Below are 144179 nucleotides of genomic sequence, written 5' to 3'. Positions count from 1 at the left end.
GCCTTCGGACACCCCAGGAGGCGGACTGGGGGTGTGTGTAATCCCGGAGGTAAGAGGAGGCAGCTGCCGTCCAGAGGCCGCGAGGGGACTGGCCGGGGAGGGTGGCTGGTGGTAGAGGATGGTTTCGCCCAGGCCGCCTGACGCCGGCCGAAGTTTCGCGAAACCGCGTCTGGGCCGGGAGCCCTCCCACGGGGTCCTCTGGCCAGAGCGGACGCGCCTTTTTCTTTCCAGCGGCCCCTGCCCCCGGCTGCACCCCGTCACGGCTGATTGCACGTGGACAAGTGCTTGGGGCCAGCAGGGGAGGGGCCTGGGGAGGACCCGCATTTGGTGGCAGGTGCCCAGCACCCCACGCTGTCCTCCGGGACGGGCTGGGCCGCGGCGGGCGGAGCAGAGCACCTGCGGCTTTCCGCCCCTGGAGAACATCCGACCTCCTGTCTCCTCGCAGTGAGGTGCCTGGCCCCTCACTAGAAGGCCATTAGACAACCCTTCCCGTTTCAGACGATGGAACCTGTTCCTTTAAGGCCAACACGGTCCCTGCTCCTCACTCAATGGCGCGACATCGGCAGGATGTTACTTGAGACGTCAACGCTCATTTCAGCTCCCCGAGGAAATACCGTCCAGACAGCGCTGACCTAAATCGCGCCCGAAGTAAAAACATCGCTGGGGCCGGGGCTTTCTCTCCAGCTCCACGTAAGCCCTGCCCCTGTCCTTTTTGCTGACATATTTTGGGGCCAGTTAAAGAAAAAAATATTTCTTCGGCATATGTTATTATTTAACAAGATGACAACGTGGCCTGTAAACCGAGAATGAGGGCTGAGGGCATCGGGATGGTTCTGGGGACAGCTTTTCTGTGACAGCCTGCAGCGGTAACATGGGCTCGATTATTGCCCGTGGCTGGTTTAAGGTGCTTCAGAAGCCCTCGCTTTTTGCTGAGATGTGGAATTCTGAGAGTGGCTTCTAATTTATTATTTTCTTTGACTGTTACAACGCTATGAGCAAAACGGAAGGAAGGAAGGAAGGAAGGAAGGAAGGAACAAGGGAAGGAAGGAGGGAAGGAGGGAGGGAGGGAAGGAAGGAAGGGAGGAGGGAAGGAAGGAAGGAAGGAAGGAAGAAGGGAAGGAAGGAAGAAAGGAAGGAAGGAAGGAAGGGAGGAAGAAAGGATGTAGGGAGGAAGGAGGAGGGAGGGAAAGAGGAAAGGAGGGATGGAAGGAGGGAAGGGAGGAGGGAGGGAAGAAGGGAAGGAAGAAAGGAAGGCAGGGAGGGAGGAGGAGGGAGGGAAAGAGGAAGGGAAGGAAGGAGGGAGGGAAGGAAGGAGGGAAGGAAGGAAGGAAGGAAGGAAGGAAGGGAGGGAGGAAGGCAGGAAAACTTGGACTGCTGGTGGTCAACAAATACAATCATTTAGAAATGGAATTGGGAATTGAAAGCCATAAATGAAAAGTACTTACTACTTTTGAAGGTTTGCCTCACATTCTCCCTTAAGAGGCACGGCTGAAGAGTTGGCAGGAAAAAGGAAATGATTAATTTCAGGAGGGAAAGGTCGGCGGGACATTCCCGGGAAGAGGTTTTGAAGGGCGGATGAAGGTCTTCCAGGCAGATGGGAGGAGGGGGTCGGGCTCCAAACAGAAGAGCTAACACATGGTTTCTACCTTTCCAGACCCAGGACAGGACTCAGGATTTATGTTACAAAGCGAAGGGGGGAGAGTCCTGTAAAAATCTAAGCTCACATACAAAGTGGAATCTTTTAATCAATACTGAAGCAAATTTGTTCTAATTAGTGTGTAAGACTTTCATAAGTCACTTTGCTTTATGCTTGGCTTAGCCTTTCTCTTTTCTAGGAAAAAGGAACCTATCTCCCCCTAAATTATGCACTTGGAATTGGTTAGGGAAATGAGAAGCTTTGCATGGGAGGATAACATAAAAATAAATCTAACATTTTCAACATTATTACTCGTCGTAATATTTCAGTTCCCAGATAATATAATGTATCCAATTATTTCTTCCTGATTCTTGATGTCATTGAAGATTTAGAAGTTAAGTGTTACAGGAGAAAATCTGAAATAAAAAAACAAACCCAAAAAGGACTTTACGGTGACGAGGCACATTTTAAGCGAGATCACTCTGAGTGAGCCATTTAAAAACCTACCTATTTGTTGGTCAGCTTGAATTGTCATTTTGCTCCTGTTAGAATCAGCACGTACGCACTATTTTGTTTCAGAGGACTCGTTAGGAAGGGAAAAACCTTGCAATTTTAATTTTATATATAACCTTCCCCTTAACAGTTACACTATTTAAAAAAAATTTGTTTTTAGTTATTTTTGAGAGAGAGAGAGACAGAACATGAGAGGGGGAGGGGCAGAGAGAGAGGGAGCCACAGAATCCAAAGCAGCTCCCAGGCTCTGAGCTGTCAGCACAGAGCCCGACGCGGGGCTCGAACTCATGAACCGTCAGATCATGACCTGAGCCAAAGTCAGACGCTTAACCGACTGAGCCACCCAGGCTCCCCAAAAGTTAGATTATGATGCACACATTTCCAGACCACCCAATTCCCAAAGCAAATAAGAGAAACAGAGAAGTCCGACTTCACAATTCGACCTAAATCTTTGCCTCAGTACGTGCAGCTCTGAAAACTCATTTGTCACAATTTTAGAATCCTCGTCTGTTGCTTTTGCTGATAGAAATGAGACTATGGGGCGCCTGGGTGGCGCAGTCGATTAAGCGTCCGACTTCAGCCAGGTCACGATCTCGCGGTCCGTGAGTTCGAGCCCCGCGTCGGGCTCTGGGCTGATGGCTCAGAGCCTGGAGCCTGTTTCCGATTCTGTGTCTCCCTCTCTCTCTGCCCCTCCCCCGTTCATGCTCTGTCTCTCTCTGTCCCCCAAAAAATAAATAAACGTTGAAAAAAAATTAAAAAAAAAAAAGAAATGAGACTGCTGGCAGGGGTTGGTCTGTCATCGGGGGCGTTTAGCCCCTTTATTTGCGGGTTCGCTAAAAAGATCACATTCAAGGTCCGAGCGCGAAGGATGGTATCTCACTCTGCTCGGGTGCTTCAAAGCCTTTGCCAACAAGCCTTCCTGGCCTAGTTGCTGGATCAGGGCAATGGCGCGCATTAAATTTGAACAGTCGTCGTTAAGATCATCTCAGTCCTACGAACTCATGCTGTCTATAGACAGCATGTTTTCCTAAACAAGAGGACAGTAAAGTTTCCCGGCTGGTGAAGGCGGGGGGGAGGCATATCACCACCACGTGAGACGTGATTCTAACTGCCCCTCGTCTAACAGAGCCCAGTTCCGGAATCACGGTCCATGATGCTGGCGGGAGGAGGTGGGTGCTGTTCATCGCAACGTGGATTCCATTTGGGCGGGCAGCGTGCCCAACGTCCCTTGTCACTAGGCATGACATCGTAGTCAAATTCTACCAAAGAGATATAAAAAGAAATTTGCGTGGTATCCGGGAAGTTTTCTTTGAGGGGAGGGGGTGGTGACTTTCTTGTACTTTCTTTTTGTTTATGTTTATTTATTTTGGAGAGAGAAGGCAGGGGAGGGGCAGAGAGAGAGAGAGAGGGAGAGATGGAGAGAGAGAGACAGACAGACAGACAGAGGGGGAGAGAATCCTAAGCAGGCTCCGTGCTGTCAGGCCGGAGACCCACGCAGGGCTCGGTCTCTCCAACTGTGAGATCGTGACCTGAGCCAAAGTGAAGAGTCGGCCGCTTAACCGACTGAGCTGCCCAGAGGCCCCTTTCCTCATACTTCCATTCAGCTCCACAGAACTCTGGTCGCGGCACCAGGGCCTGTGGCCACCTCGCACCACGAAGATGAGGGGCACATTTTAGAAATGGTACCATGCCGGGGTTTGGGGCCCTGGTCCTTGACGGCCGTGCGATTGTCACCGACGTGGTGCCTGCCCGACCCAGGCGGCCAGTTCCTCAGTGGAAGAGGTGGATACGTTCCCAATGCCTCAGGGCTTGAGTTTACCAAGATGGCGGCTGTGACCGAGAGTGGTTAGTAGCTCTTAAATAAGAGTGTGTCCATGGGCTCTGGGAAGAACACATCTCATCTCAAACTCTTGCTGCTGTAATTACATGCTGGGGGGGGGGGGGGGCGTTTGCTTGTGTATTTTGAGGAAGTGATGTAACCCTTGTGAGGCTCAGTTTCCCAGTCTATACAATGGGGGCAGAAACACCAGGCTCCAGGGTTGTCGTGAGTAACCAAGGACGCGGTCTCGGGGCAAAGCCTGCTATACAAACCCTGGGTGGCCACGTGCCTCTGAGACGCACGTGTGACTTATAATAAAGTATGTGGACGTTTCCGGGAGTGGAGGTCTCGGGAGGGGCCTCCTGTGCCCCTCGCAACAGAAGGAAAGCAGCTCCAGGGGCTGCAGCCCGACCCCCGGCGGCTCTCGGTCCCCGTGACGTGACGGCCGCAGCTCCCCTCTGTCCTGCCCACGTCTGCGGTCGGATATTTGAAGGACGCCTCTCTGAAAAGCATTAGCATTTTGGTGATGGGCCCCGGGAAGCCCATCCCCGGCACACATCTCAGGTTAGGGTTTGTCTCCCCGTCTTGAACATATGAGCATAAAACAGTCCGACAGCTGTTCGGAAATGGGAGAACACGTTTCGGGCTTGTGGGGCCAACTCACAGCGCCATCCAGACACGACAGCTTGTCACCAGCTGGGGAGACGCTCGGGAGGTCCCTCAGTGCGGCTGGCGCAGGAGACCGTGGCCGGGCCCGGGGCCGAGCTCGTGCACGGGCAGCAAGGAAGGGCCATCGGGAGCCAGGAGGAACACGCACTGTGTCCTCCAGAGGCCGCTCTGTGCTCCTTAGCTGCCTGGGACACAGGCTCTGTCACTGGTCTCTCTTAGAAACATCGGGTGGAGAAAGGCACCTGCCTCAGACGCCTGAGCGTCACTGCTGATTTCTGTCCGCGCCTGACGGTGCTGTGACCCCCAGCGCCTCTGCGCCCCAGCGTCCTCGCGGGGAGCGCCTCCTCCGGTCCCCAGGCCCTGCGACACCCCTCCCCCGCACACACACGGGCACACACCGCCTCCACGCACACGCACGCGTGCACACATTCATACACACACACACTCACTTCTTCACCCGGATAAACTTTGCATTTCCGTCCAGACGTCCTCGCCATCCTCACTGCCGTGGCTGACGCGGAGCCTGTCGTCCGTGCTCCCATGATGCCCTGGCTGTCACTGTCCCGCGATAAACACATACTTTTAGACCTGTCCAGACGTGCACCTCTCTTTCTGCCTACGGTGTGAGTTTGTTGCAAACAGGCGCTGAGGACCTTCCGGCTTTTGTCTCTTTATAAACCAAGCCCGCCACAGTGACTGAATCGCAGTGAGTCGTTTGTCCGGCTACACTGAACTAGTAAAAAGGGCTCAGCGTGTAGACAGCGTGTGCAGGCCCTTGAGGGCAGGTCGGACTGTCCCCGTGGAATGAAGCAGTGTCTCCAGTGTTACTTTTTTTTTTTTTAATTTTTTTTCAACGTTTTTTATTTATTTTTGGGACAGAGAGAAACAGAGCATGAACGGGGGAGGGCCAGAGAGAGAGGGAGACACAGCATCGGAAGCAGGCTCCAGGCTCCGAGCCATCAGCCCAGAGCCCGACGCGGGGCTCGAACTCACGGACCGCGAGATCGTGACCTGGCTGAAGTCGGACGCTTAACCGACTGCGCCCCCCAGGCGCCCCCAGTGTTACTTTTAAGAGACCTTTCCATGCCTGATTCCTATCTCGCCAGGCTGTGGGCGACAGGGGAGCCTTGCGGGATGAGTCCACAGATGACGGGAAGAACACACGGTATCGGTATCCCGAAATGTGAATATCCACCCTCGCTGGCTTTGCGATTTCCGAGTGCCTTGTAACCCACTGGCGCAAAGGTTCAACAAGCAGTAAAACGGCATTTTTATTTTTGCAGAGGGAGAGTTTACACAAAATCAACGTGCTTGAAACTGGTTTCAAAAAAGCCTACGCTGATGACAATAGGTCTCCTGTTTTCCTTTGTGGTTTGTTTTATTTCTGCAGATTTAAAAGATCCCTGGCCTCCTCCTGTTGCAAATTAACGGCTGGGGTAACAAAGCTGGCTCCGTGCACGGGTTGGAGGAAAAATGCCCTGCTCTCTTTGTGCCACAATTACTACAAGTAACGGGATCATTCCAGATTCGTTGAGTCTGGCTGTTTAAAGCCCAAGAGGAGACCGTAAGGGGCCGGCAGATGGCGGGAGGAAGGAGTCCTGCCCGGCCCCACGTGGACCAGCCCCACACGGACCAGCCCCTGGAGAGCAGTTTATGCCACTGAGCCTGTGACGTCTTTTATTTGCTTTCTAACAAAGGGCATTTTTTTTTTCACATTCTAGCTATGAATGAATGTTAAGGGTAAGAAACCTTTTAGGAAGATTCACACCTTTGCATTGACTATGTTTGGAAGGCGCGGAGGGTCTCTTAGATCCTATGCAATGTGTCTAGACAAGGGCTCTGCTCGTCCTGATGACCATTGACCTCAGACTCATTGATAGAAGTGACTGGTATGAATGGTCTCGTATTTTCCCAACCATTTGATGGTAAAAATATCTTCTGTTATATTGGTTTTGTGTCTTTCCTTATATGGTCTGTCTATTTATTTATTTTTTAAGTTTATTTATTTATTTTGAGACAAAGGGAGAATGTGAGCAGGGGAGGGGCAGAGAGAGAGGAGAGAGAGAATTCCGAGCAGGCTCCACACCGCCAGCGCAGAGCCCGATGCAGGGCTTGAACTCACAACCGTGAGATCATGACCTGAGACGAAATCTAGAGTTTGATGCTCAACCGACCCAGCTGCCCAGGCGCCCCTATTGTTTAGCTTTTAAAAACTGATGTATTGTTTTAAAGTCCTCATTGAGGTAAATATGTGATAAACTGCGCAAAACTCGATGTTTTGATGTCTTTATACAGCAGTGATGTCATCAGCAGTCTGGACAGTGAGCTTATCTGTCACCTCTCTTCTCTGTCATCCCTCCCCCTCCTTCCAGCCTCTGTCCCGCCCTCAGGCACCTGCTGAGATGCTTTCTGTCCTGCAGGCTGGTTTGCATCTACAAGGAATATGCGGATGGAGTCCACAGGAGGCACTGTCTCCAGGCAGGAGGAAGGACCTGGCTCCTTCCACTCCAATGGTTTTGAGGACCAGTCACATGGTTGCGTAGATGATCGTTCTTTTTGCTACTGAGCAGTACCGATCACATGGATAGACCGCAATTTGTTTACCCCTCACCCTTGAATGGACATTTTCGTGGTTTGCGGCTTTCGGCGATTACAAATAAAGCTGCTCTGAATGTGACATTTCGGACAATTACACGTTTTCACTTGTTTTGAGTAAAAACAAACAAGCCAAAAAGAACGGAATGACTGGTCACGTGCTAGGTGTGTGTTTAGTTAAGAAAGTTCCAGATTGTGCCACAGAGCCCTTCTGGGCATTCTGTGTTCTTGGCAGGAATCCACATTGTCCATGTCTCTCATTTTTTCTTTTACATTTTCCCTTTTTAATAAGCATTTAGTTCTATTACACTACTTGCTAATCTGTGATTTCTTAATGACTATCCAAATAACTTTTCATATCTTTACTTGTAATCAGTGTATCTTCTGTTGTGAAGTATGTGTTCAGATATGTTGCCTTTTTTCCCACTCACATTTCTCTTACGGAGTTCTGGGAATTCTCTATGTATGATGGATACGTGTCCTTTGTCAGAGATATGTGATTTACAAACATTTTCTAAGAGTCTGAGGATTGTTTTTCATTTTCCGAACAGTATCTTTCAAAGAACAGATGTTTTTAATTTTGATGAGGCCAGAGCATGGTAAAAGCTGACTGAGAATAAATCCAACATGGAAACCGCAAAGTCCAGGCATGAAAAATGGACCTATCCTACTTGACAACTGAGGTCAGCTGTATGTAAAGACAGTCAAACTCAGACAGGCCGAGGGCCAAAAAATCGTTCGTGTTTTCCATGATACTAATCTTAAATGGGTCATGTGACTCACAGCTCCAGTGGAATGACATAGTTTATGATTTTGGAACTCAATTCAGGACCCTCAACTGTATTGCCATCTTGGAATTATACAGAAAACACAAGACACTGTGGTTATTCCAATACCGAGCTGCAAATCACGGCAAGTGTACCGTATGAGATGGGGTAAAAAAGACTGAGGCACAGCCCGTACAAACATGTGCTAGTTTCTACATATTGTAGAAGTAAACTCTATTAAGAGATCATAAAAACAGAAAAAAGAAACTAATCCTCAGGAGATGATGAATCAGAAATTAGCTTTATTCTCAGCCTTCATGGACACGTCGTCTTTTTATCAAAGTAGAATTCTCTTTGTACAGTAAGAGGATTTTGATGCCGCATCAGGCTAAAAAGACCAGTTGAGAGATCCATTTTTAGCTCTGCATGGATATTATCCCATGAGCGGAGAACTTTGGGTCTTATGATAAAGGAGTCATAACAAAACATTTCAAGACATTTCAAGACATTTCTACAAGCTATTTGTTTCTGGAAATGTGGGAAATTATTCATAAGAATTTTTCCAGGGTCCACTACAAGGGATTTGACATCATTATTAGAGGGTTCATGTTAACGGACCAGAATGATAAATGAGAGGAGAGGAGGGGGAGGAAAAGACTGAGAGAGAGAAATAATAGTAAGTAAGCATTTACACGCAAGAATAAAAATTCTCCCCAACTCCTCTGTTTGGATTTCTACGGCCCATGCTCAAAAACTCCCTGACAGCTTGTTCCAATATGGCTGAACATTCAATATGGCGGAACGGGTCATGGTCAAGACCACAGTGGTGGATCACACACATACGAGGGTTTGGGAATTGACAGCGGTGTAGAGATGGTCCTGTGCTGGCTTTATTGGAATAAAAGATGTGCCTTGTGGCTTGTCCCGTGTTCTCTTCCCCTCAACACCGTTTCTCTAAACCTAAGATGTTGATCAAGGTTGGAGCTGAACCAAAAGCTAATGTTGGACACTTTGCTCCGATTTCTCCGATTTCTGAGCTCAAAGCTGTGTGTGACAGGACTTGATGGCATGCTCCCTCCTATGTTCGGAAAACAAAGTTTTGGCCAATCAGTGTATTCCCTTTATTCAAAAGTGTTTTTTTCCTTGTCAAACTAGTCTTTGGGTTTGGGGACGCAGACTCTGAGAAAAGGCAAGCGGTAAGGGTGTAAATGCGGAAGAGGGTTTAAGGGCCAGAGGGCCATGGGCTCAGACTGGATGGGGCTGTAGGAGCTCAGGGCCTGGCAGCAGTGAAGGGGTGAATGCACGTTTTAGGGGGTGGGGTTGTCACTGCTTGGCGGTGATTCTTTGACGAAGACCTGTTCTGAGAGTGCAGCTGTACTGACTCTCGTTTAGATAACAATCCTTCGGCATCCCGCATGCCGACATTTTCCACGAAGAGCATGCCTCCGAGGGCTTTTAAAGCAACTTGCCAAATGCGTAGGTTCATGGATTCTAGAAGATATTACATTTATCCAAAAATATTTTTAAAAAGGTATTAGGAAAGTGGGCAGATCAGAGAACAAGAAAGTTCTTAGAGATTGAAGAGTTAATATCAGAGTTTGAAGAGCCATCTGGGGTAAAGCTGGAAAACCATCCAGAACACGGGGAGAAGAGAGAAACAAGGACGCACCTTCTGGTAACAGCAGAAGAATGGGAGGAAGAACCTGTCTGACCCATATTTCAGGAAGAGAGAAGAGAGGAGAGAGAAAATGTCCTCCAGAGAAGGGCTGTTTCTCCAAGAGAAGGGCCCTGAGACTTCTCGTTGTTAGAGCGCTCACCCACGTGTGGCTTCCTTCTGTCTCTGGTGCCCTGGGCAGACTACGTTCTCCTGGCCCCTCACAGTCAGGACAGACCACGGAAGCAGTTCTAGGGAGTGGATCTGTGCAGGAGGAGCCGTTAGCATCTCCTCGTCGGGGCGCCTGCATGTCAGACCACTTTCCAGGCTCCTGTCTCCACCCACGTTGGGGCAGCATCGTGAGAGGTACAGCAAGGGGACATCCCAACCTGCTGGACCTCTTCTCTGAACAGCAGCCTGGACCCCTGAAGGACGTTACCCAAATAAAAAGATTTGTCCATATGCGACGCTGTGTGTTCCTGGGGCAGTGGCCATTCTTCTGTTGATAACGGTTTTCTTGATTTCGATGCTCTATCAATTTATTCTGTAATTTGGATACCATTTAGCCGTGAAAGCTTATATGGTAGATTGTGAGCAAGCTGTTAGGATGAATCGTGGACCTTAGCAAAAGTCTTCGGTTAATGTACAGAAGACTGGTGGGTCGCTGCAATGCCAACAAGGGGAGATATTAGAAACTATTATCAATCACATCACCACGCTAAAATGTAGCACCAAGAGCAAATGGGATTCATATTTAGGGAGCATATGACCGTGTAGCGTATGAACTCCATCATGGTGAAGGCCACGTGGCACTTGATATCTTTAGTTCTAGCACATGCAGGGAATTCTAGCGAATAAATACAAATATGGCAGATCTGATAAAACCTAAAAGTACAAAGAAATTAACCAAGTGGGAGAAGGAGAATGTGCTCAGGGGGGAAAGAGAACGGGTGGGTACAGGTGGGGATTCAGGTGATTCACGGCTAAAGAATGCTAGGATGCAGTGAAAAATCCAACAGAGAATGCCATCAGGTCATGCTACTAAACAACCCAGAATATAGTTTACTAAATTCCTACTTTGTATTTTAGGAATTTAGTATACTGTAGGCAGCATCTGTAGCTGCATCCAGGCTGTGTCTGCTACCGAGATTCTGATACTTCCGGACCGTGAGGACAATAGATGTGGACATATACATACAGTAGAGTAGATATTGCTCTTATATGTGTGTATGAATGTGTATACCTCTGTGTCATACGTATAGGATGCATGTGGTTGTGTGTGTGTGTGTGTGTGTGTATGTGTGTGTATATATATATATATATATATATATATAAGCAACAGAGATCACCAGGTGTTTTTTCAATGTGGCTCTTGATATATATATATATCAAGAGCCACATTGAAAAAACACCTGGTGATCTCTGTTGCTTATTTCCAAGTTTCAGACTCATATCTTATCTTATCTTATCTTATCTTATCTTATCTTCCACTCTTTTGAGACAGAGAGACAGAGAGAGAGGGCATGAAAGAAAACAGGAGAGAGGGGAAGATTGAGAGGGAGAGAGACTCTTGAGCAGGCTCCAGAACCCAACAAGGGCTCCATCCCATGGCCCTGGGATCATGACCTGAGCCAAAATCAGGAGTTGGATGTTCAACCGACCGAGCCGCCCAGGTGCCCCTGACAATTTTTCTAACCATGAATTTTGATCATGCCTGAGACAAGTGACCAAGAATTGTGTACTTCTGCGAGGAAGAAGAAAACCCGAGAACCCAGGCAGATTTTGACGCTAAGCATCTGCGGATGAATACCTTTACTGAAAAGAAAAAAAAAAGTATAACGTATCAGTGGGAACTGAAAACAAAGTAATGTTTTGGTTCCTTTACAGAAAGCGCTTTAAAACACACTGTTTTCATATATGACAGTCCTTGTCTGCTCAGCTATTGGTGAGTTCTTTAACAAGTGACTCTCTGCCAGAAGTTCCTGGACACATTCACCACCCCAGTCAGGTGTCCCCAGGGTGGAAGTTGTCTATCTTCCCAGCAGCGGCTCAGGGGAGCCGGGTGGGTGTCCCTCTGGGCTACACATTCAGCCACGCCGTCTCAGTACTGGGAAGTTGTTCTCGGCAGTTGTATCGACCAACGTCATGCAGCGCTGTTGGGGTTCTTTTGCCAGTGTCGGTTGCTAGGCACTTAGCAGCACATCACTCCCCACCCCCACCCCATCTTGGACACAGACACTCACTCCCAGCGCCTCACCGTAGCCAGAAGCTTCCACCCAGGTCACGTGCTCCAGCGCAGTTAACCACCTCCTTCAGAATCTCTTGGGTGGACTGTGAAAACGCAGGCTTGTTGTGGTCCCCACGCCACGCTTCAGTGAATCGGAGGGCCTAGTCCTTAGGAAGGAGCAGTTCAAGTTCCCCAAACAAATTTTACGGACTGCAAAGTCTGAGAAACATTCCTTTAAAGATTTTTTTCTTGTCCAACAGACACTTTTAATGGTTAATCTCCCTGGATGCCTTATATTCAGAGATGACGCTAATTGTTCCATAATTTGTTATTTTCTCAGTAGCATTACAATATAGTTAACTTTTCACTTAGTGTGAGGAGCCCAACATTTTCCTAGACAACAGAATAGATGAGGTCATCTGTCTGAGAACCGAGCGAACGATCACGGAAGAAGGATGCATGGCCTGATTATTAGGAGAATCATCCTGACATTTGCCACGATGGTACTAATTTTAAGTCTAAAACGTATGTGAGGTTAAGTCATCGCTTTATACTTCCACTCTCTACTTTTTTTTTTTACTTGATGAGCTCACATGCTTGCTTAGCTGTCATTCTAGGTGACATTAATAAAACAGCACATCGATCAAGAACATGGCTGATCATTTATAACGAGAACCCTAGGGAGTGCGTGTGTGTGTGTGTGTGTGTGTGTGTTGGTGCAACCCATATGTGAATCCAAACACATGCGGTACACTTATAAGAGAACTCTTCAGGCTCTCCTTACGTGTTTTTTATTTTATTTGACCGAAGTTTTGAGCTGGTTGCCGGCTACGCAGACTAGCCACCAAAACCAACGATAAGCGCAGGAGATTTGTTGCCAGAGGCAGTAGCTTCCGGTTAAAGGTGTGTAGGTAAGGATGTAACATGAAGAAGAGACAGAGGTAAAGTAGAGAACAAGAAGAAGTTCGGAAAAAATGAATTATGCTTCAGAAAAGAAAACATTTCCTTTACGAACAAACTTAAAAATCCTCTGCAGTCTTGAATCATCTGAGGGGTTGCCATGTGTGAGTAGGGTAATAAAAGCTAGAGACGATTGAATTTCTTTTCTTCTCATGGAGGAGAAAATGGCCTGGAATCCCCAGAGAGCGGGGGGGCGGCAGAGAAAGAGCAATGAGACAGTAAGGCCGATGTGTTCTGGGGGAAGGGCCGGAGCAAACATTGCTTGCTCTGAAGAATGTGAGTAGTTTACCTCTTGGTGGGGTTTTGGGCAAGGGCTACATTGCTTGTGGGAGATGAGCTGGGGGGACCCCAAAGTGGCCGTGACTGAAGTAGATTGAGAAGGTAGAAAGAAGACCGAAGGAAAGTAAGTTCTTGGGAAATTTTCAGATATCTTGAGGACAGCTTGTTCAAAATGATGAAATTGGATGGATACATCATTTTATGATGCTCCCTCCATGTTGAGGGCGGTGTAGACATCGGGGGTAGCGGTTATGCTTACTGTAAGAAAACTAAAATTGTACATCATCTAGTAGAAAAGTTTCCATCTCAAATTTAAGTGCTCCACACTTCCTTTGGAAATATTTTTGGAATGACTACTAAGCAGAAGTACTGAGCACCAGTACTGCCATGCAACGTTCGGCTTCCTCCCACGTGGGAGCCAGCTCCTGAAGAAGATCTGGTGTTGCCAACTGGGTAATCAGGGTGGGACGGGGAGTGGAGATGGGGACACGGGCTTGCGTGTTCCAGTGTGGAAGAGTACTCAGCATTTCAGGAGCAGCACTTAGTTCGGCAAAGCTGGAAAGAGTACAGGAGTTGGGACTACAAAGGGAGGTTTGGGCGGGATCACGAGTAATCTGGTAGGTCAGGCTAAGGAGATTGGACACTAGCTTGCAGGTGATGTGGAGTTTCAAGCGATCAGCTTTCCATCAAAAAATCACCCCTGTAGAGTATAAGGAACTTGTTCCTTTTTGTAACCCAGCCACGGAACCTGGCCATTCAGGAAACCCATTGTCTGATGCTTGTAGATAGTGAGGGTGTTACTGGATTATGGATTCCTCTGCCCCTCTTTCCGAGATGGGATTTTCCCTCTCCTGGCTTTCCATCGGATAGAGACCACTAATGATGACATCGGAAATGTCAACAACGATCCAAAAAGCCCATTCCTTGATTTACATCTTTCCCTCTTTCAGTGTTCGGGGAATTTAACAGGTGCAGCCGCGGACCAGCAGGAAAGACGTAGCATTTTCACGCGAAGACAAGTGGAGACTGCGTTAGAACGCCCCTCTCCCTTGACTTCTCGCCCTCTTCCTGCTTCCATATACGCGTACATGTATGTTCGCAAACCCATTTCAGGACCGAGCGTCTGTGAATTATTAGACACTTCAGGATTCAACGTCTCACAGTTCCGAGGTACGTGGCAGCATTCGCGGTGGGAAAGTTATGTTCCTTTCCAAGGTAGGCTGCTGTTCCGTCCAAGTAAGTAACCGTATTCTTACTGAAGAATAAGGTTGGAAGCAGTAGACGCTCTCTCAGAATGGAAGGGGTGCAGGTGTTTGGCTTGAAAAGAATGCTCACGTGACCTCCAGGGCTACAGAGTTTATGGATAATACTTCTAAAGGATGATGCAAAAGTCATGGCAATTTATGATCCATCAGCCACTAACGACCAAACAGCATTTCTTTTTTAAACAGACGGAAGTTTTGTTGACAGATTATGTAACAAAATATCGATGATTCATGTACATATTTTTATTCTTCTTTTGCAAATCACATTTTTTTTTTCCTGCAGAGATTAATTTGAAAACTCTTTGTTATGGAACATCATGTACAATTTCACATTCTAACATTTGTTGAGCATGTTATTTCTTGAGACAAATGATAACATTTTAGCTGCTTCTCATTTTTCAGGGGAAATGCTATTTTAGAATCTGGCATCTGGTACAGGGGAAGACTCGTAGAGCTCATTTGGAGGATCGAAAGTTTGCTCACTCAGGTATAATTTGAAATATTAAAAATTTTTTTCAAGTTTATGAAAAACTGTACCTCCATTCTATATGTGCATGTGTGTGCACGTATATCATAAGCTTATACACACACACACATACACATTTGTATTTGTACAGTTAATCTCTGTGGGAGCATAATCACTTAAGGTCATTCTGCTGTAAAACATTTAAATCATTAAAGTAGGTTTACCTCCCATCCCCAGCAACACCCACCCCCCACTTGCCTTGGGCTAAAACGAAATTTCAAAGGAGCTACAAAACTTGAATGGCCTTCCAAGAACCCCTGCAGGGTTCATTAGCAGCACTGGAAGTTGATCTAAGAGTTGTCTAATCACCACTTGAATGAAATCTACCTGGATCCTAACAAGGGTGGAGGAGGGAATTTGTAAACTTGGTTTTGGATATTTGGAAATGATGACGCTGGATTCACAACAGAGGTCCTTGGTGCTAACGATGCATGGGTTTATTTTGCCCAAATATCGCTGCACGTTTTTGAGCTGGTGAGGTCAGCTGCACACCCGTAAAAGCAGAAATAAGGCAGCCAGCGATCGGGTAGCCCCCATACGGGTAAGCCATGAATCTCTGAAAATCACCAAGACAGCAGAGTGGTTAATTTAAGTGAAACTAGTGTTTACTCTGGACACACTTAAAGGAGTCAGTTTCAGACATGCAGACATTGGATCTTTCGATGACCTCTACTGCTCCTTTTAGAGCCGGGCGGGACTTTTTTAAAAGGCTCTGCTACGCACAATGCTTTGGCAGAATTGACTTTGTAGTTAATGTTAATGCAATTAATGCAGTGTACAAAGCTGACGCTTCTCAATCCAGGAACATGTTTCTATCGAGTTAACTGGAATCAGTGGGAAAAGTTGATTGGACCTGGAATTTATCACATCACTCGCAATTTTCGTTCTTGTCCACACAAAACCTTTCCGAAAATTTGGAAAAAAACAAAAGTAAAAACAAACAAAAAAAAAACCTTTCTTCCAAGTGTTAAGTGAGAAGTCTAGAAAATTCCAGTGGCGCATCCATAAGTGGAATGTATAATTACACGGCAGCATTAGCGGTCGGGCTGAACTGTGCACCCAAAGTCAAGGCTGACTCGTGGGCTTTTGGTACAGGGGTGAAGGATGCCAAGTCCGTGGGTCATCCTCAGGGATGGGTTCGGACATCATGAGTGATGTCCTGTGGTCTCCCCTCTCTACATTCAGCGTCAAGTTCCTTTGAAAGTAATATGATTATCTTGCATCAAACTCCAGTAAATCCGACTCGACAGACTTCATTATAAGAATAAACACTTCTTTTAATAAATTTACAAACCCATGCACCAGATTTATAAAAACATACTTTAGCCACGTAATTACTTTCAGAAAAGACATCTGATTCCACTTTTACCCATCACTGAAGTTCTAATTACTTTGATATAATAGCTGTGGGATTTTATTTTTTACTGATCAGACAGATTCCTCACTAATATGTAGCAGAAAAGAAACATTAAAATTCTGTTCTATTTGACAGGGCTATGGAGTCAGTTGGATCCAATTTGTTTTCCCCAATTCTATCATATTGAAGGTAACTTTGATGTTCCTTTGGCTGTGTGTACTCAGGGAAACGAAATATTTGGTGCACAATGAGATCGAGAAAAAAAAATAATGAATTTGCCCTCAGGTGTTGTGTTTCTGTACAATGTTGTGTCTTATCGAAGCAGGCTTAGTCCCGTGACCAACTTCAGAGATTTGTGGTATCAGTTTGATTTCTTACATGATTACCAGAGAGCACAGTTGGTTTAATATCTATGTGACAATTGAAACAGCTTATATGTAAGTTAGTGCTATCTAAATAAGATATTAGTACAAACATACTGAAACTGTTTTCTGTTGATTCTTGCTGCATTGTAATCTCACTAGACCTTGGGATTATTTGCTGTCCTGGTACATCATTTTTCCTCTTGTTCACCATCGCCATTTACTCGTTGTTGCAAAGATTTTGATGACCTATTCAAATATTTTGCTGTCATTCCCTTATTTTTTTTTGCTAGAAGAACAATTTTTTTTTAAATATCCACCTTTAATATGGTTATGGAATCAGGGAAAGGGAACATTTGTCCCCTCCCCCTCTATCACCAGTCTTAAAATGCCAGTTTTGACTGTTTTCAGCCAATATGGTGGTTTCTCCTTGCCAATGCTTGGTTGAGACAAAAGCTTATGGTGATTCTGATGCCTGAGTAGACAATCCTGGGCCCGCTTCTGAGAAAAAGTTTCTTTACCCTTATAAAGGGTTGTGTGGAGGGAATTTTCCTTTGGTGAACACGTCTATAACTGTTTGATGATAACTGTTGGATAAGGAGACGCTTAGAACTGTGTCAGCCGTCAGGGAGAACAATGCTGGGGACAAAGCCCAACCTGCTGAAGGGAAGTCTGTGGCAAGAAGGACACATTCTGGGTCCCTGGTTGTGCTGAAGCACCACTGATCCAATCAACTCGAGACCCTTCTTGCCTTTGGATTTCTTGTTATGAGAGAGAATCAAAGTCGACGTGGTTAACTAATTGACTTGGAGTTTTGCTGCCTCAAGCCGAACTTATACTAAATTGTACTGTTTACGGAAGGCTATGCCAGAAAACTTCATAAACACAGTGGGGGAATTTGGTTTTAATCGCATATAGTTTCCAATGCTGACAAGGTTTTAAAAGAATGCAAGTCAGAAATATTTGGAAGGCAACTTCGTAAACTGAAAATGTATAAACTACGTGTTCATCGTTCCTTTATTCCCCGATGCCTTTATCAATTTGGTGAATATTTAGGAAGCACCTAGTATGTCTCTGAATTAGATCGATTCATAGAGCGATGAAGTTTCTACTGGACACAGTCAAACCAGAGCACAGACATCTTTTTCTTTCTATGCCTTATTCCACCGATTTTGAATCACTTTCAAACTTCCAGAAAAATTGCAATTAAACAAAAACTTAAACAAATTGTTGAGGATAAACTGGCGTGGATACGTTCGTGTGCTTTTTGCACAAACAAGCCTATTGTCTTCCTCCATGACCACGCCACAATCACAAAATCCTGAGATTTGCAAAACCAATGGAGCTTCTCCAGCTTTCACGAATGTCCTTTATAGAAAAGGATCTATTTCAGAGTTGCACATTGCTACTGCAATTTCTCCTTCGTTTCCTACAACCTGAAACAGCTCCTCGGTCTTCCCCATGACTTTCATAAACTTGGCACTTTTAAAGACTCCGGGTTTGTCATTTTGTACCAAGGCCCACACTGATGTTTGCTTATGATGACAACCACACTCTTCATTTGGGGCAAGAAAACCGCAGAAGCGTCTCTGTGTTCGTCGCATCCCAAGTGGCCACGTGTGGCTCGGGTTTGTCCCTTTGCTTGTGAGGTTAACTCTGAGCACTTGGCGGGGGTGGTGTCTCCTCGGCTTCTGCAGTCACAGCTCAGTCGTTCACCCTTGGTAATTGACAAGCATTGCGTGGGGGTGGTTGCTTTAAATATTCCGTTCCTCAACAAAAGTGTGAGATCCTCATGAGTTTATTTACATCAATAGGGACTTGGGTTTTCCTGTTTTTATCCAAAGGATCATAATCCATTGGTAACGGTGTTTATTTTGATGCCCAGTTGTCCCGAATAGTCCAGGGGGAGTGTGTGTGCGCTGGCCAAGAAGGGGGCTCCGAGGAGCCTGGCTATCTAAATAATATATTTAGATATATTGGTTTGGTCAAGGAGAGGATCTTTGTCATTTGTCGTCCTGCCATTTTGACTCTGTTTTCTTGTTTTTATTTTTATTTTTTTTAACGTTTATTTATTTTTGAGAGAGAGAAAGACAGCGTGCGTCGGGGAGGGGCAGAGAGAGAGGGAGACACAGAATCCGAAGCAGGCTCCGGGCCCCACGCTGTCAGCACAGAGCCTGAAGCCGAGCTCGACCCCACGAACCGTGAGATCGTGACCTGAGCCGAAGTCAGATGCTTAACCGAATGAGCCACCCAGGAGCCCCAATACAGTTTCAACTCTGAATGTTGACTTCTGCCCATAAAAATAAGTTTGTGCACCGAAGTAGAGAATTGGAATCGTTGAGAATTTGGACTCATGCTGGAGGGCTGTGTTTCTTCAACTGTTCGTACCCCTCAAAGCCAGCCATCTAGTCACAAGGAACCAACGTAAGCACCCATCTGGGGGGACTCCAAGGACTCCACCTTGTTGGCCATCTCCTTGGCGCAGACTGTGCACCGATAATTGGCACTGGGGAATGTGCGGTACCGTGAGTTTGGCTTCAGAACGTACATATACGTCCTCCAAATAGTTTTAAGTATATTTACACAACTGGACCCTGCGATTTGCAGGCTGTAAAATCACCTTCTCCCTTCTACCGTTGTCCTAGGATGGCTCCACGTTTCTCTGTTCGTTCTTCTATCTGTACTGGTCAGCAAGATGCTACTGTTCCATGCTTAAAAATGTAGTCTGGGGACACCTGGGTGGCTCAGTCGGGTTGAGCATCTGACTCTTGATTTTGGCTCAGGTCATGATCTCCCGGTCTGTGGGATCAAACCCCACATCAGGCTTGGCACTGACTGTGTGGAGCCTTTTTGGGATTCTCTCTCTCCCTCTCTCTCTCTCTGCCCCTCCTCTGCTCTCTCTCTTAAAATAAATAAGTAAATAAATAAATAAACTAAAAAAATGTATTCTGTTGCTATATTAAGAACTGAATCCTCCAACTGAGCACCTAGATGAGGAACACCCATCGGTAAGCACTTCTGGTAAGCTGCCCAACTTAACGTGTGAGACCTTTGCTGCAAGCGTCAATTTCTCATTCTGTTGTCTTCCGCCACCAAGAACGGTGGACTCACCATCGGGGACGGAGTCCTCTAAAGTGTTAGCACCGCCTTCTGTGAGCTTCTGATGGTCATTGGGGGCTTGGTGGTGTCCTGGTCAGTGGTGTCCACCCCTGGGTGGGTCATCGATCTTAATTGAGGAGCCTCCCAATGGTTCCCTTTCAACTATTACAATGCTCTTCAAGGACAGCCCTTGTCTGTGATGTGCTCTCTTCGTCATTGGTTGCTGTTGCCAATGTACCTTTTTGCCTATTATTACACAGCAAGCTATGGGGAAAACTTGAGCATTTATGCATTTAAAAATGCTACGAACACAAGCAAATCATTCCCCCACTCCTGGAAATGCGTCAGCTTTTATTCTTACTCTGCTTTTAACGGGGGCGCCTGGGTTCAGCGTCTGGCCCTTGATTTCAGCTCAGGTCACGATCTCACAGTTCACGAGTTTCAAGTCCCACGTTGGGCTCTGCACAGACAGCGTGGAGCCTGCTTGGGGTTCTCTCTCTCTCCTTCTCTCTCTGCCCCTCCCCCATGATCTCACCCTGTCTTTCCCTCTCTCTCTCAAACTAAATAAACTAAAAGTAGAATAAAATAAAACGATCACTGCCTACCATCTTTCTAAATGTCAATGACTCGTTTGTCTTCACTCATCCCTTGTCATTAGTTAGGGTGATCCTATTAAGAGGCGGAAAAGTAGAGTTTTGCTCTACAATGTCTTGTGATTCTCCAGTACCATATTCTTTGGTGTGAGCTTTGTTGGAGCACCCCCGTGGCCCCGGCAGCCCTGGCCTGCCGGGCAGTAGCTCTGTGCCCCATCCATGTCCTCACGAGCCCCCCGCTTCAACCGAGCCACCCCGTGTCCTGGCCCCTAGAGCTCATATTTCTTTTTATTTTTAAATTTTTTTTAATGTTCACCCATTTCTGAGAGAGACAGACAGAGACAGAGACAGAGCGTGAGTGGGGAGGGGCAGACAGAGAAGGAGACACAGTATCCGAAGCAGGCTCCAGGCTCCCAGCGGTCAGCACAGAGCCCGACGTGGGGCTTGAACTCACGAACCGTGAGATCATGACCTGAGCCGAAGTCGGACACTTAACGGACTGAGCCACCCAGGCGCCCCTCCTATTTCTAAATACATATGTTGGTTTAATTAATTGCCAGGTCTGACAGTAAACATTGCCAATATTCCCTTTTGTTAAAAATGTTTATAACAATATTAAGACTATTATTTTGAAAAGAATCCTCAAGTAGCACAGCCTAATTAAAGTGCTATTGAATATCTGCTTTCAGTCTGTTTCTGTCTGTTGTTTACGGTCTGATAATTAACTGAACCCCTCTTCACAAAATAAAAGTAGAAATCTTTCAGGCACGTACTTACTGGCTCTTGGTTAAGATGCTTCGAGTATTTCTGGAGAAAGTGGTCCCAGCACAAAGAGAGAAAGTGACATCCCTATGGAGGGAAACCGTCCACATTTCTAAAGAATGACTCAAAACTGGACTGAAATTAATCCACAAATTAATCAGGTGTCTATGATGGAAACCCTGTGCCGAGTACTGTCTAAAGGAAACAGGGATGGGAGTCAGTGGGTCCCTGTCAGGGAGAGCCCGTTCGCCACTCCCACACTGAACAGAACTGAGGAAATTAATGCAAACATAATTCCTGCAAAACTCACTTGAAGACAGAAGTCAGAATGAAGAGAAATGGAAAAGAGGAGTCGTGGGTAGAGTCAGTGAGGTGTGGCTCAGACAGAGGGCCTGAACGTAAAACCGGGTTCAACTACTTCTATCCCTTACTAGCTTTAGTATTTCTAGTCCTTGGGCTCTTTATCTATCAGAGAGAGAGAATGAGCTGGGGAAAGGTAGAGAGAGAGAGTCCCAAGCAGACTCCTCACCGTCAGCACACAGCCCGATGTGGGGCTCGAACGCACGAACCCCGGGATCACGACCCGAGCCGAAGTCGGACGCTCCACTGACTGAGCCCCCCAGGCGCCCCACTCTGTTGTATTTTTTATAGCACTTAGCTTTCCACATAATTCTAGAATGTGCTTATTTTCCGATTATCTTTTATTGGCTGTCATCCTTCACTAGAATGCCAGTTCTAGACAGGCAGGGATTCTGGTCATGAATAGGGTCTCCACACAAGAGGAGTATACTGAAGCATGTTAAGAAATGAATGAAGAAGTCATTCTGTATGCCCGACTTGGAGGTGAAGAAAAAGATGCCCATCTGAAATAATGTCCCCTGCTCCCATAGTTACAAGAAACAGAAGATTAGAATGCAGGCACCTTAATTTCCACATCCATGCGTATGCATTATTACTGTCTTTTGTACATTTCAGGCAAACAGTAGAGATGATATACTAATTAATGATGATGCTAAATTAGGTAAAATAAAGTACTTAGGGAACTTAATAGAAGACTTAATTATGTTTCACTTTTTCAACACAACTGGCCACATTAATAAAATGTATACAATACAAAGCCTGAGAGAATTTGCCCCATTAACCACCTAAAAATCTGTGTGTCTGGCAAGATGCTGGGAACAGCCCTGAGGTAGTCTTTGAGAAAGCAACTTCTCTGTTTTCTGAATGAAAACCAGGTGCCTAAAGGTAAGTAATCCTTGGTTTGTCTCAGAAAAGTACGTAGACCATCATATGGGCAACTAAGATAGGATCTTACCCGAAAAGTCCCGTGTTGCACATTGTATTTTTGCCTTCTGACTTCAAAACCCACGACCCTCAGGCCACACATATTGTGGCTTTATGATTTATTTGAGAGGATAAAGCGGTTCTTGTTTTAGGGGGCTTAACGAACACGAGACTCCTGCGGAGGAAAACTCAGGCAGCGGGAGCAGTGGAGCCACAGAAGCGTCAGGGGACCGTGCAGCCAGGGACACTGAGATCTGCTCCCTTTGTCTTTCCTACTTCATTCGGTTCACCTTTGGTGCAATCTAGGACTTGGGCAAACGTGTCCCGTTGCCACAAAGAACAGACATCTATTGCAGACAGATCTCCAAGAATCCAAGGGATTCAACTCCAAGGTGATGAGTCCACCAACGAATTCTCTTCCCCACATCTTCCAACATGTAAGCATTTGAGGTTCGACACAGAAACGGGGCCTCTGGGAGGATGGAAATTCTAAAGGAAGCCTGTACCTCAGACATAAGACCTGAGCAGCTTGTCCACTTTAAGGGGAAGGGGCCAGGGGCTCACGTCATATGTCACCTCCTCCGTGTCAACTACTGTATGACTTCATTGTCTTTTTACTTTTTGCAAGTTCATTGTCCTGTAGTTCTTTTGATTTCCATTGTATACAGGTAAGGAAAGTGAGGGTTTTGGAAAGTTGAAATAATTCCAAAAAGATCACATGACTGATAACACTTGCAATATGTCATAATGCTTTCCTAGAAAGCCCCCAGAAGGACCCTCTCTGAGCTAAAATTCAATTCTCCCTCCCACATTTACCTCAATACTTTATAGCAGAGACTTAATATCGAAGCCAGAGGGAACAGAGTGTATTGGCTGTGTGAAATGGATAGTTCAATTTCCATCCATATCTAATTCCGGATTTCAATTTTCTTGTAAAATCCCCATCTTTCTTTTAAGACAGCTGCTTAGTCCCTTGACTTCAGCTGCCCTCCAGGATTTTGGCTTGGATCCCTTGTATCAAACTGCCCATCACACAGCCTCTGGGCTAACAGAAATAAACCCCTGCGTAGAATCTGAGTTTGGGGTAGAAACAGCTTTGTTCCGGCCCTTTATCCCATATTCCATACATGACCAGCCTATCTACTCATAAAGTGCATGCTTCCAACGATAGTGTTACAGCATATGTTACCTGCTTCAATTTCTACTAAACAATTGGAAAGCCGATGATTTATTCTGCCACCAGTCTTCCAAAACGCAACCTGGAGGTCTAAAACTCTGTATGGTAAATAAGCAACTAGTATGAATAATAACAATGCAGCAACGAAAGAGACCAATAACTCTTGGAATTTAAATAATAATAACAGTAATGTAAGAGACTGTGGCTATAGTGAAAGCCATTATGTTGCTTTCATGTGAAAAAAATGTCAAGAAACAGCTTAAAACATTCACATTAGTATTTACGTTCTGGGGAGGGGAGTTCACAGCCGTTGTTTCATTTCTTGTGTGTATTTTGAGATAATTTCATTTTTAATAAACGAGAGTCAATAGAACATGAGATTTGTACAAATGGTTGCGTCCCCGATGAATCCCTGATATAGTTGATTATATTATTCAAAATTAAATTCCATTTTCCAAATGGCATTGCAGAGTGAAGCTATGGAAGAAAATTTTGAATGGAGACAATTCAATAGAAAGAGCAGTAAAGGGAAAAAAAAAACTCTGTTTCTCTTTTCCACATACGAATTTTATTAACTCACTGCTCACCCGTACATCCAATATCATTTGGCGAGGAGATGATTTACCTGATGTCTCAGGCAACAGAAGTCTTAGCCTTTAAGACTTTTGAACAATTTTTATGAAGATTATCTCAGAGTTTGTTGTACATCTTTCTTTCCTCTTAAACATTGTCGTGATGAGTCCTAGTCATGGTTTTTAAACGGAGATGACATCACGGGCTGCCTCAGTAAGTCGGGCCCTTTACCTTGGTGCCAAACGTTCTCAGACTCTTCAACTTCTATATTTTTTCCTGCATTGTGCCTTTGGCGTCCCAGTCAAAGGGGACTGTTAACAGTCAGCAAGTTCTCTTTTAGGTCGCTTCATTCTTGTCTAGCCAACTAAGCTGTAAGGATCTCCTGTTTTAGTTCTGGCAAATGTTCCAAGATGAGAGAAATAAAGGTCCCTAGAACTACACCTTTACCCCAGACTACCCTGGACCAAATCCCCAGACGTCGTGTGATCGGTCTGCAGGGATCTCTTCTTCCCAGACGAACTCTGTCTATCGTCAGGGGCTTCTACCTAAGCGCTGCTTTGACTTCAGATTCTGACACCTGCAAAGTCTGTGGCTTTGAGCAAGGAACACGGACATACCTAGACTCACTTTTCTCATACGCAAGACAGAAATATTAGTATGTATCACACAGGATCGCTGAGCACAGAACATTCATTCTATTTACGCCTCCTCTCCCTCCGGCTTCTTCCCGAGGATGTTAGGAGGAAGGAGCTAACCAGACCTCCCTTCCAGGTGACCCCTGCCGCTAAGTCAGGGGGCTCTTCAAGGCGGTGTTGTACTATTCACAGTATAAACAGTACGATGGAAATTTTAAGTCAGAACAGTGTGTTTTGGTGCCCCCTAACCCACCCCCACCTCCCCGCCCCACCATGTCATGAGAGCCCCGCTGACTTCCATAAATCACCACCACCATGCTGATCGCGGACTTGGGACAGCAGAGCAAGAAGACAAGAGAAACAATTATATTGCCCGCAACACCCTGGCTGGCTTACCTGTGTCACGGAGGCGGTGCGAGGGACGGTGGAAAGGGCAACGGGTGGGGAGGATGAGAATATGCCATCAGCCCCCCCCTCCGGGGGGGTCTTCCTTGTCCCCAGTTGCAGATTGCTCTGTCCTCCAAAACCCTGGTGGGCTGTGAAATTCCATCATTATTATTCACGCCTACGAGGTAAAGTTTTGACGGAAATGGGAATTTTTTGAAACGGATGATATAATCGTTTGAAATGAAACCATGCAAATTGCTGGTGATATAGCATCATCCTACAACTGTATCATCAGACCCACTTTTCCGGCATGTCTTGTTTCTAAGTTAGGAGGTGGGGGAAGAAACTGGTTAAAAAGGATTGGCTTTGTGGTTCCACAGCAAAGAGTGCGAATCCCTGACCCCCTTGAGCAGATGCTGCCGTGCAGTGACCGGTCAATACGTGTTTGCAATTGGCATTATTTTTATTTGTATTAGACTTAGAAATGCAAGGTGTCTTAATGTCTATAGTAATCCCAAGTATTATTAATCATCGAAAAATTGTGGTTTTTCTTTTTATATACAACAAAGCGGCCAGTTTCATTGAACTGTTTCTGGAGGTTGTTTTCCTCCTGGTTTATTAATTTATTCTTACTGGCTAGTCTCTGATATACAGTGTAACTCAGGATCAAAAATAGACGCGAAAAACCACATTTGGAGGTGTTAAAATTAACAGAGAAATTAAACAGAGAAACAGCCACTCAACCAACGAACTCAGGATTTAGTGCTCCTTTGATTCATGAGGCATCTCCATCTGCGGCTTCTGCTGCTATCTTACTCTACTCCTCGGTGGAGGTGATTTACAGCGCACAGCATAGTTAATAGAATTTCCACCCTGTTACGGGAGTGAGGGAGTAAAATACACCAGAGTCCCAAACCAAAGAAGAATTCCACACTGACAATTTACAAGGAAAATATTACAGCGTCTGGGGATTACTTATGTGTACGCAGCTAAGTGATCCAGGTTGCAGTCGAAAGATCAGCACACGGCTTCCGAAACTCTAATTTCGCTATAGAATTCGTGCCCTACGTGAAATAGACAAAAATATAGTGTAACCTGTATAACACAGAAAAACCCTCTATCATAATATCTAACTAGCTCTCCATCTGAAGTCACGACTTGCAAATACCTCGGTGGATGGATGGCTCCCAGTAAGAGAGAACATCTGATTCCACTTTCACTGGAGTCCTAATTACTTTGATTTAATGACTGTGGGATTTTATTTTTTACTGTTTGGACAGATTCCTCACTAATACTTAACAGGCAAGAAACATTAAAATCCTGTTTGGTTTGACAGGAGCAGAGTTTAATGTCAGCTGGACTGAATTTATTTTCCCAAGTTCTATTTTCTCAAAAATACCTTTGATGTTTTCTTTAACCAGATTTGTTTAGGAAACAACTATATGATATTCAGGCCATCCAAATGCATTTCTGATTCAATCATAACATGAAGATTCAGTGCACCACCCAGTTCAGGCCATCTCACAATAGCCTTCCATCATAAACAGACAGTACGATTCAGGAATGAGCCACACCACATCAGTCAGTGTCTATTTCTATTTGGGTAAAGTTATAGCGAGAAAAACACATGGTCAACCATCAGGATGTATATTTTTACTCCGTGCTTCTCTTCCAAGAGCATTTTTCCGATTCTTCTTGGATACCCGTCTGTTCTCTTTTAACCCCCTGTACTTCCAACATACCCCCTCGCTCAGTAAATTGGAATTATTTTGTGCACGTTATGGACATGGGAGCTCTTAGAGGCCCGTGTATGCATCACAGAGCAGAATATCTGGTCCAGCTAAACTGGCGTTCCTTCTTAAATGGAGCTGTGTTTTATTTACTCGTGTACTTGTTATCTGCAGGGTAAAAAAAGAACCTTTGCATTATAAAATATTGTAGAGTAAATGTCATTTTATTATTCATAAACATGTGTAGTAACACAGACATAGGAATGGTTGGCAACGAAAGACAAATTTTTTTTTTTTAACTTAATGACTATGAGCGGCTTGTAGCTAGTACATTCATTATGTTGATTTCCAAGGACAGATACTAATGAATGAATAGGATTCAGTTCATTTGAGCCCGTATAATCGCAGGTTATGGACAAATAACAGACCTCCAGTTCTAGCTGCTGAAAAAGAGAACATATATTTGCTCATGCAGCTGAGCAGAATTCTAAGTCTAACAGAGAATATTGGTGTCGGCCCAAAAGTTACTACTCCCCTTCTTTCTCGATCACTGAACGATTTCCAAATACAGTTGAGGAACTTTCGATGCCACATTACTTGTTCACAGTCTCTGTTCGAGGGGAACATAACCTCAGATCTGACTGATGACATAGAAGGTGAAGTCTACGGGCTTCATTCTGGGAAGGGTTTTCCTTTTGATACCAAAGGGCAAGTGAGGAGAAAGTCTCAGTACGGTGAAATGCCTTTGATCCCAGTGCTTTGAGGAGGGAATGTCGGGAGCTGGGGCAGCCATTGGGCAGCCATTCGGCAGCCCAGAGGAGAAGACAAGATGCCCCGAAACGATTCAACTACTTAATTAACCCTAGAACAGCCAATGTCCGTTTATTCTTAACGCCCAGGAAAGATGGAATCCCCACGTATTTGGGATCTCTAGTGATGTACCCTTGTTTATTCCTGACATTGACAATTCGCCTTGTCTGTCTTTGCCCTTGATCCATACTGCCAGTGGCTTTGAAACTGAATAAATATTTCCAAGGAATCAACTTTGGCTCTGTTGATTTACTCCGTTTGTGTTTATTCTCCATTCCAGTGATTTCTTATTTTTATGATCTTTTCTTGCTTTTTATTTTATTTTGATTTGCCTAGTTTTTCTACATTTTTATATGAAAATTGGATTGACCTTAAGTTTTTTTACGTGCTTCTAACGTGTACATTTTGGGCTATAAATTTTCCTCTAAGTACTGTTTTATCAGCATACTGCAAAGTTTTCATATGCAACATCATTATTAGAATTTAGATCAAAATATTTCTAATAGTCATTGTGATTCCTTCTTTCAGTTTTGAGATATTTAGGATTATATTGTTTCTTCTTTTTTTATTTTTACATGACTGTGGACCCTCTAGTTATTTTGTTTTGTTGTTGATTTCTACCTTTATCATCAGAGATTCAGTTTGATAATATTTTGTTGAGGGGGTTTGCATCATTATTCACAAAAGTTATTGGTCTGCAGTTTACTTTTCTTTTAATGTCTCTAACTAGCTTTGATATGAGCATAAAGCTGATGTCATATGAAGTGAGGACATCTTTTTTAATTCTTAACCACAAACAGACTGTATTCCGTAATTTAAAAAAATTCCAGTGAGCAATTTAGGAGCTCTCAGGGACAGGTAGATGGCTAGTGATGCTGATTCCAGAAGAGAGACTATTTTGTATTTCCATCTGTTTCTTCGACCGGGAAATATCTCTGTATTTTATGCAACAGGCTTTGCATAAAATTCCCTCTAGGAGGGAATCTCATTGTGGTGTAAAAAGCATCCCTTGTGAACGGTATTCACATGTGCCCTAATCTCTTAGTCCCGGAGAGGGTTGGGGGAGAAAGAGAGACAGAAATCAAACGCTTTTTGACAGCAATGATATGCAGGCTTCGTGTGCTCTTTTGTTCTGAGCCTGACACGTAGGGGAGGCGGGACGAAGGGTGAGTCATTGTTGCAGAACTAGAGCTGACCCCCCCTGCGTTAAGGACAGAGGCCCTGCTTCCAGGAAAGAACGCCCCCCCGCAGGGCGATGACAAGGAGGGAGGGTCACATGGGCTTCTGCAGTCTGGAAGGCCACTGCCAGGAGTCATGAATTCTGTTCTCCCTGGTCAGCCTCTCAGTCTTCTGTCCCTAGCTTTTCCTTTCCCCCGACATTTCTCCCACGTGTGCACAAGCCGTGTCATCTGGAGTGTGACAGGAGGTGCCCCAAATCTCTGAGTCCAGACCAGCTCTGCTGGGAGGGCCTTTTTCCCGCCTTCAGTTGTTCATCCAACAGTCCTTGCCAACCAGCTGATCGAGCAAATGTTCAGATTTGTGGTGTTTGCTTGTGAGATTTTGTTTAGAAAAATTAATTGTAAGCTCAAATATTTCGGAGGAGAATAGTATTTGCCTTTTCTTTTTTCATTCTTCTTATAATCTTTTTTTAGTGTTATTTATTTCGTTGTTTCTGTTTGGTTTAGGATGCATTATAAAAACCAGTCTTATGTGCATATGTTCAGAGAAACCCTGTTTTAAACATATATATTTCATCAGTAAGAAGGCTCTAGTTTCTTGTCAAAAGTAGTCATTAACAGCCCAGTGGGAATGCAGCCATGCCTGGCAGCTGGTCGGCCCGGGAGAAGCTTGTGGATAAAGAGGTATCTTGATATGGAGACTAGTTTATGTCATAAATAATTGCATTGGCCACTCACTGGATTTTGGCTGGAATCAGGAGATAGAGGGTTTTAGCAAACGTTAAGTAATACGGATATAACTCTCTCCCCCAAATACCCTGTGCGTTCGTCTCTTCTCTATTTCCCACTCCCTCTCACCTCCACATTTCTTTTTCTTTCTGTTTGACTATTTATTCAAACATGAATTAGACCATGGGTTATTGTTGTTTTGTTCGCTGGTCTTGACCTACAATAGCGCATAACTATCTTCCCATGATGTTTATCGCCAGGAACACACTCACTACTTAGTGCGGTGGTCTGCTATGAGCTTTTGCTCCTGTTGTGTTGAAGAAAAACCAGTACACGTACACGCGACGTTGTTTGGTCATAGGTGGTTTGCAGATGTAATCAGCGAAGATGAGAGCATTAGGTGAGTGAGTGAGTCCTACTCCCATATGACTGGCTATCTTGTAAAAAGGGGAAACACACACACACACACACACACACACACACACACATGAAGAATGCCATGAACACAAAGGCAACGCCTGGGGAGAGTCCATAAGCCAAGAACCACCAAATGTTGTCAGCGAACACTGGGAGTTAGGAGAGCTGCAAAAGCACCATGGCCCTATCAACACCTAGATTTCAGACTTCCTGGTCTCCAGAACTGAGACAATTCACTTCCGTTGTTTAAGCCACTCAGTTGGTGGTGCTTTGTTACAAAAGCCGTAAGAAATGAATACGCTGTCCCAGCCTGGGATTTCATGACTTCACGATAAGTCTTCAGTGTCAAGGTAGAAAATATTTTTCAAGATATGTTCAGAAAATAAATCTGAATCATTAATTGACTTAACTCTCTATAGATTTCAAATCTGTTGTATTTAGGGGATTGAATCCATTTTACTTGTCTTTGAATCCCAAGTACCCAGCATTTGTCTATAAATAATGAAGGGCTTAGGGGCGCCTGGGTGGCTCAGTCGGTTGAGAGTCTGACTTCAGCTCAGGTCTCATGATCTCACGGTCTGTGAGTTCGAGCCCCGCGTCAGGCTCTGTGCTGACAGCTGGGAGCCTGGAGCCCGCTTCGGATTCTGTGTCTCTCCCTCTCTCTCTGCCCCTCCCCTGCTCATGCTCTGGCTCTCTCTGCCTCAAAAATAAATAAAAACATTAAAAAAATTAAGTAATGAAGGGCTTATATCCAAAATATATCAATTACTCCTACAAGTCAATAATAAAATGCTACACTCCAATAAAAGAAGAACGGGCATACATTTTCTACGTGTCCACAGAAAAGACATGCAAATAGGGGGCAAGCTTATGAAAAGACACTCAACATCACTGCTCATCAGGGAAAGGCTCGCAACAAGATGGGTTAACGGATAATAGAGTGTAGATAACGGATAAGTAAGTATCACAGCGAGTGCAACCCTTGGTAATTGAGAAATTCTGTTGTATGTATAAGAATTTTCATGGGGTGCCTGCGTGGCTCAGTTGGTTAAGTGCCCGACTTCCACTCATGTCGTGATCTCACGGTCCGTGGGTTTGGGCCCCGCATGGGGCTCTGTGCTGACAGCTCAGATCCTGGGGTCTGTTTCCGATTCTGTGTCTCCCTCTCTCTCTGACCCTCCCCCGTTCATGCTGTGTCTCTGTCTCAAAAATAAATAAATGTTAAAAAATTAAAAAAAAAAAAAGAGTTTTCACCGTATTGCTCTTCTAACTAGTGTGTAGGATGAAACATTTCCATAATAAAGTATTAGAAAAAAATCCCAATTTTGAGATATTACTGTACCCTCTCTTTCTGCCCCCACAATTCTTCTCTGATGCCTAAACCCCATTACAAGTGGGAATAATCATGTCGCCCATTTGGGCCAAACCAATGTAAGCAAATGTCTCTTGCTGTGGCTTCCAAGATAGACTGTTTAACTTGAACAAAGATAAGGTGCCTTGAGATGCTGTAGGGTCTTGTAGTTACATGGACAAGTCACAATGGAATTGTGGCAGAACAGGAAGACACAGGGAGTCCGGCCTGGGGGGCACAGCAGAGACACTTTGTTAGACCTGCACTGCCCAGCTCCGTGCCGCTTCTTTAATGATTCAGGGACGGTCTTACTGCTTGAAGCTTGTTTTCATTTACTCAAAGTGAGGACTGAAAATAATAAGCCTGCATTTAGGCATTGGCATGGGGGTGCGGGGGAGGGGAGTCAGAACTGAGGGCCAAACCCCAACAGCCTGGAAAACTGTAGTCTGTTGTCCTGTGACCACACTCCACCGGGCGCCAACCGAGACTGCAGGGTGAGGAGAAATGGTAGGAAGCATCCAGAATGTGGGGCTTGGTTGGTTGCTTCCTGCTCTCTTGAGTGAGGTCCTGTCCCTGAAGAATCAACTTGGCCTAGGGCTATCGGTCTTCAAATGGAGCCAGGGAGGGAATCTTTTCTGAAGGGGGCATTCTCTACCTGCAGTCTCTAATTTGTGTTTGTTATAACTCAGCAGGTTATAAGCATAAAATGAGAAAAGAGAATTGATTTTGTAGGTGTGCATCCGTGTGACAGAACCCAGGTGTGCCCCCAGTGACTGCTGTATGATCCGGTCATGGCAAAGATACACAGGTTTTGCCTTGATTAGCTCCATTCCTGCCCAAATGCACACATCTCTTATATTTCTTATTTCTCAAGCCCAAACCAGATGGCAGATTTCTTCTGAATACGCCTGGTTTCTCCTGAATTTCCAAGAATACTAGGGATTCCCAGGCCTTTCTTTCCTGGCTCCACTGCTTTGGACTGACTTGGCCATTGGGAGTCTCAAAGGGAAGGGGGTCAGAGGAACGAAGAAGACAGCGTGTTTCCTCCTCTGTCTTTGCCTTGGGGCACTTCTGGAAGGCACCCGTGTCTTCTCAGGTGGTGGCCACAGGAGGCACAACCACCGATGCCACCGTTAGTCTCCATCCTGAGCGGCTTCCTCTCTCAATTCTTTGGGCCCGAGGGCAGTGGTCTCCTTTGCAACCTGCTTATTCTTGCTTTGTCAGGCCTGTTTCTCTTTGTCCTTTGACTCCAGTAATGTTTTCTTTACCTTAAATTCTCTCTGTTAAGCCTTTCTGATTGGATCCTGAGTGACAGACGTCCCAACCCCAGGCCAGATGGCTCCACATCTGGCTCCAGATGGCCGGGCTTGCTCTGGTTGGTGACAGAGCAGCCGAAGGTGGGGGTGGACACGGAGGGGCCAGAACCGTGTGATAGGAGTTTAGCCGGCTTTCTGCCGTCTCACCAATGAGTTACGTCACTTCCTCTTCCACGGCGAGGAGTTAGAGTGCTGAGAATGTCCCATATTTTACCCCGGCAGCTCTTAGGGGACCAGAGTTTCCAGTGGCTGATGGCAGGAATGTGGGCTCATGGAATGTTCTCACCAGAGCAGCATCCAGGGTCTGGGTGCGTGTGCGCAATGGTGGTATTTATTTATTTATTTATTAAATAAAGTTTATTTATTTATTTTGATAGAAAGACACAGTACAAGTGGGAGAAGGGCAGAGAGAGAGGGAGAGAGAATCCCAAGCAGACTCCGTGCTGTCAGCGCAGAACCCAGTGTGGGGCTCAAACTCACACCGCAAAAACATGACCTGAGTGGAAATCAAGAGTTGGAGGCTTAACCGACTGAGCCACCCTGGAGCCCCACGCAATGGCAGTATTTAAAATTGCATCATGGGAAAAGGCAACGTAAGGCATACTGATTGGGCCAGGGAAGAGAATATTACCCTAAGCACCTTAGGGTCTCCTGGGTGGCTCAGTTGGTTAAGTGTCCGACTTTGGCTCAGGCCATGATCTCACAGATCGTGGACTCAAGCCCTACGTTGGGCTGTGTGCTGACGGCTCAGAGCCTGGAGCCTGCTTCGGACTCTGTGTCTCCCTCTCTCTCTGTCCCTCCCCCACTCACTTGCGCTCTCTCTCTCTCTCTCTCTCTCTCTCTCAAAAAGTAAATAAACATAGAAAAACACTAAGTGTATTAAAATATTTGTAATATAAAAGAATTAAAAGTTAGCATCATACCTTCAGAACAAAAAATTTAGTGACTTACTGAAATAGTATATATTGTTTCCATTAAAGGTGATGGTAGGTGGCTTTTCAAGTAAATTATTTATTATGTATTATTATTCTTTTTATTATTTCTTATTTCCCCCATTCTGTCAATACCAGAAGTAGAATTCAGGGGGACCCTGAGGGGGACACTGAGGGGGACACTGAGGGGGACACCGAGCCATTGCAGCCACTCTCCCCTGCCCCCATTGGACAAACTGTCAACAAAAGCAAATCAAATGACAAACATCTAAAAAACAAACACCCAAACCCGATTTTGCCTTGTCTGGGTTGGTCCTCATCCTCCATATTCTTTGGAAGCAATAAAGAATCATGCAAATGAGAGCTGGTTTTGTTTTGTTTTTTTCCTTCCAGTTTAACGGGCAGATTCAGTGCGCCTCACCAGGGTCATTGTTTTGTTCAGTTACGTTTAGGAATTGAGCCTAATCCTCAGTGAGCCAACAATGTATTAAGTGGCTCACAATAAAACAGAGGGTCAATAAGGGAGACACGCAACCTTGAAAAGAAATAAAACCATCATTTCCTCAGAAGACTTCCCTTATGAAAGGGGAAATAAGAACTTAATTGGCATCCAAACTAACAGCAGCTGAAAGCCCTAAAGCGTAAGAGCAATTAGACCTCAAACCCAATTAGTCTCCCCTTCCTGTGCCACGTGGAGGCAACAGGTGTCCCCCGACTCCTCAGCGGCGGCGACTTCCTCGTTAGTGCTCCCAGGTTGCTGCCGAGGTGAGGGGGGATTGGATTCCCTGGCCCCTCTTGTCCTGAAGTATAGATATTTCAGAAACCAAGTATGCTGGCCTCCCCAGGACACAGACTTGCTATAAACCTTGGTCTCCTCAGGCCCTCGGCCAGGATGTCTTCATCACTTACTATATGACCTCTTCTGGTATGTGAGTGAACTTGGGATACTAGTCAAAGTATGGAGTTGACATCCTGGTTTCTGTCCTAAATGACATTAGCAGGTATTATAGTCCATAGCAGCTGTTATGATGACCATTAAGAAAACGATGTTAGGCAGGGGAATAAATATGCAGGGCGGTAAACATAGTTGGTGGTAAACCATAGGTATCGATTGTAGGATAGGCAACGATAAGACATGGGACACACCGACTGGAATCGTTGTGGGGACCAAGGACTCTTTGTTGGTGAATGCAGATCCTGAAGACCAAAATCAACTGACGCGGTGGCCGACATCCAGCAGAGAGAGTCAAGAAAGTTGTGAGATTTAACAGAATCGATACATAAAAAGTACCCAGTACAAAATCTGGCAGGAGGCTAGTGCTGAGTAAGTGTCAACTCTTCCCCCTAAGTTACGAAGGCAGCACTAAGTGAGGGTCCGTTCCGTGGGGACTGTGCTGGCAGAAGACGGCACATACTCTGAAGACAGAGCCAGAGAGCTTGGTCAGATACAGGAGAGGGGCAAGGAAGGAAGGTTAACTCTGAGAAATGTCTACAGTGACAATGAAGATGCTGACAGTACAGATCTTCCCTTCCTGGTGTGTTGACTTTAGATGCCCACTCTTGTGGCAAATATCCAAATTCATTCTTGGAACAGATGAGCTGTGTCTTTGGTTGAGATGAATATGTCAGATGAGTTTGCCATCTCATTGTGATTTATACAGGCTCTTCCTTCTCATTTCCTTCCATTTCCCTTGGACTGAACAACAGAATCCTACCGGTGGGTGGGTGGAGAGCACAGCATCTCTGGGCCCCTTCTTGCTTCCACATTAAGCCCTGTCTCTTTAAGAAATTAACTGGGAGACCATAGTTGCTTGAAGGTCTATTATCCAGTGCCTTGATTGACATTCACCATACACTGGGTCTTTCTGATTGGTGAACATTGGCTCTGCCAGGATGTAGAACACTCTAAGCATGGGATCTGTCAACCTCCAATGCTGGTCAGTCCAGTTTCAGGAGGGAAAAGGATGCCTCCTTCCTGATCGTGAAGCTCTACGCTCCTTTGCAAAGACTTCTGTACATTAAGTGACTTCTCGAAAGAGCTTCCCTTTCAAGGGAGGCAAAGTTGAGGAGCTTTGTAGAGCTAACATCAAGTAAAAAGCATGAGAACCTACGGGACATACAGCACCGAGTAGAGTGAGAGGGAATACTTGGGTTCTACTCAGTGGGTGGCTGTGAAGTTTGAGTAACTGCGTCTTCCTCCCCCAGGTGATGACTCTTCCAGGGGAAGAACTGAGCAGTGCACGCAAACCATGGGCTTGACATTGAAGGATAACAGGTAGATGATATTTTTCTCATTTTGAAGGAGTCACAGTAGGGTCTATGACTTCCTCTTGACTTTTTTGTCACCGGTACAATGGCAATCATGGTTTTACACACAGATGATCACAGATGTACATCATTGGGCCTGCCAGCAAAGGAACCCTCTCTTCCATTTAGATATGGTGATAAAAGGCCTAGGGCAATGTTGCTCAGAGAATGAGCCATGGACAGACTGCTGGTGTGGCAACTCTGGAGTATTTATCGAAGGTCTGCTAAGGGATTAGGTGCTATCCCCAGGTGTATGTCTACCATATCACTGAGCACATATTTGTTTCAAGCAACAGTTTTCCAGAGGATGTTGTTCCGGGAAGGGAAGCTTTTGCCCAAGCTCCTTGTGTCTCAGAGACGTGCACTTTGAGTAGAGATGACCCCACGGGGCTGAAACACCTCAGTGTAGGTCATCTGAGAGCCAGTGCCAAAACCGCTCATAGAGTTCACATGTCCTGGCACTGAATCCTTTGTTTCTTATAATACATTCTCTATTAATGATGTAGTAAAATACTCTAAGCAATTATAAAGAGTCTTTTTTTTCCACATGATTTGGAAAACTTTGGGGTTTTATAACAACATTCTTGTTTCTTCCTTAATCTTCACCGAATGTACGTTGAAGTTTTTTTCTAGCAAGACTGTTTAATTCATGACGATTAAATACAAAAGCCAAGTAATTGGGAAAGGAGAGGTAACATGTGATGAAAAGTCCAAGGTACAGAAAGTAATTAATGATATTCTCCTTTTCCATTTGCCCCACGAAAAGCACAGAGATAACAACAGAGGGCATTTCATAAGGTAGAGGAGTAAATGAGGTAATCTCTAGCAGCTGTTTAGAACAATACCTGGAACAGTAAAACTTCTGTAAATATTGCCTGTTCATGGTGGTACTGACATTAACGATAACTAAAGATTTACGCAGACCACGATCTGCCTTCAGCAACTCGTCTACATGTCTTGGGTAAATTATCTAATTTCATCCTTTCCCCAGCCTCAGTAGCTACTACTATTACCCTCATTTTACAAATGAGAAAACTAAGATCAAGAAAAGTGAAATAACCCGGAGCCCCAGAGCTGGTTAGCGGTGGAGGGGCAGAGAAGGCAGGCGGTCTAATGGTAGAGTGTGGGCACTTAACTGCTCTTGCCTGATGATTCAATAGTAGGAAAGTTTCCTTTCCACAGAAAGGAAACTCAACACGAGATGCATCTTATGCATTTTTTTTTTTTTTTGCCTAAAAGCTGTTGGTTCTTTGAGAGACAAGTTTTTACCTGGTCCTGGGATGCAGGAAGAAACTACTGAATAGTAACTATCTAGATGTAGAAGTAAATCAGGACTAGATATAATTCCCGGGAGGGCATTGCAAACTCATGCAGAGGTTTTCGCCATAAAACCCACACTCCTATCACCGTCGGTGACGGTCACGGCATAATTTTGACTCATGGGTCTACGAAAGTAATTCTGTAGAAGATAGCGAGTTATATAGCTCACCTGTCTCCTACAATGTGTTTGGCGAATTATTGATTGACTATAATGTTCACTGACTTTCTACAAGGAAAACCAGCCACCATAGTGATGACTTCTCGCATACATAGTCCTACGTAGGAGCCTTAAAGGGAAGGCCTTTTGTTTCGTCTTTTGTCTATTTTGTACTCACTGCTTAGCCACCCCATCCAGTCCCTTGGCTTTCAACAGCAAGGGACCCCTCGCCCATGTTCCAAACTCAGCCGCCTATTCAACATCTCTGCTGGGATGCCTAGCAGACGGTTCAAACCCGGCAAATCCTAGACTGGGCTCTGATCCCTGCCCACTAACTTGTTCTGCCACAGCCTTCCCCATCTCAGGGAAGATCAACGCCAACCTTGCTGTTCATCAGGCCAAAAATCTTACAGTCACCCTTGCTCCTTCTCTCTCTCACCCTTCCATCCCATCCGTCAGCTCGTCCCGTTGGACCTCCTTCAAATTGTATAGATGCCGACTGTTCCTCATTGTTCACCACATTTTCCCTGACCGTGGTGCCCTCCACCCCCTCCTCTTTCCCAGATTCCTGCAATGCTACAGCGTGTTCACAGTCTAGCCACCCCTGCAAGCCTTTATGCGGTAAGTTCCAGTTTATTTCTGAGACAAAGTCAAAGTCATGGGGAGTTTTCTCCTTCTTCCCCAGTTCCCGTCCTCCATTCTTTCCTACAGCTCCTCCCTCCCTCATTCCATCCACCTCCACTGGCTCCGAGACTGGTTCCTAGACAGCAGGCCTGCTCCCCTCCGGCCTTTCCTTGGCTTGTTTCTCTTCCTGAAAACCTTTCCCCAAGACGATCTGCTTGCTTGATTCTCTTGCTTCCTTCCAGCATTTGCCCAGATTTCCCTTTCCCGAGGAGGCCCGGCCTGAGCCCTGTGCTGATCTACTTCTGTCTCCCGGTCTTGTTTTCCTGACACGGGGGGCACACGTCTGTGGGTAGTGAGGGAACACTAGTTAGATGCCCCACTGTGCAGTGTGTGGGCACCCGGAGCACTTATTCTGCTGAGTCCTCTGCTTAGAACTTCACATGGATCATATTTTGAACCTCATGAAATTGGTACCTTGAGGGACGAAGACGCTGAAGCTCGGAGAGGTGAGAAGCGCACTTCAAGTCACATGGTAAGTGGGTAGAGCTGTGACTTGAGCGCACGAGCCTGGCCTGAGCTTGTGGCCCAGGCTCTAGTGCAGAACCTTCCTGCCCTGCCCGCAATCCATGCCACTCCTCTGGGGACCCACTGTTGTCCCATTACGCACACTGGGCAGCAACGACACTGTCGATGTGTCTTCTCAATAAGCCTCACTAGTAAGCATGACAAGAACTGCAGTTTTAGGGAGAAAACTATTGAGATAAAAGTTATGTAGGCGTCAAAGGTCACAACGTGAGTGAAAAGCAGAGCTTAGATTATAAACCAAGCTTCCCAACTCCCTGCACAAAATGCTTTATGGACTGTAAAATTCTCCTCTGCATGTGGCCCATGAGATTATCTGTGCAGAGAAAAGATCCCTGCTATCTTCATTGGTCCAACAACCAGATCCTAGAGGAAAGAGTAGTGATTGGATCAGTAACACAAGAGATATCCCAGGCTTTGAGCTGGGGATAATTCCTGAAGGTGGCTAAAAAGGGATCTCTGGGGTAGAGCCAAGACAGGAGAACACTTCTGTTTTTAAAGAGCAGGTGAACTCCTACAGTGACACACAAGCTTGCCAACCAGCGATGTGGCCCGTCCTGGTGCATCTTTGTCACAAGTATAATTAGCACTACAAGCTTTTTTCGTGACCTTCCTATTTCCACCCGGCCAGAAGAAGGGGGGCTACCACAGGAATAGCTGTAAGGGATCCAGGATGAGAAAGCAGCTTCCCGACAGTGCCACCCACACTGACCTGCGTGCTCGGAGCTCCCCAAACTCCGTTCTCGGCAAGTATTGTTATTTTCGATCATCTTTATTCATTGTGTCACCCGCTGGAGCTTCCGGACTCATTAAGCTCCCTGTGTGAAGTCTGCTTAACAAGAGATCCCAGGGTTGGGCCTTCCCCTGCAGCGATGCCCTCCTGCTCACCCAGAGCTGGGGAAAGCTGTGTGAAAAGCCCTTGCCCCGTGGCAAGGTCATGTGTCTCAGATTCTCCCTGGGACGATGCCATCACACATCTCCAAGTGGCCCCGGCCACAGCAGTGCCTTGAAATGCTTCACGTCTAAGCCATTCTGAGAAGTAAGAAGAAAAATCTTATTGTTGTAGAAGGTCTGTGCTTACTTTTTTTCATAATTGGGCCTGAAATTTGGCGTGCAGTGTTTGGTTTTTTTTTTTTTTTTTAGTGTTAGAAAGTTTAAACAAAAACTTATCCACCTCTCATTTAAAAAAAAAAAAACCACGCTGGAAAATATACATCCTCACTGAGGGGTGATTTGCTGTTCAAATCATAGTGAAAAATCCATGTGAGTTTAGGAAGAAATGTGGAATTGCTCAAACACAGACACACATATACACACACACACCATCATCAACACACACAAAACCTCTCAACATTTCTTTTCCTCTTTGGTATGTGTATGCCAAGTGAATGTTCCTCAGATGCTTCCATATGTCCCCAAATATGTGCCTCCCTTATTTCATTATGGCAGGTTAATAGATGTGGCAGGTTAGATTAATTACGACTTAAAACTTGGCAGTCCACAGGAACAAAAATATATGGCTTGCAGATACAATACTTCTGACAATATGACTGATTTTCCGGGGGGGAGAAAAAAAACCTGTCAAAACATGACATGTCAGATCCAGTTTCCTTCTACCAACATATCACAATCTGTTTTGATGGAGAAAGGATATATTTTAATTATTTGTTTTTAATCTGACTCCAGACTTGGCATATGGCACTTCACTAAGTTCTTGCTACATATTCTGGTAAAAACAAAAACAAGCTGTACAGAGCTATTCAACTTCTGGCATAAAAGTTATTTTTAAGAGCTTCGATCGCTTCTGATGAGGTTAAAGGATTCAAAAAGAAAAAAAAAGCCTCCTAAAGACTGAAGTGTCATCCGTTCAGAAAGATGTGCCAGAAATCAATCACAGTAGACATTAGCTGTTGGCAAAATGTGTTTCCTGGGTGAGTAGGGCCATCGAGGTAAACAGTCATTGGTCTTGCCGTCAGGTTTTTCCTCTCTGCGATTCAGAGACCGTCAATGAGGAGAAAAATGTATCTATTACCTGGTATCTTCAAACCGTGGCTAAAGCCCTTTGTCCCTCAACTCAAACTCAAAAGAGGAGGACAACAGACCTGTTATTTACGTGGCTTTGCTCGACATGCTTTACCAATGCCTTTACTGATAGAGCACAAAAAAGCAGTCCTGACAAGTTTTGTTTCTGTTGCCTGGAGGCCAATTAACCAGAACTATCAACTAACCAGAACTTAACAATTTTTTTTTCTTGCATCCTGCATTAAAATAAATAATTAAATAAATAAAAACCCTTATTCACGATTTTGTTTAAAATGTTTAAAAATTCCTTCCAGCAAAAAAAAAATAATAATAACATTCAGAGAATAGGCTGATGCCAATACAGATTCAACCTAAGAATTTAGATTAGAATTACCAATGTACCTGGAGATGATTAATAATGTTCAGAGACATCCATTCGTTTGCTTATCCATTCAGACAATAAACCCTGACTTACCATATGATAGACACTTTGTACTGAGTTAAAGCACTGTATGGACTGTGAAGATAAGACAATTCCTGCTCTGAAGCAGTTCGTAGTGTTAAAGAGAAGCATCATGGTGACCACCGGGGAAGGGAATGAAAATTTAGCCAGGATCCTCGGGGCACAGGGTTATTCAGGGACCAAGCCATTGGAGACAATCCTAAATTTAGAGGTTAGTGGGCTCCCTAGAGTCTTACATTTCACTAATGCCTATGAAAGTTCTATGAATGTATTCCAGCTAATCCACACTATTTAATAATTTTATCCACCAGAGTGAATTTCTAACATCAGCTTGCCAATCAACAAGACCGTGTTTTGATGGATGACTATCTAACATTTATTATACTAACTAGCAAAGCCTCTGGTATTGATGAGAGATCCACGTATTTAAAGAACTTTTAATAGCTTTCTCTGAAATTTGGAATTTTGGAGTAAATGCTAACCTACAACCACAATGGGTTATGCATAACTAGAGCAGAGGTTAAGCTCGCCCAGCGTGAAAGCACACACTCACACACCCTGACATGTGAGAACGCTAATGCAGATCTCATCATTCTCCCTCCAGAATGTAGGACGCTAGACGCGTCTGTCGGGCTCCTCAGTTTGTCTTCACTGCATACAACCATGGCTAGCATCCAGTAGACAGTCAACAAACATTTCTTGACCACAGAGTCAGATTATGGACGGGACAACAGGTGTGTGGAAAGGGACAAGAACCCAGGAATAGAGGCCGCAGGGAAAGAAGTGTGCGTTCCATCTGTTTCTGAAGACAAGGTCGCCGAGGGCACACGAGAGGACCTTGTCTCAACTAGAGTTGCCGTGTTTGGTGGCATCTGATCATCAGCTCCCACTTGGCGAGGAGGGACTAAGGCTGACAAGGCGCGTTACAGTCCTTGCGCATTTGTGTGTGGGACGCGGGGCTGCAATTCTCCAGGGCACTGACTCAGTTACTCTGAAAAGCTCAGTTTTTGTCATTATCATAGTTTGCATTCTTAAAACGTAATTCTTGTGCTAATGTGATGCTATTTGACTCTGTGGTTAAGATGCTGTCGAGAGGGATGCCCCAAACCAAGTAGACATATCATGTTTCTAGCCTAAGGTTGGATGAACTAATGTCTAAAGGTCAAAGTGAGGATGCCAAGGTAAATACAATTACAAGTGGAGACATGAGAAGAATCTAGAAAGATTAGAGAGGGCATGGTGGATGTATTAGAGGACCTTAAACTTACATATGAGAGGCAATACTCTTTTCTTATGAATCGGGGAGACCAGTGGTGAGAATGTGAAATCAGTGTTGAGGAAGTAAAGAAGGAAGTTTTGAACAGAATGGAAAACATTGATTGCTGAGAGTTGTATATTTAAGTGAGATATACTCCTCATTGAAGCAATTAATCCTGCACATTCTCAACGGCTAAGAGATCACAATATCAAGGAAGCTAAAGCTGAAATCACGTGGGAATATGATACAATGCCTAGAAAATTGTCAGGATTGCTTTTCCAGCCACAGAAACATGCTCGCAGTAAGGAGAATCGCTCCAGTGGTGTCCCTTCCTGGGTCCATCAATGTAGAGGACTCAGGGCGGGGTGGCTGGAGACCCCACAGGACAGCACACACTTTGGGAGATGAGGGCATCAGTGGTTGGTAGGTCACACGTGCAGCATGGCCAGGCCGGAGCAAGTGCTAGCTGAACATTGGTAGAGTGTCCTCTACAACGTGAACCAGAATGCTCCCAAGAGGAAAAGATCTGAACTGTGCAATGCTATCTCCTTCTCAGGTGAGAGCTCGAGCCAGAAGAAAGATAGATGAAGTCCCCCAAAGTCACCTTGGCCCTTCACTTACCTCCCAGCGGCTCCGGGGCAATAGAAGCAGATAGAGAAGCAGATAGACCAGTAGATAGACCAATAGATACCCGCTCGGAGAGTCACTGATGCAAAACAAAAACAGTTCCTTCCAAAGTTCTCTGCTTTTCCTCCCCCCCTGAGAAGCTTTGGCCAAAGAAGGAAGTATTTTTAGTGCGGTGCTTTCTCTAAAGTGAAATAAGAACAAGGAAAGATACTTTGACGCTTACTAATGAAACCATTAATGGAACTGCCTATGTGAAAACCGTTTTCGCAAGAGGAGATCAGAGTTTCAGAGCCCCTGACAATTGTACGACGGGAGGAAGAGCCATTGGCAAGATCCCGGCGCCTTTCACACGAGAAAATGAAATGATACGGCTTTAGGCAGACAAGATTATATTTGGCTGTAAGTGTATTTTTAACGCCCTTTTAATCAAATTCTTAAAGTGAGAAATCCATGAGAGACAATTTGAAAGAAAACCTCACGGACTTTATTTCCTATTTGGCAAGAAATGGGGGAGAGCAGGTTTTAAAATCTAAAATTATCTTATTTCCCCTTCACTGTTAGTTTCCAATTTTTGTCTATACACACAGTGATTTCACATCTGAGTGATCGGGAGTGTGTCTGAATAGAACTGGGTCTGACATGTTTGCTGTGGCCTTGCATGGGACAATGAGGACAAGAGCACTCTCTGGGGTCCATTTTATAAGGACACTAATCCCACTCATGAGGGCCCCACCCCCAAGACACAACGGCTTTCCAAAGGTCCCACTTCCTAATCCATCATGGCGGGTAGGGGGGACTAGGATTTCAACATGTGGATTTGTATAGGCAGTGGGGGTGGGGGACAAACATTCAGCCCACTGCATTAACTAACGTCCATACTTCATGGTAGGGCTCCCTGTTTGTCTTGTGCATCCTTTGGGTTTTGACACGTGCAGAATCTAATTATCTACAACTACTGCACGTACCCCGTGCAGAAATGCTCTCTCACTCATTTCTTCCTCCCCCCAGCCCCCGACGACCTCTGATTCTTCTGCTGGCTCTATGGTTTTGCCTTTTCCATAATGTCCTACAGTTGGGACTGAACAGTGTGGAGCCTTTTTAAGGCAGCCTCCTTCACTTCGTGATATGCATTTAAAGATTCTGTTCTTTTTATAAGTGTGTTCTCCAAAGCTAAGGATTCTTTTCGTGGAAACGACGTTCTAAAATTTGAAAAGACATCGTTCGTTTTCCTCAACTCCAGTTTCCTCATTTGTAAAAGGGAGATATTTTCATTTCCATTCCCAAGAGTTGTTGAGCACTGAAAGGCATCATTTACCATCAGAAAAGTGAAGTGTTAGACAAGCATCAGTTTTTTCTTAAAATATCATAATGAACTCAAGGACGTGGGGAATTTTGGGGGAATGGGCACGGTTGGATGATTGCTGACTTGGATGAGGAAGGAGAGGCCAAGTTCTTGTTGTTGCTTTTGATTTTGTTCCGTAATCATTTCTTAATATTATTTATCATGTGGCCAAAGTCCTATTAAGAGATGAGTCACCGAGAACATATTAACTCAGAAAAAATTGCCCACCCTTTTCCAGTTTATTAGTTTTATAATGAGCAATTGGTATTTTAACTTTTCTTTAAGCTTCTCAAACTGATTTTATATTGATCCACAATGACTTCAAGTAAAAACTACTGCTCTTGTGTGTGAACAGAGTATTTCATTTCCACATCTTACATGGTGTTTCTACAGCAGACCCTTTTCTGTTGTATACAAATATTTTTATTTTGCACAAAAGGGATTTCCTTTCAATCCTTGCACTGTAATCCAAACTTGCCAAGGACTCATGGTATTCTGTTGATTTTCCTAGTAGCAACATCTATTGTCTGCTCAATATCATTGGGGAATTATGAGTGAGTGCTAAGAGTCTAAGATCATGTGAGAAAATGTATTTGTTTCATAAAATGATTCTTGGATCATCTTTGGTATCTCTAATACTGTAATACACTTTTTTGGGGGGAGAGAGAGAGAGAGAGAGCGCCCCAAGTCGGCTCTGTGCTGAGCGTGGAGCTCGACACAGGGCTGGATCTCACGACCCTGGGATCGTGACTTGAGCCAAAATTAAGAGTCAAACACTCCACCGACTTAGTCACCCAGGTGCCCCTAATCTACTTTTGGATAAATTAAAGATTTAAAAGGCTCTTCCATGAATCATCTTTCTTAACTTTTCCTTGATCTTTACCGTGACAGTATTTATATCATCTTGCTCATCATTGAGAAAAATATGCATTTGGGTTTACCCTGTCAAAGATTTGAACACCATTGTATAAATGTATCTGCATTCTCAGGTGTCAGAGGGTTGGAAGAAACAAAAGAACTATAGAATGTCTCCCTCGTAGTCTTATCGATGCAGAATGGGACTCTGTTGTGCGGTGATGTTTGTTTTGAAAAGATTCTATGCGATGACCAAAACATAACTGACAATTATTAATTTTCTCCAGCACATTCAGTTGCTCTTTTTGGCTCTTTTTTAAAACCAAATTAAATACGGTTCTAGGAAAAATGTTGCAGGGCATGTCAGGAGACCCTGCTCAGAGCAGGAGACAGGGTGGCCTTCACTGGGAGAGGGCAGGGATGCTGAGGAAGTCGTACTCTGAAGGCTCAGACACAGAGGCGGAGGCTGGCACAGAGAGATCAAGGGACCCCCTGCCCCGTCACAAGTTTTCTTCCAGTAACAAGCAACAGTGGTCTACCCCGGGTTGGCATGGAGAAGCCCCCGAGGAGGGCATGTGTTCAGAGTCGCTGGAAGCTGAGAGTGGAACACGAATGTGGAGGTGTCCCCCTGGCACCAAATCCAAGTGAGACAGAATCTACAGCTGCTCAAGGGAATTCCAGAAACCCAGCTGCTTCCCAGAGGGACTCATCGTACCCACCGGGAACCTGGCAGAGAAAGAGACACGTCCATTTCCGGGCAGAAACATTCTGTTTCTTCAGGGATGGATGTCTCTACCTGACATGCGTTCTGTTCATGGGTGAAGGTGACAGGAGACCGTCTCAGACGAACAAACCATAGACTTAATCAGGGGCAGAGCAGCATTATATGAAACGCGAAAGGAAGTTCAGGAGGCAGAAAGAAAAGTACCAGATGGAGATTAACATGTACATAAAAGAATGTGCAAGACCGTCATTTGTGAATATGAGCCATCTAAATCAGATAGCTTCCCCCATTTTAATCGTGTTAAGCTAATTAGCCACTTAAATGAAAATAATGGTGGGGGCTTGTACTCGATGACACACGTAAAAGTGAAGTCTGTGGGAACGGCACCTTGGATGGGAGGTGACGGGGCAGAGTGTTGGGAAGACCTTACGTGATGTGTCACATGATCTGCTTATTTGCAGCCAGACTGTGTGAGGATCTGGTACATCCCCAAGCAACCCGTAAAATAAAGAACTTAACTAATTCATTCATGTTGAAAGGGGTTGCCTAGTAGACAGAAAGTTGAGACAAAATGGTAACGTAAAAATATACCTAATTCAAACTAAAAAAGGAAAGGAAAAAATGGAGTAAGAAACAGATAGAACAGATAGTTTTTCTTTAATGTTTCTTTATTTTGAGAGAGACAGAGAGAGGTGGGGGGAGGGGCAGAGACAGGAGGGGAGAGAGAAGCCCAAGCAGGCTCCACACTGTTAGTGCACAGCCTGATTCGAGGCTCAAACCCACGAACCATCAGATCATGACCTGAGCCGAAATCAAGAGTTAGACACTTAACTGACTGAGCCACTCAGGTGCCACCCCCCCGCCAATAGTTTTTATTTAAAATAAAAGACAGTTTTCTTTAAAACTTCATGTCAGATTTAAATGAAAACATACCAATAATGTGAAATAATAATGGCCTGAGTGATAAAATTTAAGGCTGGGATTGTCAGATGGGATAAAAGAAACAGAAAACACCCAGCACATACCATCTACATGAAGAACGTTAAACAGAAGCACAAACGGACTAAAAGTGAATAGATGAAGGAAGCAAGGTCATAAAAACACAGTTGCAAAGTAATTTAGATTAGTTGTATTAACACTAGACAAAGTAGATTCCAAAATAGGAAATATTACCAAGGGAGGGGCGCCTGGGTGGCTCGGTCAGTGAAGCATCCGACTTCGGCTCAGGTCATGATCTCACGGGTAGTGGCTTCGAGCCCCGCATCAGGCTCTGTGCTGATGGCTCGGAGCCTGGAGCCTGCTTGGGAGTCTGTGCCTCCCTCTCTCTCTGCCCCTCCCTTGCTTGCTCTCTGTCTCTCCGTCTCTGTCTCTCTCTCTATCAAAAATAAATAAACATTAAAAAAAGTTAAAAACAAAAAGAAGTATTACCAAGGGAAAATGGGGACATTACCTAACGATAAAAGAGTTATCATCGAGCAAGTGCAGTGCTAGAGAAAAGTACGTGCAAGTTGAAGGAACGCACGTTTGGGGACGGGAGCCGCACATGGGTGTGATTTCTGCTACGATTCCCAGGTACCTTCCGAAACAAGGCAGGTAGGTAGCACTCACTGGCCCACCTGAGGAAATCTCGTGCAGGGGGCAGGATGCCTGTCACAGCGGTGTGGGCAGAGCAGATATGGCAGCGACAAAGCCGGTGGTGAGGGCACGCTTCACGTCACAGAGGATGTTCGGGACACAGGGCCGCTCTTCCCCGCCAACTATCACTGACCTCCGCGGCGACACCCAACTGAACTGTGTTTAAGCAGCAGGAATGCAGTGCACAGCCCGACCGAGTTAACATGCTTCCCCTAAAGATGCTACTCAGGACGCCAGGCACGTCCACAGGGCGCCTCCTCGCCCACGGCATCTGCAGAAGTATTGTTTTAGGTCTTCGTGACAAATAGCGATGCTGGTTTTTCCTCAGCAATTGTTTTCTCTTTTGTCCCACGTCCCAAGAAGCTCAGAACCTCACTTCCAAGCGCCCAGGATTTCAGAGCCCTGATTTGATATGAAACTTCCTTTCTGCAGCACTGACCTTCTCTTTCTCGACTGTTGTCCTTTTCCGTCTCCTTCCTTCTGTGTGTTGGTCTTGTTGTTGGGCAGGACAGTCACCTGAAGGTTGATCCGGGGCCAGAGGAGCATCTTTACTGGGAGCTCATGCACACAGCTACTGGCCGGAGACCCTTTGTCACCTGGGCCTCCCTAAAGGGCTGGAGTGTCCTACGGTCCGGTCCGGTAGCTGGTTTCTCCCAGGGCACACAAACCAAGAGACAGAACGAGGAAGCCACATGCCTCTCATGATCTAGTGCCTGAAGGCACGCGCCGTCCCTCCTGCCACTATGGGAGGGAGACCGTATTCGAGTGTGAACTTCAGGACACAGGGATCACTGAGGTCATGTCGGAGGCTCACGGCCATGGTTCTACTTCCAAAGGAAGCGTTATGGTGCGCGATACCAAGGAAGGCTTCACAAAAGATATAATATTTAAAGTAGCCTAGAAAGGCTATCAGACCTTTCACACGTGGAAAGCTGGGCATGTGGGACACAGAAAATACGTGATAGATAAAAGATGTAACTGAATATAACTATGAATCGTGATGTTTGAAATAGCAGGAAATAGGACAATGTAATTGGAGTGACCGATGAAGAAAAGAGGGCGCCAGGAGAAAACAATGCTGAAAACGATAGATGGGAGTCAAATTGTGTCTTAAATATCACAGGAGGGGGGGAAACTTGATACTTTCTAGGAAGCGAAACTATGAAATTCACTTAAGTAGGAAAGCAAAAATCCTAAGTATCTTGTAGCAAGACTGATGGCTAATTGAAGTGTAATGATCAACGTGGACATTGGTGAGCTTTCTAGAACCTGTGTCCCCCTTCCCACGGGTCCCCTTTTGTGCTTCGTGGTCTATTTTCTCTGGGGAGGTTGGATACCACCAGCAGACGCTAACTGCCCCGAGGTCACAGACAGGCTCAATGGGGCATGTCTGGCCTGAGCTGTCTCCACGTGAAGGGGCATGAAGGTGGCTGTGAAGGTGGCCTTGAAGGTGTGGGCAGAGGTCAGGCACCAGTGTAGCCATCAGCATTCATGACAGGTGCACCCAAGAACACACTGATGCTGACTCACCTGGCAGGGCCAGCAGAGGACAGACAGCAACAGAAGATACTCCGAGCCCTGATGTCACCCGAATCCCTGCAGAAAATTCACCCCTGGAACCCATTTTTATCTGGCCTCCCCCCACTGTGGTTTTGGTTTTGGCTAGCTTGAGTCAGACTGTTGTTTGAAAACTTTCTGTCCGATGTAATGCCACAGCAAATATAATTTTCAAACGTCATTATGGGTGGGGGGTGGCGCCTGGATGGCTCAGTCGGTTGGGCGTCCGACTCCGGCTCAGGTCATGATCTCACTGTTGGTGGGTTCGAGCCCCGCGTCGGGCTCTGTGCTGACGGCTCAGAGCCTGGAGCCCGCTTCGGATTCTGTGTCCCTCTCTCTCCGCCCCTCCCCTGCTCTCACGCTGTCCGTCTCTCAAAAACAAATAAACATTAAAAGAAATTAAAAAAAAAAGGGGTTATGGAATATTCTGCCCGTCCCTGTCTTCCAAAGTTTACAGTCTCTATCAAGTTTGGTGGTTGAACGAAGGTACCTGAACTCCCAGAAGGGAAAATGTGACTGACTGTACATTTTTTTCCCAGAGTTACATGTGCTACAATAATTTTCATTTATTACTATCATATTATTTTATATTATATATGACTACAATTTCTATTAGAAGAGCATGCTGGCTCACTGTTTCTTGGGTTCTCCCATGGCTGCTTGTGCAAAACCACGTATCGATGAGGGCATATACCAGCCTGTATATACACGGTGACTGTATATATCAGATGCTTCGGGAGATGCTTCGGAAGATGGGCTGGTATGGGAGTGTCATGTGTTTACAAACCAGATTAATCCAGTATCAGTTTGGTGTTTATTTCACATTTTATGCAATCATTTATTTATTACCCCATTTAGCCAGCCACGACGGCAGACATCCTTATTGAGCTGCGTGAATGTGCCATACACAATCACCGTGAGAACCGTGAGGACGTGGCAGGAAGTCGGATGGAGAGATACGTAACGGATAGAGAGACAAACAGGCAGGTGTCTCTCTAATATGAAAGCCAACGACTTGCCATGCTGTGCACATCTACTCCTTTCCATTTTCATCCATCCCAGACTCCTGAAAGTTTGACAAAGGTGGTCTGCAGAGGCAAAGCTGAGACTCGGGGGTGGGGAGGGGCGGGCAGGAGACCCCAGCAGCACGGTCTCAGGCTCTGGACAGGAACACAGCTTTCCGGATTGTTACGCCGCGGGCAGAGGCACACAGATGGGAAGGTGGAAGGAGGGGGGGTCCGGTGGCCTCAACCTCCCCTACTAACCTGGTGGCGGTCTGACCTGGCCCCGGGTCAGGCTGGTAAGCGAGCATTTTGTTTCAGAACTAAACAGCATTACAATGAGTCTTTCCATGTTGTTTTGCCATCACGAATCCATATGTCTGTATTTATTTGTCTTCCTGATTCAGACTGGGTACCTTCATAAAGCGTGCGAGTTTCCTTCTGACACGTTCTTCACACAGGGGACAAAAATGTCAAACTCCAATGAACAAGCGGTTGCAAAAGTTGCCTGCAGATTATTCAGCGGCTGGCCCCTGCTCCCGCAGACCCGTCTGTGATGGGAGATAAAGATACGTCATGCACTTCACCGTCCTATGCGAGATTTTCATCCATCACCTTTATTTAGTGATTTGTCACTTTTGGGGGGTGGTTAGTAAACATAACTGACAGGTCATTAGTAACACACTTGACATTCAGCGATCGAGGCTATTAAAAACATATTTTATGAAGTATTTGTGAGTTTACACACTCCGACCTACAGGGTGATCTATGGTTGTATTCTGTGGTGTTTTTGTTCTCAAATAATTATCATTTTTAATAACTCCAGACAAGATAGTGTCGCCCTTCCCACCTCCCAGAGCCGTGGCTATTTTTTAAATTATTCTCTCTCCCTCTTTTTTAAAATTTTATTTACTTTTGAGAGACAGAGAGAGAGAGATCGTGAGTGGGGGGGGGGGCAGAGAGAGAGGGGAGAGAGAGAGAGAGAGAGAGAGAGAGAGAAAATCCCAAGCAGACTCTGTACTGTCAGCACAGACCCCGACTTGGGGCTCGAACCCACAAACCATGAGATCATGACCTGAGCCCAAGTCGGACACTTAACTGACTGAGTCACCCAGGTGCCCCTGTTTTTTTTTAAATTATTCTGTATTTGCTCTTTATTTCTCACATTACCTCTGCAAGTTATTTTTATATTGGTATTTACATGTTTCTTATTAGAACCAAAGTTAGTCACCAGGAGACTGAGCAGAGTTTTAAATCCGTACCAACTGTTACATAATCAAGAAATTCTTTTTTTTTTTTGTATCCACCGTTACACAAAATACAGATGCCGTAGATAGCTAAGCTAGCTCAGTTTTGCACTTTGACTTTCTACCGTAATCTGTAAAATTTCATGGCTTATTAAAGTGATTTTAGGTTGTGGGAAACTTGGATTTCAGCCATTAAACATTTTAATAAAAATATAATCGTGGGAGGGCTGGGGGGTCCAGTCAGTTAAGCGTCTGACTCTTGATTTTGGCTCAGCTCATGATCTCCTGGTTCATGGGTTCGAGCCTATGTCAGGCTTTGCACTGACAGTGTGGAGCCTGCTTGGGATTCTCTCTCTCCCTCTCTTTTTGTCCCTCCCCTGCTCTGTCTCTCTTTTTCAAAATAAATTCAATAAATTAATTCTCCGTCTCACTTTTTCAAAATAAATTCAACAAATTAATTCTCCATCTCTCTTTTTCAAAGTAAATTCAATAAATCTTAAAAAAATATATACATATATATAATCACAAATGAACCTGGAGGCCAGTAATTTTTTTATTGCATCTTTCTGACAGCAATGTTGCCTACACAGAGCTCCAGCAGCCACTTCATTGAGGCAAGTTGCAGGAACATGGCTCTAATTCCTGGCGCCCCAGGAAAGAGCTCAAATGACAATGGGGTGGTGACTTGGGGAAATGGTGCAGAGAGGAGGAGGGGGCAGGGGAGGCCACGGTAGCCTGTGCTCAACAGCTGGGATCCTCTGATGCCATTTTTCTTTAAATATATTTATTTATTTTTGAGAGAGAGGGAGAGAGAGAGAGCGCACAAGCAGGGGAGGGGCAGGGACAGAGGGACACACAGAATCCAAAGCAGGCTCCAGGCGGTCAGCACAGGGCCCGACATGGGGCTCGAACTCAACGAACCGTGAGATCATGACCTGAGCTGAAGTCAGAGGCTTAGCCCACTGAGCCACCCAGGCGCCCCGATGCCTTTTATTGAGTTGACTCATGGTTGAACAGCTGAATTAGGTTCAGTGCATTAACTTGAGCTGGAGGGGGTTTCTGAGGTCTGCAGCCCAGGGCCTGGTTGAAATGCGTGCCGTTTAACTGCCTCCCCTACAAACTTAGCAAGAGCGACTGGCACCGTCTCCAGACTTACATCCTCTGAGCCACCGTGCTGGAGAGCAGTCTGTGAGGCACGTCAACAAAGGCATTTGATACAGGAAGCAGTCACCAAGATGGCGGTTCTCTTCTCAAGGACCGGTGGCGTGAGGGAGAGGGAGTCTAAATTCCGTAACTTGGTTCACTGTGGACAGCTGGAGGTATCCACAGGGCACTGAGGGAGCCCCGGAAGGGGAGCACTGGCGCGGTCTGGTTGTTCTGGAAGTTTCCCAGGGGGTGGATAAGTAACTTGGAATAAGAATTAGCAATATTCTGTGGTTATGATCTGTCCCCATGCTTACCATGGGGAGCATTTCACAATGTATACAAATGTCCAATGATTACGTCGCACATCTGAGTATTGTGTGTCATGTTCACTCCAATTTAAAAAGAAAGAAATAGCAACATTCTGGAAGACAGGACGAAGTTACCGCGTGTGTGTGTGTGTGTGTGTGTGTGTGTGTGTGTGTGTCTGAGTCTGAGATGGGGCCTCAAGTCACCTAGGAGAGCGAAAAATGCATTCTAGGTTAAGGGAACATGTCTGAGGTAATATACATGATATTGAGAATAAAGTCATGAATCTGTGGTATTACAAGCTCTTATCATTAGAGCATTAAAGTTGTTCCACAGGAAGGGTCGTGGTGTGACACGATGGTAGAGTTGGTTTTATAGGAGAGATACTCAGTCGAAATGCCTCTTTTCTCTGAAGTGACCTCCACCCCCCCGTGCCCCCCCCCCCCGCACCGCCATCATCGAAACACTTAGGGAACAAAGCCATCCATGACCCCATAGAAAAACTATCTGACTGGAGACCCAGAGTGGCAGCTTTACCAACCATCACTGGAAGTAAGCAGTATAGACTAAATATTTACACATTATAAGGTAGTGTGGGTTTAAGAAATGATTGCTCTTTGGTCAATACTCCATACTCTGAAGAACACCACAGACCTTCTGGGGACACCGGACTGAGGTGTGCAAGAACTTCAAGGGGCCCTGAGAACAGGATCCAGGCCAAACCAGCCCAAAGATGAATCCTTCAACCACATTAGCCAGGGCCCTCAGGATTTTTTGGTGGGCAGATCAGGGAGTGGGTATTCACTCCCTACTGGTGCATCTGGAAGAGACCATCTCCCTGGCCCTTGCTGTCTGTGACACTGACTGGAAACGGGACTATTCGTAAGAATTAAATTCAGAATTCACTGAAGAACCATTTATAATTAGAAAGCAACTACTGGTAAGTTGTATTTCTAAGATGAGGTTTTGGAGTAGGAAGAATCACACTGAACCCAGTATTTTATGGGGCACCTGGGGGGCTCAGTCGCTTGAGCGTCTGACTTTGGCTCAGGTCATCATCTCATGGTTCATGAGTTCGAGCCCCGCGTCGGGCTCTGTGCTGACTGCTCGGAGCTTGGAGCCTGCCTCGGATTCTGTGTCTCCCTCTCTCTCTGCCCCTCCCCCACTCATGCTCTATCTCTCTCTCCTTCAAAAAATAAATAAATGTTAAAAAAGTTAAGAACGCAGTATTTTAATGCCTGGGATATAAACAGATGACTTACTTTGTTTTTTTTTAATTTTTATTATTATTATTTTTTTAAAGTTTATTTATTTTTGGGACAGAGAGAGACAGAGCATGAACGGGGGAGGGTCAGAGAGAGGGAGACACAGAATCTGAAACAGCCTCCAGGCTCTGAGCTGTCAGCACAGAGCCCGACGCGGGGCTCGAACTCACGGACCGTGAGATCATGACCTGAGCCGAAGTCGGACGCTCAACCGACTGAGCCACCCAGGCGCCCCAAGAGATGACTTACTTTGTGGTGGAGATCTGAACTCGACAAATAAAATCGAAGATACTTGGTCAGCAGGTGCCAACATCAAGGGGGAAAGAAAAGGATGCCCAAAATGTCAGAAGCAAAATCTTAAGGATGGAGTGTGGTTACTAAGAAATCTTCGAAGCTGGGAAGTAATCATTTCTTTTAACAGTAGCGATATTTTAAAGAAAAGAAAAATCTTATTTGAGTGGATCTTGTATCCCAGGGCTTTCCAGATGTCAGTGGAATCCAACAACAGCACCGAAAGGTAGGTAGAGATCTTGGTGGCTATGAGTGACAAAAATCAAGTTTCAGTTGGTTTAAACAAATACCCCTGGTAACAGCGTCACGGTAGCTTCATCTTGTGCAGCTCGTGCAATATGCCAGGCCCCGTTCTTGTTTCTGTTTTCCAACCTGTGAGATGGGTACAGGAGAGGACGCAGAGGCACAGAGGGGGTTCGTGATCGGCTCACAGTCATACGCCTGCGGGGAGGTGGGTCTGAGGTTTGAATGTGAGCCACCTGGCACCAAGTCCTGGGCTTCTAGCCCCTACACTGAAAGGGTACAGGAGCTTTGTGGCACATCCCATGAAGACCCCAAGACTCGGCTGTGCTCTAGGCACACTGCAGCCTGTTGCTCAGGGAGCACGGCCAGTTGGCCTCCACTCCTCAGCCACATTTTCCTTGGTTGGAAAGCTCTCCGGCGTCCCGCCTTAGCCTTGCATTCGATGAGCCTCTGCAACGCAGCTGGAAGAACAAGCCCCTTTCCTGACAGCTCCCTCGAAAGTTCTGGATCGTTTCTCACCATGGGATGGTTTGAGCCCACACCTGTTTCTGAATAAATCTGTTCAACTACCAGGACTGAACACGTGCCAATGCCTAGAGCATAAAGGAAGGAGTCACCCTGACTGAACCACATGGACCGAATCTGGAGCTGGTGGTTCCCTAAAGGAGAGAAATCACCAGTGGGTGCGGGGCATGGAAAAGCAGTAGGTAATCATGAACCCGAAATGGATACAAGGAAGAGCAGTCAGGGCAATATGACCTCTTACGCAAATGAACAACTTATTCGCACTTACTCGGCAATCCATTTCCATTCTTAGGAAAACTTTATTGTCCACTGGCCGTTGTAACCTCACTCCTCTGTGACTTTGTTTGGAGGACTGATGAACTCTGACCCTGTGGAGACAAGACCAACACTCCAGCTGTCAGAGATGTACCACAAGGAAGAAGCGAGTCAGGCAAACGTGAGCCCATTCTCTGCCCCACTTGCCCTGAGAAATCATCAGCTACAGGGAGGGCACTGGGCCAGCACGCAGGAGAGGGGACGCGATCTGTGCTGCCTGGAGAAGTTTGGCAGGGTGACCCCTGGGTGCTGCAGAACAGGGGTCTTGGTTACACTTGCACGGGAACCCCGTATCCCTCTCTGTTCCTGGGGAAGGGCTTGTTATTATAAGCAGGTCTCCACATCATCTTTAAAAATGCTCTCCTTTATTATATACAGACAGAGTGAAACCTTGGATTGCGAGGAACTTGTTCTGTGAGTGTTCTGCAAGACGAGTGAGCGTTTCTAATAAATTTTAACTTGATAAATGAGCGATGTCTTGCGATACGAGTGGTACGCGACGCCGAATGTCACACGATCACAACTGAGCCAATGGTTCTTGACATTCGCTTTGATAGACAAGTGCTTTGGATTACAAGTGTGTTTCCGGAACACACATTATGCTTGCAAGCCAAGGATTTACTATACTTCGCCTGGCTGGACAAGAGTTTGTCTGGCCCAACCAGACAAACAAGGTCTCCCGTGACAGTTTTAATGAAGCTTATATCTTTCTAGTGTGTCCACTGCTGATAGAGCTTGAAGAAGAGAGTAAGTATGAAAACACCAAAGTTAATATCTTAGACTTTCATGGTACCTAAGAAGAGAAAGCATCTACTGTGTCATCATGTATAAAATGGAGTTAGGTCTTTGTCAAGACAAGTCCTTTCTGTGTTCTCAAATATTAGAAACACTAAGGTCTTGAACAACCTTTATAAATGATTACGATGGAAAGTTTGATTCTTTTTTTCCAGAAAATAATTTAAAACTACAATTTAAAATCTGTATTCACTTTATTTGGGCATTTCTATATTTGTGGAAACTTAAGTTTTCAAATTTTAATAGGAAAGAGGAATTGACTAAATGTCTTTGATGATAGTTAACTCAGATTTTTAAGACAAGTAATTTGACACCCACGGAATGTCAACTGCACAGAACCAATTAAGGAGCTAATCAAAACTTCTCAAGGGTTTAGTCTGCCTAGCCCTTAGAAACACAACCAGGGAAACTGATAGTATGACTTACAATAAGAAATATGTATATTTGATCATAGCGAAGAGCGCCCCAAATCCTTGGAGTTTCCCAAGTGAGGAGAGCAATATAGGTGTCGTTTGTTATGCTAATGGCATGGTTTTTGGAAGCCCCTAAGGATGGGGGCTGGTTGCCAGGACAACCAAGCCTTTAGGCCCACCTCTGACCCCGAGGGAGGGGAGAGGGGCCGGAGGTTAAATCAGTGGTCAGTGGCCAATGATCTAATCCGTCATGCCTCTGTAATAAAGCCTTCATAAAAACCCAAATGGATGGAGTTCTGAGAGCTTCCAGGTTGGAAAACACAGAGGTCTGGGAAGACTGGCACCCCTGGAAGTCCCTTTCCCCGTATTTTGCCCTGTGCAGCAATTCCACCTGGCTGCTCTGAGTTACATCCTTCTATCATAAACTGGTGATCTGGTGAGTAAAAGGTTTCTCTGGGTTCTGTGAGCCAAGCTAGCAAATGGATGCAACCCAAGGAAGGGGTTGTTGGAGCATCTGCTCTGGAGCTGGAGTACCAGAAGCACAAGTGCTGACCCGTCCGTGTGACTGGACTTTGGGGTCAGTTTTGCGGGGCTGAGCCGTCCCTGTGGGGTCTGACAGTGCGTCCAGGTGGAAACGTCAGAACTGAGCCAAACTGTAAGGCACCCAACTGGTGTCAGAGAATCCTTGGTGGTGTTAGAACCCCATCCTTCAAATTGAAGGCAGGTGCAGAATCAGTAACTGGGGGACTTGGGAGCAAAACGTGGAAACAAAGAGCATATTTAAACAAGAAAGGAGATGGGGTGCATGGGTGGCTTGGTCGGTTCAATGCCTGACTCCGGACCCCTGCTCAGATCACGATCTCGCAGTTCATGGGATTGAGCCCTGCATCAGGCTCTGTGCTGTCAGCTTGGGATTGTGTGTGTGTCTCTCTCTTTTAAAATAAATAAAATTTAAAATTACAAAACAAAAAATAAATAAAATTAAATTGGGTTGCATTTATTGAGTGCTGGGTATGTGTTATGTACCATAGTAAACATTTCACATATTTTATTGCATTAGATATCTCCATTTTACTGAAAGGAGTGTCAGGGTTTGGTGAGGTCACATAGCTAATACATGACAGATGTGAGGTTTTAATCCAGGTTCTGTGTTTCCAGGGTCCTCCTTACCAGTATGCCGACCGCCTCTCTCTTTTACAAGCGTGTGCTTAAACACTTATTCAGTTGGTTTCTGTACATGTTCAGTTATAGCAATTCTGCAGAACAGACACTATTATGGGCTGAATTATGTCCCTGCAAAATTCATATACTGAAGTCCTAACCCACAGGACCTCCGAATGTGTCATTGCAGATGTAGTTTGTTAAGATGAGGTCATCCTGGAGTAGAGTGAGTCCCTGGTACGACATGACTCGTGTCCTTCTAAAGGGGAGGGATTGGAACGTGGGAATACACAGAGAATGCCATGTGACGATGAAGGCGGAGACCTCTAAGCTAAGGGCCAGAATGTTGAAGATGGCCAGGAAAGCTCCAGAAGCAGGGCAGAGGCCTGGAAGTTTCTCCTCATGGCCTCTGAAGGAACCAGCTTGGCCGACACCTTCATCTCGGGCTCTGGTCCTCCGGGCTCTGAGACACCACACGTCTCCAGTCCAAGCTGCCCCATGTCTGCGGTGCTTCGTGACGGCGGCCCCAGGGAACTGATGGAGAAACCTAAAAGGAAGTGAGGATTATAAACTGTGAAAACATAAAAACTTTAGCTATTAGAGGGCGGAGCCCTTATTAAGAGTCAGGTCTTTTTGCCTCCAAGGCCCCCACTCTTTGCAGTAGGATAACACCAGGAGAAAGGTACCGTCTCTGTCCTGGCTGTACTGACAGGGGGCCACACACATCACTTCATCCCGACAACAAACGCCATGTGGCCTAGTATATATTTTTGATGATAATGCTCTTTTTTGATTCATGTAGTATAAGAAAAATGCTTAGTTACTTATTAACGTTTGTTTATTTTTGAGAGACAGAGACAGAGAGCAAGTCGGGGAGGGGCAGAGAGAGAGGGAGACACAGAATCCGAAGCAGGCTCCGGGCTCCGAGCGGTCAGCACAGAGCCTGATGCGGGGCTTGAACTCACAGAGCGCAAGATCATGACCTGAGCTGGAGTCGGATTCTTAACTGACTGAGCCACCCAGGTGTCCCGAAAAATGTTTTTTCAAAGAAGTGTTAATTATTTGCATGTTCAAAAACCTTCTGGTTTCCTCCTTCTTTGAAATAATTCTGTACCATGGACATGTTTCATAGAATAAGTCTGCACTATACGCTTTTTTTTTCTACTTGAAGTGCAGTTTACTTTTGAGAATTTTATCCCATTTTGTTAAAGACGGGGATAATCTGTGTCATCGGCTGGAGCTAAGAGTCATTGAGTACCAACTTATGATTTATTTAGTGTCAAAAAATGGTGTAGAATCAACTTGTTTATTCATCCTGGATAAAAGTCTTTCCGGAGCTTCTCATTATAAAGCTCACAAAATAAACAAATTCCTTGAGAAATACTAAGCTCTTGTATCAAGTTTCTTTTCTGTAAATGGCCGCTTGCTTGAGGCATGCGTGTGTCTGTTCCTATTCCTTTAGAGAATCTCTTATCTTTCTTTTCCTCCAACTCTAATAATAAACAGCAATAAATTGATGATAAAGGTCATTAATGTTGCATTTGGGTTAAGTGAAAAATCCTCATAAAGATGATTTGAAAAACCCTGGCTGCAACTTCAGCGGGTTCTCTTTATGGGAGATCTCTATTGCGATGCCCATAAAGTGCATTTGTTCCGAAGTGTTTGGCGAGATTCATGTTTCAGAGCAAAAGCTAATGATAGCGCACTGAGAAGAGATAGAGAAATACATGCTAAGATTATTTTATGATGACTACATTAGTTACTTTTCTCCCTGAAATCAATATGGAGACTGGAATTTGAGGAGTGATAGAAGTCGGCCTGCTTTGACCATTACGATGCAATTGTGCAAAAAGCGTTCGCCTGGCCACCAGAGCCTCGATGGATATGAGTCAATATTGGTTGCATCAGAAGCTTTATCTCTTAGGATGGGCAAGGATATTCCCAGACACCTTCATTAGCTGTGAAACAAAATAGAAGATTGAACATCTGCGCATCTAAACAATATTTGGGTAGTATTACTAATGGGTGATGTTTAGAGAGATCGTTACATGTTCCTGGATTATTTTTACGAATGAGCTCCAGTAATGGGGTGCTATTTCAGTATTTGAAGTGTATCCTAAAGGATAGTTTATGTGTCCCGAGGACTAGAAATAGGAGTGCTTCAAAAACCCATTAAGACCATTTCTGTCCAAATACAACCAAAAGCCAATGTCTTTACAATTGCAAGAAGGGGGCAGAGCAGAAGGGACAGAGAGGCAGGAGATGGAAATTAGGAAATCTCGCTAACCTGGGATGAAACATGTTTAACTCAGGATTTTTTTTTCCAGTGTAGCTGTTATGCTTAAATATTTCATCTGAAAAGTAATCAAAGGGCAACTTGTGTTTCAAGTAGTAGATTTTCTAAATGGATAGAAAACTAAATTTTTAGCATTAGGTTAGAGTATCAGAATGTCCTATGCAACAAAAAAAAAATTCTAAATGGTAACTCAACAACCTTTAAAGTCTAAAGTATACAATTTACTTCTGTGGAGTACCTGATTCTGCCAAGAAAATGTTAAAGACACGCTTTAGAAAACCATGATGGCTGTGCTTTGGAAAAACAGATGCTCTTTAGTTTTATAAAATGTTAACACTGACAGTATGAGATTAGATTTTCTTCAAGTCAAATATTTTATGAGGTCACTTTTTGTGCTATGATATGAATCTCCAGGAACTGGCAATACTTATAATTTTGTGTTTTCCTTTTTCAGTGTTTCTTTGAAGGGGCTACACAAATCAGGACCATTATGGTAAATTGGATGAGAATAACCTGTTTGAACAGAGCAGGCTTTTATTGTGAAGGCCCCTGAAAAATAACAAAGTGCTGCAATTTCACAACAATTTGTTTTCTAGAACGGAAAATTCCTAGTAAATTATGGATGCTCAAAATGGCTTTGAAAAGTCACTCGTGATTTTCAAGATTGGGTTAGCTTGTCCCATTATCTAAATGGCTGTTCGTGCCAATTAGTTAATTTCTTGTTATTAAATTAATCCTAATGGATTTGGTGGATAATTTCAATTTTCATTAAGTCATGCAGGAAAAAAAAAAAGAGAGAGAGAGATTCACAGCCCCCAGCCCGTGACACACAAACATTTGCAGCCAAACATCCTTTATTATTCAGCCAAAACATCTGCATTTTTTCTGTACCAATTAATGTCACGGTTTTTGCCGGCAAAGCAACAGAACTGGAAATCATATAGTTTTAAAAACAAGGAGACACTGGGTTAACCAGATTCAGAGGAAATATCCTTTCTAAGAATGTCGGTGGTAAAAGTGAGAGAGGTAGTTTCATCATGGCGTTCGCATTTATGATTTTTAAAATATTTGTATTTGAATAATCAGCAATCTCTCCTGCCCGTTAAAACAAGAAAAAGTGGATATTCTTGATGAGAAGCTCATTAGCTAAAATGATTCCTCAACGTTCCTTTGAGTGGAACACCTCCCGTGAGCATCGCACGCAGGGTTGAAGGATGGGTCTGTGCGTGGCCACGGGCCAGGCCGTATCTGACACGAGGACTCTGACCACGGTGACCGCTCACGGAAGACAAACCACGGTTTTGCGGCCCGCAGCCCAGATGTCTGCACTCGGTCAACTGCCAGCTTTCTGTTCTTCGGCCCTGCTTCCAACTCAGCCTCAACCGGAGAAAGTCAAGCGTGTCCCCTTCTTTGCTTAAATACTGGTTTACAACAGGGCAAAGATCTGATGATGCCTAAGCTTTGTGCACATGTATACAGAAGGCTGGGCGGTGGCCGCGGGATCTGGGATGGCCAGGTCACGGACGAAATGATTAGCAGGCAGAGCTGATCTCACGTGCGTGCCCTCCTCACCCTCCTCACCCATCCACACGGGATCGTTGACTGCTTTTGCCACCAGGGCGCCTCTCTCACGCGTCTGCCTTCCATTCTCTCCAGGTGAGGTTCCAAGGTAAGGTCTTGAGTCTCTGTTACACATTCTTCAGTCTTGAAGTGTCCTCTCTCCACTCAGATCTTATGAAATTGTCCTTCCCGGTCCTCCCTCCCTCCCCCGAAATTCTGCCTTGTCGGCCAAAATGTATCAAAATGGACTTTTATTAAAATAAAATACGGTTCTTCCTTTGTGGTTGGGTAATGGTGCAGATCCTCAGTTTGCCCTCCAAAGTGCCCCAGGGTCGTGCCCGACACACTGCCCAGCTGTCCACCACAGCACACTTTCTCAGTGGGGTGAACTTGTCCTTGAACACAGAGCAGACCCTTCTCTTTCTTACCTTTCGGATTTCCTCTTGGGATCTGGAGATGAGCTTCCCCATTCCTCTTAACCTCACGAAAAAAAAATGGCCATTTAGGAAATTATCCACTGTATCTCTTATTTAAATCCTTCTCCTATAAATGGCGGTGATAAACTGAGTTGAGAGTCTCCTAAAACACTGGGTCTCCACATTTTGCAAAGAAAGAGAGAGATTTAGTAAATCCTTTACTCCAACGACTGAGCTGTGAAAAAGCAGTAAAAAAAAATATCCTTCATTTTCTTGGATCCCTTGTAAAGACCATGTTTAATTAGGAGATAATTTCTTTCTCTCGAATTAATGCAAATGGAAATGAAGAGCAGAAGTCAGGCACAATTTTGTTTAATCCAATGTGTTTTCCACAAATATTTAAATACTTTCCAGGGTCCGGACACTAAAACTCTGTTTCTATTGCATAAGTAATTGTCTTCTCCCTCTAGCAACTTGCAAAGCAGGTGGGAAATGACACGTCCCAGTAATAGTAATGCTTGCGAATTATTAGCAGGAGAAGGGTGCAACAATTATGACTATTACCACAGCGACTACTTGGACAGCACTGTGTTCATTGACATTTATACGTAAACCGTAATCCTCACAATGACCCTGATGTGAGGTATTATTCCTGCCAACCTACTGTTCCAATGGCTGAGAAGGTCAGGATTTGGGGACTCCTCTTACTGTGGGTTTCTCTACGGAGGCCTGGGAAAGGATTAATGTCCTAAGTTTTTCTCTGGAGAATAGACCATAAACTTAGGCCATTGCCAGGACTTTAGGTGATAGAAGCGAAGATTGTAATGTCCACTTTGGAATAACGGGGACAGCTCATCAAGGAACTTGTCATATGACAGTCATTCACAAATGTCGGGGCTCTGCTGTCCCCTCCTCTTCTGCATGGAGGTAGCATTCACGTGTTGGTCAGGTCCTTCACCAACGTGCTTGTTACCATAGACCTCAGATGCGCATTATCTCAGCCTCGACAGCCACTGTTGTCACACTTGGACAGGCCAAGGTGATGAAGAACAATTCTACATTTTCCAGCGTTCAGAAGGCTTACTCTGCAGTGTGAGTTAAGGAGAAATGGGATCAAGCTGTCCTTGGTGGTGCTTTGGATGCAATAGAAACATTTCAGACCACAAGGCACAGGTGGGAACCTGAAAATCACACCAGATTATCTGTTTTGTTGGCTCACTCATACTTCACAGATGGTCCCCAGAGATTTCCTGGTTCCTGAATATTTTAGAAATATTTCCTATTCATAAGTTTACAACAAAAATCACAAAGAAGAAGGGCCCAAACTATTTGTAAGCCATTTTTCTTGGGGCGCCTGGGTGGTTCTGTTGGTTAAGCGTCCAACTTTGGCTCAGGTCATGATGTCACTGTTCATGGGTTTGAGCCCCACGTCCGGCTCTGTGCTGACAGCTCGGAGCCTGGAGCCTGCTTCAGATTCTGTGTCTCCTGTTCTTTCTCTGCCCCTCCCCTGCTCATGCTCTTTCTCTCTCTTTCTCAAAAATAAATAAACATTAAAAAAATGTTTTCTTCCCCCACTTTCTACCCTACGAGAAGGGGTATTTACAAGGAAGTTATTTTTAAATATCATGATTTGGTTCAAGAAACCTTCTCGCGAGGCTTGGAGGAATGCCACTATTTACTAAATGAGTGAAATACTGTGCTTATAAGATAAAACCAGGCACAATGGCCTGCCTTTAAAAGTTTGTCTTGAGTGAATATGAACAGAAAGTCAAAACCCCACAGAGGCACTTGAAGTGAATTGTATCACTAGGTTGAAATGAACCGTCGACAGGACCCCTGTTTTAGGGCATCTGCTCAAACCTGCATTGAAGGCTCTGCCCAGTCTTCTTGCAACGTCCGGCTCCCTGCTGAAATGCATGACTCAGGGGTCACCTGTCCTGCCTCACTGCACCAGCCAGCATAGAAGACATTCCACACCTTTGAACTCCAAATGCTGGCATTTTAGTAATTTCATACTCTAAAAGATGTTTGGGTGTTTCATGTTTAATCATCTGAAATAGGCCAGCAAGCATGTCCTGAGTCAATTCATGATTGAAATGTCAAGGTTAATCACCACGCAGGTGCTTGTCCGTGGGATTGGCAGGGACCATGATAGCGGGCCAGATCATAGTTTGCAACCGTGCTGTTCATCACCGTGGCTAAAATGCTTTATTCTCCATACCAATCGGTCATAATCCCTCCCAGTATCTCCAGACGGCCCAAACCAGAGTAGTGGAGAATGAGGCACCCACCATCACGACACACAGACCTTCATGGAGTCAACGCTGTGTGCGTGCTTTACTGAGCACTAACTCTGGCAGGGAAAAAGACTCATGGGGAGAGGAAAGGATAGCCACATTGGTGTAGTGCGTGCAAGGGGCTGGCCAATGGGGTCAATATTACATACCTACCTCGGCACTTCATTTTCATTCCTACCCTGTGACGCAAGGCCTAGAGAGTCTTGCCCAGGACACAGAGTTGCTAAGTGTTTTGTCTCATCTGGGAACCCAGCTCTGCCTCTTCCAAATGTAATCACTCAGTTATCACTCATTTATTGTTGAGTGCCTGCTGCGTGCTAGGTACTGTTTTAGGGGCATGAGACATAGAAGCAAATCAGACATGAGCCCTTGCCCTCATGGGATTTGAAATAGACACAATAAGAATTTTAAGTGGATAAAAAGGTGATCGTGACTTATTTTCACGAGAAAATACACGATGAAGCAGAGAGAGCAGGAACATGTCAAGGAGGGTGATGGTGGCCGGTCACAGTCTTAAATACGGTCGTCAGAGTGGAACTCGTGGAGAATGCAGCACAAAGCTGTGGGCTTTCAGGGGATGCCCGGATAGTGGGAAATTATTTCACGGACCAATGTCAAGGAGCTCTCTTGAGGAGTTTTACGTATCTGGGCTTATGTTTAAAATTTGAAGCCATTTCAAGGTACTCTTTTGAGTGGTCTAAGAAGAATTTTGTTTGCTTTATGTGGTTACCCATTTTCCCAACACCATTTGTCAAAGAGAATCTCCTTTCTACACTGAGTGCGCTTGGATCCCTTGCCAAATACTAGTTGGCTTTGTGAGTGGGAATTTTTTGCTGGGGTCTTGGTTCTACCCCACTGAAGACCGGGGCTAGCTGAAGAGTCGGATCTGCTTGCGTGTTTCCTGTAAGATCGTGCAGAAGGCCAGCGTGGGGCCAGCAGGTTTAAGGGGTATATTTCGATACTTTCTTTTGAAATACTTTTAAATTTTAATTTTTAGCACAGATGAAGGACAGCTATGGGGATTGCAATTTTTAATCTTTGGAAGATCCATATGCCATTGACACAGTGAAAACTTGATTTCCCTGGTCCTTCTTTCTCTGTTTGAACATATCCCCCAGTATGAGGTACCGCCCAGACCCCCTCTTTGTCTTAAAGATCTTTAGTTCTTTAATGATAGGACTCCCTGTGTCCTCACCCAGCCTCCCCTGAGCGCGCTCTCTCCCTCATCTTATAAGGCACAGATCCCACCCTCATTATCTCATTTAACCTTAATTACCTTCCAAAGGGCCCATAACACGGAGAGTTAGGACTTCAGCATATGAATTTGGGGGGGGACGCATTCGGTGAGAACAATAAATATGTCCCAAGTACCGTGCGGGGCATACTCACACCAAAGAAACTACCTGTTGTTTAGCTCAAGTTCAGGTTGACCGGGACATCCTCTACTTTATCTGTGTGTTTCCTGTTTAATGTGTAAAGAGAGCTAACCGGGAATCTGAGGCTTAGACAAACCCAGCAGGGTCTCCTCCTGCCCGCGGGAGTCGAGTGAGCTCCTTCATCCCGGGCCTCAGTCTTGTCAGTCAAGTGGGGATCCTGAGACCAGGGGAGACCTGCCTTGGGGGTTGTGTGGCGTAAAAGGGTTTGGTGCTAGCCAGATACCTGGCCCACAGCAAACACTCAGCCCTCCTCCCTTGATTTGAGGTTCAGTGACATCCACACTTGTCCCTCCTCTGCGGAGCCAGCCGCCTAGACTCCAGGTCTAGGCAGGAGCCCAGATGCCCGTGGGGGTCTCAGCCCAGAGCCTGCCATACAGGGTGTCCGGACAGCATTTCCTGACCCTCTTCTCCTTTGGGTGTGGAATTAAACACCAGGCTCACCATCCAAATGAACGGCATAGAGGGAAGGGGCCGGGAAGAGAGGGCAGGGGTAGGGATGCAGCCGGCTTGAGCCAGGAGTAACTTCCGATGGGCTACAGGACCAACTTCTGATGGGCTCCAGGACCAAGGTCAGTGTCTGTCGGGGACTCAGACTGGGGTCCACTGAGGCTGAGTATCTGTGAAAGAGATGTTTAGTTTCTAGACACGCCATTAAAAGTTATTAGGCTATGATATAGAAGGTAACGTGATGCCGAATGTTATCTGCGTATAACAGAGAATACATCATAATTTAAAAGGGGCATCAGTTTCAAGGATGCACAGTTTAGACATTTTATTATATCTATTTAATTTTTGTGAATTTCGCATATAGGTTTTGAAAAGAAGTGAGAAAAAAATAAGCCATTACCCCCGATACTACACATACGTGACTGTATGGCCTTTACTGCATATTTTTTTTCATGCTTTTAAATGTCCACATATCGCTTAATATCCAGATAAAGTAATGAAATATGAGGTTAACTGAACACAGTTTCACGACCTCTTAGTCTCTTCAAATTATATGTTGAATATTTTTCCGTGCCAATACCTATGCTGTTTTTCCTCAATAACCTGTGTTTCAGTAACTTCAGGTTACATGATTTTGGAGGTCAAGTCCCTATTTTGAGAACCGTCAGATGATGTTCCCTTCCTTTCTGATATTGCAATAAGTCGGTGAAGAATGCTCTTCTGGAAATCTTTGCACACATTCCTGAGCATCTATCCAGAATAAATTCATTAAAATTGTAGTTGCAGTGTCAGGAAAGTGTATTTAAAGGATCTTGATACTTTAAATACTTACTTCCAGGTGACTTTTCCCAAACGCGGACATCACTGGTTTTGCAGTTTGTCACCGCGGCAACTGTCCCCAGCGCCGTCAGAGAAGCAGCCTGGCCTGCAGGTCCTTGGCAGGCCAGCGTCACATCCCCGCCCCAGACCTGGTGACTTAGAGCCCACGTTTTAGCCAGCTGTCTGGTAGATTTGCACGTCAAGGTTGGAGGCCACCGTGGGCTCAGCAGCCTGAAGACATTTGCTTTTTCTAAAGAACTATCTTCCCTCTTTGCTCCAGGGGGAAGAGAAGCAGGACACAGATAAGTCAGACGCTCGACTTCAGGCCTGGGAAGGCGGGATGCCATCATCGAGCTGAGAATTACTCACGACTGTTGGTTGAGTCACCCGTCCCCAAATAGAAAGGAGCCTGCGGCAGGGCTGAGGGAAGCGGGCGAGGGGGGTGTGGGAGGGGGCGGTCACACCTGTACCTCCTCTAATTCCGGCTCCGCACGCGTCTGTCGGGGAGGAACCAGAGTCCAAGAACAGCCCTGACTCAGCCGGGGGACCTGGACGGTGGGAGTGAAGGCGGGACGGCCTTTCTCTTCCTCTTCCTTGTTTGGATTTTGTCAATGGCCGTGGGTGGCCCCACCTATAGCATCATAGTCACGGAGTCCGCTGAGTAATCTCTGCTTTGAAAGATGCATCTGTTCGGCCCCAAGTCACAGGTGCACGTCACATGCGCTTCCGTCCGGGAAGCGTGACCACGCGTCTGACCGCATCATCACACGTCTGGAGGCTCCCGTTTAATTTGCAAACTATGTGTTTTCCATTGAGCCCCCTTGGGAATAATGGGATCATCCAGATCAGCATTTCTCTGACCCAGAAGGGCTGAGGGGTATGCTGGGCGGCTCAGGAAGACGCAGGTCTGATTCTGCGGCTCCGAGCTGGGGCCAGAGGGTCTGCGTTTCCTGCAAGGCTGACGTGTTGCTGGGGGTGTGGGTCTGAAGATCCCGTTTTGAGCAGCAGGGGGTGGGCAGCTAAGGCCCCACAGGTGCCTGATCTACGTCCCCACTTAGTGACACCCCAGGGGAGATATTTGCTATCTTCGTGAGTCTATGTACATGACACTTTCCTCCCGAAATACAGCCTTAATTTATTTTCTAACTCGTGAAGCACCATTTCTTTTTTTTTTTAAATATTTATTTATTTCTGGGGGAGCACAAGTAGGGGAGGGGCAGAGAGAGGGGGACAGAGGATCCGAGGCATGCTCGGCGCTGACACAGGCTGACGGCACAGAGCCCGACGCGGGGCCCGAACTCACCAACAGTGAGATCATGACCTGAGCCGAAGTGGACACTCGACCGACGGAGCCACCCAGGCGCCCCGGGTGAAGCATCATCTCACAGTAAAATTGGCTTGTGCTTTTGATGCAGGGACACCTGGGTTCAGATGTGGACTCTGCATTTCCCAGCTGTGACCGCAGACGTGTTAAGATGCCGTTTCTCCACTTGGGTCTCTGCTCTTTAACTGATCTGAATTCAGTCTCCCTGCGCATCTCCCTGCACGGTACCTGCTTCCAAGCAGTCGGGAAGATCAGTTCCAAGCAGATGGACACAAGAAGATCGCGTGCGCTGGAGTAGGTATTATACTCATGCCGCAAAGTTTCCTGTTTTAAAGTCAGCCATGCGGATCCCGGGGGCAGAGACTTGTTACTGTTTGCAACTCAAGGTGCGTTTCTTTCTTTGCCCACTTGGACAAAACATATTGCAAACGCCCTTTGGGCTACACTTTTCTTGCATGCAAACCTCTTCTATTTTTTGACCGTTCAATACCCATCGCCCTGGACACACTGCGTTGTGTGGGGGCGGCTGGGGGAGGGGAGCGTGGCAGTTATCATCATGGGGAGTGCGGTGTGGCTAAGGAATAGCACACTTGGGAGAGTAAATTTTGAGGGCGATGGGGCATCCTGGTGTACCTGCGCTGGAAATTCAAGCCAATTTTGTCAGAATCTAAAAGGACTGGGTGAGTCCGGTTGACATCAATTACACTTTCCTTATCCCCCTTTTCCTTCTATGCTGTCCCTCTGACAACCCCTGGGATTCAGGTTGTTCATAGAGCAGCAGGTATGACATCGTGTCCAGTATTATAGCCTTATATGTGCACTATTGTTCTGGTCCCACGTTCACTATCTGGCCCTCGGCGTCGAATAGACGTTCAGCGATCACTTACCACATGAATCGACATGTTCGTGTTCTTTCCACAGACAGTAAAATTCAAAATTCGAATACGGGGGAACAATTGCATATGGCAACTTAGACATTTTTGTTACCTGAGGGTCAAGCAACAGCTCTTCTGTTTTAACTTGTGTTTTGGAAAAAAAGATCCTAAAATATTTTTAATGCATTTACCTGTTTTGATAATTGCAGTATAGATAAAAGAAGTAAAGTTTGACTTGACTCTGGATTTTTTCCATGAATTATCACCTTTTTTTTTTTGTTATTTTTTTTATGCCTAAAAGTATGACCTGGGGCTTCGGCCTTATAGAAAACCTAAAGGTATAGAGGGGCCTGTGCATAGGCAGAGAGGCCCTGGGTAGTACGATAATTTTTAATTAATTGTTTCATAGTTTTAAAAATTTTTAATGTTTATTTATTTTTGAGAGAGAGAGAGAGAGTGTGAGCAGGGGAGGGGCAGAGGGAGAGGGAGACACAGAATCCAAGGCAGGCTCCAGTCTCCAAGCTGTCAGTACAGAGCACGACGCGGGGCTCGAACCCACGAACCTTGAGATCATGACCTGAGCCGAAGTTGGAGGCTTAACCGACTTGAGCCACCCAGACACCCTCGTTTCCTAATTTTTAATTAATTCATTATATGGTCTTCAATTTCTTTTACAGAAAGAAGTTTTACAAGTTTTCCATAATGGTGCTGCGATCCACTTGGATTTTGATACCTAAATGTTAAAAATACCTTTCTGGAGTTCATCACTTTCATAGAGATTTGTTACCCCAAATCACCTTGGGTGAATCTGTGCATAATGTTTCCTTTGGCAAAATCTTGCGATGGCTTAATATAATGGCATTTAAAACTTGTTAGAATTGTTGGGCACAAACTGGCTACAACAATTACAAGTCACTGCTCTAAGAATCTGTGTTTTAACAATATAATTAGATAGATAAACAGCTTTTCGGTTTTGGACAAAAGGCATCAGATCCAGTGATGTTCAGAAAACTTTCCCCTTGTCTTGCAAATACTATTAATAGGTCCAAAGCACAGTACTTTTTAGGTAACATTTATTGCCAACACTGTTCGCATGGGTAACAAAGCCCTTTCAGAAACTGCAAACTGGCTACAATCTCAGACACTGCTATTCAAACACGAGTGCCGGCGACCTGAGACTTATTCTTTCCTATTAAGTGGTATCTATTTAATTTAGAAACTTTCAAATAAATACTTGAAAAAATATTTGAATGTGATTGATATATGCATTTTTTTTTATTTTTAAAAAAAAATTTTTTTTTTTCTTCAACGTTTTTATTTATTTTTGGGACAGAGAGAGACAGAGCATGAACGGGGGAGGGGCAGAGAGAGAGGGAGACACAGAATCGGAAACAGGCTCCAGGCTCTGAGCCATCAGCCCAGAGCCTGATGCGGGGCTCGAACTCCCGGACCGCGAGATCGTGACCTGGCTGAAGTCGGGCGCTTAACCGACTGCGCCACCCAGGCGCCCCGATATATGCATTTTTAAAGGCCGTGAATATCAAGAGCCATAAATCCCACAGTGCCAAAAATAGAAAATCAAGTAACTTACTAATGAAATTTGAAGATGAACAAATTGAGTAATATTGACTGAGCGGCTACTAAAAAGCCGTTGATGTTTGTCTCCTACTATGTGTCAGGTATTATCCCAATATATATTTCACACACACACTCAAACGTTTAGTTAAGCCCCTTAGCAATGTTGTGACATGGATGTACTATATTTATCCCCATTTGTATAGATGTGGAAACTAAGAACTAGTTAATGCTAACTTGCCCATCGTAAGTGGTAAATAAGCTTTCAACTCCGGCACTTGCCTATAGATCAGACACGGAACCTGTGCTACACGTCTTCTTTACGTAACAGGTGATTTGCTTTATATCATTTAAAACAACAACCGCCAAGAGTACTCTAATTGCATTCGGTTTCTAGATGCACTACGGTAACTAAAGCTATAGGACGTTAAGCCATCAGCTTAACGTAGAGCTCGTGAAAAGTGCATCTAGATTTTCATAATCCAGGGTATTTGTCAATAGATCCCATGCTTGTTTCATTATCGTAGTTTTCCTTCAACTGTAGCATTCCTATCAGGCCTTCGTATCTTTACATTTTAGCACTAAACATATGCGTGTATAGAAGTAATAAGGAACATAGGTTGCTTTTTTAAATCGCCTTAGAAGTATAATTTAGGGGCACCTGGGCGGCTCAGTCGGTTAAGCGTCCGACTTCGGCTCAGGTCATGATCTCACAGTTCGTGAGTTCGAGCCCCGCGTTGGGTTCTGTGCTGACAGCTCGGAGCCCGGAGCCTGCTTCGGATTCTGTGTCTCCCTCTCTCTCTGCACCTCCCCTGCTCGCACTCTGTCTCTCTATCTCTCTCAAAAATAAACATTAAAAAAAATAGAAAAAGAAGTGTAATTTAATTCATTAAAAAAGGAGGGAGACTTGTTGACTTCAAACGTTTTAATCAGTCCGGGGAAAACAAACAATTCAAGGTGTGTGCTTTAAAAGCAGCAGGAGACCATGCAAAGGTGCTGGGGGGTGGAGAGAAATGTTTTAGAGATGACCCCGGAAATATTTTTCTTCCCACTTGCTTTTCTTCTCACGTAGTTTAATTTTGATGTCGCCAAGACATAACGTCAGCTGTATTTTCCAAGTTGATTAAACACCATGTATTCTTACGGGTGGAAATATGGAGCTCATCAGATGATTAGACGCCCCTCACAAGTGGGAGTACACACAGTATCCGAGAGACGCGTGTGGTCCAGAAAGTGGTAGATTGCCTTGGAGGAGAGTAAGCTGTCCAGCAGAAATCGTTCTAGAACAACTTCGAATTGTTTCCGCTGGTGGAGTATGGTGGATCTTCAATTTATATTCATTCCAGGCAGTTGTGTCTATTTCAAGGCACCTACTCCAGAAACACTCCAAAGCAACTGGATTTGGGCTTTGAAAAAATTCAGTCTAACCCAGCAGTGTCCACTGGAGCATGAACTCCATCCAGTGTAGCATGTGTATGGGTATGACATAATTATATATATAATGATATGTATAAAGATATATAATATCTTTTTTGTGTTTTAAAAAGTAAAAACTAACAACAGACTAGCCTAGCTGTTTCCTACCTCATACTTTTGGATGCGTGTTCATTTCTAAGAAATATAAATGTCCTGAGTGCATGGAATTGTGGGAACAAGGTGGGTGTGGGAGAACAGCCACCACCACATTAGAGGCTGCCCTGGAAGCAGGGTCCTCAGGCAGAACCCATCTCATTGCGGGCAAGTTCATACGAGGAAGACCATGACCCGCCCCTCCTGGCATATTTCCCTCCGTGATAGGAAGGGAAGAAATTCTACCTCCAAACAGAGAAGGGATTGGTAAACGGCATCTTAACTTCACATCTCCCGGTATCTCCATAGCATTTGTCCAAACTCGTGATCGTAGCGTTGGCTGGAGAAGCAAAAGGCGAATGAAGACAAAATAGAAAAGAAGAAAAATTCTAATTGTTCATATGGGAGAGCACTTGAGGGACTATCAGAAAGAGATACTACAAAGATAAAAAAAAATCCATAACCTATCCTACGGTACCCGCATAGTGAACCGATCTAACCCCAACCCGCGGACCCTCAGACACTTCCTTTCCTTTCCACCTCAGCCCTGTGTGTACTCACCCTCTCCCCACATCTGTCTTCCAGCATGGGTCTAATGTTGGCCTCTTGTACTCTCCTGTCCTCACCTGAAGTCAGAACAACCTGGACAAAAGACAAATTTGACCCATTTTCCTTCACCTTCTCTAGGTCTTCACGATTGTTCCCGGGGCAAAGCTCTTTCCCCAATTTAGGCCAGTCCAATTCCCCAATCTCATCTCAAGAGTGTTTGAACTCCTCACTGGGCTGTAGGCACGGCTACTCTAATGTCTCAAGAAAGTAGCTCGTTCAACCAAGTCTTCCATTGTCTGGTCCTTACCAATGTGTTCTTCCTTCCTGACGTCCCTGTCCTCTCTTCCTCAGATTAGTGAGCTTCCTCAAAAATTTCACACACGAGGAAGCTCCAGCAGAACCTTCTAGACAGGGGAAACTCCTTCTAGAACATACATGGTATGCTAATTTCCCACTGTGGTTATTTTACCTTGGCATAATGAAACTCAATAAATGAGTAAATAAGCACTTTGCATATAAGAAATGTTTTTAAACATTCTGAATAAAGAAAATGAATGAGTGAACAAAAGAATAATTATACATCGGTAGATATCAGTAGTTTTCATACAGACAGTTAAGACATTTTTATTTTGAAATATTAGATTATAGAAAAGTTGCAAAACCTGTACAGAGTTCCCAGGTACCCTTCACCCAACTTCTCCTCACGTTAACACATTATATAAATAATAGGGGCGCCTGGGTGGCTCAGTCAGTTCAGCATCTGCCTTCTGCTCAGGTCATGATCTCGTGGTTTGTGATTTCAGGCCCTGCGTCGAGCTCTGTGTGGACAGCTCAGAGACTGGAGTTTGTTTCACTTCCTGTGTCTTCCTCTTTCTCCCTGCCTCCTCCCCACTTGTGCTCTCTCTCTCTCTCTCTCTCAAAAATGAATAAACATTAAAAAGTTTAAAAAAACATATTACATAACTAAGAAGCTAAACAAGAAAGCCACACTGGCACCATAATGTTAATACATCTATGGGTTTTATTCAAATTTCTCCAATTTTTTCCACTAATAGCTTTCTTCAGTTCCAAGACTCCATACATTACCTCCCATTGCATGCAGCCATCATGTGTCCTTTACCTCAGATTTTCGGTTTTCCCTTGTCTTCTATGACCTCGACAATTTTAAAGAATTGCTTTGTAGAATTTACTTGAGATTGGGCGTGCCTGATGTTTTCTCATAACTAGGATAACTAACAGGTTTTTGAGATTACCACAGATGACACAGATCACAGAGATGATATGTCCTACTCATCACACCATAACAGTGATATTGAAGGTCAAAATGACTTATTTCTGATGACCTTCACCACTCCATTATTTGTTTTCTGTCGGATTTCTCCACTGTGAGTTTACCATTTTTCCTTTTCCTACTGTATGTGCTGGAAGCTGGTCACTAACTACAGCCCAAGGGAGAGAACCCCGCGTCCCGAAGGAAGAATTATAAAACATTTGTAGACATATGTTAAAACCACAACAGCAATTAATGCATGTTTTGTGGGAGAGACGTTGAGGCCGTGAACATGTTCTCTTTCTCCTTAAAGTTGTGTTCCTTAATTGTAGTGTTCATCAATGAACCTTGCCTACAGTGATTACTACGGTGGTGTTCTAATGGTGATTTTCTATTTCCCTCCTTTCTTCTGTATTTATTAATTAGAATTCTTCTATAAAACAGTTGTTTTTTTCTCTCCCATTCATTTATTTATTCAAGCACATGTTTATATTATTTGGACTCTTGGATTTTTTTTTGTTACCTGGGTAAGAATCCTACACAATACCTTTCCTTATTTTGTTGTTCCACTTGGTCCAGCCTCGTGTTTGGATATTTGCTCTATCAGGCTGTCTGGTGTTACCTTTGACACGGCCCCTCCTCTGTTCATTAGCTTTTTTTTTTTTTCACTTTCTGGCCTACACGATACTCCAAGCTTGTCTTGTATTTTATTTGCCCCAGCTTTAAAATCAGTCTTTGCTTCAAGGAGCCCTGGTTACTTTTTATCGGAGAATGGTATTTAGAAACCAAGATTTGAGCAATGAGTGTGCTCATTGCCACTGGGGAGCCATTGCTTCCAGGCCCTGACAGCAGATAGAGCTAGAAAATATGGGTTTGTGTACTGTCCTGTGTATGCAAGAATGTCTCTATTTATGCATCTAACTTTTTATTTATATCTAGAGCAAAATAAACATGAACTCTTATTTATCTCACTGATTCTAATCTAGCTTCCTAAGCTTCCTTCTAACCTTCCTCTTTGCTTATTTGTAACTTTCTGTCTGTCAGTGAGTAACTGAACTCTCATCATCTACCATATACTTAGTTACTCGGTTCATTCTAGTCTCAAAAGTCCTAATATGGTCCCCAGTGAAGGACAACTTGCCAACCAGTATAGAATGTTTGTGTCCATTTCTTTTGTCTTTCCTCTTACAGTATCAAGAAAAACACCCAAAGTTATTTCGGCTACCCCCCCCCCCATGGTGTCCTCAGTGCAGTTATGTCCTGCATTTGTGACATTGTCGGATTTAGTTATAACAGACTAAACTCTGTTCTGAGTTCCTCTGCAATCCCAGTTTCTTTAAGTCACACACAGTAAAATTCAGTTTGTGTGTCTAGATGTTCTCGGTGTTTGGACGAATGCATAAACTCATAGATCCACCGGCCTAGCCCTAGGAAGGGTGTCCTGTTACCCTACACTTCCCTTCGTGTCTCCTGTTGGTTGTCAACTGCTCTCCTCTCTCCCAAACCGAGGCAAGCACCACCTGTCTTCTCCCCTGTAGCTTTGTCTTTTCCAGGACGTCACATAATTATCTGCATTCCTGCACTCAGAAAGCTTCATTTAAGATGCATCCAAGGGCACCTGGGTGGCTTGGTCGGTTAAGCGTCCGACTTCGGCTCAAGTCATGATCTCACGGTCCGTGAGTTCAAGCCCCGCGTCGGGCTCTGTGCTGACCGCTCAGAGCCTGGAGCCTGTTTCAGATTCTGTGTCTCCCTCTCTCTCTGCCCCATCCCCACTCATGCTCTGTCTCTCTCTGTCTCAAAAATAAATAAACGTTAAGATGCATCCATGTTCTTCCACGAATTAATAGCTAGTTCTTTACCTATATCTGGATAGTATTCTGCTGTTTGTATAGGTCACAGTTTCTTTTTTCATTAACTCATCTAGATTTCTTCCAATGTTTGATAATCATGACTAAAGCAGCTATAAACATCTATAAGTTTTTGTGTGAACATACACGTTTTTCTAATTAAGAGTTTATTTTTTTAGAGAAGTTTTAGAATTGGAGCAAAATTGAAAGGAAGGTACAGAGAGTTCCCATATGCCCCTTCTGGGTCACATGTGTATTCCTGCCCCCCCCGCCCAGAGGTCTTGATTTTCCCTTCCGTTTCATCCTTCCAACTGCAGTGGGTTTCCGCAGTTCTCCAGGGCAACAGATTTTATTCCCCTTTCCGCGAAGATTAAGATTTTTATTTCCAACAGGGAATCTTTCTTAAATGTATCCCCGTCTCCTGCCTGGGTGCCTGCTTGGACGTATATAGAACAAGCCCACAAATGGCAGAAAATGCCATGCTGTCTGGTCCTCAGAGACTCTATCCTCTCATGGTAACCCACACTCTGCCTTTAAGAATTTATAAAAAAGGAGCTAAATTTCCTTCCTGGCTTAGTCTGGTAGGGTCTGTCCCGGGCTCACAGACCCTTGGGACTTCTTTCTCACTGTGGCTACCGTCTCCCCTCATCGTTTGGGTTAGCTGCTCTTCGTGTGGTATCAGTTTTGTGCTGAATTCAAGGAAAGTCACCAATATGCATTTTTCCTGCTTTTTTTTGTTGTTGTTTTAGGAGGGGAGTGGCACACTTTCCAGTTCTCCATCTCTGAACTGCAGCGGGATGTCCATCAATAATTTTGTGTTGTTGCTTTTATCCGTTGACAATTTTAACTTTTTGAAGTGAATTACAAAATAATTTTCCTAGAATCCACTTATGATATGATTTCAAGGATTCCCCACACCAGGCTAAATATCAAGATAACCACCTGTCAACGAGACAGGAAGCAGCATTTCAAACATTCATCCTAGCCCCCACATCTAGAACAACAGATCCTTCAACATTAGGTCTAAAGATCTTAGGGAATCTTTGCTCCCAAGTTTGTCTTGACTTACTGACTCCACAGAGAATTTAGCCCATCCCACGTATTCTTAGTATTTCAAAAGTGATAGAAATGTATGCATGTCACATCAACCTGACCAATCATGATATTCTTCATGGGCAATACATAAATTATTTAAAAACTGTCATAGAAATAGATGTTCCAGATGCAACAATAACAAAGCATGTCCCAGGAGAATATTCCTCTGGCTACACAGTTTGCACCTGCTGTGTAATTTCTTGGATTGCTTCCCCTGTCAGAATCGGTTTCTCCAATGACAACGCCCTGCTGAGATGGGTTTTGCTGTGCAGCCATTTGCTGGGCCTTTGCAAGAGCGTGGCTTCTCATGCCTTCAAACTTCTCTCAAACTAAAGGACCCCAAAAGAAGATGGTGCCCCATGCATGGGTGTTAGACAGCGGGAGGTGGGGAAGAGACCGTTGCACACGCACGGATCACCACCGGATGCACGGATCGATGGCGGGAGTCTACTGACCACGAAGGAGAGAATAAAACCAATTGTTTCATTCAGATTCTAACCCGTGGCTTCCAGATCCTCGTCCAGTGAATTTTACATTAAATCAGACTGCCTAAAAGTTTTTTTTCAGCTGTGTTTTTTTTCCCTTTTAGAAGATTAAGAAACCAATGCTAATGTGTAATGAAGCATCCAGCTACATTTTAAACTATGTATTCCATTTCCATTTTCTTTGATTCTGCCTGAGCCCATTTGGTGCTATTATCCACAGATGGACAAAGCCATTTTCTATAGCTGATTTCACTTGTGATTCTGCAAACTATTTGCCTTTCCATCTCCTTCTAAGCCCTGAGATTATGTTTTCCAAATACTCTGCATTGCTTGCTCATTCTCGTGAAGGCTGAACCTGTACCGACGTGAATAGCAGCACCGTTTCCAAACAATCCTAGCTGGAGATCTGAATTGTAGCAGTCTGAAGAGAGGTAGGTAGCTTTAAGAAGAGCTCCAAATGTTCTTTTCCCCAGGTTATCATGCTAAGTAGGTCAGTGCTTTTCAATAGCCGTGGTGAACAAGAATTGAGGCGTTGCCTGCCAAGTAGATCCCCAGGCACAACCCTGAACCTCCCCAGTCAGGATCCCTGAAAGTTAGCCCAGGCATTTGTCGAGACGCTTCGTAACTTCTGGAACGCTCCCATTTTTCCTTTGCCAGACAAAATGTGCTATTTTCTACTGAACATTTTTACTCTCGAAATGGTAAATCTATATGTATATATTTTTTATTTGTTTGTTTCTTTCTCTTTTGGAAGAGGAGGGTTTTTTTTTGGTTTTTGGCTTTTTAATTTGTTTTCCACCCGTATTAGTGACTATCTCAAGAGTGGTAAAGCATTAGCCTCACCTTTCCAACTGCAACATACTTTATGAGAGTGTGAGAGGTCCTCTCTATCCTAACTCACTGATCCAGTGACACTGCAATGATCATCATTCATTTGGATCTGAAGTGTTTTTTAATGAAACTCAGAAAAGTGGAAATATATCTACTAAGATAGGTGACGAGAATTTTGAGGATTTTTTTTAACATTTATTCACTTTTGAAAGACAGAGAGACAGATCACAAGTGGCAAGGGTCGGGCAGGGAGAGAGAGAGGAAGAGAGAGAGAGAGAGACACAGAATCTGAAGGGGGTTCCAGGCTCTGAGCTGTCAGCACAGAGCTCCACGTGGGGCTCGAACCCACCGAACCAGAGATCACGGCCTCGGCTGCAGTCAGACGCCTAACCAACTGAGCCACCCAGGTGCCCCATTTTTTATTTTTTTTAAGTAAATTATTTAAACCCTTGTGCATCCTTGGTGATGTGTCAAAATGCTCTGCTATGAAAAGGAAGAGAAGAAAACACAAGGAGATCTCTAGTGTCAAAGCCAGGTGGCAAATGGAAGGAAACATGTGACACGATGCACCCAGAGGGCAACGTCGTTAAAAAATACAGCGCCTGGCTAAAGGATGGGAATAATAAGTATACACTTATTGATGACTCAGAGTCTTTCTTTTTCTTATGGGGACGAAGAAATAGTCATAAGTAGAATCATTCTTAGTTGGCAGTTCGGCAGATGAAGAAGTGGGCCATCACACATGAGCTAAAAAAGGCCAGGTGAAACTCGACGGATAAGCATGAAAACTTGATGGATAAGCTTCACAGTTGCACCGACAGGGACACTGAAATGTTACATCCGGTTGGACTGAAGGACGTCAAAGGGAGGGACGGAAGAAGGAAGCGTCCTCACCGCTAGCGTGGCAGGCCGGGCTTAGACGGAGTTTGCCTGGAAGGAGGTGGGATGCACCCCTGTGTTGTCTACACCCTGCCCTCTAGCTGTGCGAGCTTTAACCCCCCTTGGAAAATCAGGAAGTGGGTTTGGTGTTGTGACACAGGGAAACAAGTGGGGACTTTGTTGGTCAAAAGGCCTGGGTTTGATCTTAAATCCATGCCTGCCCAGTAAGGTCTACCCAGGTCATCGAAAAATCTCTGCACCCGAGATTCCTCGTCGTCAAATGGAAGCTGGAATGTTAGACCTTCCGAGTGGCTGGAATCGACTAGGATACAGTGTAAGGTGCAGGGATGGGCGTGGGTCCCTCTATAGCTCCCTGTTCCTCCTCTGTGCCTCCCTGCTGTCCCCTCCCCCAACTCCAGGGCTTCCAGGGAGGAGACGAGAAGCAAACATCCGAGTAGATGTTACTTCGTCTTCTCCCCATCACCGCCAGAGTGGTACTTCCAAACTCACATCCGCTTGCTTCCATAAACCACCACCGTTCACTCGCTTTCATTTCCCAGAGGACACAATCCAAATCACTTTGCCTCATCTAGTCCTTGCCTGAAATGACTTAAGGACTCTTTTGTCAGTGCTCCTGTGACATTGTCAATATTATCTATGATCAGCTGTAAAATCCCGTATTATACCTGTGGAGGCGCTCTGTCCCGCAGTGCAACGTGAACCTCAGAGTACCAGGACCGAAGCTTCTACCTTGCCGTGTCACCAAGGGTTAGCACGACACCCCTGTAGCCATCTGCATGTAGCAGATGGCTCAGTCAACGTTTTTGTTCTTTTATTGATCCATTTAAAATGTATTTTTATTGTGGCAAAATACACTTAACAGAAAACTTAACAAAGTAACTACATTAAATTGTACAATCTACTGGACTTAAGTACTTCACAATGCTGTACAACATTTCCCTATGTCCCAAATTTCCTTCACCCCAAACCCATTAATCAGTCACTTCCAATTCCTCCCTCCACCCAGCTCCTGGAGGCCTCTAATTACTTCCCGTCTCTATGAATTTGACAATTCTAGCTACGTCACATTAAGGGACGCATACGATATTCATCCTTTTGTGTCTGGCTTATTTCACGAGCACGGTGTTTTCAATGTTCATTCCTTGGTGTGGCTCTTGTCAGTATTTCATTGCTTTTTATCACTGAAAATTCTTCCATTGTATGTGCGTACCATAGTGCGTCTACCCACTCATCTGTTGATGGACATTTAGGTGGTTTCCATATTTAGGCTATTGTGAACAGAGCTGATCTGAATATTCGTGTTCAAGCGCTTGTTTGAAGGTCTGTACCCCATTATTTTGGGTGTGTAAACATGAGCAGAATTACTGTGTTCTATGGCAACTTAATGTTTAGGGTACTGAAGAGACACCCAACTTCCCACAGTGGCTGTGTCATTTTACATTTCCACCAGTGATGTAGGAAAGTTCAGCTTCTCATCCTTGCCAACACTTGATATTTTCTCTTCTTTTGCAGATCATGGCCATTCAAGTGGGTGTGATCTGGTTACTCATTGGGATTTTGATGTGCGTTTCCTTAATGACTAATGGCATCTACCCATTGGCCGTTTGCATGTATCGGACAAATCTCTATTTAAGTCCTTGACCATAAAAAATTTTAAAAAGTCTTTTTGTTGCTGAGTTGTAAGGTTTCTTTATAAATTCTGGATACTAGACCCTTAGCAGTTACGTGATTTGCAAATATTTCCCCCCATCCTGTGGGATGCATGTCATTCTCTTGAGAGAGTATTTTGATGGACAAAATTCTTAACCTTGGATGAAATCCAACTTATCAATTTTTCCTTTTGTTGTTTGTGCTTTGGGTACCCTTTTTAAGAGATCATTGCCAAAAGTAGAAGGTCATAGGATTTGCCTTTTTTGTATTCTTCTAAGAGTTTTATACTTTTGACTCTTACATTTAAGTCATTGATCCTTTTTGAGCTAGTTTTTATATATGGTGTGATGTGTCAATTTTATTATTATTATTATTATTATTATTAATTATTTTACACATAGAGATCCATGTTCCTTGGAACTATTTGTTGATAACACTCCCTCCCTCATTGGAAAGTCTTGGCACTCCTGTTGAAAACTGGCCATGTAAGTGTGTTTATTGCTGGACATTCTATTCCATTGATCTATATGTCTAGCTTTATGCCAGTACCATACTGTTTTGATTATTGTAGCTTTGTAGAAAAGTTGTAACAGGGGAATGTGAGTTCTGAAACTTTATTCTTCCCCCGCCCCAGTATTTTTTGGCGATTCAGAGCTCCTTGCAATTCCAGATGAATTGTAAGCTCATTTTTTTCCCATTTACTCCAAAAAGGCTATTGGAATTTTGATACAAAGTTTAGTGACTCTGTAGATCACTTTAGGAGTTATCGCCTTCCTACCATTGTGAACCCTTCCAGTTTATGACCATGGCACGCCTTTCCATTTACTTCATTCTTATTCTATTTCTTTGAGCAATGTTCTAGAGTTTTCATTACAAGTCTTATATCCTAGACTGAATTAATCCAATCTCTGTTTAAATATCTCTAGTTTGGGGAAACTTGCCAACTGTTAAGCACCGTCACACTGCTTACACACAATTGTATCAAACCCTACTTTTATTGACATGTTCTGAGGGAACACATGTGGACATTAGAGTTGAGTTTCCAGGGCCCAGAAGATTTCAATGCCATATCACTCAAGAGAAAACATAGTGTTAAAAGGCCAATATGAGAAAGAAAGCAGCACGTACCGCTGACGTCCATGCGTCATGGACACATATCCACCAAGAATGTGTATATGAATGCATAAGATAAGGATATTTTCTATTTTAGGAAGAGTGAAATTATAGAGTCTGCCTTGCTCTCTCTTTAAGTTGAAACTCTTCTACTTGCTTAAAATAATCAGCTTTATTATTAGCAGTATTTTAAAACATATGTCATTTCTAAGGAGAAGGCACACAAGTTCAAAGCTGGGAATGAGAAGGAAAAAGAAAACACAGCAGAAAGCACCCGTGTATTATTGTACTCATGGACACGAGTAAGTGAAATAAGGAAGCCTTAAGCAAAAATTCTACGTGAGCCCAACAGTGCGATGCCTTGAATCCTTCTTTCTAGAGCTGCAGAAGAAATAAACAAAGCAAAGTTTTTAAAAGAGCCATCAACTTTTATTTAATTTTACTGCTTCTGGCAATGTAAATGAAGGGTTGTGTAAATATTGGCAAACAAAATTATTGGAAATACAGTCAAAATAATCAGGCTGAGGGAAAGAATGTTTTGATTACTTAAATTTATGTTTTTCTAAAAGCATCTGATATATAAGATCTATAAATATCCATAATTATTGATTTTTAAAATCGGAACTCCGGACTTATGAAAAGTTTAATAAACAACCCAAGGGGTGTTACAGCATGTGTGTTGCATCAGTAATGTGTTAAGAAAACATGGCTGTTGCTTCAGATTGGGGAACCAATTATACCTCATCTCTGAAGACTCATTATTATTACTATGTTAATTTTTTAATCTATGCCAGACCTCCACCTGCCCCTTACAATTCTTCCAAGTTTGAACCAAGGAAGAGCAATGGTGATGATTCTGAGATTATAAAGGTTTTACAACTTTCTAAGTGTCTGATTATTAATTGACATTGAAACGAACCTACCATGTCTTCTGGGCAGAGTGACGTACATTTAATTATACTAATATTCATCAAAAGATAAAGTAATCCTCATATCCACTTTGGGCTGAGGGTATTCTACAAACTTCTAGTAATTTGAAGCAGGTCGAGTGAATAGTGATTGAAGTACCTAAACCATTTTATTACCCGGATAAACGTATTAGGAAACATGCTTATTGTATATGATTCCGATCAGATGGAAGGATCAATTGGTTGCTTAGTATATTTCAAAGTAAAGTTGAAGCTTATCCAGTTATCTGGTCTGAGTCATGCTGAGTATTAATTCTCATTGGAGGCGTCAAGTTGTGACGACACGGTGTATCTAAAGAACAGTATAAATAAAACTGTGTTTAACATTCGTCAATAGTCTATTATCATTCTCTTTGCAGGTAGTACGTTGTTCTAGCCTCACCACAAACTTATGGGGCAGCTCATGTGTACAGATGAAAACGTCCGGGCTTAGTTCACTCGGAAACGTCTTTTCCCCAGAAGCCATCTTAATGGAAATTTAGAGCAATTGGGTTTCTTACCAGGAAAACCCTTCCAAGGATTTTTGTAGTTTCCTGGAAATGTAGGATGAGAGTAAGTTGAACATCAGCCATTGACACACGTGATGTTGTCTCCTTCACTCTCCTGCTTCTCCGGGTAGATTCCGAAATTTTCTGTCGGAGCTTGAGTCCATTCATATTTGTGTACCAGGACCTAGTGGTGTTAGCCACAATGTGGACACGCAATACGTGTGTCTGAAATGACTGAGCAAACCTGGAGCTGGCCAGTTGTCCTTCCTTGTGTTCCAATACAAGCCAGACAAAACACAGTTCCACTGTGGCTCAGGTCACACTGTATGACACTCGTCTGTGATCTTGACAGCCCCCGGCCCCACTCTAAACAAAGGACACTACCATGCACATCTAAGAATTTCTGGTCCTACAAAGCGTCTGAGACACAGCGAGCAGGCCCTCAGTAAATATTCATGGAATGAATATGTGGCTGGAAACTTCTCTGTCATCTTCCCCACTTACCCCCCAGTGGCGAGGGGGTTTATAATAAAAAAATATAATAAAAAGACATAAGGAATGTTAGCATAATAGCATATGGATGTGCTGACAGGAATAGCAATACATTTTTTTTTTAAGTCTTTGTTTTAGATCTGCCATTCTCAAGAAAAATCTAAACCTTTTCCCCCAAAGACAGAGAACATCCACAGTTAACTGTCTCTTCCAGGATACAGCTGGAAAGCAGTTAGTGCTGCCAGGATGGGGGTGGGTCTGGGGCCTCAGTGAAAGCAAACCCAGGCATAAAACCGATCAAAGAAGGACATGAGGACGTTGAAGAGAAAGAATGATGGGAGACAAAGGGCTCTCAGTCTCCCCGTGCAGGCGGCCGCGCGGTGGGCCCTGAGACGTGGGTGGAGAAGGTTAAATATAGAGCTTTTGCTCAGTCTGCCCTCAATCTTGTGATCACTGAAAGAAAGATCACTCTCTCTCTTTAACTGCTCATGGCTCCAGGGTGATTCGGATCGCACGCAGATGGTCGGCTGTTTATACCTTTTCCCTTGTGGTTTAGAATAGCCCATGGACATATTCAGGACAGAGATGTCACCTCGCCAGAGCAGTCTTGGAAGGCCGGATCCCAGGAGCAGAGTCCCAGGGTTCCAGAGCTGCCTCAGAAAGGCAGAAAGAGTAGCAGGTTCCGGGCAGTTTGATGGGCGTGTCGCATGCGAACGGGCTTCCCTGAGGCCGACGTGGGCACACACCACAAGTCCACGGGAGAAGCATCCGTAACACCCGTCACCACAGAAATCTCTGCTGGGGCACCCGGGTGGCCCAGCCAGTTGAGCGCCCGACTCTTGATTTCAGCTCAGGTCATGATCTCACGGTCCGCGGGTTCAAGCCCCATGTCGGGCTCTGCACTGACAGAGTGAGCCTGCTTGGGATTCTCTCTCTTTCTCTCTCTCTCTGCCCCTACCCCACTCATGCTCTCTCTGTCTCTCGTTCTCTTTCTCAAAATAAGTAAACAAACTTAACAACAAACAAATGTCTGCTGATAAACATGTTTTGAAAATCCAGTGTGCTATGTAAACCACGTGTTAGGGAGATCACTTGGCTTTTTCTCTGGGCGAACACTGTCTGGACTTTTCCTCTACGCGACCCCAGGGCCTCGAAGCACAAGGCACAGTTTTCCTTCCTTTTGTTTTGCCATCTCACCCTGCCGCGTGCAGCCCACGGTCAGGAGCAGGGCCCCGGTGTCCAGTCACAAAAGGTTTCCCGACAGTTCCACGGGCATCCAGGACCCTCCTCCTATCCCCCCAGTGTCCCCACAGTGCTGTTCTTTTCAGGTGTGCACCAACCGCCAGGTGTCCCCACTGCCAGGCCAGCCCATCAGTGGCCTTCCCCTTGCTCTTGGAACAACAGCCACATGCACACATCTGAGCATCAGTATGTGCTGGTGCACCTGTAATCTCCTGCAGCCATGAGTGTTTATGCAGCGTGCACAGGTGGGGGGCTCTGGGAGCAGGAATGGGAGCCGGGAGGGTCGGCCGCAGGGTCAGGAAGCAGAGGAACAGTGTGCACCTACCTATCCTCACCCCTGCTCACACACACACACACACACACACACACACTCACAGATGAGAAGAACTACCGGCTTTGGAGGCTGATGCTATAAATTTCAACCTACCGTTGGCTTAAATAGCCACTTAATTCTTGGAGCGATTTTACAAGGCTAACTGAACTTCTGCGAGGCTCAGCGTTTTCGTCTGCAGAAATGACGCTAGCAAATTCTGCTCTTCGGGGTTGCGTACGGAAAGTGAGCTGGATGCTGTGGAGGAAGAGGGAACGCGTGGAAATAAAACCGAACGCGCTCAGCACATCAGGAGTCCAGTGAGGGGAACTTCTTCCGAGCCCCAGACATTTTAAGGAGAATCTGTGAGTCAGGGGTGTCTCACCCTACCCTTGATGGATGCCATGCTTCTTAGTTGGTCTGGGGACAGTGAGTCCTATTGTCTGACTCACTAACAGCGAGGAGAAAGCCATGTACACACAACTCTGAACCAGCTCTTGAAGAAACCTCCAGGAAAGACCGTTGATTACCACGCACTTCACCATTGTGCTGCCGCGATTACATCCGGCTCCTTCCTCAACGAAGAATATGCACTTGTACTACGTTATTTGTGGGTTCATTTATTGCTGTCTCCCCAAAAAGATAACAGAGCTTGCTAGCTGTTTTTTGCTTTACTTTTCCTTATGAGAAATTTTGAACATATGTGAAAGGAGAACAGAGGGTAAAACAAATCCCAATCCCCCACCCATCATCAGCTGAAATAATTATCCATGTACAGCCCAATGGTTTTCATCTTTACCTCCCTACACCCTAGTATCTTCTTTACAATCTTGCTGGAGCATAATTGACATAGTATAAACTTGACCCAATTGAGGTGTACAATTCAAAGATTTTTTTAAAGAAAATAAATTGAGTTGTGCCACCACCACCGTAGGGTACTTTTAGACCATTTCCATCACCCCTAAAGTTCACCTGTGCCTCCTTGCCATCAATCCCTGACTCCCGCCCCCAGCCTGAGGGAAACACTGCTTTCCTTTCTGGGTCTCTAGAATTGGCCCTTCTGATTATTTCGTATCAATGGAATTTCAAAATATGTATATTTTGTTTCTGATTACTTTCACTTAGCTTAGTTTTTGAGGTTCACCCGTGACGGAGCATGGGTCAGTCATTTCGTTTTATTGCTGAATAATATTCTGCTGAATGGCTGTACCACATCTTGTTTATTCAACCAACAATTGATAGACAATTGGCTTGTTTTAGATTTTTGCCTATTAGGTATAATATTACTTCAAATGTGCAAACACTAGACTTTGTGTGGACCTATGTTTTCATCCATCTTGGTCAGATAACAAGGAATAGAATTGCTGGTTCACTGACAAGTTTATGTTTAACTTTTAATGACACTGATAAACTATTTCCGAATCGGTGGCGCCATTTTGCATTCCCATCAGCAATATGCGAGGGCTCCAATTTCTCCACATCCATGCCAATGCTTTCTCTTTTCTTTTTGTCCTTTTTCTTCTCCGTCTCTCTCTCCTTCTCCTTCCTCTTCCCCTTCCCCTTCTTCTTCTTCTTCTTCTTCTTCTTCTATGACCATGACCATTTTACTGACTGTATGTGATATCTCATTATGGTTTTGATTTATTTTTCCCTAAAGACCAATAATGCGGAGCATCTTCTCATGCGGATTAGCCACGTGCATATCTTACTTGGTAAAATGCCTGTGCAAATGTTATCCTTAGGCAAATACCCATTGTCTTGATTACCTTATATGTTTGTAGTAAGTTTTTAAATCAGTTATTGTAATTCCTCCAACTTCTTCCTTTTCAAAATGGTTCCCCCTTTTCTGTGTGTCTTTCTATTCACTGAAAATTCTGGCTCAAGCCTGTCACTGTTTACAAAATAGCCTGCTAGGGTTTGATAGGGATTGTGTGAAGTCTGGAGAAATTAAATTTGTACCTAAGGATAATATGACTTTGATATTACTCTGAGTAAAATTATTTTCTTAGTTTTACATTCAGATTGTTATTTGAAAATAAATAAAAATTTAATCCATTTTTGTAAAAGAATGCTGCAGCCTCTTACCTTGCTGAACTCATTAGCTCTAGATTTTTTTAATGGCTTTCTTAATATTGTCTCTCTGAGGGATCATGGCATCTGTAAATAAAGTGTTATATTTGTTTCCGTACAATCAAGATCCTTCCTTCTTTGTGAATTACCATTTCTTTGCTCAATGTTTGCTTTGCTCAATTTTTCCAGAGTTCTGGCCTGGTGATTTTGGCAATATTGTCTACTTTTTTATGTTCTTTGGGGGGAAATGATTTGTTACTTACTTTGCCATCCTGGATGTCCTCACTCACGGGGGATTTTGCTTGTTTCTGCTCTTGCTTTTTTCTTAAAGGAACAGTTCTTATTGCTGCAAAGCGGTGTTTACAGGATGGTGCATACTCAGCTCCTTGACGGTGAATACACATACGGTACCATGATAGTAAAGAGGGCCTGAACCACCTCATTTTGGGGAATCCAGGAGGAGTTTCCTAAAGAGTAATTTTTAATTTTTGATCGAAAACAAGACGAAACCAAATAGGAATTGGTCATGCAAAAAAAGAAAGCAAATCAACTATTGAAGTTCACCCGTCTGTGCCCAGACGCAGAAGTGAGAGAGGATGGTGACAGCTGTGCTCGCCACTGTCATTCTGGTGACAATGGAGGGCTGGAGGGCGTGCCCACAGGTTGTACGCACATCGTTCTTTTAAGGAAAGAAGACAGAGTGGGCCTTCCGTGTCGGGAACGCTGACCACACGGGAGCTACCGGAAGGGAAAAGCAGGATCCTGGTACCTGGAGTTTATCTCTAGGCCTGTTTTCTGCTCTGGACCCAAAGCTCCACGTCAGAGTTCTGTGCAGAGAAGCAGCTCGAAAAGGAAGGAGCTGCTTTAATGCTAACCCGGCTGGAGGTTCTGAGCTAACAAAGCAGGGGAGTTCTGAACCCAGTGCCTGCAGTCTGGGTAGTTCGGGGCCTCCCTGCTCTTTTGAAACCTCTGGATGTTTGCTTCTGATTCCATGGTCTTTGGAGACCTGAAGTTTGTCTCAAACCACAGAAATATTAATGAAGTGTAAAAGACACCAGGATTCTACTGATTTATTAAGGAGGTTCCTGCCACCATCGCTTTGTGCCCCAAGTATGGCGTCTCCGGGTGAGAGGAGGTGACCGAGGCAGGTAGGGCCATAACCGTGGAATAGGTTTAGTCTGAGGATTCGTGAAAATTCATAAGATCCTCCTCTGATGATTTTAAAGCAAAATTTGAAATCAAGAACATGAACCCCCTTGGAGAGTCCACTCTTATGAGGACAAGGACATGTAAGGTAAATCAAATGCTTTCTTGCTAAGACATAACCTTATACCGTGTAATCTCGGACCCTGGTGTCATGGCCAAGATGGTCTCATGCAAGGTGAGTGTTCTTCCTTTTTTCCCTTGAAATAAGTCCGGATTTTAAAGTTTATTTATTAATCTGATACTATACTTGTTATTTACTAGGTGAGGTGTACTCTCCTGGGCCATGTCCAAATCATCTTATTTTTATGGAAATATCTAAGATAACAAGGACAGTATTTGTATAATTGGGGGGGGGGTAGTTACTTTGGCTTGTGAACTGGGACACTATTATAACAAATAGAGATTTACAGAAACGGAAATCAGATGAAACTTAATCAGACTTCTAGGGTAGAGAAATACAATGGAACAACATGTTCACCAAATTTCACGGCCACCTGTTCAGGTACAAGCGGTGGCTAATCTAGCTGTTTCGTAAATCTAGCTGTGCGAAGGACATAGGTGCACTACCAAGCTTTACCTTTACTGTGCAATTTATAAACAAATTTGTTGGCATGCAAATTATAACTTGTCCCGAAAACTTCTTTTACTAATTAAAGCTTGCAGAAGCCTGGGAAGGGCTGAATAATTAACACGGTGCTGGCGTGTTTCTTAGGCAAGTGAAGTATTACTGAATTAGATGTCAAGATTAGGAAAAATGAACGATTTAAAAACACATTTTAGTTTTTGAACTCTCTTTCCTTTTGAGATAGGAACTTGATGCAAGGGTGAGACCGTTAAATCTGAAGCCCCAGGAGCCCGTTGGATGCACAACACATGCACGTGTCTAGAGTGAACAGTCCCGGAAGCTTACTCTACCTTCATCACGCGTGAGCTTTCTGACATCGGAGTGATGCCTCACTTACCTTCCTGAACCTAAGTTTCTTCATCAGTAGATTGGAGATCATTGTAGAAATCATATAATCTAATGTGATAATCAGATTAAAGATGATAGTCACATGCCCCCCCAACCCCCCCCCCCCCAATAAATCATTTCTCTCTATAAGTTTAGTTTGGGCACGGATATTCGTAAGGTCACACAATCATACAATTAGTGATGAATAGAAGGGTGATAGACTGAAAACTGCATTAAGAAAGAAGGTTGGGATGTGTAGAGATCGTTCGCTTTGAAAACTGAAGAGTAAGCATAAAATGGGAGAAATGGAACAGATTTGTCTCACCTTACCCCAGAAAGTGAAATAATCGTAAATGGTACTGTGCTGTCCAATATACAGCTTTTCCGGCAAATTACTAATAGCGGTAATTCGAATAACCCTCACTGTCCGGCTCAACTTCATGTGCACAGGGTTGCCAAGACTTCAGTGAGAGGTGCTGTGAAAGGGGCTTCTGCCCTGTTGGCTGGAATTGGTCAGGCAATAACTAACAATACCACTGATGATCATGAGAGTTAAGCACAGATTCAAATGCATTTTGTTTAACTTGGTTGTCTCCGGCATCTGGAAGTTCCTGCCACTTAATAGATACTCAATGAGTATCTGTCCAGTTAGTTTCCAGACTTCTTCTCTGTCCCGTGTAGGACAAAGACCATCACCCACCCTCTTCCTATTCGAGCAAACACATGTGCGCACACCCACACCCACCTGCAGCTCTCCGATCAGGGAGAAAGGGGCATGTTTGACGATTGGGGTTGGTCTAGGGTCCATCCTGCAGGTGTTCCGTGTAGTTAGCTTTGCAGGGGATATAAAACGTCAGGTGTCTGGAAGGCTCAGTCGGGTTCTTGCCCGTTTTCCTCGGCAGGTAAATATCGTCGCTTCGTCTGCTTTTTTGATTTTGGTCATTTACTTTTTTGTGACTTGGCGCTGAGAAGGTTTGGAACTGTGGGCTCCTCGGAGATAACATTTTGGCGTGCTGTTTTCTTCCTGGTCGCTTCTTTATGGACAATGTTTAGAAAATATGAGAATATGCCATTTTAGGTCATCTGTTAGCTGGAAGCAGCTGAGAATTTTCGGCTTTTCTGCTTTTCCCACAATGCAGTGTCTCTAAGGGATGTGCGGTGGAGGTGGGCATCGACCTTTTTCGTTCAGTATAATTGTTTAAGTACTAATCGTCGATGTACGTGCCTGAAACTATTTTCAAAAACGGAATCCCCTGGAAAAAGCTTTTGGTGAAATAACTGATCCTTCACATGTCTTTAAGTTTGAATTTATGGACGTTGTATAAAGCAGGACACGTTTATATTGCCAAATGTTATTTGTCAATAATTTGCAAGCTACCGTTGTATAAAATTTTATCTTTATAAATGTGCACTTTAGGTGTATATTGGGCCGTTGGGTATCTAGCTTTCATTTATTTGTTTGTTTGTTTGTTTATTTTAGAGAGAGCCAGAGAGAGAACAGGGGAGAGGGGCAGAGGGAGAGAGGAAATCTTAAGCAGATTCCATGCTCAGTGTGGAGCTCAACACGGGGCTTGGTCCCCCAACTCTGGGATCATGACCTGAGCAGAAACCAAGAGTCGAGCACTCAGCAGAATGAGCCACCCAGGCTGGACGTCTAGCTTTTCAATTATTAATCTACATAAAATTGAACTTGAATACTGACCACAGTTGCAAACACAGACAAACCCCTAGGTGGGTTTTCGTCTATGTCTTGAAGCGATTTTGGTATATCGGCTCTTTGCATTAGGATAACCTTAATCATTGTAAGCGTTGACAAAATGACCCAAGTGACAGCTGACACCTGCTGCTGGAAATGACCGAGGACGTCAGAGATCTTGCCACCTTCTTCTACATCTATTCGTCGGCCACTGCACTTGACACAAGTAGGTGGAAATTTACTGCATGGGGCTATTTTATTTATTTTTTAAGTCAGTCAACCGGGAGACAGTGATACCTGCTCCGTGTTGGGGGTGAAATTCCGGGTGGGTGGTGGGGGGAGGGTGGGCAGGGAGATGTTTAGAGAAACTTAAAAATCCGTTTTGGAGACAAGACAGTCAAAGCGAGGAATAGGAAAAAAAAAAAGCCTTAAGTTGTGTGGCTTGGAATGAACCCAAGACGCCTAGGGGTGCTGCAGACCCCCGGAGGGACAGTGGTGTTGTCGACCCCCGGTGGGACAGTGTGCTGAGGCTGAATGGGAACGTGGGCCCTTCTCCCTGGAGAATGAGTAGGATTTGGGTAAAGTAGAAGGAAAATAAGTGGATATTAATATATTAATTTCTTATATGTCACCGGGACGCTGTTTTTGTTTTTTTTTTTTCTTCCTGGCTGGAGCGTGCCTGATCAAATAGATGGAGTCCTTAAACCATGGCACTGAATCATTATTGAAATTGAAATTTGAAACGTACCAAATATATCAATTATATTAGGATTAGCATAGTCATTTTTGTTAAAGCCAAGAGTGGAACCATAAATCTTTCTGAATTCCAACGATTTCCTTCTGATTAATGTACCAGGAGCTCCGCGCAGCCGATGTGCTCACCTGTAGCGTTAATTGAAGCGAGAAAAAGTAGGAAGAATAACTTCTTGCATTTTTTATTATGAATGTCATTTCAATAAGTCGCTGATGCAGAAGAGGGGACAACCGTGGTAAAATTACCAACTGTCAATTACGCTACACCCATGAGTTTTCAGCATATGGAATAAAGCGTCCTGCTATCTCCTTTAAGGAATTCATTCTTAGGGAAATCCCCAGGGCTTAAATTCCTACTGAACATGACATTACGTGTGTGGGGGAAGGAGTCTGAGCCAGATTATTCAGTAAAAGGATTAGTCCTTGGTTTTACAGCGCTCCCCAGATTTCTTTGATGCCTTCTCCATTCACCTCATCCCCAGTCTAGGGAGGAGCCCTCCTCTTAAAAACCCGTTGTCAAGTGGGGAGTTAATGAGCAAGACTTAATTAGTTAAGGCAACCACAGGATGTTTTAAAAGAAGACTGGAAAGCTTGCATCAGAGGATAAAGGCGTGTTCACAAAACATCCTCCAGTGTCTTCAGAGAAAAGCGGACGCTGTACAAGAACTGGTTTTCTGGAAATGACAGAAAGCGAGCTAAACTTTGTACAGATTACAGAATTGGTTAGTAAAGGTTCAGGCGTAATGCAAAAATCAACAGCTCTGGGTGGCGGTGGTTCACGATGATTAAGAAGGTGCAGTCAGGAAAATAAAGGCAGGCTTAGTTCTCTTTTAAACTTTCATTTTGTAGGCGTCTGACTCAGAGTGAGTGGCTAGAAAACATTTAAAAACTCTCAGCATCCTCTGACCTGTGTCCTGACGACCAGGCCTTGCAGGAGGCAGCCCTTTTTCAATGGCGTCCAACAAACCTTCCCCATCATGTGTTTATGTCCCCTGTGCCGGGAGGCCACTCTTCACCCTTCGCCCCCCAGCCCCCCACGGCACTAACACACACACGCTCCTGCCCCCACTTCCTCAATGTTATCACCATAATATTCCATAATATTGTGATGCCCCACTTCCTCAATGTTATCACCACATTCCCAGTATTAAAAATAAAATGAATCACACTAATTAAGAATGCATTTATATCAATACCATTTCCCCCCCTGGGGAATTTTCAAAGTGATTCAGAAAACACTTTTCCCCGGCACTTGTTACATCCTATACGTCATCTAGGTAGAAACAAGCAACAGTTGTTCATCACGAGGAGCCCACGATCTAGGGAGGAGACAAAAATACCGAAAACGTGAAGAATCACTCACGATTTTGGGCAATTGTTTACATTTGGGAGCTATCTTAGTGTCTTTGCGATGACATCAGTATGCTGGTTGGACGAGGACTGAAGGGGACGGTCTTGAACTCACCCCCGGAGGCCTGCAGATAATAGGGACGGCTAATCAGAGTCAAAAGACAGTGTTTAACTGTGGCCAAGGATATCATGGAGACTCACGATGAAAAAGAGCTTGAGAACGAAACGTAGCAAGCGAAGGACGAGGCAAGGGCCAGGTACTGTGAGAACACGCCAGCCTGAAGTAGGAAAATGAGCCTCCGGGGAAGGACCACCCAGCGACAAAGGGAAGCGGTCCCCGATTCTAAGGCAGGAATAACAGAGCGAGATGCCGGTCTCACAATTGTAAAGCGTGGATAAGAGGGATGGTCACCTCAAAAAGTAGAAAAATAGACCCTTGATGTCAGGAGTACTTATCTAAAGCTGTTCAAGCTCCACAAACCAGAGCAGTGACATCATGTCCTCCAGCTCGGTCTTTACGCTTATACACTATTCTCATACAACATCTCGCCACTTGGCCATTTGTATTCTCTAGAGAGAACATGCCGGGGCACAAACATACCGCCGCTGGTTAATTATACATTTATCACTAACATACGTGGGTGGCGATTCCGGTTTAGCTGTGAGGCTCTTACAAGTTGTGCTACTGTGAGTCTGTCCTACAGATTTAAGGTTGGGAGCAACGCAGCCCAGAGATGAGATGGCGAGAACCACAGACGTGTCACTTGCAAGACTCTGCCGGGCAATCAGCCTCCTTCTTTAGTGGCATGCCAGTCACCCACTCATCCATCTCTTGTGTGTATTTACAAATAAGTTCGCTAGCTGGCCATGGAGGAGAAACAACAATGTACAGCAAGATCTGTATGCCCACATAAAAAGCCATAGCCGCGGAGTACGTTTATTTGCAGAAATCCTGGGTAGAGACTGGAACAGAATAAGAACAAGAAAGCAGGAAATGGATCCCATGTTCCCATTAAAACCACTACACTGGCACTGTGGCTAGACGTGGTGACAAAATAGAATTTACACCATCTCCTGGTGGTCTTAGCTTCAAAAAAAAAACCAAAAATACTTTTCTATTTCTTGGGTTGTGTTTCTGATAATGACTTGTCACTGGATCTAGAGAGAATGAAGAGAACACCACAAATTTTAAACTAATTTTAAACAATAGGGAAGAAAGCAAGAAGAAATTATGGAGACAGGACATGTTTCTGAGACTTTAAGAAAAATTTTTTTAATGTTTCTTTTTGAGAGAGAGAGACAGAGAGAGAGAGAGAGAGAGAGAGAGAGAGAGATACAGAAGGCAAGCAGGGGAGGGGAAGAGAGGGAGACACGGAATCCAAAGCAGGTTCCAGGCTCTGAGCTGTCAGCACAGAGCCCGATGAGCGGCTCCAACTCACAAACCATGAGATCACGACCTGAGCCAAAGTTGGACACTTAACCAACTGAGCCACCCAGGTGCTGAGACTTTTTTAATATCCTGATTAGGGATTGCAAGATTGTTTTATCATAAAAGTGATAGGTTGGGGCACCTGGCTGGTTCAGTCGGGTAAGCATCCAACTTCAGCTTAGGTCATGATCTCATGGTCCATGAGTTCAAACTCCACGTTGGGCTCTCTGCTGTTAGTGCAGAGCCTGCTTTGGTTCCTCTGTCCCTTTCTCTCTCTGTCCCTCATCTACTCATTCTCAACCTCTCTCTTTCTCTCCCTCAAAAATAAATAAACGTTAAAAAAAAACTTTAGAGTTGCGGCAAGATGGCGGCTTAGGAGGACGCTGGGCTCACCGCACGTCCTGCTGATCACTTAGATTCCATCTACACCTGCCTAAATAACCCAGAAAACCGCCAGAGGATTAGCAGAACAGAGTCGCCGGAGCCAAACGCAGACGAGAGGCCCACGGAAGAGGGTAGGAAGGGCGGCGAGGCGGTGCGCGCTCCACGGACTGGCGGGAGGGAGCCGGGGCGGAGGGGCGGCTCGCCGGCCAAGCAGAGCCCCCGAGTCGGGCTTGCAAAAGCGGAGGGGCCGGGCGGACTGTGTTCCGACAGCAAGCGCGACTTAGCGTCTGGGAGGTCATAAGTTAACAGCTCTGCTCGGAAAGCGGGAAGGCTGGAGGACAAAGGGAGGGAGAGCTGCTGAGCCCCCTGACAACAGAGCTCAGTTTGGTGGGGAACAAAGGCGCTCGCCAGCGCCATCTCCCCCGCCCATCCCCCAGCCGAAATCCCAAAGGGCACCGGTTCCTGCCAGGGAACTTGCTCGCTCCGCGCAAACACCCAACTCTGCGCTTCTGCGGAGCCAAACCTCCGTCAGCGGATCTGACTCCCTCCCGCTGCCACAGGGCCCCTCCTGAAGTGGATCACCTAAGGAGAAGCGATCTAAGCCTGCCCCTCCTGCCCCCGAGCACCTTGCCTACCCACCCCAGCTAATACGCCAGATCCCCAGCATCACAAGCCTGGCAGGGTGCAAGTAGCCCAGACGAGCCACACCACCCCACAGTGAATCCCGCCCCTAGGAGAGGGGAAGAGAAGGCACACACCAGTCTGACTGTGGCCCCAGCGGTGGGCTGGGGGCAGACATCAGGTCTGACTGCGGCCCCGCCCACCAACTCCAGGTATACACCACAGCACAGGGGAAGTGCCCTGCAGGTCCTCACCACGCCAGGGACTATCCAAAATGACCAAGCGGAAGAACTCCCCTCAGAAGAATCTCCAGGAAATAACAACAGCTAATGAGCTGATCAAAAAGGATTTAAATAATATAACAGAAAGTGAATTTAGAATAAAATAAATCGCTGGGCTTGAAAACAGTATACAGGACAGCAGAGAATCTCTTGCTACAGAGATCAAGGGACTAAGGAACAGTCACGAGGAGCTGAAAAACGCTTTAAACGAAATGCATAACAAAATGGAAACCACCACAGCTCAGCTTGAAGAGGCAGAGGAGAGAATAGGTGAACTAGAAGATAAAGTTATGGAAAAAGAGGAAGCTGAGAAAAAGAGAGATAAAAAAATCCAGGAGTATGAGGGGAAAATTAGAGAATTAAGTGATACACTAAAAAGAAATAATATACGCATAATTGGTATCCCAGAGGAGGAAGAGAGAGGGAAAGGTGCTGAAGGGGTACTTGAAGAAATCATAGCTGAGAACTTCCCTGAACTGGGGAAGGAAAAAGGCATTGAAATCCAAGAGGCACAGAGAACTCCCTTCAGACGTAACTTGAATCGATCTTCTGCACGACATATCATAGTGAAACTGGCAAAATACAAGGATAAAGAGAAAATTCTGAAAGCAGCAAGGGATAAACGTGCCCTCACATATAAAGGGAGACCTATAAGACTCGTGACTGATCTCTCTTTTGAAACTTGGCAGGCCAGAAAGAATTGGCAAGAGATTTTCAGGGTGCTAGACAGAAAAAATATGCAGCCGAGAATCCTTTATCCAGCAAGTCTGTCATTTAGAATAGAAGGAGAGATAAAGGTCTTCCCAAACAAACAAAAACTGAAGGAATTTGTCACCACTAAACCAGCCTTACAAGAGATCCTAAGGGGGACCCTGTGAGACAAAGTCCCAGAGACATCACTATAAGCATAAAACATACAGACATCACAATGACTCTAAACCCGTATCTTTCTATACTAACACTGAATGTAAATGGATTAAATGCGCCAACCAAAAGACATAGGGTATCAGAATGGATAAAAAAACAAGACCCATCTATTTGCTGTCTACAAGAGACTCATTTTAGACCTGAGGACACCTTTAGATTGAGAGTGAGGGGATGGAGAACTATTTATCATGCGACTGGAAGCCAAAAGAAAGCTGGAGTAGCCATACTTATATCAGACAAACTAGACTTTCAATTAAAGGCTGTAACAAGAGATGAAGAAGGACATTATATAATAGTTACAGGGTCTATCCATCAGGAAGAGCTAACAATTATAAATGTCTATGCACCGAATACCGGAGCCCCCAAATATGTAAAACAATTACTCATAAACATAAGCAACCTTATTGATAAGAATGTGGTAATTGCAGGGGACTTTAACACCCCACTTACAGAAATGGATAGATCATCTAGACACACGATCAATAAAGAAACAAGGGCCCTGAATGAGACATTGGATGAGATGGACTTGACAGATATATTTAGAACTCTGCATCCCAAAGCAACAGAATATACTTTCTTCTCGAGTGCACATGGAACATTCTCCAAGATAGATCATATACTGGGTCACAAAACAGCCCTTCATAAGTTTACAAGAATTGAAATTATACCATGCTTACTTTCAGACCACAATGCCATGAAGCTTGAAATCAACCACAGGAAAAAGTCTGGAAAACCTCCAAAAGCATGGAGGTTAAAGAACACCCTACTAACGAATGAGTGGGTCAACCAGGCAATTAGAGAAGAAATTAAAAAATATATGGAAACAAACGAAAATGAAAATACAACAATCCAAACGCTTTGGGACGCAGCAAAGGCAGTCCTGAGAGGAAAATACATTGCAATCCAGGCCTATCTCAAGAAACAAGAAAAATCCCAAATACAAAATCTAACAGCACACCTAAAGGAACTAGAAGCAGAACAGCAAAGGCAGCCTAAGCCCAGCAGAAGAAGAGAAATAATAAAGATCAGAGCAGAAATAAACAATATAGAAACTAAAAAAACTGTAGAGCAGATCAACGAAACCAAGAGTTGGTTTTTTGAAAAAATAAACAAAATTGACAAACCTCTAGCCAGGCTTCTCAAAAAGAAAAGGGAGATGACCCAAATAGATAAAATCATGAATGAAAATGGAATTATTACAACCAATCCCTCAGAGATACAAACAATTATCAGGGAATACTATGAAAACTTATATGCCAACAAATTGGACAACCTGGAAGAAATGGACGAATTCCTGAACACCCACACGCTTCCAAAACTCAATCAGGAGGAAATAGAAAGCTTGAACAGACCCATAACCAGCGAAGAAATTGAATCGGTTATCAAAAATCTCCCAACAAATAAGAGTCCAGGACCAGATGGCTTCCCAGGGGAGTTCTACCAGACGTTTAAAGCAGAGATAATACCTATCCTTCTCAAGCTATTCCAAGAAATAGAAAGGGAAGGAAAACTTCCAGACTCATTCTATGAAGCCAGTATTACTTTGATTCCTAAACCAGACAGAGACCCAGTAAAAAAAGAGAACTACAGGCCAATATCCCTGATGAATATGGATGCAAAAATTCTCAATAAGATACTAGCATTTCGAATTCAACGGCATATAAAAAGAATGATTCACCATGATCAAGTGGGATTCATTCCTGGGATGCAGGGCTGGTTCAACATTCGCAAATCCATCAACGTGATACATCACATTAACAAAAAAAGAGAGAAGAACCATATGATCCTGTCAATCGATGCAGAAAAGGCCTTCGACAAAATCCAGCACCCTTTCTTAATAAAAACCCTTGAGAAAGTCGGGATAGAAGGAACATACTTAAAGATCATAAAAGCCATTTATGAAAAGCCCACAGCTAACATCATCCTCAACGGGGAAAAACTGAAAGCTTTTTCCCTGAGATCAGGAACACGACAAGGATGCCCACTCTCACCGCTGCTGTTTAACATAGTGCTGGAAGTTCTAGCATCAGCAATCAGACAACAAAAGGAAATCAAAGGCATCAAAATTGGCAAAGATGAAGTCAAGCTTTCGCTTTTTGCAGATGACATGATATTATACATGGAAAATCCCATAGACTCCACCAAAAGTCTGCTAGAACTGATACAGGAATTCAGCAAAGTTGCAGGATACAAAATCAATGTACAGAAATCAGTTGCATTCTTATACACTAACAATGAAGCAACAGAAAGACAAATAAAGAAACTGATCCCATTCACAATTGCACCAAGAAGCATAAAATACCTAGGAATAAATCTAACCAAAGATGTAAAGGATCTGTATGCTGAAAACTATAGAAAGCTTCTGAAGGAAATTGAAGAAGATTTAAAGAAATGGAAAGACATTCCCTGCTCATGGATTGGAAAAATAAATATTGTCAAAATGTCAATACTACCCAAAGCTATCTACACATTCAATGCAATCCCAATCAAAATTGCACCAGCATTCTTCTCGAAACTAGAACAAGCAATCCTAAAATTCATATGGAACCACAAAAGGCCCCGAATAGCCAAAGGAATTTTGAAGAAGACCAAAGCAGGAGGCATCACAATCCCAGACTTTAGCCTCTACTACAAAGCTGTCATCATCAAGACAGCATGGTATTGGCACCAAAACCGACACATAGACCAATGGAATAGAATAGAAACCCCAGAACTAGACCCACAAACGTATGGCCAACTCATATTTGACAAAGCAGGAAAGAACATCCAATGGAAAAAAGACAGCCTCTTTAACAAATGGTGCTGGGAGAACTGGACAGCAACATGCAGAAGGTTGAAACTAGACCACTTTCTCACACCATTCACAAAAATAAACTCAAAATGGATAAAGGACCTAAATGTGAGACAGGAAACCATCAAAACCTTAGAGGAGAAAGCAGGAAAAGACCTCTCTGACCTCAGCCGTAGCAATCTCTTACTCGACACATCCCCAAAGGCAAGGGAATTAAAAGCAAAAGTGAATTACTGGGACCTTATGAAGATAAAAAGCTTCTGCACAGCAAAGGAAACAACCAACAAAACTAAAAGGCATCCAACGGAATGGGAAAAGATATTTGCAAATGACATATCGGACAAAGGGCTAGTATCCAAAATCTATAAAGAGCTCACCAAACTCCACACCCGAAAAACAAATAACCCAGTGAAGAAATGGGCAGAAAACATGAATAGACACTTCTCTAAAGAAGACATCCGGATGGCCAACAGGCACATGAAAAGATGTTCAGCATCGCTCCTTATCAGGGAAATACAAATCAAAACCACACTCAGGTATCACCTCACGCCAGTCAGAGTGGCCAAAATGAACAAATCAGGAGACTATAGATGCTGGAGAGGATGTGGAGAAACGGGAACCCTCTTGCACTGTTGGTGGGAATGCAAATTGGTGCAGCCGCTCTGGAAAGCAGTGTGGAGGTTCCTCAGAAAATTAAAAATAGACCTACCCTATGACCCAGCAATAGCACTGCTAGGAATTTATCCAAGGGATACAGGAGCACTGATGCATAGGGCCACTTGTACCCCAATGTTCATAGCAGCACTCTCAACAATAGCCAAAATATGGAAAGAGCCTAAATGTCCATCAACTGATGAATGGATAAAGAAATTGTGGTTTATATACACAATGGAATATTACATGGCAATGAGAAAAAATGAAATATGGCCTTTTGTAGCAACGTGGATGGAACTGGAGAGTGTGATGCTAAGTGAAATAAGCCATACAGAGATAGACAGATACCATATGGTCTCACTCTTATGTGGATCCTGAGAAACTTAACAGGAACCCATGGGGGAGGGGAAGGAAAAAAAAAAAAAAAGAGGTTAGAATGGGAGAGAGCCAAAGCATAAGAGACTGTTAAAAACTAGAACAAACTGAGGGTTGATGGGGGGTGGGAGGGAGGAGAGGGTGGGTGATGGGTATTGAGGAGGGCACCTTTTGGGATGAGCACTGGGTGTTGTATGGAAACCAATTTGTCAATAAATTTCAGAAAAAAAAAATAAATAAAAATAAAAACAAAACAAAAAAAAAACACTTTAAAAAAAGTGATAGGTGTAGTGATTGGTTTATCACTTATATTGGCATGAAAGATGCATCTAGACAGTGAGGCAGTTCTACGATTCAGGTTCTAGAACTTCAAATGGCTTGGAAGGGGAGCCAGGAGACTCAGCTAACTATATGAGAACAACGTTACTGCCCCCACAAAAATATGCTCTTGGGTTTTAAAGTGAATTTTTTTCAAAAGTGAAGGTGTATAAACCAAAGGTGAAAATAAAGATCTAGAACACACCTAAAATAACCAGTGCCAGAAATCTGGATCTTAGACAAAGGGGGGATTTGTAAAATTTCAAAGAAAATGAAAAATGACCGATTTCTAGAGGAGAAAGGGCAGGTATGAAAGTAGGAGACAGCAGCAGCAGACAGGGGTCTTGAGACAGAGGACAACTCAATTCTCGTTCTGCCTCTGACTTCTCGGACAAGACATAGGATCTCGGGGAGGAAAATTGTAAAGCAAATTTTCTGTTGAAGAGCTGCCACTCAAAACAGATGAGTTCAATTCTAAAAGAGCACTGACTTGTGGTCGTTTTTCAAAAATCTATGTGGTGTTCATCTCCTCTCCTTCTCTGAAGAGGGACCCACCTCGTTCTGACTCGGAAGGAGGCACCTGATCAGAAACAACCAGTCATAGAATTCCAACCTTCTTCGCACAACGTGCCATGATCTCAACCTTGCTAAACGTGTGCCTTCCCCAGGTATTTTCTTCTGGATCCGAAAGGACCATTCCCTAGAGCCTATTTAGTCAAGACACTGGCTTGGTTATCATGAAAATAAAACTCATGTATGCTGAGAGAATAAAAGGCCAGAAAAACAGAATTTGTTCCAATGGTCACTGAGTTCCTAACTCTAGACATTTAGTTTCAAGTCTGTGAAGTTCGGGATCTTCCCAATAAAATCTGCATCCTTGGGGTGTGTGCTTTTAGGCCAGTAACAGTTAACTTTCTGTCACTTTCAACCAGAAGAATCAACATCAACACAACAAAACAAAAAAGAACAGCAAAAACAAAGAAAAAAAGTCTTGACCGTGAGGACTAACAGCCTAGATTAATGCAGAGGGAACTTGTATATGAGGTGGATGAATGACTCAGGGTTATCTTAGAAAACTTATGATGGGGGCGCTGAAAAGGACTAAGGGTTCTGACTTAACCCCCAACAAAGGGTAAACAAGACGTCCCTGTGAGGCCCTAAATGGGCAGCCCCATGTCCAAAATCGCTGGAAGAACACTTTGCACAGGAGGCCACTCTCTTCCTAGTATGTAGTCAGAGGAAATGTGAAAAATGATTTTAGATTTATTTAGATTGATTCTCACTAAAGGAGCCTTATCTCTCACGTGAGCTTGTAATTGGCCCATTCTAGCCTAGACGCATTGACAGGTGAATCTGGTTCGCGCACCGGGGAGGTCTTTCTTTGTTGGCTCTACACGTTCCGGGCCTCCATCTTCCTTCTGGTTGACTCTCTCTCTTTGACTTTTGAGTTCTGGTTATCAGATACCTTGCTTTAGTTTTACTATTACTTTATTTCCTTCCTTAGTGCATTTTTATAATATTTCATTTGCCATCTAGAAACTTTCTCTCCCAGGAGTCAGAGGATTGAGTCTCCACTTGAAACATTTTAACAAATCCATTTGTCTAAGGAAAACGAGCACTTAGGTATTATCTATTACTTGTGCTTCTATTGGCGATGGCTCATGCATCCTGAAAGCTCCCATGTTTTCCACCTGGCAGTCACATTTTCCTCTGCTTCTTCATCGTTGCCAGATTTATGTCTATCATTTGTTTAAATGTTATTAAATAGAAGAAGCATTAACTCCTGACTACAACATGTAGAAGGCGCGCATCAACCTGCATATGCAAATAGAAGATAGATTTCACCACTGTCATCTCAGGGACCAGGTTACCTTATGTGTCCGTTTCCTTACTGCTGCTGTAGCAAGTTACCAAAACCTCAACAACTTAGCACTTACTTATTATCTTACAGTTCTGGAGGTCAGAGGTCCGGATGGGTCTTGTCAGAGCATTATCAAGAGGTTGACAGGGTGTGTCCCATCCTGGAAATACCAGGAAACAATCTCAGTGTTTCCATTGCCTCTTCCAGCCTCGAGAGGCCACTCACATCGCTTGGCTCAGGGCCCGCATCCATCTCCAAAACCAGCGATGCTGAGTGGAGTGTTCCCTGTGTCCACTTTCTCTGCCCTCCTCCTCCACACACGCATCTCCCGCGGAGTCTCACTGCTCTACCTCTCCCCTCCTCTTCCTCTTTTAAAGACCCTTTGATTGCTTTGGGCTCCACCTGACCAGTCCAGGGTAATCTCGGTTTAAGGTCAGCCGATTAGCCACTTGACTCTGCCTGCAGCCTTATATCCTGTTTGCTGTGTTGCAAAACATATTCGCAGGTTTCAAGGATTAGGATGTGAACATCTTTGGGAGCTTTTTTTTTTTTTTTTTGGCCTACCACACTTTAGAAAACAAGGTATCCTCTTAGAAGCCCATCCTGACTTTGGGAACATGGCTGGACCAGTAGGTTCAGGGAAATGTTACAGACAAGGATACAGCTGGATTTATTTTAGCATCAGCATTACACTTGCCCGCGCGTGCTGCAAGACAGAGGTGCAAAACGTTAAAACATAGGCGCTGAAGTCTAGCAGAATTTGGTGGCTCTATAGCTTTCTGAAAAAAATGTTGAAAACTATTGGCAAAGGGATGGCTATCAAACTGGAAGAGTAGTCCTTTGTCAAGGATAACACAGCAAGTGTTTCTATACGTACGCATGCATCTATTCACCTGTCGTGTCTATTAACACACATAGAGTAATTAAAGTTAAAATTTTAATAAAATGTAGGTTGAAAGAATTATTGGAAATTCTAGAAACACACACAAAAAATCCAGGAGTATTTTCATAATCCTAAAGAAGGGTATAAAATTGATAAAAATAAACATAAAATCCTCTCACTAGGTCTAAAAAAGAAATCTAACAACCCTTCACAGGAAGAACAAAACACACTAGTGTCCAGTCACTGTTGAGGATCTTCTATGTTTCCAGAATATTTTACAGAAGACAGATCTCAACCTTATTTACATTTTTGGCATGTGTATGTGCGGAGGGGGTTGGGGGTTGGAAGTATGGAGACAAAAGCAAAAAATACAGCGATTTTATGTTTTTAATCAAGATAAAGTCTAGCTTTAGGTAGACTTCATTCATCACAGAGAATTCCTCCTTTACTCCTTACGGAGTCCTTCTAGAACCTTGTGCCATGGTGGTGCAAGGAACCAAGGCAAGGCCCTGGCTCTGCATCCGGGAGTTGAACGTCTTTGTTGTTTGCCTTCTGTCACTGCTGCTGGACTACATTCCTCCAGCACGGGCTCAGGGGTGTTTCTGGAACCTTTGGTTTCACCCTGTGTAGACTGCATATCGGAAATGCTCACTGCTGCCCATAAGCCTACGTACCCTGGCCATTGCTCTCCTGGCCTTATCCATTGAGGATCCCTCCTGGGTCTTACTGACAGATGAACCCTGGAATCTGTCTCTAAGAGAAATATCTTCCCCCTTAATCCAGAGTACTGGGAACAGTCTGCTCTCATGCAAATCCAGATTCCAACAACATTAATTTTCAAAAATGTATTTAAAGTTAAGACGTTGACCCACTGGTACCATGTCATCTCCCAATCCAAGCCCTCCCAAATCCACCCTTCCTGCCAGATCCTCTCACAGCCCGTATCTTTAAAAGAATCCCCCAAAATGCTTGTCTTGTCTCACCAGGAGCCTCTGAGTTCAGGGCATCAACTACAAGCTTTTTCCTGCATCCCAGATTGCAAAGGACGAACACCTTTAAAATCAACAGTGGGCTTTGCAATCCCAAATTTCAAAATTTACCTGCTGAGAGAGGTAGAGTTGGTTCCTATCACAGGTTCATAGAATTATTGAGGAGGAAAATGTAGGGTCTCATGGACTTCTAGATCTTTTCACCACGAGGTGAAAGGGATTCAAGGGATATTATGTAAATAACTGACAATGGGTTAGCACAGAAGGATTAAGAAAAATTGACTTAAAGCTACAAAACAACTTTATCAATCTGATTTATTGAGGGTTGTATTTAGTTTCAGTACTAACAACAGCTAGAGACTTCTGTTGCCTATACTCGTGCTTTCCTCATCAGAAGCTCGTGTAACAAAACTCTTTTTAATATTAACTGACATGTAATGCCTTAGTCCCAAGTGTTGGCACCTGGAAAGCAGGGACTTTGGGAGTGTGAATCAGGTTTTCTTCACAAAGATGACTGGAATATGAAGAACATCATTTGTCACACTTCTACTGTCACAAATTTAAATTATTAAAGATGCTAAGAAAATACTGGAGATGTTAACATAGAAGGTGGAAATCAAATGGGACACAGTAATGTCTACAATGCTGAACAGGAAAGATCATTCTGTGCATCCAGTGTGAGGGCAAGCTATATAGATTACTGGAATTTCGTTTCTGTCTATAAGGCTGGAACATATTTTGCAAGAACTGTGACAAGGAGGTTCCATCAGGGCCATAGATTGTAGTCAGTGTAGACTGTTAAAATCACATGGGAATTTTGAAACCACGAGAAGCTGTACTCCACCCTAGTTCCATTAATTCTAGGTTTCTCAATATGGGGCTCAGAGAACCATTGCCCCCAGGCCAGGCTGGATTGGGCACAGCATTCACTCAGGAACAATGAAACCCACTCTGGCTGTGAGATCTCAACAAAACAAAGAGAGGAGGTCAGCAATAAAGGAGAAGTGTTAAAAGATGGTTCTATTAAACAAGTCTCGTTTTATTTATTTTTATTTTTTAATGTTTATTTATTTATTTTGAAAGAGAGAGAGAGAGAGGGCAGGGGAGGGGCAGAGAGAGAGAGAGAGGGAGAGAGAGAATCCCAAGCAGGCTCCACGCTGTCAGCACAGAGCGTGACGTGAGGCTCAAACTCACGAACCATGAGATCATGACCTGAGCCGTCTCTACAAAGATGACTGGAATATAGAGAACATCGGACGCTTAACCAATTGACTCAGCTGATGCTCCCTGGACAATTCTTATTTTAAAAGCAGAAGACAAGGTAATGGATTGGTGGTTTAGCAGGGTAGGAACACATCAAGAAAACTTCTCATCTGAAAAGCGAGTTACAGTGAAATCACTGAGTTTAACATGAGCCAAATGAATCATGGGAGCTGCGAACCTGTTCTTATCACATGATATCCACACCATTGGAGACAGTACTCAAGAGCCAATGTCTTCTGCAGTCTCCGGAGAGGTAGATTCCCCTCATAAGAACTGATCGGGAAGCAGCCAAACCGTCACCTTGCGGGTGTGTTTTTAGGGGAGACTAAGGTGTTCAATTTTATCTCCTCAGCTAAAGATTATCAGAGATAAATATAAAGCCTATGCTGAGATCCAGATTCCCAGCATCGCAAGCCTTGGTTGAAAACGCCTGTTTCAGGACAACACAGATAGAAGGTGTTTCTGCTACGGAAGCCCTCCCACCGGGGCCCTGGACCTCACCATCTTGATATTCTCTGAATACCATGCATGCGCTCTGCATATACCCATGAGTCACGCTCCTTGCCCTGCTTACGTCTCTTTTCTTTTGCCAAGATCAATTTTATCCATGTCTCTTAAGGTGATGATTAACTCCTGTCTATATTTAGGTCTTCTAGACGACTCATCCTGGGCTCATTGCTCATAAAACAATTCTCTTTAAATGCCATAAACTGGGTGTTTGGACAGGGAGAATATGAGGTAAGCTAGATGGTAATTTGTGTAAAGCTAAGCCAGAAAATAAAATGACCAAGAAGCACAAATCAAAACACCAAAAATTACCACTGGGCACCGCTAGTTTCTATCCACCCTTGACAACAACATTCTGTTCGTGTGTAATTAATGGAGAAAGATGTAAAATCGGGTCATGTCTTTCTTCAAATACACTCCTATGACTGCTTTGGGAACTGTAAGGGCACTAATTCACTCCAGGTGTCAGCTGAGACAGGCAGAATTAACACCGCCAACAGGGATGAAAGTCAGACAGGTGGGTCCAAAGCCTGGTGGATCAGAGAGGCTCAGTTGTAAGGATTTCTTGTCACAGATAGTTTTTTTTTTGTCACAACAGGGCTATTTAAGAGAGTAAAAAACTGGACAGCAGAAGTAAACCCAGCTGGCCCAGAAAACAAACCCTGGCTGAATAGGAGGCATAGAGGACTTTGATCCCCAGCAGTGCCTGTCTATTGCTCTCTGGTCTCTGGGGGAAAGTGAGGCTCAAAAAAGCCGTACACAGTGAGGGGAGTACGGGGGCCTCCAACTGATTCTGGTCAGGAAGTGCTGACCAGTCTCAGAGACCAGTGAACGGCAAATTCACAGGACTTGACTGTTTATATGCCAGAAAGATTCTTCCTTTATGAAAGGAAGCTTTCTTGAACTCAGTCTCATATAACACATGCAACACACACTTCTGTTTTGTGAAAAATCAATGTCCGAAACAATGAAGACAACACCTTTTTAGGAGTGAACTTATTGTATAAAACAATATATTCTTGGGGCACATGGGTGGCTCAACTGGTTAAGCGTCCGACTCTTGATTTCAGCTCAGGTCATGATCTCACAGTTCGTGGGTTTGAGCCCACGGGCTCTGCAATGACAGCGTGGAACCTGCTTGGGATTCTCTCTCTCCTTCTCTCTCTGCCACTCTCCCACTGGTGCTGTCTCTCTCTTAAAATAAATAAACTTAGGGGCGCCTGGGTGGCGCAGTCGGTTGAGCGTCCGACTTCAGCCAGGTCACGATCTCGCGGTCCGTGAGTTCGAGCCCCGCGTCGGGCTCTGGGCTGATGGCTCGGAGCCTGGAGCCTGTTTCCGATTCTGTGTCTCCCTCTCTCTCTGCCCCTCCCCCGTTCATGCTCTGTCTCTCTCTGTCCCCAAAATAAATAAAAAACGTTGAAAAAAAAATTAAAAAAAAAAAATAAATAAATAAACTTAAAAAAATGTAAAAAAAAACAATTTTTTTTATATAATCAAAGTATAGCTTGAACAGTATGAGAGAATGTCTAAAGCATACACTGTGCTTGAACTAGGGATTCCAATGTATTACCTGAAAATAACTACAGACAGTCCCCGACAGTTCGATTTAGACTTTTTGACTTTACTATGGTGCAAAGCGATATACATTCAGGGGAAAGTGTACTTGGAATTTTGAATTTGGATCTTTTTGGGGGTAGCAACATGGGGGACAATCCTCTTTCAAGACTCTGGGCAGCAGCTGCCATTCCAGATACAATGACAAGCACTCTGTTTTCACGTTCGTACAGCATTCAGTCAATTACATGAGATACTCAACCCTGTCGGAAGATAGGCTTTGTGTTCGATGATTTTGCCAACTGTAGGCTAATGTCAGTGTTCTGAGCACGTTCAAGGTAGGCTAGGCGATGATGTCTGGTACATTAGGTGTAGCAGATACATTTCCAACTTATGATATTTTTAGTTGCGATGGGTTTATGGGGATGTAACCTCATCTTAAGTTTAGGACGATGTATTTTGTACACTTGTGAGTTTTTTTGTAATTGCATTTTTATGAGCATGCACATTTTTTATTTTGCCTCTTAATTTTTTAACTTCATTGGGTGACATTTTATTTAAATAGGATCACTGGATGTAACTTTCAGCCTCTGGTCTGGCTGAAATGACATAAGCAGGAATTTAATGTGAGTTTTCCAGTTCATTCCATATTGATGGCTCCAGTTATATAGAATGAACTGAAAAAAATGGTAGAATCATCTTCAAAGTCATTTCTTGTGCTATTTCAGCCCTAGCCAGATTGGATCCAGGCTCAAATTGTTTCCAATATTGCCTTCTGAATTGGATCTCAATTTTCTGGTGTGTGTGAATACACCTGTGCTCAGAGAAGAGCATGTTTTTTCCCTCTTTCTGAAAACTGTCATAATTTACTGTCTAAAAGGACTTTTCACGGACAGCATTCAGAAGGTCTTATCAATAGACTGAGAAATATATGGCTGTCTTAATGGAACTCTCAATGCAGTGGACACCTAATAGGTATGATTAAAAAAAATCACTTCCATTACTCGGGAGAGATTTTAGGCTTAAATTAACTTGGGATTTAACATAAAAAGTAAAAATGGCTGACATGCTAGAGTTTGTAAGCAACTATTTCCAAGAATTAGGAGTAGCAGCAGAAGAGAGATAGCCTCTGTGAGCCCAGAATAAGAAGGTCCCCAAACGATGGGACTGAACCCTCAGAATCTCCCCCAATCCACAACAATACCCGCATCCCAGTCTGGTGCCTCATTTCTTTCTGAAATCCTTCAAAGGGAACACAAAACCTTTCCCAAGAGTGTGTGTGTGTTGGGGGGGGGGGGTGGAGGGGCAATGAATCTTGTAGTGCAAATTCTGTAAGATAAGGCAAGGAAAAGCATATTCAGAATAAGGTACAAATGCTAATATTGTAATTCTTTGAGAGCAGTTATTGATGGTCATGGAGAAGGAGACGGTCAGTTCCAGCTGAATATACATACCTTTCCCATTTTGTGGAAGGGAGCTGAAGACGATAAAGGATAGATCTGGAATCTGGTGTGGACTCAAACACACACAAACCAGAAAACCAGCAAAAACATAAAATACAACATCACGGTCGTTCTCAAAAACTTCTCTCTCAGTGTGGAACACTGAACAATTGTTTTGTTGGTTTAAGAGGTCAAAACTGAGTGAGGTCGGGCAATTGGGTTTGCAGTTTGGCTGCCACAGATGACCAACATCAGCCTCCAAACCCAATGACCATGATGCCACTTTGAAATACAAACCTGAAAAAATGCATAGACGACTTACAGAGACAAGGGGCCAAGAACTCTTTGCAAATCAGGAGTCGCTGGTGCGTTCATGCTGAACGATGTGATGGCCTCTGCGGGTTTGTTCCTCTGAATGGCTTTTCTACCACTCATAACCTCTCTTCCATCGTTTTTGAGACCACTCCTCATTGAATGCGCTGACAATATACAAACGCGTCGTACAGCATTCATCGGCTTTGCTGCAATATCTGTGAAGATTGAACGCATGTGTGATGACTGTATAATTAAGGGAATGGAGGATGATTTTGTGAATTAAAAATTCAAGCCTTGTTCTGACATTGATGTGCTAATTCCCAGGATCACCGTATAGTTTCACCATTACTCCTCTAGACCTGGCGTCGCCACACCCAGGGCGCATGTATACAAACGAGACAAGGAGTGCCTGACGCTATTTGAAAAAGAAGAAGATGACGACGTTGAATATCAATGAACTCTCTCGAGGAAAAGTGATGGATATACAGATTTTCCTAGCCTAAAAACCCAAGATAAACGGGGCCACATTGCTCTCCAGGCACGGAGATGGAATAAACTGTGCATCAAATATAATCGAAGTAGAAAATACGATTGCGCTGGGAAATTCAGATTAAAGTGTGGGCAGTTGTATATTCATGGTAAAGCAGATGTCAACACTACCAATGTCAAGAGGACCTGTATTCGGGTGAGAAGAAATGCGGAGATAAAAATATTTTCCAAGTGAAAAGAGTGCTTTTGAAAAGATATTTTATATTAAAATTCATTTTTACTAAGTACAAAGAAAACAAAAAAAAATGATGAAGTCAGAGTTGGCTTATTTAGTTAGATAAGTCAGCCCATGTCCTAGAAATATCCTTTTAAACAAACACATTCAAGAATCAGGGTAGAGACAGACCTGGATAAACTTTTAAGTTTCCAACATTCTATGAACTACTTTTATTTACATTAATGCGATATAACCAGTTGGCAGGTGTATACCTCATGTGGTGTGAATAAAAGAAAACCCATTTCTGGGTGGGTAAAGACTTGATAAATCTGACTGCTAAATGAGTTAATAATAAAAACTCACATACCTGAGACCCCAGAATTTTAAGGTCTTTAATACAAATATTTTTCACATTTGGTTTTTACTGCAATCATCTTAAATACACATTATTTTCTTCATTTAAATTATATATATTTATTATTCTTGATCAAAGACTTCAGAAATAGAAGCACAACCAGAATACCTTTCTTTGCAGGCAAAGTAACTCAAAGTCCCAACTTAGCCCGAAATGTTACAAGTTAGTAAACAGCAGAAAGAAGTCTTGAATCTGCATCTTTAATTTATAAATCAGTGCTCTTTCTCCGAGGAGAAATGTTAGAGGAGAGTTTATTCCTTTATCTTAACACTTATAAAGCTCTTAGTCACTATTTGTTTCGTGATCAGTCTTTGGCCACTAAGCTGTTGCTTTTCCAAGGAAAATATGGTTGTTTCAGTCTCTGTCTTCTTGGCGCCCATTGGGATGCATGGCGCATATTAGACATTTCCCAACTCCGGAGTTAATCTGATTATGCCATCCGCCGTGGCTTCACCCAGCAGATGTGATTTCCATTGTCTTGGGTACATGGCTACATGTTTGTTAGCGGAGTGGGTCAGTTGTCTGATGGTAGAAAGCAGACGGTTTCTGCTGAACCTGGAAGAACTTGCCTGGGGGAAAAATAATTATCTAAATGCTTAGATTCCTCCTGTGCCTGTCAATGGAGTCAGCTTCAGACGGTTCTCTCCAAAGAGCAACATTTGTCTTTGGGGTCTCTTCCAACTTTTCCATTCTTTGTCAGCTTACTTGGTAAAAATCTGCCTGCAAAATAAAAAGAAATAAAGGAAAGAATGAGTATGGATACACTGTTCACGTTGAATTCTACCTGAGAAGGTTGGTTGCCTAGAATTCGGGTCCATATTTGATCCCGAGAGGTCTTCACTTGCAACAGAACTTGTCATTTCCTAGCGTTCTGGGGGTGAAAGCCACAAGAAAAATAGTATGGATGCAAGCCTACCACATGTCAGCACTTCACACACTATCTCAAAACTCCTCACAGGCAGACTTGAAGCACTCGGTAAGATTCCCATTTTATAGATAACGAAAACAAAGTCCAGAAAGGTTAATGCTTTGTCCGGGGTCCACACTGGTAGTAACTGAAAAAGCCCAGACAATAAATCAGATCATGCTCTGGACTTTTCTTTTTTTTAAGTTTATTTATTTATTTATTGAGAGAGAGAGAGAGAGAGAGAGAGAGAATCCCAAGCAGGCTCCTCATTGTTAGTATAGAGCTGGATGCAGGGCTTGATCTCACGAACTGTGAGATCATGACCAGAGCTGAAACTAAGAGTCAGAAGCTTAACCGACTGAGCCACCCAGGTGCCCCATCCTCTGGAGTTTTCCTGCCCCCGGGGACAGGCAAGTGGAATCCACTCACACTAGAGTTCTGACAGATTCATTCTCCTAACTCTGCTTCCTTCTATTTTTATTTCTCACGAGAAGACAAAGTTCTGTGTGAGCAAGACCAGAAGGATTTCACAAGGCAGACTTAGATATTCTTTAATACTTATATTGAGGCAACATATTTTCTCTTCTAGACTCCTTCCTACAAAGGAGCGGTCAAACTAAAGCTGACAAGCCGGATCTGGTGTGTGTCCTACTGTTGTTGTAAAGAAAGTTTTACTGGAACACATTTGTCTAAGGCTCCTTTCATGCTACACAATAGTATTGAGCAGTTGGGACAGACGCCACATGGCCCACAGAGCCTAGAGCATATTTATATCTGGCCCTTTGCCTAAAAAGTCTGCTGACATCCTGTTCTAGATCGAGAGAGAGGTGTTCCCCGAGTCCTATGGGCTGATGTTTTTGCTGTGAGTCAGAGAAGACATAACGACAATAGGTCAGTTGTATTTGGCCACAGAAGGATGAGTAGAGTTCTCCAGGGAAAATAGAACAGAGGACAGACATACTGGGAAAGGGGAAGCCGGAAAGAGGAGTGAGCAAGCCAAACGTGGAAAGGTATGGGCATAGCTCATTGGCTCCTGGGCATAGAGATTTGGGTTTTAGGGAGCAGTGAAGTGTCTTAGGCAAGAAGTGCTGTGATGTTCTTTGTGGGGCTCTGGGAAGGTCTGAAGGCCACATTCATGATTTCTTTTTACCACGAATGCCCCTCTTGGTCTGTACACGTGGAATTTGTTTAATAACCACGTAGGTGACTTCATCATTATTAAACATGTGTATGATTGGTTCCACTTCTGAGTGTATAGAAAGGAGATAAACAGCCTTGATTCAGACCCAGCACTTTGGTTATCTCAGCTCTATCTCTAAAATATAAATCTAGGTCAAATAAACGACGGGGTAGAGTGTTTGCATCCATGCTAAATTCCCTATTGTCCTTTTAACTATAAGGTGGAATTGTAGAAGTTGTGTGTGACCAAGAGCTATTAAAAACAAGAGCATCTTATTCAAAAATATTTTTAAAAGAACTTTAATTGGAAAAACACACAGCCTAATTCCTGGATCGCTTGGCTAGGGAGCTAAGGTGTTAAATAAATTCAAGATGTTACTATGAATGGAATATGCTGAGCCATCACCTTTTAAGACAGAAACAAAGACAAACAGAACAGGTTTTCTTTCTTCCGGATGAAAAGCCAACTAAAACTAGGGTGCAGTATTATGCTTACAGTGACCTTCATTCCTGGTGCACACACTCTTCAGGGTCAAAGTGATTTAAAACACGTCCTGGCGGTCAGACCACCCTTCACCATTAAGGTAGCGTTCCAAGACGTCTGCATGATGGTTACTAAGTCGCTGTTGCAAATAATAGCGGTTACGACAATGAGCAGAATTCTGTACACGATTACACTGAGAGTGGCCGAACGCTTTGCCTCTGATCCTAATGACCATCCACCTAACAGAAGAAAAGACACGCTCAGTGCAGCGAACAACCGGCTCACAGTTATTCACCGTTAGAGGGAGCACAGTTTTCAATATGCATGGTTACATAGGGCTTGAAGGTGTCGAGGGAAAGACAAGAGGTAAACTTGAGATCACGGAGAACCTCTTGGGGGTGGCACCACCACTCGACTCGTTAAAAAACTCAAACTTACAAAACATGGTATACAGATATGTATATGTATGTGTTGTGTGGTACACACACACACACACACACACACATATGTGGTTCATGCTGTCGTCCGTTTCTGGTTTGGGTATCTCTTCATCGGAATTCGGATGTCCGCAGGTTAGGGGCTCAGCTTAACCACCAGAGGGCCAGAGCCAAGAATGTGGGCTCAACAGTCATTGGTTGAATGAAGAAATAAATAAGTAAAATAATTAAGAATTAATGGAGGGATTCTTTATTTGTCAACGTGATCGCCTATAATTTCTCCTAAAACCTGATTTATTAGTACAATTAAAATGGCTGAATTTATTAAGTGACACGACAAACAAAAATCTATTTTGATGCATATAGTTTCTCCAAGGCAAGCAACCTACGAACAGGAAAACAAAACAAAACCTTGAACGTGGTTAGAACTGTGTTATGCCTGCCAGCCTGTAAGGGGCATCTGGTGTGCGCTTTGTTCAACCTCTTAACATTTGTGTGTTTTTTAATTTTTTTTTATGTTTACTTATTTTTGAGACAGAAGGAGACAGAGCATGAGCAGAGGAGGGGCAGAGAGAGAGGGAGACACAGAATTTGAAGCAGGCTCCGGTCTCTGAGCCATCAGCACGGAGCCTGACACAGGCATCGAACCCACAAACCCTGAGATTATGGCCTGAGCCGAAGTCGGACACTCAAACGACTGAGCCACCCAGGCTCAACTTTGTAACTTTTGTATATAAAGGGAAGCTGAACTCCTTGATCCAGCTAACTTCCCCAGACTCTTGCCAATGCCTGCAGCGAATTTTTGTACCAGGAATATGTACTTAGAAGACTATTTCTTTTCTTCTTCTTCTTTTTTTAATGTTTATTTATTTTTGAGAGAGACAGAGACAGAATGCGAGTGGGTTAGGGGCAGAGAGAGAGACACACACACAGAATCCAAAGCAGGCTCCAGGCTCTGAGCTGTCAGCACAGAGCCCGACATGGGGCTCGAACTCACGGACCGTGAGATCATGACCTGAGCCGAAGTCGGACGATCAACCTACTGAGCCACCCAAGTGCCCCCTACAAGACTATTTGTTTAGCAAGATCACTGTAAAGCTAGTAATTTCTCCAGATAGCATAGGTTAGTGTGCTAAAAGGAGAGACTTGAGGCAGAAAGTTGTTTTGTGGTCTTTATAACACCAAGAGATGTCCTTTGCCTTAGTTGGGCTCGCTGAATACTTATTGTCCAACAGATATTGTTTTCATAATTTCTTAAGAGAAAACATCCTATTAGTTTATTGGGGACCATTTTATTCAAATTTTCAGGGATCTAGACTTTGGGGGGTAGAGGCTGCATTGCATTTTGGGGATATTCACTGAAACAGCAGTGTGTATTTCTATACTGTTTAACAGAAGTGGCTTATAATCACGCCTGTAGGAAGTTACCACCTCACCCTTGGGACGACTTCAATTCCAAGGGAGCCCCAGGTGATGCAAGGTGAGTCCGTGATTGACTCTGGGTCAAGAATGTCCGTGGCGTTTCACGGATGCGCCCTCTTGAGTGGGTTCTTTCCTCCAGATCGCCATCTCACAGACCTCAACATCTTCAAGGCCGAGTGCAGGTTTTGGTTCCGTGAGGTCTGTGTTTGTTGCCCCAAGATTTTTCACCTTTTTCTTCTCATAAAGTGCTTACTATGAAGTAGAGACAAGGTATCCTGTGGGAATGAGCTCTGGCCTTCTGGATGGGAATGGGGGAAAGGCTGAAGGGTTGGCTACTTCTGTTTGCCTTCATAAAAGCAGTATTTTTCTCCTCCCTGAGTCACAGAGTAAAGGTGTTACATTTATCCAACAGCAGAATCTCCGTGTAACCCTTCATCACATTTGAGCATCACTACCCGGGTGGCTGCATGATATTTGGGCCACCCTTGTGGTTTTCGTCAAAGGGTTATTTTGATGAAATCCAGATTCTTTTAAAATTTACCTTTGCTGACTTGCTGTGGTTTTGGATACCACCTAGAAGTATCCAGTTGGCCGGAGACCATAGGTTTTCATGAGGAACAGAATGCATTTTGCATAAACTGGAGAGGTTACTTCAGTCAATGATTTGGGAATGCAGCATCACCGAGGCATTCCAGTGCTGAAGTTAATTGTGTGCTTGCTCTCTGTTTAGGAAGTCATATACTAAATGAATGAATTTGTAGCACTTTCCGTTTGGATGCAACTACCGGAAGCCAATTCTCCTTTAATTGGCAAAGACAGATAAAATAATCGAACAAAACAGAATTATTGGAGGTTACAGAAGCGAAGGAAACACAGACCTAAAGGAGGATGGAGTCCAGGATAATCCAGGGATCTGTTGCCAGAAGATAAGACAGACCTTGGGGTGCCTTCCCCAGGACCACTTAACTTTACATGTTTGTCCGTTACCACTATTCCTATGTCCCAGTCTTCTCGAAAAGAGTTTTGATTTGGTGTGGGAGAGTCATATACTACTTGCCAGGGGGGTGGTGTATACACACAGCCTCCAGGGATCCCCGAAATCCTTGCAAAGCATGGCTAGTTTCCCAGAGAGTAAACCAAGGGCTTTTACCAAGAGAAGGAAGGAGGGATGCTGGGAAGACCAAACAGACAGATTTCTACTGGAGACATTAAAAGGAAGGCAAACCTTCAATGTCTGAGCAAACTATTTCAATCCCCCTGGTTTCGGAGTCTTTTCATTAGACTTCATATTACTTCTCATACCATTGCATTGCACTCAGACTGTATCTCATATTAACTCCAGAGGAAGAAAACCAACCATCTATACTAATTTCAAAGTATCTGTAAGCAAAATATATTTGTTCTGATGATGCTGAGGCAGTGTGGGGTCTTGTGATATCATACCGTGAATTTGTTAATAGTGATGACGGTGAAGCACTCTAGACCAGGAGACAAGTTAGAGCTGGATCTGTAATGTAGATATTGTCTTTGACATGTATCTGTGAAAGAAAAACGTGTAGGCGGACGAGCTTTCGGAATATCTCTTTGAGTTCGTGCGTGCGAGGCGCGGTAGCAGGCTTCATTTCAGGATTGGCAGTAAAGAGTCACATCCAGCTGGAATGGAGTGCTGGCTCAGCTATGTTCCGTTTCTATGAACTCGGACAAGCAGTCCAGCCGGCTTGAGCCTGGCAGAAGGCAAGGGCCGGAGAGATTGGCAGGTAAGAGGCAGAGCTGCTGAGGAGGGTCATGACGAGGAAAGTTCCCGTTCTCGTACAAAGTCCGAGCCAGAAGCTGCACAGAGTTAATCCCATCAAAGATCCGGGTTCTATAGGTGAGAAAACTGAGGACCGGAGAAGGAAGGTCTTCAAGATCACACAGAATGTTGGGATGCACCACACGCTGGATGTTGGTGTCCCCCCTCCGCCCCCAAATCCATAGGCTGAAACCCTAACCCTCGATGTGATGGCATTGGTCGGTGGGGACTTTGGGAGACAGTTAGGTCATGGGAGTGGGGCCCTCAATCAGGAGGACTGATGCCCTCGTGACAGAGACTCCACAGAATCCCCTCACTCCTCGCACCACATGAACACACAGTGAAGGTGAGGCTGTCTGGGAGCACGGATGTCCTCCCACACCAGCCACCAAATCTGTAGGAGGCTTGACGTCCTTGCGTCCTCCAGGACTGTGAGAGATACACATCTCTAGTTTATAAGCCACCGGGCTATGATATTCTGTGACAGCAGCCCGGGGCCTAAGACAGGAGTTTCACTGTGAAAAGTCCCAGGGTTAGGGCAGAGGGTCGGGGCTTCGAAAGCAGATGACTTATGACACGGAGGGATGGCTGATGTGTGAGAGAGGAACTTCCAGAAGAACATGAGCACAGAGGCGTATGCCCGTACAAATTTTCCGCAGGACAAACTTTGCCCTCACTTGGTTGAAGAATTCAGATTCTTTTAAAATCTACCTTTGCGGACTTGCAAGGATACCACCTAGAAATACCTGCTTGGCTGGAGGCGGTAGGTTTTCCTGCGGAAAAGAATATATTCTGCATAAACTGTGAGAGGAAGAAGGGATGGCATGGGAGAAAACAGGTTGTCCTAAGAGACTTTATTTGCATATGTGCCTGTGAGTTTATTGCCCAAACCCACTCCAAACCCATTTATTTAGGTAAGGTAGCGAATCCTGAAGCCTTGGTTTCCAGCTAGAACCTTTACGTACTTCTGAATCTTGATGATTATTTTCCAGCTGGAAAGTATACTGCTTTGGGGATCATTCCGTTCTTTACAAATGTTAATTAAATATATTTGAAAATCCTGTCTACTGATGAATGTTTACCATTTCTCCACAGCTGGGAATGGAGGAGAGGTTTAAAGGTTTTGAAGGGAATCCTAGCTGAGTTGGGAATCTGTGATTACCTACATAGACTTAACTCTTCCTCCTCATTGGTGCCAAAAACCCAAACCTTGGGAATGAATGCACATATTTCCTTCATCCCATTTTATCCAGCCTCTGTTTGTTGCAAGATTTCTGGCCAAGGGTGAAATTTTTCTGTGTCTTTTTCTGTCTCATTTAAACCGACCCGACACTGGGCCGCCTGCAGGGCTCAGGTGGCTAAGCGTCCGACCTTGGCTCCGGTCAAGATCTCACGGTCTATGAGTTCGAGCCCCGCGTCGGGCTCTGTGCTGACAGCTCAGAGCCTGGAGCCTGTTCGGATTCTGTGTCTTCCTCGCTCTCTGCCCCCTCCCACTAGCACTCTGTCTCTGTCTCTCAAAAATAAATGACACATAAAAAAATTTTTTTTAAATGATACAAAAAATAAAATGAACCAACACTGATTCGGATGGTTCCCTCCCTTCCAAACATCCTTATTTGCCTTACAGCCTTGTTTAGTAATACATTTCCTCTGATTTTCTGGAAGAGTATAGTGAATGAAAGGAAAGACAGCTTACAGCCAATATGTTAACAGCAGTCACCTTGACATTGTGACAGCATACTGAAACAAATGAGTGATATTCTTATATTAGAAAATCAAGAATTCCTTGCCCTGATTCGCTGAATGGTGTACAACGGGAAGAGAGTGGGATAGGTAATTTGCCTTGGGTTCGGGTCCTGACTCTCTTGGCTGTGCATTGTCAGGCAAGTCACATAAACTCTCTGAGCTCTAGTGGCTTCACTACACACAAGGATTGTGATGGTACTTTCCTCGCAGGATTATCATAAATGAAATACAGGAAATATTTTTGAAAACACTAAGTTGGTCATGATAAATGGCTCGAGAACTAAAATGCTATTCCTGACAATGTTGAGAACACTTTACTAGTTATGGAAATAAGTATAGAAATTTGGCAATGGAGGTAAGAATTTGGTACCTTTTTTTCCCCCTAGTGTACTTTAAACTGTGTTTTATGAGCTATTCTAAAAAAGAGAAAGTAAAAACAAAACGTATTAAAGTGATATTGAAATGACATCAGACAAAACATTTACTTCTGAAATAATTAAACAATTGAATCAGCTGCACTTACCTCTAGAGGAAAGGAAAGGCAAGAGCTATTTTGTAAGCAACCCAGCTGTGTGCGTGTAGGTGTGTGCATGTTAGATGCGCATGTGTATGTGCATGGGCGTGCATGAAGATAGATTACGGTAGGGCAGAAGAGAATGGGTAGGTAGATCAAGGAAACAGTGGGTTCAAGGTAGAATCCATTGGCCCTGGGTTTGGGTGGAGGTGACGTAGAACTTTAGGGTGTCCATTTTAAGAGAGTTTCAGGAAAATTCAATCTGATGTCAGTTTTGCATGATTTGGGCCTTCATCTCTAAAAGTCGCATCTTAGAGGAAAGATGGCACGGTGAAACGGGGTAGTTACAAGTGCGTGGTAAGGGGGTCGGGAACCACCAGGGACGCTGCAGTTCCAGGGGCTAATGACTCCTTGACGCTCCCGAACCCAGAGGGAGAATAGCAGGTGGCTCCCAGCAGCCAGTAACCGAGCCTCAAAGGAGCAGGGCCCTGGCTAAGTTTGGAGCTTCAGGAGGAGTGGAGCTTGCCCAGGGACCTTGAAGAGGGAGAGCTGGGGGAGGAAGTATTAACTGATTCCCCTTCCTCTCTCCTACCTCCTCACCAATGGGCAGACACGACCAGAAGCCAGTGGACGAGGGACCCAGACACTCACCCTGCCAGAGCAGCTGGCCAGGAGCAGGGAGTCACAGGAAAGGTCAGATTGCAGATCCCCAGAACCGGAAAGGATAAGGTGCTGCGACACTTGCTGAGGGAAAAGCATGACTTTGAAGAACGACAAATCCAAGCCCTCAAACTCCATCTCTGCCACTTCTAGAAGCAGGTTATTTAACTCGTGATGCTTAGCTTCCATCTCCTTAGTTACCTCAGGTGTTTATCTGGGAAAATAGTATTTACGGTGCTGGATATCTGCGAGGAATAGAAAAAATATGAATAGGGAACTCACGTCATGAGGCCGTGAAGCTATGCCATTAATATTATGACTCCTAATAAAGATGACACACTTTCAAATTGGGAGTTTAGTAAATATGTGTTTTGTCCCTACGCTATACTAGAGACAGAGCTCATCCCTGGGTAGGTGGCTGGATCTAAATTGTGTAAACATTACCCCTTGAGTTCAGAAGCTCAAAGAGGTTGGAAGAAGGTCGGAGCTCAAGGTTCAAGACAAATAAATCTCAAGAACTTCTGAATTCCCCATGCTTTCAAATAAGTGTAGTGTGGCAATAACAATGTGTATGTTGCTATTAAAAAAACCCAACCTTTTATTACCTGTTACACCATTTGTTTCTCTGTGTTTCCCACGAGATTTTAAACTATCTGTGCGCTACGATCTTTTCAGTGTTGGTCACTGTGCCAGTGCCTAGGACAAGGTCTAAAACATAGAAGAGGTTCCACAAGTAAGTGTCTATTGAACGAATGTGAAGGAAATGGCTGGACCACCAACCGCTCTATGAATGGTCCCGTTGAGTTGGCCATTTCTTCTATCACTTTGGGCCAGCACCACGACTCTGCCAGCGACGAAGGCTCAGCTTGTGCAGTGGCATCAGACACTCACTAGTAGGGTCCTCACTTCCCTACATGATCTTGATGTTATTCTTGTCCATCTCTATTCCTGATATCCTTACTGCAGGATATGGAAATCGCTCCAATTAGCATCACGGGACTATTCTAAGGGGGAAAATGGTGTTCTAAGTTCATGGTGGTCCCCCAGCCAGTGCTTGTTGGTTGTTGGGTCTCCCTTTGAGAATGGCCAGCTTCCTCACCACCTTGGTAGACACCTCCCGGGGAAGCCATTTTAATCACAACTTGGTTCACACAGACATCTAACTCTAAGTCAGACCGGCAAGGGCAGGGGACTGCCCTGAAGCCACGCAGATATTTAACAGCAGAACATGACAGAGAGATTCCGGTGTCCAATTCTAGGTTCCCTTGGGCCACTCCTGGGTGCCAGCTTCAGCCACAAAATGAGGCTCCTTGAGAATCCTCTCTGCCCCCACCCGGGCTTCCCATTCCGTATCTTGTGTTGTTTTACCAACAGCCTACATGGGGACTCCACCAAAAGAAATATTAAATAGGCAACAGTATCTCAATGGTGTGCTCGTTCATTTTTGCATAACAGTTTGCCTGTCTGCTGAATATATTAGCATTCATTGTGAAATGCTTTCAAAGAGACCACGTATCTATTAAAAATACCTTTCAATTCATTTTGGAATCACAATAATTAGGTAACTACTTTAAGAATGCTGAGTTCCATTTTCTGTGTGTATCGACACCTTTCCTGGACTACCTGCATGGTCAAGTCCATATTAAAAATGTCATTAACTCTATTTAGTAGATGAGAAAACAGTGGCTCAGTGATTTCAAGTCACTAGGTCACAGTCATGCAGAAAGAACACCGGGACGTTGATCTTGGATTTGAATCTTAATCTCTTTGGCTGTAAGCTTAAAGTAATTTCCACTGTACCACACTTTCTTCTGAATGAAATTAAATTAAATGAATTTGATTGAATGAATTAAAGTGACTGTTTTTGAATAAGCTATTTTGACTCTCTAGGCTTTCATCCTAAGATACAGGCTTCTATTATGGATGTACTGAAACCATTTGTCAACTTTCTCTACTGGTTGAAATACTTTTCTTTTCACTGGAAGTTCCAGCTGTTTGTGACAAAGAGGTCAACTCCTTCTCTCTCCTGGAGGTCTGATCGAGCGGCAGTAAAGTGTGGTGGGTAGGTAAGGAGCTTGTGGCCAAGTGGATTTCAAAAACCGAATGAGACTTTTTCGGGAACAAGCATCATTTGGTCCAGGCAGACATTTTTATCGGCTTAAGTAGAGGTAATTATTGCCTTGAAACCTGTGACTGTTTCACTAGCCTTATCTTTCTTTTTCAACAAAGAAGCTAAGAGTAGGTTATTTCTGTGTATTCAGTTTATCTGTGTTTTGAACAGCCGAAGAGAAGAGAGGTCGAGACTGTGTGGTGAAGCGTCTGTGTGCCCAGTTATCTTTATGGGAAGGAGGAATCTGAAACCATCAAATCGTAGATTGACTCATCCTGAGAAAGGGAAAAAAATGTTTCCTCGTGTCAACAGACATGCTGAGAATCACTTAGTTAAACTTATTGTGAACTTTATAAAGGTGTTCTGTTCATGGTGCCCACTGGCCATAACCCCCCTCCCCAAACAGCCCAAGTCTTCACCGTCATCTGAGACGTTTCCTGAGGAAATTGCTTTTCAACAGGCAGTTTAAATTGCCATCTGCCCCTTTCGTAGAAAATAATGGGGGACTTTTTTTCGTGGGGAGCAAAGGATCAGCTGGTGTGAACAAAATACACTGTGTCTGATCTTGCTGCCTTGTGGTTTGGGGCATGTGCTGTTCTGTCTACGGGTTCTTGTGGTGGGACATTTACACGTCCTTTTCACCCCCCTTTGGACTTTTCTCTAAGTCCGGGATCTCAGGAGCCGCCCCCCCCCCCCGCCCCGGCCCTTTTTGTTTGTTTATTCTTTTCTTAAGGATCTATTTTTCTGAAATGTTAGTCCTGCATCATCTGGACACAGACCTTGCGTTTTTGCACAGAGCCCGCGTAATCTCACCCTGTTTTACTGGGTCTTTGTCTGACTACGCCGATGTGTCTATCCCTGTTGATTTTGAACTCTCCTCTATTTATATGGATGATTTTCAGTAATTAAGTCTAGTGGAACTGGTTTTGGGGCTTTGTTCTTGTTCTTTTCGTCCTCAGAGTATTAACATGAGCCTATGTTTATTTATTTTTTCTTTCTGTCTTATTTTTATTTATTTGAGAGAGACAGAGAGAGAGAGAGAGAAAGCAGGTGGGGAGAGGGGCAGAAGGAGAGACAGAGAGAATCTTTTTCTTTTTTTAAAATTTTTTTTTAAATTTTATTTTTGAGAGAGAGAGACAGAGCACGAGCAGGGGAGGGGCAGAGAGAGAGAGAGGGACACACAGAATGGGAAGCAGGCTCCAGGCTGAGCTGTCAGCACAGAGCCCGATGCGGGGCTTGAACGCATGAAACGCGAGATCATGACCTGAGCCCAAGCGGGACGCTTAACCAACTGAGCCACCCAGGCGCCCGGAGAATCTTAAGCAGGCTCCACGCTCAATGCGGAGCCCGACATGGGGCTCAAGCCCACCACCCTGGGATCAGGACTTGAGCCCAAATCAAGAGTCAGACGCCTAACGGACTGAGCCACTCAAGCAACTGTATTTATTTTGTTGCTGCCGCCGCACTGAGTGAACATCCAGTTTTGTCTCCATGTTCAAGAGAAACCTTAGCATCAGAAGTGTGAGGACAAAATGCCTTTACGTCACTTAGGGACCTTTGATGCCTCTCCTTCCTGCACACGGTTTTCCAGCTATAAGGGGGAAGGGGGAAGTTGCCTGGAATCTTCTCTTGCGCGTGATTCCTAAATGTTCTGCCACGTGCCAGTCCCCTTCTCCATTACAGGCTGTTCCCGAGGAATGTGATCCTGACAGAGGAAGGCGGGTGTGGCAGTGCCATCCCCAGTGGACAGGAGTCCCCGATAAGCCCAGTCCGGAGCCCTGCGTATGGTGTGCTGGCGGGGTGCGGGTCAGGTCTTCGATCTGGAGGGTTGTGCTCCAGGGCAAGACAATGGTGCTGACGTCAGCTCAGATCGTCCTCAGAGTCTCCCTGTGTCTTCAACCCCTCTCAGTCCCTCCTCTCGCCTCAGTGGATGCTCTTCCCCGCCCCACCCCCATCAAGATCCCCTCCTCAATCCAGCCCTTGGGCCTCAACCCTCCCTCACGACCTTGGCATTTGCGTTCTCACCAAACCCTCAACTACATCTCCTCCCGCTGTAGTTTTTTTTTTTTTTTTTTCCCTCTAAGGTCTGAATTCACTCACCACCAAAAGCCTTAAACAAACAACTAGCCCTTATTACTTCCTGTCTATTCATTAACTCTCCCGGCTCTGGCCCCATTTGTCACCTGAAACTGTGCTCTGTAAACAGGGTGACATTGATGTCTTCAGCGTCAAAACAGAGGTGTTTCTTTTCCCCTGAATTTCTTTAACTGCTTTAAATTAAATTCATTACATCGCCTTACCCTTTGGTGATAGTCTCTTGGATCTTATGGTTATCACCACTTCATGTGTGAATTATTTTAGCTTATTATGGAGACAGGCTGTTCTATTTTTTTCCTTTTTTTTTTTTTTTCCCGTGGAGGAACATTCCCAAAAGTTCTTGTGTAGACTGTCATCTTTTTTCTGTGTGCTAGCTAGCCAGTGGTTTCTTCTCTTTCCCTCTGTCTCTCTCCCTCTCCTTCCTCTTCGCTCTCCCTCTCTCTCTCTCCCCCTCTCATTCGCTCTCTCTCTCCCTCTGCCCACTCTCCTTCCCTCTCCCCACTCTCTCTCTCTCCTTCTTGCCCTCCCTCCTTCTCTCTGTCCCTCTACCCCTCTGTCTTTCTATTAGACACTGGATGCCAAGGTTTATCCATGCGAACAACTTTGAAAGTCAACCTTAATTTCCAAATCCTCCTTTCCTTCTTTCCTAATTTCCTGAACATAGGCCATCTCTCTCTTAAAAACCAACCAACCAGCCAACAAACAACACTTCTCTTAACACTATATTGTCACTTACAGGTGTCAGAAACCCAGCTCAAATGGACTTAAACAAAAAAGGGAAAGGTTTGTCCCACATACCTGGGAATTATAGGAGGCCAGCCTGGCTTTAGACGCCGTTGGCACCGTGGACTCCAAAGATTCCAAGGACTCTCTCCATGTCTTGCCTTTGTCTTCTGGGTATGTCTTGCTCATCCTATCTTCCCGCTCTTTCCAGGCAGCCAGGAAGAATTGCTTCAAGCAGGGCTCCTCAACTCTGACCTTAAAACCCAGTAGCTCAGGGACTACAGAGACCTTTCCCTACCCTCCTTTCTCAGGGCCTCACGACCAACTTTTAGGGAAGACGCGGGTCATCCACGTGCAGACGTGGTGCGGACGTGAGAAGAAGGAATAGCACAGAGGTCTCAAAACACGGGGAGGTTACTCGTCAGGGCTTCTCCGGAGAAGCGGGACCAATAGGAGGTGGGAGCGGCTGGCAAGTCCCAAATCTGCAAAGTGGGCAGAAGCCTGGGACTCAGGAAGAGTCCATGGAGTGTTACTGTAAAACGGTATAGACGGACACAGACACACGCACGGTCCGGAAATCACTGCTCCCCATACAACTTCGGATGGGATGAGATTATACTGATCGATTCCTAAAGGGCTCATTTTCTTCCCCTCTACCATATCAGAGATAAGTTGGAAGAGACATTCTGCCGAGTCTTCTCTGATATTCCACCGTGGACAAACGAGACAATGTGGGGAGGGGGCCCAGGACAGAGGCACGGTTTTGAGCTGAGACTGAAAACCACCCAGCACAGCAGTCTCCTGTCAGCCTGTGGGTGCCTGAGAGGTCAGGGAGCGCATCCAAGACTGGAACTGACCTAAAAGTCCCTCTTGAGCGCAGACATTTCAACAGCCTGCAGAGCAGAGCTGTTGATTACAAGCCTCGAAAACGCGTCCAAGGTAAATATGGAAATTACCCAGTAATGGTGGTTTCTTGGAGTAGTTCATTGATTGTTTACTGAGGGGCCCAAGTTGAGCCTTCAAAGTTCCAGCGTTGCTCCGCTGTCCCTAAAGGAGCCTGTTTGACCAGAATCCTAAGGTCACAACAAATGTGAGTCTCTAATCATCGCCAGCTCTTTGTAGATATTTGAATTCTTTCTGCAAACATTGCTTAAGCCCATGGAACTTACCAGACCAGGTGAGTCTCAGGCTCCCTGATGTCTAAAAGGGCCGAGTTTCCAGGCAACGATGAGGGATAATTGGTAATTATGGCAAAATATATTTAAGGGTTGTGTGAGAATTCCCTCCCCACCCTCAGAATGTTAAGAATGACCGACTCTATCAAGAAATATTTATTATAATGTATGTTTTGGGTGTTGTGCAAGGTACTGATTCTTGGAGATCACACTTTATATTCTTTAACGTACTGATTCTTTTAAATAGTCACTTTGGAAGCACATTTACTTAGGGTAACGGTCACAGAGGTTTTAGTGGTACGCACTTGGGCCAGGAGTTGTACCGGCCGCTGGGACGGGAACAAGGCCATGAGCTACAGTGTCAAGAATTCAGGAGACAGATGACCCAGGCATTTGTAAAGCAGCATTTAGGCAGGAGCTCAGGGCCTTCTTTTGTCCTCTTACGGCAGCTGTGTGGACGATGGTGCGACGGTGAACAGAGGAGCTCCCCACCAGGGACGTGGTGGCGGAGGGCACGGAGGCTGCGAGCCCTGTCTGTCCTCAAGAGAGAGGAATGGAACCCCTGAATCAGACGCGGCGCTTGAATTCCTGGGTTCCTTCTCACAACCGGAGGCCTCGGCTCATGAGTGGAAAAGAGAATTAATTAATTATGCAGCAGTTTCCAGCGCTTCAACAGGAGGATGGACCCAAAGCTGCCTACTGCTGCTGATTAAGGATTCCATCCGTGAGGATGAGGAATGGGATTTTTGCGAGAGATGGAGTTGCCAGAGGCTTTTGTAGGAATGGAAATGGTGTCCTGTTTAGTGTATGTGAGCCTGCACGTCCGTGAGTCTGGGTACCAAGGCCGGGTGCAGACAAATCGCTAGTGATCACAGTAATCGAGCCATAAATATAGCTTTTCTGGAACTTCTCCCTATGCTATTCTGGTTCTCCAAGTAAAATGTCATCCCTCCCTTGCTCACATGTGTTTGTTTGTTTACTCATTCCGTACATTTTACTGCAGAGATGAGACACTTGGTTCTATTCATCGAGAGGGTGGCAGTGGGATGGAGTCTCTAGACCATCGATTCTAAAACCCCACAATGGATCGCTAATCTAAACGACAACAAGACCGAACATTTATCGGTGTCTTACCATGTGTTAGACGTGGAGATAAGTGCTTTTCATGCCTTAATTTAGTCGTATACAGTTACACTCATTTCAGAAATTTGGAACCCCGGAAAAGAAAGGGGTTAAGTGCTATTAACACATGTCTTTCCGCTCTCTGGACAAAAGCCTTCCTCTCTTGCCTACAACGTGGTGTTTTCATCCGACGCTCACGGGGACAGAGCACAGAGAATTGTACCCACATATAAATACCAGGGGAGTGGAGCATGTAGCAATGTACCCATATATAAATACCAGATGATGACATTGAAGCACACTTGGGACTCATAAGTCTAAACGTGCATGGCCAGGAAGTGACAGACCTGAACTTTGACCCCAAATATCTTAATTCCAAGACAAATTCTCCTTCCACGAACCTATAACTGGTAGATTTTGCTGAAAGATGTAATATCGATGCCCACATTGTCGCAATTTCATTTAAGGTTTGTAATTTTTTTTAACCTTCCGAGAAAATAATTTCTCTCTACCAGCATTCTGACACCAGCTGACTGCCGGGTTTATGTGATGAATGTTCAAAGGCATTTGGCTGTAGTTTTTATTTTAGTGAATGAGCTGCACACACACACACACACACACACACTGGACACACACACACACACACACACACACACTGGACGGAACTAGTCTGCCTGTCCTAGCTCTATCAGACTGCAAAACCAGCATCAAAATAGAAAATGGCACTTTCTTCTGTTCAATTACAACCCTGATTATTATTATTATTACTTTTTTACATAAATAGATCCGCGGGTAGACGGCCAGCAGATCAAAGGCAAAGTTGCATTAAGAAATAGTCGGGGTGTGGAGGCTGGCTGGCTTCTGACAGCTTTCAGCCGCTTTGATCAGACACCTATCAGCACAGGCAGGCACTTTTTTTTGCCTTTTGTCTGAGTCAGGAAATGAGAGAGATGATAGCTGCATTTTGGTCCTAATCCTTACTACTGGTAATAGCTGACTACAGTGCGCACTCATTATCCTAGTTATCATTACAAATTACACGGTCTTCTCGGGTACCTGAAGAAAGAAGATATTTAGAGCAAGCAAACCCTCTGCCTGCAATATTCGATAAGTCCCCAGAGAAGAACTCTCTGTCAAAATGTTTTCAATGCCGTGTTACCAACAAGATGAAATCAGATGGAACCCTCCCCGGCACCGGTCTTCTGTGACAGGACCCAGCTGAGACTTGTGTGTGCGTGTGAAGCTATAAAATGAGAGGACACGGTGTTTTAAGAAGTCGTTTCTAAGATTAGGGCACTTTCGTCCCCAAGTATTTTTCTCAAAGGCAATTTATGGTATTGCTTTTGGGCATCAGTGGATGAGTCAGCACGTAAACCATGCATCAATTTAATCAACTGGTTTTCCTGGGTGCCTGCGTGACTTAGTCGGTTGAGAGTCTGACTCTTTTATTTATTTATTTATTTATTTATTTATTTATTTTTAAAATTTTTTTTTCAACGTTTATTTATTTTTGGGACAGAGAGAGACAGAGCATGAACGGGGGAGGGGCAGAGAGAGAGGGAGACACAGAACCGGAAACAGGCTCCAGGCTCCGAGCCATCAGCCCAGAGCCTGACGCGGGGCTCGAACTCACGGACCGCGAGATCATGACCTGGCTGAAGTCGGACGCTTAACCGACTGCGCCACCCAGGCGCCCCGAGAGTCTGACTCTTGATTGCGGTTCAGGTCAGGATCTCACGGTCGTGACATCCAGCCCCACGTCGGGTTCTGTACTGAGTGTAGAGCTTGTTTGGGATTCAGTCTCTCTCTTTCTTTCTCTCCCTCTGTCCCTCTCCCCTGCTCATGCGTGCTTTCTCTCTCTCAAATAAAAAAAATTAAATAACCTAATTTGCGGTTGTTAACTATGAAAACTGTGCATCACCAGATATACACTCTGTTTCCAAGGGTGTTGAGCCAGAGGCTAGGGCAATTTAGATCTGTGCAATTTCTGAAATAAGAACCATAAATATAGTAATAATATGTGCAACTGTTTTTCCCATAATAGTGTGCACACATGTGTTTGTGTGTGTGCACGTGTGTGCATTTGTGTATGCAGTGGTGGGGACGATGGTTTTATATCTGGGATGAGATTTATGGTCTGTGTAACATACGAATGTTTTCACAACCTTCACAGAAATGTTGAGACACAGGTATTATTTATTATAAGACTTCAAAAGGAGGCAAGCTCTGAGAAAGTTACTGTAACTCCTTCAAGGTCAACTGAAAAGAAAAGTCTTGGCTTTTGATTCCAGGCTTATCTAATGTGTCTCTTTATTTTGGTGTGTTTGAGTCTCCTTATTATCGTGAATTTATTTAGATAGTTATGCTAGCTCATAATCTATCTTCAGCCCGAATACTTTTCTCAACCTCCCAACCCCATTTTATCTGCACGAACCGATCATTTGTCACCCACTTTATGCAGGCTGATATTATTATTCTGGCGAACATTACTCTGTCTACCTTGTGAATATCCACAGCACAACTCACCTGCCACATGTAGTAAGGTCACTTCTGTGTGTGTTGAGATGTGCATTAAGATCTGAGCTCACAAAAAAAAAAAAAAAAAAAAAAAAAAGATCTGAGCTCCTGGAAGACACGGCCAGATTTTGCTCATCTCTGAATCCCCAGCTAGCACCGTGCCTGACAAAAAGAACAAAAATATTCAATGAATATTTAAATTCAACTGAATCCAATTACCAGAAAAATAGTCATTATGTTGCCTCCAGGGCTCCACGGCAAGTGATTCTTCTGAAATTCTTCTCTCTGCTTTACTCTGGATTTCAGGAAACTCCTTTGCCCTAAGAAACACTAATCTAAAAAACATTTAATCTAATAACGTCCCATAATTAAAAAAGTATTTAGGTAAACAATTAAAAAGTAGTGGTTCTACTCCTTGTAGTGGCAAAGTAGTCTGTAGAAACCAAAGCCTCGGAGGACAATCTTAGACTCTGGAAAAAATATCAAAATACATATAGACATAACTACCTGAAGGCACTGGAGGTATTTCAACAGCAGAGAAGAGTTCCTTTTGGGGAGAATTATACAGGATGAGATTTGCTGGGACAGGAAAAGGAGCATTTTGAAATCCAGGGGAAGAAGAACATTCAAAATTCACCATCACTCAGTGGAAACGTCGGTGGTACAACCTGAAGGCAGACGTTGAAACTGGGAGGGACTTTTTAGTCCCTTTCCACTACCGTGAATGCATGGAAAGGCTGGACAGTGCTGGAAGGTTCTGGGACTCATGAATTAGGAAAACAAGCTAGCCACAATTTTCTTCCAGGTAAAAGGTTAACTCTAAACAGAAAATGCTATGAGTGGAAAACTAATGATTCAGCTTGACTCAGTAGGTCCCAAGGAAAGGGAGGGTCCATTGGAAGAGAAAGGCAGAAAGCCACCTGATGTCTAGAAGGAGACTACCATATATTTTTTTTAACATTAGGCCAATAAGATTTAACATTCCAGAAAAGAGAACTTAGGGGGGAATTATAAATAAAACAACCATTTCAGAAATAAATTATTATACCAGGAGGGTGTCAAAAGCAAGTAAATAAGTAACCAGCATAGATTATGCCTCAATAGATGAGAAGATATAAAGAAAAACATGATTAATGAAGAAAGGCATTAAGTAAAAAGCAGTAGAGAATGATATAGAAAATAGCCAGGAGAGATTTAACATCCCTGTGTTAGGAGTTAATAAAGAGGAAAACCAAAGAAATAATTCAACACGTTAAGTCAATAATTTAAGAAAGTGTTTCTGAAAAAAAGGAGAGTTGAAAGTATAAGCCCTGGGTGTTGTATGGAAACCCATTTGACAATAAATTTCATATTAAAATTAATAAACAAATAAATAATTTAAAAACTCTAAAGAAAAAAGAAAGTACCAGATAAAAGAACATGGAGCCTCCCTGGGGAAAACACCCTACAATAGGTAGCTTATTAATAATTTTTTGTATCGTTGAACTTTCAATATATGTTCATTATTAAGTATTAGTTAATTCTATTATATTCTCAATAGTTATATTAGCAATCTTTGAAGACTGTTAGACAAAAATGCCAAGCCACTTACAATGGGAAGAAAACAAAACTGACATCATAATTTTTGGTTGTGACGATATGTGCAAGCAGACCGTAGAAAACTATATTTAAATATATATATATTTTTTCAACGTTTATTTATTTTTGGGACAGAGAGAGACAGAGCATGAACGGGGGAGGGGCAGAGAGAGAGGGAGACACAGAATCGGAAGCAGGCTCCAGGCTCTGAGCCATCAGCCCAGAGCCCGACGCGGGGCTCGAACTCCCGGACCGCGAGATCGTGACCTGGCTGAAGTCGGACACTTAACCGACTGCGCCACCCAGGCGCCCCAGAAAACTATATTTAACATAGTCAGGAAAGGAAAATATAATCCAAAGAAGTACGTCCACCAAATTGACCTTCAGAAAATAATTACGTAGTATAAAATAAATATAAGACCAGAAAATGTAATGTAAAATTATAAAAACTTAGAAGGAATATAGAGAGTGTATCTGTATAGTCAAATCCATAAACACTGCATTGATTACCATAGAGGAATGAACTGGGAAGATGCCGTTTCTTCAATTTGGCTGCTACAGGAAAGAGAGAGAAAGTGAAAAGTTATTACTAGTTTCAAAATTGCTAATGATAGGAAAGCAATAGACAGTTCGAAACACAAGAGAGTTAAATGTATTACAGAAAGTTTTTGTATGAAAGAAACTATTAGGGAAAAATGCATTCCCTAAATGTCAACAGTTACATTAAAAAAAAACAAATTAAATACAACTAGAGTAAAAGATTTTTCAGATTCTAAACAAAATTCAAAAGCGAATTCTACGCCAAGTCTTCTAAAAAGGACAAACTCAAGCAAAGAGATCAAAAGAGTAAAAGTTAAAATCATGAGCATTATATATTAAATATGAAGAAATAGAGCAGAGGTCATATTTTGATGCTTAGTATGTTCAGATCTGACATCTTAGATCAAAAAGCATTACCAAAGATGAAAAGGGAGATTGAGAAATGTTGAACACAGTAATGTACAAGGTTCTGTAACAGTTATTAAAATTATGCTTCTAATACCATAAGAATCAATATCAGGAATAGAAGAGGGAGCATACGAGTTCTTAGATGTTAAAAGAATAATAAATAAAGACTATGTACAAAAAAACGAACAAATAAATAAATACCATGAACAACTTTATGCTAATAAAGTCAACAGCTTAGATAAAATAGGCCAATTTCTTGAAAGAAACAAACCACTGAAACTCTCCCCAGAGAGCTTTGAAATTGATGAACTGAATGGTCCTGTATTTGTTTAAATTTAAATGCGTAGTTTAAAATGTTTCTGTTAAAAAGACGGTGTCACTGGTAAACCCCACCAAATATTGAAGGAAGAAATGACACAAACTCTTCACAAGTTCTTACAGAAAATCGATGAGGAAGGGATAGTTTCACACTAATTGCATGAGTTCAGCCTAACCTGATACACAAACCAGATAAAGACATTACAAGAAAAACAACAACAAAAATCTCTCATGAAATAGACGCAAATATTCTTACCATGTCTTACGGGACTATAGAACCATCAAGAGTGCGGTAGCTGATAACGTGGCTCTTACGGTTACACCTGCATTAAGAGATAACAGACACTACCATTATGCTCCCCAAAGATCACTGCTCAGTGAACCTACTAAGATGTGACTTATATGCCCTATAATCTCAATACAGTTGATCACAATAAGTCACATTTAGATAATAATGTAAGATCAGAGGCGAGTTTTTAAATACAGTTTCTATGTTGCCAAAACGTCTGCAGCGACGATGTATGCTTACCTTATTTTATTATATATATTATTTATTATTATCTTAAAAATGGATTTACATTTATTTAATATGAATATATATTTAAATTTTTTAAATGTTTATTAATTTTTGAGAGAGAGAGAGAGAGAGAGAGAGAGACAGAGCGCAAGTGGGGGAGGGGCAGAGAGCCAGAGACACAGAGACGCAGAATCCGAAGCAGGCTCCAGGCTCCGAGCTGTCAGCACAGAGCCCACCACGGGGCTCGAACTCACTAGCCATGAGTTCATGACCTGAGCCGAAGTCGGACGCTTAACCGACTGAGCCACCCAGGCGCCCCATATATTTAATATCTATGTTAAAAGGAGATGGCTTGTTATTCGCAGTAAGTCTAATTTTTGCAGGCAATTTTTACAGGTCACTTATTTCGTGTCTCTCCTTTCTTAGCACTTTATCTACATTCCTTTCCTTAATTTTCCCAGATACTATAGAGATCCCATGTGTGACACTATTTCACACACAAGGAAACCCAAACCTGAACTTGAATAACTCATTCAAAGTCGCCTTGCTTATGAGCTCCTATATACTGATATTCTGGGCTTCGGCAATAGATTCCAGTCTTCATTATTATTCCATGCTGTCCTTTGAAAAGAGTTTTAGGTGAGTTGTATTTATTCTCCTGTATCCTTTATTTATTATTTCTGTCTTTTTTTTTTTTGTCTAGGTATTCTTCCATAGACAAGTTCTCAATGTATTTTTAAACAAGTGCCCATCACCCCAGGCCTTGTACTTCCTGATACTCTCCCAGATCTTAAGCCTTCTCTTTCTAGTCTAAGTTTCTTCAGTTTTGTAAATTTTACTCATCAGTCTTTCTTCCTAGAGACACCACCATTCTAAGGACGCATCTGGATTCGGTTTAGAGCGGTCTGCCACTGATGATATTTTTGTTTGGCGAATTACAAGAATTCTACCTTCTCTGCTGCAACCAAAAAGAATGATAAACTTCAGTTTATTAAAAAAAAGTGAATGCATGACCTTTGAAAATGTCTGCATTTTATCATATTTAACTTATTCTACTTTTCCTTTACTGTGAGTTAACAAAAATATACCCATTGTACAAACATTGAGATGAAGCAAAATGAAGAACTTTCTGACACAGTAAGTTTTGTATAGGTTGGGATAAAACAACGGAATTACTGTAGAATTTATATTTTACATGCCACTATTTCCATTTCTGTGTCAATTCTCATAGAGCTAATCATGACATATCAAGCACTGTAGCAAAATACGTGTGCAGAAATACTGAAATAAACTCCCTTCATTCATCAGTCCTGTCTCTATGTAATTAGTCCATCAAGTAAGAACTTCACTAAAAATGGATGTCTTATGTATTACAATGAGTTGTTTTGGTAAATAAGGTTATTAAAGATTAAATAAGTAAAAAATCCATGATCCCTTAAAGGACACAAAATATACTAAATATAGACATAGAACCTAAAAGGATTTTTTAACATATTATTTCAATGAATACTTTCAACAGTAATATGAGACAGGCATCATTTCCGTATGCAATTAAAGCTTGGAAACAGATACTCATATGTATTAAGTAATGTATCCAAGTTCAGGATTTTTTAATCTGGTATAACCTGACCTCTCCTTCTGTTACCGTGGAGCTCATTTATGTTTGGTTGTTTGTTGTTTTATTTTTTTACAATGCTTCACAGCTGCTTGTGGATTTCAATGGCATACATGTATACGTCCATACAAATGTAGCTTAAAGTGTTTCTTGGTAATTCTACATAGTTGATCGTTGGAACAATTATTACTGCATAGATTGCTAAATGCACTAATCCTTTCCAAAATAACTCTGATGATGCACATTCTTTTATGGTGATTTTACCCTAAACGTAGCCAGCTGTATTGCACTCTGTTCTTTGGGAAGGTTAATTAGGGAGTGATTTATTGATGGCATTCAAAACTCTTTATGGCGAGGTCATGGCCTGTAATGTCTGACTGCCTGTCTACCAGGATATCACGCCTTGTTTGCCTTGGAGCTATAAAAAGTCAAGCACAAGACCTCTGTCTAATTTTTACTTCCTTAGATTTGTGCTGACTCCATCCAGGTACTCGTTAAAATATGAAAATGTAGACAACAACAAAAAAGGCAGAAAGACAAATACTATCACGGTTATAAACCTGGGTATTCTGTTAATGAAGAAAATGGTATTTTTTTATTTGGTTCATACTTTCAAACAGTTTATTATTCTGGTCGCTCTTTTTTTCCTTCCATATAGAAAATTAATTCTGTGTGTATTCTGATTTTTTGCGTGAACCTTGTTCACTATGGTAAGTAAGGGATTTTAGAGACAAAATCCCTTAAAGAAGGGAGCATCACACCAGATCTGAAAGCACCCCGGACAGATTATGGCATGTAGTAAGAGCTCAGTGTACATTAACCAATTTTAAGCGAACAGAGTTTTTGCGAAGACGAAAGAAACAGTGTTGTAAAAGTGTGCGTGCGTTTAAATTCCAGTACAGTCAGAATACAGTGTTATATTAGTCTCAGGTGTACAATATAGTGATTCACAAATTCTTGTAGCCATCACTCAGTGCTCATCAGATGGGTATACTCTTCATCCCCATCACCGATTTCGCCGCACCCCCCCACCTGCCCTCTGGTGACCACCAGTGTGTTCTCTGTAGTTAAGAGTCTGTTTCTTGGTTTGTCTCTTTTTTCCCCTTTGTCTTGTTTCCTAAATTCACAGATGAGTGAAACCACATGGTATGTCTTTCTCTGACTGACTTACTTCACTTAGCATCACACTCTCTAGATCCATCCATGTTGCAAAGTGTAAGATTTTATTCTTTTTATGGCTGAGTAATAGTCCATCGTATATATTAATGGAATTAATGGATATAATATAATCATATATATTAATGGAATTGATTATATATATAAGAATGGAATTGTACACACACACACATACATATGCAATGGAATATTCCTCAGCCATAAAAAGAATAAAATATACACACCACATCTTCTTTATCCATTCATCTATCGATGGACACTTGGGCTGTTTCCATAATTTGGCTATTACAAGTAATGCTGCAATAAACATCTGGGTGCATGTATCCTTTGAATGCATTTTCATATTCTTTGGGTCAGTAACCAGTAGTGGAACTACTGGGTTATATGGTAATTTTATTTTCACTTTTTTGAACGAACTCCATACTGTTTTCTCCACGGCTGCACCAGGTTGCATTCCAACCCACAATGCAAGAGGGTTCCTTTTTCTTCACATCCTCCTTAGGACTTGTTTTTTGCGGTTTTCACTTCAGCCATCCTTACAGGTGTGAGGTGATATCTCCCTGTAGTTTTTTGATTTACGTTTCCCTGATGATGAGTGACGTTGAGCATCTTGTCATGTGCTTGTTGGCCATCCGGATGTCTTCTTTGGAGAAATGTCTGTTCCTGTCTTCCACCCATTTTCAATTGGGTTATTTGTTCTCTGGTGTTACATTGTGCAAGTTCCTTATATTTTTTGGATACTGACCTTTATGGAATATGCCGTTTGCAAATACCTTCTCCCATTCCATAGGTTGTCTTGTATTTTTGTTGATTGTTTCCTTTGCTGTGCAGAAGCTTTGTATTTTGATGTAGTCCCAATAGTCTATTTTTTATTTTATTTCCCTTGCCTCAGGAGACATAGCTACAAAAATGTTGCTATGGCTGATGGGGGAGAAATTACTATCTGTGCTCTCTTCTAGGATTCGTATGGTTCCAGGTCTCACATTTAGGTCCGTAATCCATTTTGAGTTTATTTTTGTGTATGGTGTAAGAAAATGGTCCAGTTTCTTTCTTTCTTTCTTTTTTTTTCTTTTTGCATTTGGCTGTTCAGTTCCCAGTATTCCCAGCCCAGTTACTGAGAAGACTGTCTTTTCCCCACGCCTCTGTTGTCGAAGATTCATTGACCATATAATTGTTGGTTTATTTCTGGGTTTTCTATTCTGTTCCACTGATCCTTGTGCCCATTTTTGTGTCAGTACCATGCTCTCTTGATCACCACAACTCTGTAGTATGTCTTGACATCTGGGATTGTGATACCTTCTGTTTTGTTCTTCTTTTTCAAGATTGCTCTGGCTATAAATTGGAGAAATTTTAGGATCACTTGCTCTGGTTCTGTGAAAAATGTTGTTGGTATTTTGAGAAGAATTGCATTAAATCTATAGATTGCTTTGGATAGCTTGGGCATTTTAGCAATATTGGATCTTCCAATGACTATGGAGTATCTTTCCATTTGTTTCTGTTGTCTTTGATTTCATTCATCAATGTTTTAGTTTTCAGAGTACAGGTCTTCTACCTTCTTGGCTAAGTTTATGCCCAGACATCTATCACCAGTGCTTATTGAACACTGGCTTTGAGTTCCAGGACATAAATGTGTGTTCTGTGGGTCCTGCTACCACAATCACAATATTTTTGGTAAGAACAATTCAGGTTGACTGCTACTATTTGGCAAGGATTCGTGGCAGGACAAGTAATTTTGCACGGGTTCTCGCTTTGTCAAACTGCCTCAGCTCTGAGTTCAAGTACTTTCTGAATGGCTGCTGAGCCAAGCCAGTCCCAAATACAGCCTGCTATTAATGCCTACAGCGGGCCCCAGCTGCACAGGCACCAAGGGCCAGGCCCCGTACCCGGTGCTCTGCGTAAATTATGTCCAATCTTAGTGATAAGTGTCATACCTGTAAGCGGCTTGTGACCCAGTTGCAGACAAACGGTCACATTCAACATCAGGGTCCAAATCCTGTGCTCTTTGTAGCATTCTAAAATATTAGCAAGCGTGGTCTGCCAACCAGGAGCCACAAGAGAAGCCACAGTCCCCCGCTGTGAAGATGGGCCTGTCTGCCTGGTTGGTCCAGGTTATGACCCGCAGATGCCTACCGGTCAAAACCTTCACGTACCTAGTGCCGAGGCACTTATGCACTTCACGTACCTTATCTCCTCGAGCTTAGAGGCAACCTGTGAGGAAAGCAGTGGAATCCCTATCTCATAGGAGTTTTGGATGCCTAAGCCACCTGGAAATAGAAGAAGCAGAGGCTAGCTCCCTCGAGCCCAGCTGTTCCCTCTTCGTGTGAAGAGGCTCTTGGCCATTGTCATCTCTGTCCCACTCAGAGCCCCTGCTTGTCTCCTGACCCCTAGCCACACCCTGCTTCAAAATCTTGGAGGTCCTAAACTGAATACTGTGACCATCTGGAACGATAGGGTACTTTCTTAGGTGATGCGATGGCTGTGCTTCCAAAATCCCAAAATAACTTATTGCAAAATGAATCATATCCTTGAACCCAAATATCATCTCCAGCTCGGTAAGCCTGCACTTTGCGATGAGAGAAAATACTTCCTTCTAATTTGAGTCCATGTTTGTTATATATGTTTTTTTTTTTAAACAGTTTACTCAAGCATTAAAAAAAGATCACCTTATTTTGGGAAACATGAAAAATGCTAGGATTATTCACATTGGTTACTATGCATTTTGATCATCTAGTAGTTACCCGTTTTAATGATAAATGTTTAAGAATAATTAGGTCATGCTAATGAATAGAATAATGATTAGAATTAGTAAGAAATCTGTAGCAAAACTGTCGTTTTTTTCTTTTTCCGCCCTAGTGGAAAAATGACAAATTTAGCAAGAAAGTGAAGTCACTTCAGGGTGTGTCTCTTATTTCGGTTTCTATTTTCCTCATAAACAGAATTTTGCCTTTGGTAATATTGCGTTATATTTAAAAATTATAAATGTCATGCTCTGCTGAAGTATTCTGCTTTAAATCCCACATATATGCAGTATGCATTATTTGATATTTCACTTAAGAAATAATGCATTGGGGCATCTGGGCAGCTCAGTCGATTAAGCGTCCCACTTCAGGTCAGGTCGTGATCTCAGCATTCCGGGATTCAAGCCCCATGTCGCGCTCTGGGCTGACAGCTCAGAGCCTGTTTGGGATGCTCTCTCTCCCTCTTTCTCTTTCTGCCCCTTCCCCGCTCATGCTCTGTCTCTCTCTCTCTCTCTCTCTCTCTCTCTCTCTCTCTCTCAAAAATACACAAACATTTTTTAAAAAGGAAACAATGCAGCATGATGATATTTTAGTAGCGAGCTAGCCACCGTGGAATGTACGTGTGCACACAACGTGAGGTGGGAGAAGGGTCTGGTGCTGATGCTTATGCAGCCTAATGAGTCTGCCAGTCTTGTGAACTACTTTTCGTTTTTTTTTTTTTTTAATTTTTTTTTAACGTTTTATTTATTTTTGAGACAGAGAGAGACAGAGCATGAACGGGGGAGGGACAGAGAGAGAGGGAGACACAGAACTGGAAGCAGGCTCCAGGCTCTGAGCTATCAGCCCAGAGCCCGACGCGGGGCTCGAACTCACGGACGGCGAGATCGTGACCTGAGCTGAAGTCGGACGCTCAACCGACTGAGCCACCCAGGCGCCCCTACTTTTCGTTTTTTACTTCAGCACTTTCAAATGTTACGAAGGAGCAGCAGAGAGGACAGAGAGCGTCGGAGGACAGAGAGTGGGATAAATGAAAAATGCAGACTTAGAAAAAACAACGTACTTTCTTTAGCTCCAGAACTGTTAGAAAACATCATGAATATTATTTTGTTAACTGGAATTTCAGGGGTAGTGCCTTATTGCACGTTCTTAGACTTGAGTGATTAGTTCTAGCAAATCATTGTCCGGATGGATGGCCTGACAGGATAGCAGCGAGTCCCTAATGAATACGAGGCGGCCACGTGAGTAAAGAAGAGGAGAGTTCAAATTATGGCAATTTCTGCAGTGATACATTTCACACTTCATCATTACATGATCAGAAAACACCTTCCACACGTTGTTTTAAAGACACTGAAATCGAATTGCGGTGGAAGAAAATTACTGGAGTTTATGGACCTGTCAGATGCGTTCTTGTGAAGAAGTCCGTCTTTGTTCTGGGAGAGGAAGGGTCAGGGTTTCCAGGAAGGAGCGAGCAATGGTGTTTAGCACCTGTTATCTGGCCCTTTCTTTCTGGGCGATGCCACGCTCCCTTGCGACGTGACGTTACAGCTTTGTCTGGTTAGCTGTGCCTCCCGTGTAGTCTGTTAAACCCTTGAGTACAAGCACAATTTTATACATTGCCTTTTATCCCTGTCACAATATCCACGTATACTGACCAGTCTGCACAGATATTTACTGAATAAATATCAAACAATTGGGAACGCATTTGGGGGGAAACCAACAAGAAACTATACAGACCATTTCAAATGTTTGTAAAAATTAACCCAAACTACTTTGCCACCTTCCTTTTGGGGGGGAAATATTCATCCCAGTGGCAACTCATTCTTTCACTGGACCTCTCCTAGGGGACTGACCCAAGGACCCACGTTAATACAGTTACATGCAAGGTCATTTATAGGAATTAGTAAGTCATGACTATGATGCTTTAATCTTGCAGCATCTTGCAGTCTTGGTTTAGCGTATTTCTTAGGGGCTTCGCGAGGTGATACTCCTGTGTTATCAGATGTTTGTTTTTAGCAGCAAGCAGTTCTGGGAAATTACTTTAATTAACTCAACATGAGCACTTACTGCATTAGTGAAACAAGTGCGTCAGAATGATGACTGCCTAGTCCCACGTGTTCGTGTATTTTAAAATGTTATTCACCTTGCCGATGTCTTCATACGTCAAGTAGTTACTCAAGACCTGGGTAATTACCTGAGGCCTGGAGTAAATCTGACATAATTTTGTCGTTTGGTCTTTATCATTGCTCCTGACCAGCTTTCTTGCTTGTGTGAGTTAGTATTTGCAGCGAAGAATCATCCGACGTTCGTTAAGATTTGCAAGGCACCGTCTTAAAACCACGGCCCCTGCTTACATCTGTCTGACCGGGATCTCCTCACTCTTCCACGCTCCTGACTCTTTCACGAACAGACGGTGCCCCACAGAGCGCTCAGCGGGTCAGGAACCATATGTGCTCCCTTGAGAATCTGGGGGCATTAACCACCATGTCCCTTCTTATGTTGGGCCCTGTCCCCTCTTTCTTGGAAAAGTGACCCAACACCTAGTCCGTTCCCAAACCTCAGGCCAAGTGTCCCTCCAGTAGGAATTTTTTTCCCTATAAACCCTATAATTTCATCTCCGCTCCTACCAACTTCCCACCCCACAGACATATACCAGGGTTCGTATATAGTAGGTAGTCCGAATAGTTATGAATTTTTCATAATGACCTTGTGATTATATATTTATTCCTTTTGCCACTCACAGCTTTCACTTGTGCCATATTGTATGTTTTTATTCTGCTCCTAGAGTTACAATGAGGCAGGATCCGTACCTTTCTGTGCATTTTCGTTCTGAAACCTTTAAAACTTTAATCTCCACCTGATTTTACCCTATACTTCAGTGCAGGCCTTGCTGTCACCTCCGCGGCTTGGCAAAGAGGGAGGGGTAGTTCACTTTGAGACATCACATCACCTCCCCCTAGCAAAGCCCTCATTTGGAGGAAAGGGGTTGAGATACCTCTTTACTCGGCTGGCCAAATATTTGGGAAGGAAGGAATTCAGATACAGCTCTTGTCCTGTGTGGCCTGGAGAGCGGAGATTTCTGTGTGTCCGACGTGTGGCTTCTTGTGGAGATTGTTAACTTCACCTCGGTCGCATCCACCACCAGTGACTGTCACAGCGATGAAGTTAGCTCACTCGTCGGCCTCCCTCCTGGTACGCACTCCCATCTTCTTTACAGAGATGGGGCTTGTATTTGCTGGGCCCTCTATCTTGCCCTCCATCGATCTCCGTGGGTTTTCCTTTGGAAGGAAAAAATAAAAATTCGGGGCCCCCTTCAACACTCTTCGAAGGCTGTGGGAGACAAGAGGAAAGAGAGGGTGACCCCACCTTTTGCTCAGAAACACTCGACATTGATCTTTACGACATGAGCGTCTCCAGAAGGTCCCCGTCCTTGTAGACAGTGAGTCACAGGGAGAGAGACGTCCTCGTGCTCCCATCCAGCTGCTACTCCAGGGGCTGTGTGCTCGTATCTCCTGAGAAGAGCACTCTGGGTGCTCTTCCTCCAAGAATGAAGAGCGATTCCCTCTGGCCCTAGTCCTTTGGCTTTAGAGAGAAGGAAGGCAGCCGCACACTCTCCCAGCGCGGGGAGCAGATACTTCCCATTGAGGTCAAAGACCACGGACGTCACCCACCCCTGCCGCGCACGGCTTGCACGTGGGGCGCTGGCTGGCCAGGCGCAGCTCTGCTCCGTGACGTTTAGCTCCGTGTGGCACTCAGAGACATTCGGAGCTGTTACTTGGCATCTTTTTTTCCTCTTTCTTTTGTACCTTTCACACAGCACGTGGACAAGAAAACGCCCACTCGTCATCCTCTTAAAGGCCGAATGGGTGAGCCAACGGATAAACGTGCAGCCAGATATTCCTTCTAACGTAGCTTATCTGTACTGCGATTGCCTTTTCCTCAAATTAAGCTATGTTATCTGCAATGTCATGTTTCAGAAGATCTCTGATTCGACACCGGACCTCACGTTGTACGAGAACTAAACAGCCTCAGAGATAGAAGACATGTCTTTCTAATTTGTGGCATATCGTCCCGTAGAAGATTGCAAGCTCAGAAAAATAGGACGCATAGCCTACCTTTCTCCTCCCTTTCTCTTCATTGTTAGGAATAAAGCTAATAGTAACTTTCTCAGCTTATATTTTGAGAAGACATTCAGGGATTTCTTTGGACCCCTTGTGTTAATTCAACTCGATATCCTCATGCTGTGTGGAAAGATTCAAAATTGTAATCATTTATATAGATGATGATGCAGAAATGACATAAAAATGACTGATCGGATTGACTGATATATATCCTGATTTAAAATTTTGATTTCAGCTCAGGTCGTGGTCTCACGGTTCGTGAGACTGAGCTTGAGTTGCGCTCTGTGCTGACAGGGCGGAGCCTGCTTGGGATTCTCTTTCTCTCTCTGCCCCTCCCCCGCTCACATTCTCTCTGTCTCTCTCTCAAGTTTTTTTTTTTTTTAAACATTTGTGCTTAAATCTTATAACATAAACTCTTTGCATCCTGTCATCTTAAGAATGCAATCACTAGTAAGGCAATGGATAGCTTGTCACAATTGTCTCACAATTTACCGTGAAAGAACAAATTTATTAATGACATCAAAAGTAGCCTACTTATCAGTCCCTTATCAACTTAAAGGTTAATTGCTTCCAGACTCTCAAAAGACAGGGACGGTGTAATTTCCCTTGCTGTCAGCCCTATTGCCCAGCACAAAGTAAGCACTCAATAAATGTGGGCAGAATTGAAGAGAGGAAAAGAAGCAGGTTTGGTACCAGTACATACTCTGATGCAGATTTAGAGAGATTGTTCGGAGCGTGAGTAAAAGCAGTAACATCCAGCCTGAGCTCTTGGTGTTGCCTCTCTTCCGACGAGAACGAACATCACTGCCATTGATTCAATAAGAAGAACGTGACATGTAGTTCACAAGCAGAATTATGATAGGCACGCTCATGACCCAGGTCCAATTATTGCTTCCAAATATCCTAA

This window comes from Prionailurus bengalensis, chromosome A3 (genome assembly GCF_016509475.1).
Source record: "Prionailurus bengalensis isolate Pbe53 chromosome A3, Fcat_Pben_1.1_paternal_pri, whole genome shotgun sequence".
NCBI lineage: Eukaryota > Metazoa > Chordata > Mammalia > Carnivora > Felidae > Prionailurus > Prionailurus bengalensis.
The sequence above is the reverse complement of the archived record's forward strand: the minus strand, read 5'-3'. Positions refer to the sequence as shown.